General features: G+C 35.3%; 2 pseudogenes; one reads left to right on the top strand and one right to left on the bottom strand.

The window, feature by feature from the left end:
• Positions 1–24,223: 24,223 nt before the first annotated feature.
• On the bottom strand, positions 24,224–112,883 carry LOC132477437 (protein enabled homolog; annotated as a pseudogene).
• A 785-nt stretch (positions 112,884–113,668) lies between these two features.
• On the top strand, positions 113,669–115,825 carry LOC132477436 (E3 ubiquitin-protein ligase TRAF7-like; annotated as a pseudogene).
• The last annotated feature ends 28,354 nt before the right edge of the window (positions 115,826–144,179 follow it).

Genomic DNA, 144,179 nt, shown 5'->3' with positions numbered 1-144,179 from the left:
AAAGTGATTCAGTTATACAAATACATATATCCCCATATCTCTTCCCTCTTGCGTCTCCCTCCCTGCCACCTTCCATATCCCACCCTTCTAGCTGGTCACAATGCACTGAGCTGATCTCCCTGTGCTATGCAACTGCTTCCCACTGCCTATCTATTTTACATTTGGTAGTGTATACATGTCCATATATACACTAGCACTCTCTCACTTTGTCCCAGCTTACCCTTCCCCCTCCCCATGTCCTCAAGACCATTCTCTAGTAGGTCTCCATCTTTATTCCCATCTTGCCCCTAGGATCTGCATGACTTTTTCTTTTTTTTTTTTTTGACATTCCATATATATGTGTTAGTATACGGTACTTGTTTTTCTCTTTCTGACTTACTTCACTCAGTATGACAGACTCTAGGTCCATTCACCTCACTACAAATAACTCAATTTTGTTTCTTTTTATGGCAGAGTAATATTCCATTGTATATAAGTGCCACATCTTCTCTATCCATTTATCTGTCGATAGACACTTAGGTTGCTTCCATGTCCTGGTTATTGTAAACAGAGCTGCAATGAACATTGTGGTACATGACTATTTTTGAATTATGGTTTTCTCAGGGTATATGCCCAGTAGTGGGATTGCTGGGTCGTATGGTAGTTCTATTTTTAGTTTTTTAAGGAACCTCCATACTGTTCTCCATAGTGGCTGTATCAATTCACATTCCCACCAACAGTGTATGAGGGTTCACTCTTCTCCACACCCTCTCCAGCATTTATTGTTTGTAGATTTTTTGATGATGGCCATTCTGACAGGGGTGAGATGATATCGCATTCTAGTTTTGACTTGCATTTCTCTAATGATTAATGATGTTGAGCATTCTTTCATGTGTTTGTTGGCAACCTGTATATCTTCTTTGGAGAAATGTCTATATAGGTCTTCTGCCCATTTTTGGATTGGGTTGTTTGTTTTTTTGATATAGAGCTGCATGAGCTCCTTGTAAATTTTGGAGATTAAGCCTCTGTCAGTTCTTTCATTTGCAAATATTTTCTCCCATTCTGAGGGCTGTCTTTTCATCTTGTTTATGGTTTCCTTTGCTGTGCAAAAGCATTTAAGTTTCATTAAGTCCCATTTGTTTATTTTTGTTTTTATATCCATTTCTCTAGGAGGTGGGTCAAAAAGGATCTTGCTGTGATTTATGTCATAGATTGTTGTGCCTATGTTTTCCTCTAAGAGTTTCAGAGTGTCTGGCCTTACATTTAGGTCTTTAATCCATTTTCACTTTATTTTTGTGTACGGTGTTAGGGAGTGTTCTAATTTCATTCTTTTACATGTATCTGTCCAGTTTTCCCACCACCACTTATTGAAGAGGCTATCTTTTCTCCATTGTATATTCTTGCCTCCTTTATCACAGATAAGATAACCATATGTGCATGGGTTTATCTCTGGGCTTTCTATCCTGTTCTATTAATCTATATTTCTGCTTTTGTGCCAGTACCAATACTGTCTTGATTACTGCAGCTTTGTAGTATAGTCTGAAATCTGGGAGCCTGATTCTTCCAGCTCTGTTTTTCTTTCTCAATATTGCTTTGGCTATTCGGGGTCTTCTGTGTTTCCATAGAAATTGTGAAATTTTTTGTTCTAATTATGTGAAAAATGCCGTTGGTAGTTTGATAGGGATTGCACTGAATCTGTAGATTGCTTTGGGTAGTATAGTCATTTTCATAATGTTGATTCTTCCAATCCAAGAACATGGTATATCTCTCCATCTATTCCTATCATCTTTAATTTCTTTCATCAGTGTCTTATAATTTTCTGCATACAGGTCTTTTGTCTCCCTAGGTAAGTTTATTCTGAGGTATTTTATTCTTTTTGTAGCAGTGGTAAATGGGAGTGTTTTCTTAATTTCACTTTCCGATTTTACATCATTAGGAATGCAAGAGATTTCTGTGCATTAATTTTGTATCCTGCTACTTCACCAAATTCATTGATTAGCTCTAGTAGTTTCTGGTAGTGTCTTTAGGATTCTCTATATATAGTATCATGTCATCTGCAAGCAGTGACAATTTTACTTCTTCTGTTCCAATTTGGATTCCTTTTATTTCTTTTTCTTCTCTGATTCCTGTGGCTAAAACTTCCATAACTATGCTGAATAACAGTGGTGAGAGTGGGCCACCTTGTTGTTCCTGATGTTAGTGGAAATGGTTTCAGTTTTTCACCATTGAGAATGATGTTGGCTGTGGGTTTGTCATATATGGCCTTTATAATGTTGAGGTAAGTTCCCTCTATGCCTACCTTCTGTAGGGTTTTTATCATAAATCGGTGTTGAATTTTGTCAAAAGCTTTTTCTGCATGTATTGAGATGATCATATGGTTTTTGTCCTTCAACTTGTTAATATGGTGTATCACATTGATTGATTTGCATATATTGAAGAACCCTTGCATCCCTGGGATAAACCTCACTTGTTCATGGTGTGTGATCCTTTTAATGTGCTTCTGGATTCTGTTTGCTAATATTTTATTGAGGACTTTTGCATCTATGTTCATCAGTGATATTGGCCTGTAACTATTTTTTTTTCAAAGAGAAAGTCACAAGATTTATAATCATCCTCATCAGTTCACTCAGTCCCATGTAATTAATATTTTTTTCTTCTTGATCTTTTATTTTATTTTTTACTTTTTGCTGTACGTGGGCCTCTCACTGTTCTGGCCTCTCCTGTTGCGGAGCACAGGCTCCAGATGTGCAGGTCCAGTGGCCATGGCTCATGGGCACAGGCGCTCCGCGGCATGCGGGATCCTCCTAGACTGGGGTACGAACCCACGTCCCCTGCATCGGCAGGCAGACACTCAACCACTGCGCCACCAGGGAAGCCCCATCTTGATCTTTTGTTAGCATTTTTATGAATTCATCAGTTTTCCATTAGAGTTCTGAAAATGCTTATTCATTCAGTTCCGCAGTATAGTCACTTACTAGAAACCTGTACTTGTCAGAGTCTTTTCCATGAATTCCTTGAAAATGAAACCCTTTTATAGGAATATTTTTGTGAAAGCATCAGAGTACAACCAGAACTGTCTGTAAATGACAAAGACTTAAAAATGACCATGGTTAAAGATTTGATGAAAGTTCATAATAATGCAATTGACAAGGAAATTTAGTTATTTCTGAGATACACATTTTAAAGTAATAACTAGAATTATGACTTATACCAGAATATATAAGATTTTTAGAAATTTCATGTAATGACTGAAACATTTATATTAACATATTTCCATGCAAATAACCAAAAACAAAGTTGAGTATTAGTTGTTCTTTTTTGTTGTTGTTTGTTTTTTTATACTGCAGGTTCTTATTAGTCATCAATTTTATATACATCAGTGTATACATGTCGATCCCAATCGCCCAACTCAGCACACCACCATCCCCACCCCACCGCAGTTTTCCCCCCTTGGTGTCCATACATTTGTTCTCTACATCTGTGTCTCCACTTCTGTCCTGCAAACCGGTTCATCTGTGCCATTTTTCTAGGTTCCACATACATGCGTTAATATACAATATTTGTTTTTCTCTTTCTGACTTACTTCACTCTTTATGACAGTCTCTAGATCCATCCATGTCTCAACAAATGACTCAATTTCATTTTTTTTATGGCTGAGTAAATTCCATTGTATATATGTACAACTTGTTTATCCATTTGTCTGTCGATGGGAATTTAGGTTGCTTCCTCCATGGCCTGCCTACTGTAAATAGTGCTGCAATGAACATTGGGGTGCATGTGTCTTTTTGAATTATGGTTTTCTCAGGGTATATGCCCAGTAGTGGGATTGCTGGATCATACGGTAATTCTATTTTTAGTTTTTTTGAGGAACCTCCATACTGTTCTCCATAGTGGCTGCATCAATTTACATTCCACCAACAGTGCAAGAGGTTTCCCTTTTCTCCACACCCTCTCCAGCATTTGTTTGTAGATTTTCTGATGATGCCCATTCTAACTGGTGTGAGGTGATACCTCATTGTAGTTTTGATTTGCATTTCTCTAATAATTAGTGATGCTGAGCAGCTTTTCATGTGCTGCTTGGTCATCTGTATGTCTTCTTTGGAGAAATGTCCATTTAGGTCTTCTGCCCATTTTTGGATTGGGTTGTTTCTTTAATATTGAGGTGCATGAGCTGTTTATATATTTTGGAGATTAATCCTTTGTCCGTTGATTCATTTGTGAATATTTTCTCCCAATCTGAGGGTTGTCTTTTTGTCTTGTTTATGGTTTCCTTTGCTGTGCAAAAGTTTTGAAGTTTCATTATGTCCCATTTGTTTATTTTTGTTTTTATTTCCATTACTCTAGGAGGTGGATCAAAAAAGATCTTGCTGTGATTTATGGCAAAGAGTGTTCTTCCTATGTTTTCCTCTAAGAGTTTTATAGTGTCCAGTATTACATTTAGGTTTCAAATCCATTTTGAGTTTATTTTTGTGTATGGCGTTAGGGAGTGTTCTAATTTCATTCTTTTACATGTAGCTGTCCAGTTTTCCCCGCACCACTTACCGAAGACTCTGTCTTTTCTCCAATGTATATCTTTGCCTCCTTTGTCATAGATTAGCTGCCCACAGGTGCGTGGGTTTATCTCTGGGCTCTCTATCTTGTTCCATTGATCTATGTTTCTGTTTCTGTGCCAGTACCATATTGTCTTCATTACTGTAGCTTTGTAGTACAGTCTGAAGTCAGGGAGTCTGATTCCTCCAGCTCCGTTTTTTGTTCCTCAAGACTGCTTTTGCTATTCGGGGTCTTTTGTGTGTCCATACAAATTTTAAGATTTTTGCTCTAGTTCCATAAAAAAATGTCATTGGTAATTTGGTAGGGATTGCATTGAATCTGTAGGTTGCTTTGGGTAGTATAGTCATTTTCACCATATTAATTCTTCCAATCCAAGAACATGGTATAACTCTCCATCTGTTGGTACCATCTTTAATTTCTTTCATCAGTGTCTTATACTTTTCTGCATACAGGTCTGTTGTTTCTCTAGGTAGGTTTATTCCTAGGTATTTTATTCTTTTTCTTGCAATGGTAAATGGGAGTGTTTCCATAATTTCTCCTTCAGATTTTTCATAATTAGTGTATAGGAATGCAAGAGATTTCTGTGCATTAGTTTTGTATCCTGCAACTTTACCAAATTCATTGATTAGCTCTGGTAGCTTTCTGGAGGAATCTTTAGGATTCTCTATGTATAGTATCATGTCATCTACAAACAGTGAGAGTTTTACTTCTTCTTTTCCAATTTGTATTCTTTTTATTTCTTTTTCTTCTCTGACTGTCGTGGCTAGGACTTCCAAAACTATGTTGAATAATATTGGTGAGAGTGGACATCCTTGTCTTGTTCCTGATCTTAGAGGATATGCTTTCATTTTTTCACCATCGAGAATGATGTTTGCTGTGAGTTGGTCATATACGGTCTTTATTATTTGAGGTAGTTTCCTTCTATGCCCACCTTCTGGAGAATTTTTGTTATAAATGGGTGTTGAATTTTGTCAAAAGCTTTTTCTGCATCTATTGAGATGATCATATGGTTTTTATTCTTCAATTTGTTAATATGGTGTATCACATTGATTGATTTGCATATACAGAAGAATCCTTCCATCCCTGGGATAATTCCCAATTGATCATGGGGTATTTTCCTTTTAATGTGTTGTTGGATTCTGTTTGCTAGTATTTTGTTGAGGAACTTTGCATCTATATTCATCAATGATATTGGTCTGTAATTTTCTTTTTTCGTAGTATCTTTGTCTGGTTTTGCTATCAGGGTGATGCTGGCCTCATAGAATGAGTTTGGGAGTGTTCCTTCCTCTGCAATTTTTTGGAAGAGTTTGAGAAGGATTGGTGTTAGCTCTTCTCTAAATGTTTGACAGAATTCACCTGTGAAGCCATCTGGTCCTAGACTTTTGTTTGTTGGAAGATTTTTAATCACAGTTTCAATTCATTACTTCTGATTGGTTTGTTCATATTTTCTGTTTCTTCCTGATTAGGTTTTGGAAGGTTATACCTTTCTAAGAATTTGTCCATTTCTTCCAGGTTGTCCATTTTATTGGCATAGAGTTGCTTGTAGTAGTCTCTTAGGATGCTTTGTATTTCTGTGGTGTCTGTTGTAACTTCTCCTTTTTCATTTCTAATTTTATTGATTTGAGTCCTCTCTCTCTTTTTCTTGATGAGTCTGGCTAATGGCTTTTGAATTTTGTTTATGTTCTCAAAGAACCAGCTTTCAGTTTTTTTTTTTTTTTTTTTTTTTTTTTTTTTTTTTTTTTTTGCGGTATGCGGGCCTCTCACTGTTGTGGCCTCCCCCGTTGCGGAGCACAGGCTCCGGACGCGCAGGCTCCGGACTCGCAGGCTCAGCGGCCATGGCTCACGGGCCCAGCCGCTCCGCGGCATATGGGATCCTCCCAGACCGGGGCACGAACCCGTATCCCCTGCATCGGCAGGCGGACTCTCAACCACTTGCGCCACCAGGGAGGCCCAGCTTTCAGTTTTATTGATCTTTCCTATTGTTTTCTTTGTTTCTATTTTAATTATTTCTGCTCTGATCTTTATGATTTCTTTCCTTCTGCTAACTTTGGGTTTTGTTTGTTCTTCTTTCTCTAGTTCTTTTAGGTTAAGTTTACATTGTCTACTTGAGATTTTTCTTCTTTCTTGAGGTAGGCTTGTATAGCTATAAACTTTGCTCTTAGAACTGCTTTGGCTGCATCCCATAGGTTTTGGATCATCATGTTTTCATTGTCATTTGTCTCTAGGTATTTTTGATTTGCTCTTTGATTTCTTCAGTGATCGCTCGGTTATTTATTATTGTTTAACCTCTATGTGTTTGGGTTTTTTACATTTTTTTCCCTGTAATTCATTTCTAATCTCATAGTGCTGTGGTCAGAAAAGATGCTTGATATGATTTCAATTTTCTTAAATTTACTGAGGCTTGATTTGTGACCCAAGATGTGATCTATCCTGGAGAGTGTTCCGTGCGCACTTGAGAAGAAAGTGTAATCTGATGTTTTCGCATGGAATGTCCTATAAATATCAATTAAATCTTTCTGTTCTATTGTGTCATTTAAAGCTTCTGTTTCCTTATTTATTTTCATTTTGGATGATCTGTCCATTGGTGTAAGTGAGGTGTTAAAGTCCCCCACTATTATTGTGTTAGTGTCGATTTCCTCTTTTATAGCTGTTAGCAGTTGACTTATGTATTGAGGTGCTCCTATGTTGGGTGCATATATATTTATAATTGTTATATCTTCTTCTTGGATTGATCCCTTGATCATTATATAGTGTCCTTCCTTGTCTCTTGTAACATTCTTTGTTTTAAAGTCTATTTTATCTGATATGAATATAGCTACTCTAGCTTTCTTTTGATTTCCATTTGCATGGAATATCTTTTTCCATCCCCTCACTTTCAGCCTGTATGTGTCCCTAGGTCTGAAGTGGGTCTCTTGTAGACAGCACATATGGGTCTTGTTTTTGTATCCATTCAGCAAGCCTGTGTCTTTTGGTTGGAGCATTTAATCCATTCACGTTTAAGGTAATTATTGATATGTATGTACCTATGACCATTCTCTAAATTGTTTTGGGTTTATTTTTTTTAGGTCCTTTCTTCTCTTGTGTTTCCCAGTTAGAGAAGTTCCTTTAGCATTTGTTGTAGAGCTGGTTTGGTGGTGCTGAATTCTCTTAGTTTTTGCTTGTCTGTAAAGCTTTTGATTTCTCCATCAAATCTGAATGAGATCCTTGCTGGGTAGAGTAATCTTGGTTGTAGGTTCTTCCCTTTCATCACTTTATCATGCCACTCCCTTCCAGCTTGTGGAGTTTCTGCTGACAAAGCAGCTGTTAACCTTATGGGATTTCCCTTTTATGTTATTTTTCATTTTTCCCTTGCAGCTTTCAATAATTTTTCTTTGTCTTTAATTTTTGCCAAGTTGATTATTATGTGTCTCGGCATGTTTCTCCTTGGGTTTATCCTGTACAGGACTCTCTACGCTTCGTGGACTTGAGTGGCTATTTCCTTTCCCATGTTAGGGAAGTTTTTGACTATAATCTCTTCAAATATTTTCTCGGGTCCTCTCTCTCTCTCTTCTCCTTCTTGGACCCCAATAATGCAAATGTTGTTGCATTTAATGTTGTCCCAGAGGTCTCTTAGGCTGTCCTCATTTCTCTTCATTCTTTTTTCTTTATTCTGTCCGTAGCAGTGAATTCCACCATTCTGTTCCAGGTCACTTATCCATTCTTCTGCTTCAGTTATTCTGCTACTGATTCCTTCTAGTGTAGTTTTCATTTCAGTTATTGTATTGTTCATCTCTGTTTGTTTGTTCTTTAATTCTTCTAGGTCTTTGCTAAACATTTCTTGCATCTTCTCGATCTCTGCTTCCAATATTTTTCCAAGGTCCTGGATCATCTTCACTATCATTATTCTGAATTCTTTTTCTGGAAGGTTTCCTATCTCCACTTCATTTAGTTGTTTTTCTGGGCTTTTATCTTGTTCCTTCATCTGGTACATAACCCTCTGCCTTTTCATCTTGTCTCTCTGTGAATGTGGTTTTTGTTCCACAGGCTGCAGGATTGTAGTTCTTTTTGCTTCTCTGTAGTTTTCTTTTTCTCTGACATATTTGTCTGGTTTTGGTATCAGGGTGATGGTGGCCTCACAGAATGAGTTTGGGAGTGTTCCTCCCTCTGCTATATTTTGGAAGAGTTTGAGAAGGATAGGTGTTAGCTCTTCTCTAAATGTTGGATAGAATTCGCCTGTGAAGCCATCTGGTCCTGGGCTTTTATTTGTTGGAAGATTTTTAATCATAGTTTCAATTTCAGTGCTTGTGATTTGTCTGTTCATATTTTCTATTTCTTCCTGGTTCAGTAAGTTCACTGTTGATATTGGAAAGTTTTCTGTTCACTATTCTCCTTCAAGGCATCCTTGAGTGGGATTGTAGCTAATGCCAAAATATTTTGCTAACGCAGTTGTGTAGCAGGACTTAGTTTAGGTTTGCTCTTTTCTGCCACTTGACTGTGGAAAATCCAGCATGAGTACACATACATACAAGATAAGAGGCATGAGTTCAACAGAAGTAGGGGTTGGGGATTCTGGGCTACCTGTCCATGCAATAGATGTCCTCTGGATCTGTGTTGGCTGATCTTGAATGTTACATTTCAGTCATGTGCTGGACTGCTGCTCAGCACACATGACCATTCAATTCATTGCTCTGTAACACTCATATCATGATGGTGTAGTTCTAGTCACAAAGTCCTCTGATGCTCTGTAGTCAACAGGCTTTCAGTTCCTTTTAGGGGTAATAGAACGCCAAAAGATGTCTTTCAAATTATGAGTAGTTCTCCGTTGTGGAGGCATGACCTTCTATGCTATGATAATCTTATTGGACATTGTCAGGCACTTTACCCAGCATGCTAGTGTTGTACTGTCATTTCATCAGCTGTATCAGATGGCTTCAGTGGATGGTAGCTTTAACCACAGTCTGGATATTTTGAAGAGCCCTCTTGCTTTAGGATCCACTCAAAATTTGCAGACTTTTGAGTCACTCAACTGTTTTGAGCAATATATTCCATCCAGTGTCCTTAGTGTTTCTTCCATCATTTCAAAAAAGTCTCAGAAAACTGTTTTTTTCTTTGTGGTATGGGCTACATGCTCAAATGTATTAAGAAGATATCTTGTTCTGCCTCATATGATTACTTTAAAAATTCATAAATGTGATAAGTCCCTCATTCTTCATGCCTTTTAACTCTTACCATGAGTTACTCTACATTACATTAAGTTACTCTTACTGTTTTACTTTTTCATCTAGAATACCTGCAACTCCCTGCTCACCAGATCCAATTAGCATCATCGATTATGTGATCTTATGTGTGCTTTTTTAATGAATGGCAAGATGATCAAGTTTACTTGGGCCACGTTATTTCAGAAATCAGGATGGATAATACAACCATAAGATAGTCAATGTGGACAGCTCTCCTTACCACATAAAAGTCAATTGTTTTTGGTCATACTTATTGTTGGAGACTGAAAAAAAAACCCAAACCAAGCCAAACCAAAACAAGGAACACCTAATTTGGCAGATAATGGACTGAAATGCCAAGTGCCAGAGGCTCTGTTGAGGTCTGACAATGAAGATACCTCAAACATCACAGCATCTTGTGTCCTGGCTACCACTTGACTAAATTTAAGATAGTCCACAGACAAATGCCATGATTCATTTCTCCCCCTAAGGATCAAGCAGGTAACTGAGTTAGAGAATAATAGGATCTACTGCCTGCCTTTTAATTTATTTCCCAGAATCCCATTAGTTTTTAAACTTTAAAAAAAATTCTATTGAAACATAGTTGATTTACAATGTTGCATTAGTTTCAGGTGTACAGTGAAGTGATTCAGATATATATGTATATATATATATATATATATATATGTATATATATCTTTCTATATATATCGAGATACACACACATACATACACACACACACAAATACACAGGCCCATGAAAAGATGCTCAACGTCACTAATTATTAGATAAATGTAAATGAAAACTACAATGAGGTATCACCTCCTGCCTTTTTAAAGTTTTGACGATGGCATCAATCTTTGCAACTTCTACTTGTGATTCACTCTCTTGGCTGGGGCCTGGAACTTCAGGGAATTTCATTTGGCTCTTCCTCCTACTATGACTTTTAACCCCCAAACCACATAACTCATGTGGGGGCTTTCTTAGATGTTAAATGTTTGTGTCCTAGTTACATACTGGAAGATTGGGAACATATTAAGTTGGGTCTCTGAATGCACTATAGGTAAACCCATTTTATATATGGGTCCTCATCCTCCACCTACTAAATCAAATATGCTCTCTCTGGCACAACTAAATACTCTTAGTGAGTGTATTCTAAATCTGCATTACTAAAGATAAAGCTTTTCCTAAGCAGCAATATAATCTGCATGGCTTTGCCTGTTACAGATTATAGTGCAAAATGTGTTGTTTCCCCTTATTTTTCTTACTCAGGGCACTAGTTTAGAATAATCTATTTGATAGTGCCCACCACTTGGCTATATAAAGATCTAACAGATGTTTGCTTTTTTAAATTGTATTTTAATTTATTCCCTAGTAATATCTGTATTATATTAATAGCTTAATAACAATAATGTGTGATCAATACAGATCACTTAGAAAACATTAAAAATAAGAATTCATAATTTTATCCCACAGAGATAGCTTAATAGTTTAGCATATTTCCTTCTAATTCTTTTTCAATGACTATGTTTAATGTGTTTCTATTTATGTATGCATACATATGTGTGTGCGTGAGTAGGGCCTCTTCCACCACAAATCTGTATGTATAAATAGAAATAAAATTTTTATTTTAGCATAGTTTAGATTGACAGAAAAGTTGCAAAGATACTATAGAGTTTCCATATTCCCTGCACCTAGTTCCTGCTATTGTTAATACCATATATTACTATGGTAATTTATCAGAACTACTGAACCAATATTGATACACTATTATTAACTGGCCTATTATTATTTCCTCATTTTTTACTTACTGTACTGTTTACTGTCCCAGTATACCATCTAGGAATACTACACTACAGTTACTCATGTCTCTATAGGCTCTTCATCTCAGACCTTCCTCATTTTTTTTTTCTTTTCTTTTTTTTTTTTTTTTTGCGGTACACAGGCCTCTTACTGCTGTGGCCTCTCCCGTAGGGGAGCACAGGCTCCGGACGCATAGGCTCAGCAGCCATGGCTCACGGGCCTAGCCACTCCGCGGCACTTGGGATCCTCCTGGACTGGGGCACGAACCCATGTCCCCTGCATCGGCAGGTGGACTCTCAACCACTGCGCCACCAGGGAAGCCCAAAGGGGAGTATTTTATTATTATTATTATTATTTTTTTTTGCAGTATGTGGGCCTCTCACTGTTGTGGCCTCTCCCGTTGCAGAGCACAGGCTCCGGACACGCAGGCCCAGCGGCCATGGCTCACGGGTCCAGCCACTCCGCGACATGTGGGATTTTCCTGGACCGGGGCACGAACCCGTGTCCCCTGCATCGGCAGGCGGACTCTCAACCACTGTGCCACCAGGGAAGCCCCTTCCTCATTTTTAATAGCTTGATTCTTTTCAAAAGTACTAGTCAGGTGTTTTGTAAACTGTTCCCAAATGTGAGTTTGATGGCAAGCATAAAGGGGTGGTGTTTTTGAAATAATTTTTATTTTATTTTTGTTATTTTAATTATAAATAATTTATACTTTTTTTAAACTCGAATTCTGCCATGATTATTTTCTGTTCATGAACTTCATCTCATTTTCTTTATATTGTTGTTTTTTTCCTGTGAATTTTCTGTATACATTCTTTATCATTTTTAAATTTTCTTTTTTAAAATAAACTTAAAAGAATTTTAGAATAATTTAAGGTTTATTGAAAACTTGCAAAAATAATACAGAGATTTTTGGTATTCTCTAAATCACTTCCCCATGCTGCTGACATCTACGTAACAGGGTACATTAATCAAAAGTAAGGAATGAGCATTTGAATATTCCTATTACCTGACTCTGGACTTTATTCAGATTCCACTGGATTTTCCATTAATGTTCTGTTTTGCTTCAAAGATCCACACTAGAATACCACATTGCATTTAGTCATCATATCTCCTTAGCCTTCTCTGGTCTATTACAGTTTCTTAGTTTTTCTCTTGTTTTTTACTTAATGTTATTTCCCAAGTTCTTTGGATCCAATAAATAATTAGGTAGGTTCCTTATACATGGTGTTTTACCTGAATCTCTCACTATGAGGAAGTATGACATGATGAAACCATTTTTCTTATGTTTAATTAACTTCATAGTACATGTTTTTGCCTCTGCTTTAGCAGTTTCAACTAAATAAATTATGCATAGTTAAGTTTTTATTTATCTTTTTTCACTGTTTCTATACATGTTATGCCAAACCTCCCTGTCCAAACCCCTACTAGTACCTTAACCAGATTTTGTACCTTGCCAGCCACTCTATCTTTTTCAAGGTAAGTCCAGCCTAAATAAAGTTCAATTCCCGTCTTCATTTGAAGCTCATATCCTTCTTTCATTCCGCTATGAAGACTTGACCTGGGATTCTGAATGTTGGAGTTGGGAGCCACAGTGGTATTGTCTGGTTCCAAGTTACCTCCTTTTTACTCCTTCTCTAAAACTTAGATGTCTGAATATAAAGAGCAAAATAATATGTGGGTCTTCACTAATCGGCCATTTAACGGTATTCTTTCTTTTGCGTGTTGTTGATTCTCAGGTGAAGAGTGACTGATCCTTAAAGCACTTGGTGTGACTGATGCTCAAATCTTGATCCTTCATGGGGAAACCATGTGTTTTGTAGACAGCTCACTGGAGTTACTCTCTCTAGTTTCCTATACTTTCTGCTTGCCCTTTTACCCCCTTACTCACCTCCTTGATATGAGGCTCTGACCCAAACACACTTCTTCTTTTGATCCCTTCAAATAGCAGGCAGCTCTTTCGAGTGAATCTGGGTAGGGTAACTCAAGTCCAGAAAATACTGATGGCATCTTCTTAGACATAACAAAACATGGGGATATGGACTGCTTATTTTTGACTCCTGTTTCAGTCTTGTCGTTTCTCCCTATATTTTTGTAGGTGATGGTGGTGGTTGTTTATGACGTTAATGCAGGCACAGATAAATCTTGCCTAAGAAGATGTCCAACTGGGGAATAAGAGGGTATCGCTCCTGTCTTCCTCCTTGTGCCTTTCCTTCTCCTGCCACTCATCCTCTTTTGTTCTTCTTTTTCTGACGTACACTCTGATACCCACAAAAAAACAGCCCTGAGATAAATGTTAGGCTTTTCTAGGTTGGGCTGAACGCCATGGTGAACAACATCAGTGTTCTCTTTGTAAAGAAAGAGATCACGAACATGGAACAAACAAAAAGCAGTGTCTATCACAGACGTGAATCTGGCACACATTCATATCTGACTCTCTAGTCCATGATTAGGGGAAATTCAAGGTCACATAATATGTTAAATACAGCTAGAGGAAACTTGTGATGCTTAGTGAGATAATCTATAGTTAATCATTAGAATGCATTTAGAATTTACATAGTACAAAATGGTAAAACAAAATCATAGAGATCAGAATCAGAAAAACTATGTTCTGGTCTAAGCCTTATGAATAATTAGCTGTTTCTTCTTAAGCCTACTTAAATTTTTCTTCTTCAATTTTCTCAATTCTTAAACCTACTTAACTTTCTTAACTTGTCTCTCAACTTTCTCAATTTTCTCAATTCTTAAGCCTACTTAAATTTTTCTTCTTCAATTTTTCAAACTTGCCTGTTCACTAGAAGCGTATTAAATCCCATTTCTTACCTGAAACTGCAATGAAGTAACAGTAATGGTAATAATCATTGACATCAATATCATTTATTGAACACTTACATTTGAGCAAGCTCCCATTAAAACAAATAAATATTACATGTAAATAAATAACATAGTGTGCATATATGTATACAACATTATGAATATTTAGTCATATACTCACTTGTTTTCTAATAATAGCCTTTCCTCTATTTTCCCACTTGCTATAATGTTTTGAAAAACATTGGTTTCTTTTGAATATTGGTATTGTAGAAAATTTAAATTATATTGGCATTATTACAACTCACATTGTAAGATAAGCACTTTAGACCTTCAGGCAGGAAGAAATAAACCAAGCATAATGGTCCTTGAGGCAGGCTCTAGATATTTATTACCACTCCCTTACAAAATAACAGTCCAAGATGACAAATAGGCCCCATGTAAAGAAAACAAGTATTTAAAATAAACTTTTTAATTGAACTAGTTCATGGTTCCAAATAAACCATTATATGTGCAATACGATCACAATCACCCTAGCACTTAGTTCCTAATATATCACCAAAGAGTCAAGTGAGAGAGTAAGTAGCATGACACTGAAAGTATTTAATTATTTTCATTTAATGATACTTCTATAATGGGACTCTGTGGGATCTAACCCTGTTATCTCTGCCAATTTCTATATCGGTTCAATATGAATACACTGAGAGTGAGAGTATTTGGTTTAATTTGCCAGAGGTAGAACTGAGCCCAACAGCTAAAATTATGGAGATACCCTTTGACATATGTGATCTGAGGACAAGTTGGCTGTGACATCTATTACACAGCTTCAAATGATCTGGCTGGCTGAGTGCCTCTTTTGCAGTCATAACTCTATTTGCTTCTTTCATAAAATGAAGTATTTAATTTGACATGATCACTTCAGCTAGAAGAGGACCTATTTCTTCAGTTAGAATCTCCAAACAAAAGTACCCTTTCTGACCTCAGAGAATCTTTACTCTGACTTTTAGGACATTCCTCAAGTCAAATTTGAAATGGAATTATCAGAGACGGCCATTTAATAATATGTAATTGGCACTCATTTCATTTTACTCTTCTTTGTGTAGTCAGGTGCCAAAGAAGCTTATATATTTCAAGCATAATGATGATGATAATAATAATATTGTTATTTTTAAATGCCTCCATTAGTATTTCTGTCCTCAAATACTATTATGTGCCTTTCCACTTTAGCATAATTACAGATATATCCATTAGCCTTCAAAGCAAATGTGAGGAAATGTGTCTCTGTCTGGATTGAACATTAAATTTGGCAAACTTATTGCTGCCATCAAAGTGCCAGAATTAAGCTGCATGCAGTTCAAAGGGCACTGCCTGTGTACCTAGAGTTCCCTATTTATGCTAGTCCCCTCTCACCCCAAGACATCCTTAACCTTAGCGTTTCTGATGCTATTAACAGAATCATATGAGCAGGAGTTTTCTTCAAAGCTCTTTGGTACAAGCTCTGACACAAGGTAGAGATAATTAGACCCTCAGGAATAATGGGCATAAGGTCTCTGCCTACTTCTAATTATTGGAAATTCCTCATCACTTGCAAGAAAAATGTTTCTTCTTTTATCTCTACGCACAAGTTTAATTCCTCCTTTTAGAGTGTATGTGACCAAGCAGACTTAACATTCATTTTTTCACAAAATTCCTCAAATATTTGAGTGGAGCAAACTGTCAATATGTATTTTTTAAAAATTTGTCTACAATCACAGAAGCATTTATCTCTCATAGTTCCTCCTCTGTTGTTTCAAAGTAGCACAGTGGAAACAAGTTACAATTCAACTTTCAAATACAGGAGTTATTTATCCAGAGACATGGAAATGTTTCCTCACTTCAAAACACATAAAGCCTAATTAAAAAAAATGCAATGAGATAATCTCAAGGTCTAAATTTATAGGATCTTTTATTTATAGGTTTCACAGGTTATTGTAAAAGCACACAGAGAAAAATATTTGTTCTATCATAATTACAATGTATTCAGTTTAAAAATATGAAATATTTGATTCTAGATAGTTCTATTTGTATCAATCACCTATAAAAGAAATAACATTTGGGTATTTATTCGTACATAAAATGTTAATTTGTGTTTAATTTGATGAAATGACTGGAGTAAATAGGTCATACTTATTTTAAAAGATATTAGCACTGATCACAAGTGATGATTGAGTTTTAGTAAGTGTAGACTAACTTATCACCAATGCAATTTTGTTTAAAAAATTTATTAAACAAGATAAAATACAGAATTATTTATGTTCCACATCATATGCAGTTAGATAGATAAAAACTGATTAATAATCACTATGAAGGTTTTCTAGAAGATGTAATAAAGGATAATATCTTCACTATACTGATAGAAAATTATAAACTAAATTTACTCTTCAATTTTAAATGTGAATATTCTGAAATGTTACTGAAAAATGTAATTTTCTTGTAGTTAAGAAGTTACTGGTACTTCTACCAGTACTACCAGAAAGAGAAATTAAGAAAACAATCCCATTTACAATCACATTCAAAAAGAATAAAATACCTAGGAATAGATCTAACTAAAGAGGTAAAAGACCTGTACTCAGAAAATATTAAGACACTGATGAAAGAAATTGGTAACCACACAAATAGATGGAAAGATATACCATGCTTTGGATTGAAAGAATTAATATTTTTAAAAGATCATGCTACCCAAGATAATCTACAGATTCAACACAATCCCTATCAAAATACCAAAGGCATTTTTCACAGAAGTAGAACAAATAATTCTAAATTTTATATGAAAACACAAAATACCATGAATAAGTAAAATAATCTTGAGAAAGAAGAACGAAGCTGAATGTATCAGGCGCCCTGATTTCAAACTATACTACAAAGCTACAGTAACCAAAACAGTATGTTACTGGCACAAAAAAAGACACATCAACAGGTAAATGGATAAGAGAGATGTGAGATATATATACATATATATATATATATATATATGTATAAAATATATGATGGAATATTACTCAGCCATAAAAAAGAATGAAATATTCTCATTTGCAACAACATAGATGGACCTACAGGGTATTATGCTAAGAGATATAAATCAGACAGAGAAAGACAAAAACTGTATGATTTCACTTACATGTGGAATCTAAAAACCAAAACAAATGAACAAACATAACTAAACAGAAACAGAGTCATTTATACAAAGAAGAAACAGGTGGCTGCCAGAGGGGAGGAGTTAGAGGAGGGAGAGAAATAAGTAAGGGAAATTAAGAGGTACAAATTTCTAGTTGCAAAATAAATGAGTCAGGGATATGTACATTGTTGGGAATATAGTCAATAATTATGTAACATCTTTGTATGGTGACAAGTCAATTATACTTCAAAAACAAACAAACCAGCAAACTCATAGAAAAAGAAATCAGATTGGTGATTGCCAGAAGCAGGGAGTCGGGGGAGGGGGAATTCAATGAATGCAGTCAGAAAGTACAAACTTCCAGTTATAAGATAAGTAAGTACTAGCAATGTAATGTACAACATGATAAACATAATTAACACTGCTGTATGCAATATATGAAAGTTGTTGAGAGTAAATCCTAGGAGTTCTCATCAGAAGGAAAAAAGTTTTGTATCTATATGAGATGACAGATATTCATTAAACTTATTGTGCTAATCATTTCATGATGTATGTAAGTAAAAATATTACGTTGTACACATTAAACTTATACAGTGATGTATACCAATTAATTACATCTCAATAAAACCAGAAGAAAAAAGTTACTAGTAGACCATAACACAAAAATGTTCTCTTTATTTACAGTATACTGATATGAGAAGGTATATTACTGAACTCAAAGGAAGAGACTGTCTTCTTTTGAGTATGGAGGCTCCTTTAAAAACTAAAAATAGAGCTATGATATGATCCAGCAATCCCACTCCTGAACATATATTCAGAAAAGATGAAGACTCTAATTTGAAAAGATACATGTACCCCAATGTTCGTAGCAGCACTATTTTTTTTAAATTTACTTTATTCAGGTATAGTTGATTTACAATGTTGTGTTAACTACTGCTGTACAGTAAAGTGATTCAGTTATACATATATATACATTCTTTTTCATATCCTTTTCCATTATGGTTTATTACAGGACACTGAACAGCAAACCTTGTTGTTTACCCATTCTATATAAAATAGTTTTCATCTGCTAATCCCAAACTCCCAATCCATCCCTCCCCCACCCTCTTCCCCCTTGGCAACCACAAGTGTGTTGTCTATGTCATAGTAGCACTATTTATAATAGACAAGACATGGAAACAATCCAAGTGTCCATCAGTAGATGATTGGTCTAAGAAGATGTGGTGTGTGTATATATATATATATATATACACACACACACACACAAATGAAATATACTCAGCCATAAAAAAGAATGAAATATTGCCATTTGCAGCAACATGGATGGATCTAGAAAATGTCATACTAAGTCAGTCAGACAGAGAAAGACAAATACTATATGATATCTCTTATATGTAGAATCTTAATGAATCTATATACAAAACAGAAACAGATCCACAGATATAGAAAACAAACTTATGGTTACCAAAGAGGAAAGGGAGGGGGGAGGGACAAATTAGGAGTATGGGACTAACAGAGACAAACTACTATACATAAAATAGATAAGCATTGAGGATTTACTGTATAACACAGGGAGCTATATTCAATATCTTGTAATAACCTATGACAGAAAACAATCTGAACAAATATATATATAATTGAAATACTTTATCAATTTGCTAAACCTGTGAAAATGTACAGCAACTAGAGTCTGTACATTTTCACAGGTTTAACAAGTTGACAAAATTACAGTCTCTGCCTTTTTAAAATATAGTTGATTTACTGTATCATGTTAGTTTCAGGTATACAACAGACTAGTTTCTGAACAATCAAATTTCTTGTGTTTCTAGTAATATGTGTCAATTTGGAAAGTATGCTGTGTTGTCTCGATAACTTTTTGATTCAGTCAATTTAAAAGAAAGGCAACTGCAAAAGCAAGATGTATATGTGTATATATTTGTGCATGTATGTGTGTGTGCATATAGACAGCAAAATACATATATATGTGTGTGTTTATGTATGTGCGTTTGTGTGTGTCGATATAGGCATAGAGATATAGAAGTCTAGTTGACCTTTGAATAACTCCATGGTCAGGGGTGCTGACCCTCCCAGCAGTCAAAAATGCGGGCTTAACTTCACAGTTGGCCCTCTGTATCTATGGTTCAGCATCTGCAAGTTCAACATGTAGTACTGTAGCGTATTTAGTGAAAAAAATCCACCTATAAGTGGACCTGTGTAGGTCAAACCTGTGCTGTTCAAAGGTCAATTGTAAATACAGATATAAGTATGCTCATCCAAGTTTCCTAAACATTAGCATAATCCTAGTCTAAATACTAAATAACTAAATGAATAATGCTCATCATATGAAATGTACCAATTTCTTTCAAGACAGCTGTACAGGTTTCCTTGGTAGAATAATCACACTTAGATATTTCATTTGTGTAATAAAATTTGCATATCTACCTTTTTAGAAATTTTTCTAACATGTGTAATATTACAATTGTAATTATTCTCCAGTGTAAATGAATATTAATTAATCAAATACATTAAAATGTATCTGAAGACATAATATGCTTCTCCAGAGTGTAATTATTGAATTGGTGATCTTCAAACATTGGTAGTGTCTTAATTTCTGTAATATATTTGGAGAAAATAAATTAAAAGTATCCATAACCTTCATTTTGTTGGGTGACTTTAGTTATATTTTACCCTTTAAATTATTTTTAAAGGCATATGGCTTTATTCTCTTTTTTCTTTTTCATTTTATGGGTATCAAGAGAACAGTTATTTTTGCTGCCATAATGAGAATAAAATTTTTTCCAAAATTTGACCACATGCTTGGCATATAAAAAGAAGATAAGCCTTAGTGGAAGTATACTATAATAATACATATAAATACAGAAAAAATAGTATGTCCAACTATACCCATTTATGAAAATAATATGTATAATGATACAAATATCAATCTAAATTGTTGAATATGAGGAAACTATTCCTGATATGAAACATGAAAGTCACCAAGTTACACATTAAAATAAATGTGAACTTATTGACTAATAGGCTACATAAAACTTTATGTTGCAAGTCAGGTTGTAAGTGCTAACTTTTGAAATTTCACAATATGAAAAATAGTATTTGATCTGTTTTCAGAACAGGAAACTGAGGCTCAGAAATGTTATTTAACTTGTCCAATAACTCACAATTAGCAAATGATGGAGGCAAGATTTGCACCTGGGTTCTTTGCTGATGAAGTGTACACAAAGCATTTTCCAAGATGAAGAGTGTTGTGAAGGTCTTTTGAGAAGCCAATAATTTTTTGAGGTACTACTGAGACTCTTCAGGGCTATCAGAGAATACAAACAAGAGGCAGGGTATGGTGTGAAAGGACTGTTATTTTTATTTTTGAATTTTTTTACAATTCATAATTTTTTTAATATACTGCAATTGTATTTCAGTCGCACAAAGTTAGCATGTAGGAAATTTAAATGAAACAGTATGGTAAAAATAGCAGAGAACCAAAAAAATCTAAAAAGGATAGGAATAAAGATGAAGACACAGATGTAGAGAATGGACTTGAGGACATGGGGAGGGGGAAAGGTAATCTGGGATGAAGTAAGAGCGTGGCATGGACATATATACACTACCAAATGTAAAATAGATAGCTAGTGGGAAGCAGCTGCATAGCACAGGGAGATCAGCTCAGTGCTTTGTGACCTCCTCGAGGGGTGGGATCGGGAGGGTGGGAGGGAGATGCAAGAGGGAGGAGATATGGGGATATATGTATATGTATAGCTGATTCACTTTGTTATACAGCAGCAACTAACACAACAATGTAAAGCAATTATACTCCAATAAAGATGCTAAAAAAATTAAAAGCTAAATATGTAAAAAAATAAATAAAAAATGAAGGAAGTACAATTAAAGCATGAGAATTCAACATTCATTAGTATTTCATCTTCAGTTTTTTCAGACTGACACTTGATACTTGCAAATTTTGAAACAAACTTTGAGATCATGATGACTATTCTGAAGAGATTTCAGCACCAGAACTAAGATTTGTACATTCAGTTGCTTTGCAATTGACTTGTTAGCCATTTGCATAGCGTATAGTACAGATTTGTCACTGGTCAGATCACAGTGTTGAAGGAAAGAAGTACCTTCCTGTAATTAGACAGGATCCCCTAAACTGCACTCACCTTAAGACATCCAATGTACAAGAGCACAAAAACCATCACAATAGTGTGTCTCCAAGGAACATAGTTTTGATAAGGAAAATAACTTAAGCTTCTGTTTCCGATTTTAATTACTGAAATCTCTAACAATGACAAAACTGTCACATAGGACAGTAAATGTATACAGTAATTCAATCAAACTTCTTGGAAAGAACACATTTAGCAATCTGGGATAATGCAGAATGACAGGAAATATAACGTGATTCAACATTGGTTCTTCTAGTCATTTTACACAGACATCATGTTAATATTAGACCAAGGCACAAAACATTTAGTGCATAAACCAGTTTCTTTTTTAAGATCTATCATTTTTATCTTGGTCTTTTATCTTATGTTGGACCACCTGTACCTAGTACTCTATCCTACTGCTCAATTTAATCAACAAAATCAAAAGTGATTTCTGACCAGATTTATGGGGGACATATACGTTTATATCATCAAAGTGTTTCCATGACCAAAAGTACAATAATAAAGATGAAAATGCCTATTTCTTTTAGAAAATAGTACTTTATAAGCTTGCTGCATTTTTAATGTCTTTACTATTGGATGACAATGAATAGTTGATAGAAAAAAAACTATACTTAATTATGATAGCTCATCCATCACAGATTAATCTAAAAATGAAGTTTCTACAGAAACAGGAACTATTTTAACAAGGAAAAGAAATCCCTCATTCAAACCTCTTTGAAGTGGTAATGGCTGCACACCTGCAGCATTTAGAAAAGTATGCTATCAACAAGCTCTGTCTTATGAACTTAGATTAAGAAATCTAGAAAGCAGATGGTGGATTATTCCTTCACAATTTTAGTAAAATAACTGATAATCAAAGATTTCAAAGCAAATATGGCACATAACAACCCAAGCATAAATCAAGACGGAGAGCCTGGAGAAGTTTTGATTTTCTAAATTTTCAAAAAATTCTATCATTGCAACATACAGGATTTCTCCCCTATTTCAATCTTAGAAGTTTCAAAGGAAAGGGAGAGGATTACATACTCACACGTGAGTACCCGCACACACGCACGCTCACACGCACACACTTGGTGGTAAGTAGAGTATCTAGCTCCTTCTTCCCACCACCTAAGTCTCACTTTATTTATTAAAAGAAAATTATGCAGGACCCCTCGTTGTTTTCTTTTTGTCTAATGATTTCTCTGACCTTAATTGCTGCCATCATGGTTACTTTTCTAGTATTTCAACATAAGATTCAAAAGCAGCTTTGTAGTCAGGAACGTGTACCTGAACACCTGTATAACTGCAGGGCACCTAGGTAATAATAACTGCCAAATTCAGGATCGAACTTTTGAGTTCCACAGTAAGATATAATTCATGTGAATTATAAATGGTCTGAATCATGTTTCAGACCACTGAACTTACTAAAGTGAAAATACAAATAGCTGAAGACATGATGTAAAAGATTAAATACTTGGTTCTGTTAACATATTTACCAGTTAAAGTCACAAAATATTCCTCATTATTATTCATGCAGATAATTGAAAACATGATAGTGCAGAAATTAAGTTTAAATTAAACATTATTCCTTCCCTTCCTCCCACTTCCCTATACTCTACAAAATGTTTTCCCTGGGACTAGGCCTTGAAAAGGCCACTACATATTAGTTTGATATGCATTACTGTCTGCAATTAAAAAAGCTAATTTTGTGATGGTTGTAATTATATTATAAAAATGTCCACATTCATCAATCTAAAAAAGGTTGAAAACACTGAATCTACAATATATTGTTTTACATTTGACCACTGGTTTGTGTTATGTAGGAATCATAGATTTGGTAAATCACTAATAATTTAGGAAGGCATCTAAACCTTTAAATTCTGCATGAATTTATGTTCAAATATACAAAATTGCTTGAAGGCTAAACTCGAGAGACTTCCTATTATTCTAAAATTCCTCACCCTGGGCAAATCATTTTTAGGACACTTTCTTATAAATATCACCCTTTGAAAGCACATACAATTCCATCTGTTCCACATTTTATGATCTTAACCTACATAGGGCTGATCTCAATTATTCATGGGATATCAAATGTGACAGGAAGACAAACCTGAGAGAAACATTTACAATACAATAGCATAACTTGCTAAATTCTTCATCAGCGTTCTCTGAAAAAAAACTTCTCAAAGCCTTTCTCCTCTTTATTTTAGCAATGGATTGTGGAAAATGTGTGATTTTCTCTTGACATGAAAATATTTCAAGGCACGGTGTTCTTGCCTGACTGGTTTAGTATTTTCTGCATAACTGATACAGGAACTCCTATACAACACTCTTCCACCCTGTAGTAAAGGTCAGAAAAAAGCATCAAACTGGGAGGGTACTAGCTTATTGCCAGAGTAGTAATGTCTGAAGGCTTTCAAAGTATGTTGTCTTTTCCCTCCTTCTGTTTGTCTCCATTTTCTTTTTTACGGCTCACAGAATGTAAGCGTTTTGTTGTTGTTAACAGTTGTTCTTTGCAGTTTTTTTTTCTTTCTCCAGATTAAAGTCCTATCTCTTCTTAGTTTCTCTATGTGGTATTTCACTTGCTCAGTTCCTGCCTGATTGCATCGATGAGCTCTTCTTGTAGCTTAGTTAATTCTTTTCTCATTTCATCTAAAATGTTTGGCTTCAGTCCAGTCCTCCTGTCTGGACTCCTTTGGCACTGGACTGTGATGAGGGTGCAGATTTTGGTCTGTAAATAACAGGTGACTTGCTGCCATTCATTGTATTTGCTCTTTTCCAAGGTTTTCTTGTTGGTTCAGGCGTACTTGTTGAAGAGGCCTTGGAAGTTACAGGGTCTGAATCTTCATTTTGTCTTCTTTTCGTTCTGTTCCTATTGTTGATCCCTTTTCAGCAATTATCTTCCTCCTGGCCATCAGGGTGCTCATTTCTTCCATTAACCCACCACCCCTAATGGAAGGAGTCCTTTTCCACTACCCGTATTTTCAGATGAGGCCAAATTCACACCAGTGATCTCCCCTCCACTTGGGAAACAGGCATCCTCCATCCGTGACACTTTCCTAAGTTTTGATCCAGAAATTGCAGCTGCAAGTCCAGTTAAAGGGTGACTGTCTTCAGACATGGATGCCCCCAAAATCCAGATGCAGGGAAGGGAGAAGCAGGAGGTGGTGGAGGAGGAGGGGGTACCTGATTAGGAGGAAGGTGGTAGAGGAGGTGGAGGCCCTGAGGATGGAAGTGGATGGGATGGAGGGAGTCCTGGGGAAGGAGGGAGTGTGACTGATGCCTGGGCAGGACCTGGCGGGAGTGAAGGAGTGGGTGGAGGTGCAGGTGGTCCCAAGACAATGCAAGCCTGGCTCAGCAGCGGTGGAGACTCCCAGCACAGAGCTTAGAGGAGTCTCCACAGAGGCAGTAGCTGCTCTTGCTGCTCTCGTTCTTGCCTTTCTCGGTCCCGTCTCTCCAGCCTCTCCCGTTCTTGTCTCTCCCGCTCCAGGCAATCCTGGCGTTCTCTTTCTTGTCTCTCTCTCTCTCCAGCTGTTCCTGTTTCAGTCACTCCCTCTCCAGCCCTTCCCTTTCTAACCTCTCCCCCTCCAATCTCTCCCTTTTCATTCTTTCACCCTCCAGCCTTTCCCGCTCCAGCTCCTTTTCTTTGCTGTGCTTGCAGTTGCCTTTGAATTTCCGATTCTTCTTGTGATGGGCCATTCTGAACTTGGGCAGGTAGTTGTGAATTTTGTCTAGGCAATGTTGGCCCTGTTTCCTGTGAATTCAACACGTCGAAGGCATGCATCACAGTACTTGCGAAGACACTGGCATCTTCTTTGCTGACGAAGTTGAGACCATACACCTGTCTAGCGTTCCACCATTGGTGGAAGGTCTGTGTAGCTTGATTGCACTTCAACCCTTTATTTTTTTAATGAAGTACGATTGACATACAATGTTACATTAGTTTCAGGTGAATAACAACATAGTGATCTGAATTTTATATACATTACATACATTACAAGATGATGATCACCATGATAAATCCAGCTACCACCTGTCACAGTTTAATATTATGACAATATTACTGACTATATTCCCTATTTTATATATTATAGCACCATAACTTATTCATATTTGTAAGTTTGTGCTCTTTAATCTGTTTTGCTGATAAAATACATCCCTCCACCCTCCCACCTCCTGACAATCATCAATTTGTTCTAGGTATCTATAAATCAATTCTTTTTTTGTTGTTGTTCACTTCGTTTTTTAGATTCCACATATAAGTGAAATCGTATTATATTTGTCTTTCTCTGACTTATTTCATTTAGCATAATACCCTCTAGGTCCATCCATGTTGTTGCAACATCTTCACTATCCATTTATTCATTGAAGACATTTAGGTTGCTTCCATCTCTTGGCTATTATAAATAATACTAATATGAAAATAGGGGTGCATATATCTTCTCAAATTAGTGTTTCTTTGTTTTCTTTAGATATATATCCAGTAGTGGAATTGCTGGATCATATGATAGTTCTATTTTTAGTTTTTTAGGAACCTACATACTGTTTTCGACAGCAGCTGCAACAATTTACATTCCCACCAACAGTGCACAAGGGTTCCTTTTTTTCCACATCCTTGCCAACACTTGTTATTTCTTGAGTTTTTGATAATAGCCATTCTGACAGGTGTGAGGTGGTACTGATTTGCATTTCTCTGATGATTAGTGATGTTAAGCATTTTTCATGTGCCTGTTGGCCATTTGTATGTCTTCTTTGGAAAAATGTCTATTCAGGTCCTCTGCCCATTTTTTAATCAGATTGTTTGGATTTTCTTTTTTTATATGTTAAGTTGTACGAGTTCTTTATATACTCTGAATATTAACCCCTTATTAGATGTAAGATTTACAAATATCTTCTCCCATTCAATAGATTGCCTTTTTGTTTTATTTCTGGTTCCCTTCATTGTGCAAAAGCTTTTTAGTTTGATGTAGTTCCATTTGCTTATTTTTGCTTTTTCCCTTGAATGAAGTGACATATCCAAAAAATAATAATAATTACTAAGACTAAAGTCCAAGAGCTGAATACCTGCTTTCTTCTAGAAGTTCTATAGCTTATGGTCTTATATTCAAGCCTTTAATTCATTTTGAGCTTACTTTTTTGTATATAGTTTAAGATAGTGGTCCAGATTCATTATTTTGCAGGTAGCTATCCAGTTTTCCCAGAACCATTTACTGAAGAGACTGGATTTTACCCATTGTATATTCTTGCCTACATTGTTACAGAGTAACAATGTGTGTGGGTTTATTTCTGGGCTATCTATTCTGTTCCATTGATCTATGTGCCTGTTTCTGTTCCAGTACCACACTCTTTTAATTACTATAGTTTTTGTTCTTTCTCAAGATTGTTTTGGCTATTTGGGGGTCTTTTGTTGTTCCATACAAATTTTTGGATTATTTCTTCCAGTCATTTGGAAAATGTCATGGGTATTTTGAAAAGGATTACACTGAATCTGTAGATTTTTGGGGGTAGTATACACATTTTAATAATATTAATTCTTCCAATCCAGGAGCCTGGGATATCTTTCCATTTATTTGTGTCATCTTTAATGACTTTCATCAAAAATCTTATAGTTTTCAGAGTACAGGTCTTTCACCTCCGTGGTTATATTATTCCTAGGTATTTTATTCTTTTTGATGCAACTGTAAATGGGATGGTTTTCTTAATTTCTCTTTCTGATAGTTCATTATTAGTGTATAGAAATACAACAGACTTCTGTATATTAATTTTGTATCCTGCAACTCTACTGAATTCATTTATTAGTTCTAATATTTTTTGGTGGAGTATTTAGCATTTCCTAAACATAGTATCATGTAATCTGCAAATAGTGACCATTTTATTTTTTCCCTTCCAATTTGGATTACTTTTATTTCCTTTTCTTGTCTAGTTGCTGTGGCTAGAATTTCCAATACTATGTTAAATAAGAGAATGGCAAGAGTGCACATTCTTGTCTTTTTCCTCATCCGAAGATCAGGAGAAAAGTTTTTAGCTTTACACCATTGAGTACAATGTAAGCTGTTGGTTTGTCATATGTATTGTTTACTACTTAGAGGTACATTAATTACCTCTATACCCACTTTGTTGAGAGTTTTTGTCATGCATGGGTGTTGAATTTTGTCAAACACTTTCTTCTGCATCTACTGAGATGATCATATGATGTTTACCCTTTGTTTTGTTGATGTGGTCTGTCATGTTAATTGCAGATGTTGAGCCATTCTTGCATCCCTGGAATAAACCCCACTCTATCATGATATATGATCCTTTCAATGTACTGCTGAATTTTGTTTGCTAATATTTTGTTGAGGATTTTTGCATCTATGTTCATCAAAGATGTTGGCCTGTAATTTTCTTTTTCCATAGAGCCTTTGCATGCTTTTGGTGTCAGGGTAATGCTGACCTTGTTAAATGATTTTGGAAGCTTTCCTTCCTCTTGAATTTTTTTTGCTTTTGTTTTGAATAGTTTGAGAAACATCAGTATAACCCTTCTTTCAATGTTTGGTAGAATTCACCTACAAAGCTATCTGGTCCTAGGGTTTTGTTTGTTGGGAGTTCTGTGATTATTGATTCAATTTCATTACTAGTATTTGGTCTAATCAGATTTTCTATTTCTTCCTGATATACTCTTAGAAGACTGTATGTTTTTAGGAATTTATCCATTTATTCTATGTTTTCCAATTTGTTGGCATATAATTGTTCATAGTAGTCTCTTATGAATCTTTTTATTTCTATGGTATCGATTGTAAATTCTCTTTTAATTCTAATTTTATTTGAGACCTTTCTATTTTTTTCTTGATGAGTCTGGCTAAATGTTTTTCAATTTTGTTTATCTTTTCAAAGAACAAGCTCTTAGTTTCATTGATCTTTTCTATTGTTTTTAAATTGTTTTTCTCTTGCTATGTATAAGATTCTCTCTTTATATTTAACTTTTAACATTTTAATAATAATATGTCTTGGTGTGAGTCTCTTTGGGTTCATCTTGTTTAGGATTCTCTGTGCTTATGGACTTGGATGTCTGTTTCCTTCACCAGGTTAGGAAACGTTTCAGCCATTATTTTTTCAAGTTTTCTGTTTCTTGCTCTCTTCTGCTTCTGGGACCCCTATAATGTGAATGTTAGTACACTTGTCCTAGAGATCCAACTATCTTCATTTTCTTTTTGCCTTTTTTTTTTTTTCTGTTCCAATTGGATTATCTCCAATACCTTGTCTTCTAGATCACTGATCCTTTCTTCTGTCTTATCTGATTTGCTTCTGATTCCATATAGTGTATTTTTCATTTCAGTTATTGTAATCTTCAGCTGTTGTGTGTGTGTGTGTGTGTGTGTATATATATATATATATATATATATATATTCTTTTATCAAGTTCTCAATGAGTTCTTCAATTCTTCTTCTGAGTTTGGTAAGCAACTTTATTATTATTACCTGAACTCTTTACCAGGTAGATTACTTATCTCCATTTAGCTTAATTCTTTTTCTGAGGTTTTGTCTTTTTCTTTCTTTTGGAACATATTCCTTTGTCTCCTCATTTTGCTAATTCTCTGTGTTTATCTCTATGTATTAGGTAGATCAGATATATCTCCTGGTCTTGAAGGAGTGGTCCATTGTAGAAGGTTTCCTGTGAGGCCTAGAAGAGCAATCCCCTATGGTCACCAGAGCCAGGCACTTCATAAGTATTCCTTCTGTGGGCTGTCTGAGTCCTCCTGTTGTGGTGGGGTCATGTTTGCTACTGGTGTACTGATTGGTGGGGCTGTTCCCTGGCCCAGCTGTATGCAAGGCCTGGTCATAACTGCTGGATTCATGACTGCTGCCCCAGTGAGGCTGGATTCAGGGCCTGACTGCCACAGTTGTGGGTATGGTGGTTTTATGGGGTTGGTCCCCTGGCACAGGAGCCATTTTGTGGGGGAGGAATGCCAGACCCACCCGAGGCTGCCTGCCAGGTGTGGTGGGGTAGGGCTTGCTTTGGAAAGGCACTGACCAGGGTGGATGGATTGGACAGGGTGGGTCCTCAGGGGACTGCTAGGACAGGGCAGGAAATACTAGCAGGGTAGTTAGCAAATGTCAGAAATAATGCCCACCAGCACCTGGCCAGCTAGGTAAAAGGAGAATTAGAAAAATGGCATCTACCACTGGTTTGGTACCTTGATAAAGTTCCAATAGATCCCTGCTCCTTTGGGACTCACCCTAAAGTTTGTCAATGAATCTCCTTCACATATAGCCCAGGCACTTTTCAAACATAGGTCTCTTTGCTGGAACTCAGAGAGAGTGAGTTTGTGCACAATCCATTTAAGAGCAGAGTCTGTTTGCTATAGCCCTCCAGCTCTCCCAGCCATAAGCCTCGGTGGTTTTCAAAGCCAGACATTATATGGGATCATCTTCCAGGTACAGGTCCCCAGAGTTGGGCTGCCTGATGTAGAGCTCAAACCTTTTGCTCCTTAGGGAGGACCTCTGTGTTTGTGATATCCCCTCCCACTGTGGGTAACTCTGCCAGGGATGTGGGTCCTGACTAGACTGCATCTCTGCCCCTCCTAGCCATCTCAATTTGGATCCTTCTTTATATCCTTAGTTGTAAAAGAGGCATTCTGCTAGTCTTCAGGTTGTTCTTAGAAAAACTTCTATACATAGCATAGTTTTTGTGTGTCTATGGGAGGAGGTGAGCTGAGGATCTTCCTACTCCACCATCTTGATTCTCTCCTCCTGAAAGGACTACTCTTGATGAAGATATACAGTGAATTAAAGGAAAGTATTTTGTTTGTGAAGGAGTAGGAGTATCTGTGGCATATATTAGAAATTTGACAGCATTTATATTCTTCCAAACCTGGTTATATGATATTTTCCCCATTAATCACATGGTAAGGTATATATCAGAGTAGTAATGCAGAGTTGGCAAGTGTCATATTGCAAAACAACACACAAATTATTTTCCAAAAATACTTATTCTGAAAATTAAATGACACCTTAAAAAAAATAAATGTCCAGAATATAACTTAAAATTTGGCTGTTTTATCAACAAAGATTATCCACTTCTCTTTCATACTTAATCACTTTTGTGCTATCTTTATACAGACACTATTTTTTAAGCTGAAAAATTTCAGCATTATCAACATTAACATTTATTGTGTACTTAATCAAAAAAACTTAATCTACTCAGGAAGGATTAAAATTTTGAAAGTGCATAAATATTTTAAATATCTTGATCTTCTACTACTGATGATAATTTCTACTGCTACTAACATTGAATATTCATTTGTTTCTGTGGAAAACAGATCCACCAAAACATAATTTCCAGAACATAATTTCCAAGAAAGATTAATTTGGAAAGCAGTAGATTTAAAAGTTCATTCAATATCCTTTTTAAGCTTCTCTTGAAACCAATGACAAAATTTCTTGGCAAGAGTGAAAACTAGAGTTGCTAGTACTGTACTGACTGTTGTTTTTTAAAAAATGGAATTAACTGGAATGTGGATGTCTTCTTAAAATAATGCAATGAGGAACAAAATTCTGGAAATTATATTCACTTTGTACATTATCAAATGTCAGGAAATATTTTGTGTATTAGGAAATTACATTAATTTTACATTTTAGGAAAATACTCATAAATTATGTAAATGATTTTGTGAAATTATTATGGAAAATATGGAATTATTATGGAAAAATATGGGAATTATTATTCCTTTCTTTAAACATGTACTACATGACAAATACAGCACTTCCCCTGCAGCTTAGGTTTCTTGTTTACTCTCTGCAAAAGTTAAAAAGTTACATATCTTATTTTTTCTTTTCTTTTTTTTTTTTTGCGGTACGCGGGCCTCTCACTGTTGTGGCCTCTCCCGTTGCAGAGCACAGGCTCCGGAAGTGCAGGCTCAGCGGCCATGGCTCACGGGCCCAGCCGCTCTGCAACATGTGGGATCTTCCCGGACCGGGGCATGAACCCATGTCCCCTGCATCAGCAGGCGGACTCTCAACCACTGTGCCACCAGGGAAGCCCACGTATCTTATTAATACAAGATTATTTATTGTAAATTTGCTTTTCTCTTTTGCCTACCTTACCTAAAATTTTCTTCTCAGAGAAGAGTAAGAAATTCTAAAAGGAATATGGAGACTGAGATGTATTATCAAGGGATATACATTGAATAGAGAGGTAATATTCATGTTCTAATATAAAAAGCATTATACATTGTGGGGAGGATAACTGTGTTAATCAAGATGTTATTATGAGAGAGGATTTTCTAATTTTCTACCACCATTCCCATTAGAATGTCAATAATGCACCTAAAGGAAACACATAAGTACATTGTCCTGTGTGGTGGAGGGTAAGCATCATCTACAGGTTTCATCATCTCTGATTATGGTAGAATGAGTGAGTCCTTTTCTGACCTAGTGATATTTGAGGGGTGAGAAGGAAAAAAGTAAAGAGAGAGAATCAGGTTTGAAAGAGTCCTATTTTCCACCTACATAGTCTTTAACATAAAGAGGGGGATTTATGTTATATAGGGCAAGATGCTACAAGGGCAGAGATAGGAGGGATAGTGACTCACCTGGCTCTCTAAGTTAGATTGAGTAAAGTGGATATCTAGAAGGCTTCCATATAATAATCTAGTACACAGATATCACCATAGAACCTTGGCAGTGTGCTTAGGTATGAGTCATGAGCCTATCAGAACCTGTAGGCTTAGAATTAAGAACTAAAATATAGCTGTGATAAAAATGCTGAGCAAAAAAAACTAGTGGGTTTATTGTAGTGAGTCAGGTGGAAAATTTTGTGGGATTTAAGGTTTGTTTTTACCAAGAATAAGAGAAGCTGAGTTATGTATATCAAAGAGTGTCCCAGCCAATGATGACTGTCTGGATGTGATTATTATTATTATTATTTTTTTTATTTTTATTTTTTTTTTGTGGTACGTGGGCCTCTCACTGTTGTGGCCTCTCTGGTTGTGGAGCACAGACTCCGGACACGCAGGCTCTGTGGCCATGGCTCACGGGCCCAGCCGCTCAGCGGCATGTGGGATCTTCCCTGACTGGGGCACGAACCCGTGTCCCCTGCATCGGCAGGCGGACTCTCAACCACTGTGCCACCAGGGAAGCCCTGGATGTGATTATTATTAATAGCAACTCTTTACTGTCAAAGTATTCCATTTTGAACAATAAGTCACATGGTCACTACAGATAGTGTATATTCTCTAAGGGCTTTGCCATTGAAGTTATAGAAGTAGAAAGAGGAAAGGGATGCTGAGTAACTAGAAAATTTAATCTAATAGACACCAAACATTATTTAAAAGGACTACAAAAAATAATGTATCATACAATTTTCAAACTTTATATAACAGAAAGTTACTTTTCTCCCTCATCCATGCATACATGCTATTCAGTCAGACCAAATTAATTACAGATTAACTATTATGCTTTCTAGGCACATCAGCATTGTAGTATGAAATACATTTTCCAATTCCACAGCATTGCACTATTTATAAGATTTAAAGATAATGGAATAAAATTGTATTTTTGTTTTGTTTTGTTTTGTCTTTATTTTTGAATTTTATTTAATTTTTTTTATACAGCAGGTTCTTATTAGTCATCAATTTTATACACATCAGTGTATACATGTCAATCCCAATCGCCCAATTCATCACACCACCACCCCCACCCTCTGCCGCTTTCTCCCCTTGGTGTCCATACGTTTGTTCTATACATCTGTGTCTCAACTTCTGCCCTGCAAACCAGTTCACCTATACCATTTTTCTAGGTTCCACATATATGCGTTAATATACGATATTTGTTTTTCTCTTTCTGACTTACTTCACTCTGTATGACAGTCTCTACAAATGACCAAATTTCATTCCTTTTTAAGGCTGATATTCCATTGTATATATGTACCACAACTTCTTTATCCATTCGTCTGTCGATGGGCATTTAGGTTGCTTCCATGACCTGGCTATTGTAAATAGTGCTGCAATGAATATTGGTGTGCATGTGTCTTTTCGAATTATGGTTTTCTCTGGGTATATGCCCAGTAGTAGGACTGCTGGATCACATGGTAATTCTATTTTTAGTTTTTTAAGGAACCTCCATACTTTTCTCCATAGTGGCTGTATAAATTTGCATGCCCACAAACAGTGCAACAGGGTTCCCTTTTCTCCACACCCTTTCCAGCATTTGTTGTTTGTAGATGTTCTGATGATGCCCATTCTAACTGGTGTGAGGTGATACCTCATTGTAGTTTTGATTTGCATTTCTCTAATAATTAGTGATGTAGAGCAGATTTTCATGTGCTGCTTGGCCATCTGCATGTTTTCTCTGGAGAAATGTCTACTTAGGTCTTCCGCCCAGTTTTGGATTGGGTTGTCTGTTTTTTTAATATTGAGCTGCATGAGCTGTTTATATATTTTGGAGATTAATCCTTTGTCCGTTGATTCGTTTGCAAATATTTTCTCCTATTCTGAGGGCTGTCTCTTCATCTTGTTTATGGCTTCCTTTGCTGTGTAAAAGCTTTGAAGTTTCATTAGCTCCCGTTTATTTATTTTTATTTTTACTTCCATTACTCTAAGAGGTGCATCAAAAAAGATCTTGCTGTGATTTATGTCAAAGAGTGTTCTTCCTATATGTTTCTCTAAGAGTTTTATAGTGTCTGGTCTTACATTTACGTCTCTAATCCATTTTGAGTTTATTTTTGTGTATGGTGTTTGTTAGGGACTGTTCTAATTTCATCCTTTTACATGTAGCTGTCCAGTTTTCCCAGCACCACTTATTGAAGACACTGTCCTTTCTCCATTGTATATCCTTGCCTCCTCTGTCATAGATTAGTTGCCCATAGGTGCGTGGGTTTATCTCTGGGCTTTCTGTCTTGTTCCTTTGATCTATGTTTCTGTTTTTGTGCCAGTACCATATTGTCCTAATTACTGTAGCTTTGCAAAATAGTCTGAAGTCAGGGAGTCTGATTCCTCCAGCTCCGTTTTTTTCCCTCAAGACTGCTTTGGCTATTCGGGGTCTTACACCTGCAGAACACTTGTTTTATTAACACACCCACCCACCCCTAGACACACTTTTAAATGATTTCTTTATAAAGTATGTAGCAGCTGAACTCCACATAGACTCTGTTATGTAGAAGGAGATTAAATACATGTAAGTGTTATATTTAAACTAAAGATTGGATCAGATTAGATACTTTGCTAAAGATTTATCTTGAAAAATTCTAAATGAAATAGTACTACCTTAGTTAACAAAGGACAAAGAGGATTTTTAGGGCTGTGAAAATATGCTGTATGATACTGTAATGATGTATACATGTCATTGTACATCTTTCCAAACTCATAAAATGTACAACACTAAGAGTGAACCCTATGTAAACCATGAACTTTGTGTGATTCTAATGTGGCAATATAGGTTATTCAACTGTAACAGCTGCACCACTCCAAGAAGGTGGGGGGCATGGTTCATAATGGGGGAGGATGTGCATGTGTTTGTCAGGAAGTATATGGGGAATCACTGTACTTTCCTCTCAATTCTTCTGCAAATCAAAAGCTGCTCTAGAAAATAAAGTTTTAAAAAATTAAAATGATTAAGTCACACCTGATTTAAATCCAATGCTTATTTATCATGTTTTGTGGAAATTCAAAGTAAATGTTGCAAGTAACAGTAAGTTGCAAATTGAATTAGTTTTTTTAAATCAACCACAATTTATTTTATTTTCAATAATAGTGGGATATTGTGTAAATCATCAACAGACCCACTTCATCTCAGACACCCAGAGAGTCTTGGTAATAATCAATATCCGGCTTTCTTTTTAGTTATTATCATACTTTCAATCCAAACTCCATTCTAAAAAGGATAAATCCCACTCATTAGTATCTTGAAAATATAATTTTGCAATATGACATTGCTAAAAATTCCACAGATATCTACAATTTTGTAATAATTATATCTGTTTTTCAGATTAATTTATTAATAGACATTTTAAAACCCATTATTAAAAGCAGAAAACCAATAGAAAATTAGAGCACATGAACAAACACTTCACAAAACTAATATCTAAATAACCAGTAAGATTTGAAACACTGGGTAGGATCATTAGCCATTATCAACATGCAAATTAAAACATTTATCCCATACCAAATAATGGATTAAAAATATCACAGACATCAAATTCTGGTGAGTGTGGTATAATCATAATAAAATTATGTTAAAACAAAAAAACTGAATTATGAAAAAACAGTCAAATTAAATTCAAGTTTTTACAAGTGCTTCAATTCAATAACTGAAGTAATTTACCTGTAAGGTATTTAAACAGCCTTCTATTACAGATAGAATTATAGTTACATTATACTGGAAGAATAAGTTTTTTAAGCTAACACATAAGGTCTTTAAATACTGTTTTATTTGTATATAACATATTACAGTGTTTTAATATAAGGCCCTTCTTCCTGATACCCATAACTCTTAGTTCTTTGCAGCATTCAGTATATATGGACTATTTATCCCTTAATAAAATGTGTTGAAGGAGTTTCTGAAAGCCATTTCAGTGGAAGTAGTTCCATCATCTATACTGCCTGTTGATAAATTCTATTATTTTACTTTTCAGGTTAACACTTGAAATACCCGAAGTACTATCAGAGATAACCTGAAGGAGCAAGCAGCATGATTTCATCTGTATAAAATGTTAAGGAAAGATCTGAAAAAAAAATTTTTCACTATAGTAAAGAACATCTCAACAGATGGAAAAGTTAATCTTGCACTTGTGATGGACATCAGAAACTCCTTTCAGAAATATTATTAGCAAAATTTAGCTCACCAGATATCTGGTAAAAGTCATATTGTGCTAAAAGCTATGCAATTAAGGAATTACTTGACTTTGGTTCAACATTCTAAAATTATAAATAAATTAACAGACGAAATTGCCAAAAATCTTTCCAGCCAGTAGGAGTTCAGGTTAAGGTAGTAATATCTTTTGGGCAAAGAGATCTATTTGATTAGAATACAGAGGTAGGGCAAGAAGAGATGTCCAAAATTATGTGTTCTCCTAACTTAGCCCTGGATTTTCTTCAAAGGACAAATCCAGTGAATTTCGGACCATAATGTCCAAATCCTTATTTCTAAGTTAAAAAAAGTATGTTGCATAGAGACCAATTTATGTTTTGCTTCATTCAAATTTTTTTTTTTTTTTTTTTTTTGCGGTACACGGGCCTCTGACTGTCGTGGCCTCTCCCGTTGCGGAGCACAGGCTCCGGACACGCAGGCCCAGCGGCCATGGCTCACAGGCCCAGCCGCTCCGCGGCACGTGGGATCCTCCCGGACCGGGGCACGAACCCACGCCCCCTGCATCAGCAGGCGGACCCTCAACCACTGAGCCACCAGGGAAGCCCTCTCTTCGTTTTTTATACATTTAGTTATATGGAAATTCTGAGACTTCTTTTAATGTTATATTTAACTAAGTTATTTCCTTATATCTGAGGTTAAATTTATCTTGTTATTTCTTTTTACATGATTTCTCAGCGTCCTCCTTATGTACATTCTTTTCTACTGGTGTTTTGGGGGAACTATCTAACCAAATGTTGTTTTTAGGATATATCAGATAAGTTTCTGGGTACTACAGCGTTTAAGAACATAGGCCTGAACCTAGACTCTGGGATTGTAAATCTGTCCTGGCCCTTACTAAATGAGTTACATTGGTACCCAGAGAAAACCATAATTCAAAAAGACACATGCACCCCAATGTTCACTGCAGCACAATTTACAATAGGCAGGTCATGGAAGCAACCTAAATGCCCATTGACAGACGAATGGATAAAGAAGTTGTGGTACATATATACAATGGAATATTACTCAGCCATGTAAAGGAACGAAATTGGGTCATTTATAGAAAAATGGTACAGATGAACTGGTTTGCAAGGCAGAAATAGAGGCACAAATGTAGAGAACAAATGTATGGACAACAAAGGGGGAAGCAGGGGTGGGAAGGGTGGTGGTAGGATGAATTCGGAGATTGGGATTGACATATATACACTAATATGTATAAAATAGATAATTAATAAGAACCTGCTGTATAAAAAAATTGAATTAAATTTAAAAAAAAGATAAATAAATGAGCTACCTTGGGTAAAGTACTGATTGAACCTCTCTGCTTAGAGACTCCATCTGTAAATGGGGCTGTAGGATAATGATTAAATAAACCAACCCATGAAAATACTAAGAGGAGCAGAGAGCATGTATCAATAAATTATCAATAAATAATAGGTATTATTTTTATATTTGTACATTCTTTTGTCTGTCTTTAAGTACAGTTGGTTGCCTGTCTAACCTATATTTTATAGCCTGTCACTGTGCCAGGCCTCCTGCTTATTTCTCATAAAATGAGAATAACCCTCAAAAAATATCCCTGGATTATTGCAGTAATCTCCCAATTATTGCCTGGTGTCTGATCAATCAGTTGTCCAGTGATGTCAGATTACTGTGTAAAAGAATATTTTCCAAAACATATTCCATTAAATCTTGGTCTTTTTTGGTGTATCATGTGAGAAAAGTAATATGTAGTTTATATTCAGAAAGCCCATTGTTTTTCATGGTCTTTTTGGATCTCCATAGGAATTTTAGCAAAATACAGCCCCTGGGGAGTACTGCTGTTAAATTTTGTTTAACTCATAATTTGACAAGTTTATTTCAGCAACTTCATTTCAACTAAGAAATCGTATTACTATTATTAACTACTGGTCTGAGGAGCATGTTATAAAAACACAACAGTTGTTCTATCTTGAATTAATTTTTTCTCAGAGTGTAAGGCAAGGAATTCTAAGATATTCATGTGATTTTGGGGCAATGGAGTTACTGCAAGTAACCACAAATACAGATGAGCATCAAATATTGTCTGTATGATGGAATAGGTAATAGCTGGAATATATGAACTAATTTTCAAATATATATACCCGCTTTTATTACTAATAATATACTCATAATAACATGCTATTTATTATATAACAATTTAGTATTACATAAATGTTAAAATACAATTAAAATCATGTAAGACTACATATTACACTTCATTGTTATAAAAAGGGTAAGGACTATATGAGGGAAAAAAAGACCTATTTTTAAAAATCAGCTAAACATGGGCTGAATGTCTGTTCCCTCATTAAACCACAACAGAATCCACTATTTATATGAAACCTCACTTATAAGGCTGTTAAGAGCAAAGTTTGTCAACACTGGTAAAAATTTCTTCAGAGTCCATAGCATCAAGTACATAATAAAATGTTGCTTCTTTCATTCTTTCCTTTTGCTTCTCAAGTGTAATTTTATCAGGGTATAGACTTGTCTTTTTCATTTCTACATTCATAGCATATATAGCTCACTATATACATTATAATACATATAGTAGCTCTCCAAACAATATTTGCTAAAGTGATTGATTGTAAAATGGGGATGGCAGAGAATTAAAAAAAATTATTAATATAGAAATAAAATATGTAGCCAATAATCACATTACTAAAATGCATGTTTATGGAATTTTAATTTTTATTCATTAAATAAAGATGAATATTTGTTCTGTTTGTTTTATACAAGTATAACTATTTTTCTACTTCGTTTGCATACTCACTTATAAATCTACAGTTGCTTATGGAGTCCCAGCTGGCAAGAAGTGAAATTTTCACAGTGTTTGTCATAGATATTAGGAACAGATGCAAACCTCACCTGAGCACTCACACTATTTAAAACCCCAGATTGACTCAGAGCATTAACATTACTTCTTCCTACTCTTAGCAGGAATCTGTCTTTATGTTTAGCCTAAGTCTAAGACAAATGAATTTGTCTGTCTGAGAAAGTCAACTACATATAGTCAACCCTCTTTGCCTGAGCTGCTAGCAATTTGTTTAATGTAAATTATGTACCCAAAGCAAATCTATGAGTCATGAGAGAACCATACGGTAAACCCCCAAAAGAGCAAATCGTCCCAGGCAAGCTCATTTTCCTATTGCAGCATACGGGCTAAAAATTGAAGATTTTTGTAAAAGTTTGTAGTTTATTATCATTACCATCAAAAACAACTGTTCTAAGAACAAACATACTGTAACATCAGAGTGGTTATTGTTCAGGATTCCTGGCTGCAAACAATGCAATCATGAGTCACTTAAGCAGAAACAGAATTCATTAACGGATATTTGCCAGTTTACAGAATCTCTGGTAAGGCCAAAACAAGCAAGAAAAAAGCAGCAACAACGTTTCACACACTGCAGTGATTTCTCTACCTAAACATCACTGCCACTATCAGTGGCTCCTATGACATTCAAGGACTGGTATCAGAAACTCTACTACTGCCACCCTGGAGGGGCAGGACACCCTGTCTCATAGGTTGCCAAAACACTGATTTCCTTCTAGGTGTTGACCACTTCTATATCTAAATCTTGCTTGGTTGCATTCATTGGAGTAACTGGATTAAACAACTGTTCTCTACTTGAAAGGGATCCTGTGGATGCAGGCTTTCTAATTCTGTCTGAGAAGGTAGGACTCATAGTGTCGAAAATTATCAAGATACAGAGATGGAGTGCAAAACATATTGGATAGCTATAGGTAACAGATGGTCTCAGAGTAGAAAACAATATTGTATAAGGATGGACATGATTTCTAGGAATACCAAAACAATAAATGTTTATTTAGAACACTGAAAGACTTGCTTTGATCATATATGTAGCTATTAAGTGATCAATTATTTATCAATTGTGACACTGTAATGAGTGTTGGTGGCACAAAGCTACAGATACCATTCTGAACTACTGTCAATATAGCATATAAAGTAGATATATGGTTGTAAGTTCACAGAAACAAGGCAAGTCTGTAATGACGGTACACAGATGGAAAATCAGAGGGGACATTTTGTTTGTCTTCATGGGAATGTCATAATTATCTTCAAAAATAAAATTTTGGGGACAGAAGATGTTACAATGAAAAAAGTAAACATTTTAAAGGTGGACAAAGGGACAAAAGGTATGTTTTTCTCAGGAGAAATATACAGTTAAAGTTAGAAACCATCACATCGTGTTGAGAATTTTCTTTGCTCGAAAGTATATTTTATTAGATATTAATACAGCCACTCTTGCTTTCTTATTTTTTATCAATGTTTGCACAGTATATCTGTTTCCATTATTTTATTTCAACCTATCTATGCTATTGAACTTGAATAGAAATTCTTGTAAGCAACATACAGTTGAGTCATGATTTTTGTTCTGTTTTGACAATCTATATCTTTAGATTGGCTCCAAACAACAAATGCAGATATTTACAGGATCATGATAGAAACAGACACTGGCATGCTTTAACCTCAGAATTCCAGTTTCTAATACCACAGCACAGTAAGTATTTCTAATTTTGCTTCATGGCTTGAGAATGGCAGGAAATGACACAGAACAGGAATAAATTATACATCTATCAAATCATTTTCAAGTGCCTACCATGTGCCAGACTGTGATACCTGTTGGAGTTATAGTGATAATCAAAACCTGTACTTGCTGTCAGAAGGCTTACAATCTAGTAGACTATAGTACCAGAGCAAGTTCTATAGTGTGACTCATTAAACTGTTCTAAATACACATGTCTATTGTCAAGACTGGTCCTAATGATGAGAGATGGAATTGGGATGGGGTTATCAATGGTCTCAATTGAAGAGAGAAGAGGAATTCAGAAGTCAGACACTAGGAAGATAAAACATAAACTATTCCAGGATATATTTTCTTTTTCTCTCATATTTTGGTTGTTAGTCAAGAGTCAAGATATTTTTCTACTTCGTAAATACTCTGTAACAATCCAATTGAAAATGTTCCCCTGATTTATGCCATATGAGGTTTTACATTAAATGACTTAAAATTTCAAAATTAAACTCTAATTAAAACAATATCAAATGTGTCAGTTTTATGTTTAATTTAATATATATACACAAGTCAACCTACTTATGAAAAGGTGTGTCCATTTTTAATGTTTGTATATGAGTTCATATTATTAATATACTGAAAATATCATAGGATTAATTCTGATGATATTTACAACAATTAAAATATAATTTAAGGGCCTCCCTGGTGGCGCAGTGGTTGAGAGTCCGCCTGCCGATGCAGGGGACACGGGTTCGTGCCCCGATCCCGGAGGATCCCACATGCCGCGGAGCGGCTGGGCCCGCGAGCCATGGCCGCGGAGCCTGTGTGTCCGGAGCCTGTGCTCCGCAACGGGAGAGGCCACAGCAGTGAGAGGCCCGCGTACAGCAAAAAAAAAAAAAAAAAAAAAAAAAAAAAAAAAAAAAAAATATATAATTTAAAAAAATTTTCCCTACTACTTTAGTGCTTAGGAAGGGTTGAATATTTGTTTAAAGAATTAATTACAGTAAAGCACAGGAAATATAATTTTATGATTTTAATCTTCTGCTTCATTGATGGATAAGAAGCTCAAGTTCTTTTGCTAATAATTTACTCTGACTATCCTCCATCTAACCCGCTCTGTTTTAATTCCTTGTCCTTGGGGCTATGGGTATAAGCCAAAAGTTTGTGCTGAAGATGGAATATATTTTTATTCATTTAGAGTAAAAAAAATAACCCCCCTTTGTTCTATTTCTGGATATATCCTCAGCACTGGAAGACTGCCTTGTACAGAGTAGGCAACTGATTAATATTCTTTGAATTAAATACTTTAGACTTCCAGACCTAAACCTCATGCTACAGGAACAGTTATCAGAAAAGTCTTATATTAGCAGTCACAGGGTATTTTAGCATGGGTAACTAAACTATAGGTTAATTTCCAAAAGATAAACAACCTACTTTACTTGCATTTATAGCAAAAGGAAGTGATATGATTTAGATAACAAAGCTTACCTAACCTCTAACACTGAGTATTAGTTTGGATCCACCTATTGAAGACACTACAGGGAGAATCAATATCCAACTGAGATCCATTAACGCATTTTGTATTTTGCTGATCACCGCAAAATATATTTATTTTTGTAGAACAATCTTTGGAAAATATTGCAACTAGTCATCCTTATTCATCAACTTCTGAATATTTATATATAACACTTTATCTGAAAAAATCATTACCCTTTATATGCTCTTTTTTATCCCTAGGCACACTCTATAATCTTGGAAAACATCAAAGAGCAACATAATAAAGAATTGTAGTATAAACCAACTATTCTTATAATGGTACTTATTTCTCTAATAGACTTGCTATTTGTTACAGATTAGCTTTGAACAACATATAAATTTTGGTAAAAAATATTAAAACAAAATTTATATGGAAGCTATTTTTTGTTAAAACATACTTTGACTATATTAAAGATAAAGCCACTTTCAGAATAAAAAAAAAAACAAACAGTACTAAAGAAGGAGAACATGCTCCCCAGCTGAGCTAACAGCAATAAAGAACATTTTTTGGATTTAGTCATGGCACTGGGAGGTTGAATGACAGTTTGATGGCCTTGGAGATGAGCAGCCTTGACAGAGCCTCTGAGATCTGTCAATCAGGGATGAGTGGACAGGGTTAAGACCTAAGGGCCATGAGAATAAAGGTAATATAATAGAGAGAGCCTTGTCTCAGGAGAAGGACAAAAGTTTCTGCAACACACACATCCCTAAAAGAAGCAGCAATAGATAAGTACAGCAGCTGCCTCATAATGACGGCAGGAATAACCAACTAGGTTATTAAATGCCCCAATTTGTAGGAAGTCCATTTACCTGCACAGGAAAAAGTGTTTAAAATTCAGCAAAATGAATCCTAGGGAAAGAGATGTTTTTAACTCTGTATTTAAAATTTGGGGGGCTTTTGTGTCCATTTTCAAAAGAATTGTTATCTTCCATTTTGCCACTTCATATCACTGAAAACAGTGGCTTCAAATGTAACTAAATTACAAAAGAAAAAAAAATTATCTCCACAGCTCAAATCTAAAAGAGTTAATCTTTGAAACATGGTCAGTGTTGAAATGAGTATTTCCCAAATGCTCCATTACAGCTAAATACTTGAATTCACACTTTATTTGAAAGAATGTTTTCTGTTTAAAGTTTTATTAAAACTTCTGGATACATTAGAAATTTAAGTGCTTATCAAATTATTTCAAGTAAAATTGGCCTCAGACATAATAGAGTTTAAAACTTGACACAAGCTGGAAGCATTGCCTCTTGGTAAAACTCTTTCATGGAAAAATGTCACACAAATGTGTTCTTAGAAAAATAAAATGTATGGAGAAAAAATTAATTTGTTTTTATTTATTACACTTATAAGCTCTGAATACAGATGGAGAACTTGAATCTTTTATTAATTAAACCAGTTATGTTTGGATTTATCACTAATTGTTTTAAAAACTTAAAATTAATAAATATATATTTGAAATATTCTAAACTTATAAAGAGTCTGAAATAAATTTGAAATATCTATATTAATACAAGCTCGTAAAACTTTAATAAGTACAGTGCTTCATAGGTGACTCAGAAAGTAATGAACATATTAGTATTTTAGCAACTTTAGCTATTTAAAAAATTAATCCACTCACATATAAAAAGAGTAAAAATAGTACTGAAATATTATTTTTTTCTATTAATCATTTACGTTAATCTAACTAATATTTTTTAAATGCTGACAAGACCCTCTGTCTTAGAACTGACAATTTTTAGCCTTGCTTCCTAATATTCTTGGAAGCCTTATGATGATTGATTTTGTAGTGAATACAAAAAATAAATGATGCAGGCTCTTTATGCTTTCCAAACCAACCAACCTAGTACTTAAAATTAAACAGCAATTACAACAATAAAATCTATTCAAAGGTTACCCATCAGTTGAAATTACTTTAAAAATTTAATGTTTCTTTTTCCAGTGACCAGAGATTTCTTGCTATTCTTGAGCATGTACTACCCTTATTCATTTTACTGACTGCTGTTTCTCCGTTTCTTATTCCTGCTCTTTTAATCTTGGTTCCCCATCACTATGGATGATTTCAGGTATCTGTTTTCTTCCATCTTCTCTTCATTTTTTTCTCTCTCTATTCCTAGGGGCTTTATGAAACCTCATCTTAATCAACTACCCACATACAAGTGTGGTATTTTAATCCAATTCTGACCCTACCTACACCCAGGCTGATCAACAAGGCTGGGAAAACACACAGAATTATTTAAACTGTTCTCACTTTAAATTAATGATCACAAGCTTCCAGTGGAATGGAGTGATCACGAAACTCCTCCCCAGTCCACACACTTGTGCTGTCCTAAAACATCCTATACTTTCTCCCCGAACTTCACTCTCACCTTACGATATTGATCTCTACCTCACTGGGAAAAATCAGTCAAAAGAGAACTTTCGAAATCTCAAACCACCACCCAGGTCTCCCAAGGTCACCAATATTCATTTTTATTAAATAGTATCATCCTCATTCATGGTACTTTTCATAGCCTTACCCTGCCTTTGTTTTTCTTCACAGCATTTTCATCACTTTCTATCATAATGAATAATTTACTTATTTGTGTTGTTTATAGTTTGTCCCCATTTGCTCTATCTCCCAGTGCCTAGAATAGTGCCTAGCTCATTCTGACCCTCAATAAATATGTGTTCAAGTACTTATCCATATAAATAACTTCTATATCTGCACTTTAAGACCTTGCTTATGTTCTAATTCTGAAGACCAGTTATTAATCATCCACCTGCTGGAAATGTAAACTTAAATACTCATCAACTTATGTTATTTATATATTATTCATTGAAAGTATTATTTATGATTGTCAATAGCTAGTTATGACACGTAATTACTGGTTAATAATTGGTATTGATGGTCTTTATGCATCATTTATTTAAATTATTCATAAATCATTTGATGTAGAGACAAGACTATTTTTAATATGATTTCATTAATTGGAGTCCTATATGAACTTCCTAACTATGTCTAAGATGCGTTATCTATGAGTTTATCTTTCAGGTTCCTTAAAGAAGAGTTAGACCTATTTCAGTTGCATCATTGGCAGTGTTTTCTGCCACCTATGAAATCGTCTTTTTTCAATATTTTCTGAGCCAGCTTCTCCAACTGCCTATTCCATTCTTTTAGTTACACATTTTTTTCAACAGTTTTAAACTAAGGTATTTTTTTAAAACATCTGAAACCAAGACTCTTCTAGGTTATTATGATTTTTGCCTAGTTTTATAGTTGCCCTGCTAATTCCTAACTAAGACAATAGATTTTCCTTCCCTTACACTTATCGAGGCCATCAAAAGCATAAAAACTGCAACTCTCTTTGCATACACATTTTATTGGTTTAGGCAGTGCTTAATGAAATAATATAATTAAAGCTGTAAAATAAACTGACATTAAAAAGTTTAAAAACCAAGAAAACTGACTGAATTATTTTCCTATTGCTGCTGTTTCAAATTACAAGGTCAGCAGGGCAGCATCTTCTCTCATCTCTGACCTTTTTTTTTCTTATCCTTTATCTCTCTCACTTTGGCCCTCTGAATTCCATTTTATAAAGGTCCTGGTGATTAGACTGCACCCATTTGGATAATCCAGGATAAATCCTCTTATCTCGAAATCCTTAAATCTGTGAAGTCCTTTTGCCACGTAATACAATATATTCAAAGGTTCTGGGGAATAGAATATGGATATCTTTGGAGGCATTATTCTGTCTACCATACTGACCATAAATTTCGTCTCTTAGGAACAAAATTACACCCAGGTATTGCTCAGTAGAGAGTAACCTGCAAGTGTCCAGTGGTAACAATGCTTGAAGCATCAGTAGAAAAGTTTTAAAGAGGGAAAGGAGAGTGTTATTGATCTGCAAAATCTGCTAAATAGAGGTCTATTAAAATATTCTCCTCTGAATGTCTATTACACTTTATCTTTCATGTTTGTCCAATTAACATCAAACTATGAATTTTCCATGTTAATAAACAGAGCTGCTATCATATTTTCAATATTAAAAGTGAAACAATTTATTTAATCATTTCTGTATTGATAAGATTTTATATTTTCCAGTTTTTTTTTCTTTTTGCAATCAAGGGTACAATAAATATCCCTATACATCTTTCCTTAGTCAAACATGTATATATATTTTTCTGAGACATAGTCTATAGAATTCTACTTCAAGTGCAACCAACTGATGAAAAATTAAGCTAATGTTATCACTGGATCCAGACAAATAGTTCTCCCAAATGACTATGGCAGTATACATTTCCACCTCTACCTTAACATGCCTTTGCTACACACTTAATAAAATTTTATTTTTTCTCAATTTAATTACTGAAAAATATTTCATTGTGTTTTAATTCACTTTTCTCTATTAACTAGTGAGGAAGGAAATTTACATATTTAAGTGCATTTAAATAAGAATTTCTAAGACTTTGAAAGTCAAAGTAATTCAAAATAGCAGTGTATAGCATTGTTGTAGTGCTGCCAGAACCTGTCCTGTAGCACCTGCATCTGATGTTCACCAGTAGTAGTAGCCAAGAATGAAAAGTGGATCTCAGTCCAATAACCATGATAGGGCAATGCCACGAGCAGTGATCAGCAGGAGAAGAATGCGCTCAGCAGACTCTGTGGCATCATCTTGGCACAGTTTCCCACAATCTGAATTCCTGTGATTCCTTACCATTTTCTCAGAAAGATTCTCCAGGTAACTTTACAGTTAATTCCAAATTATTCAACTGATTCTATGAGATATCCAATAAATAAATAAATAAATACACACACACACACACACACACACACACACACACACACACACACACACACCCCACATTAAAGTGACCTAAAGTCAGTTTCAGTTGCTTAGAGGTAAGAAACCTATGTAAATTATTTATTTTCCTCACATGTAATACAGGGCTCATATACTAGTAACCTTAAGGGTTCTAGTGAGGATTAAAAGAAAATATATGCAAATCCCTTAACACAGTGTTTGCCAGTAAAAATTAACATATTTTAATATCAATTTTCATTGTTTTAATTCTAACTCAAACAATTTACACAGGTCATGAGAGGAGTAACGGGTCTAGCGACATAGCATAGGACCTAGTATCCATTAAGTTTTTAATAAATAGAAGGCCCTTTACTGTTTCATTCCTTCAACACCTATTTATTGAGGGCTTACTGTGTGCCAGAGTCTTTAAGGTACATGGGATGGATTAGGGTGCATGTGAGATAAGAGTTCTGCAGGAGACATATAATTAACAATTAATAACAGAAATAAGTCAATCACACAGTACTGCAGAAGGTTAATGTGCAATTCTACTAGGTTAATGTGTATAGCTTAGCTCAGGTTAAGGAAGACACGGAGTGTCAGAAGGGGAAAACAGGGGCCGGTGGCATTTGCAATTTTAAATAATCTTGATAGGACAGGCCTCAAGGGCAGATGATATTTGAGATTACTGGGAAAAAGTGAGGAATTTTGTCATGGGGATGTCAGAGAGAAAAAAATATTCTAAAAAGGATAAAATTAATGCAAAATTGCTAAAATTTGCCTGGTATGTTAAGGAATTGTTGCAGACTTTTTCAAGTGCAGTCCAATTTGTGGAAAAACATATCTTTAAAAAATTTTATTCATTTATTTATTTTTTGGCTGCATTGGGTCTTCATTGCTGCACGCGGGCTTTCTCTAGTTGCGGTGCTCAGGCTTCTCACTGCGGTGGCTTCTCTTGTTGTGGAGCATGGGCTCTAGGTGCATGGGCTTCAGTAGCTGTGGCTCACAGGCTCTAGAGCACAGGCTCAGTGGTTGTGGTGCATGGGCTTAGCTGCTCCGCGGCATGTGGAATCTTCCCACACCAGGGATTGAACCTGTGTCCCCTGCACTGACAGGTGGATTCTTAACCACTGAACCACCAGGGAAGTCCCTGGAAAAATATTTTTATGGCAGCGCAGGTATGACAACTACATCTAACTTATTTCATATTAAATATAATCAAAATGGTTTTCCTAAAGAATAGCCATTAATCATTTAATTTAGATCAGTAAGTAAAATTGCTTACAAGCGAGTTTTGCTTCTCATTTACCTAATGTTGGTATGCAAGTCTTATAGATATTGGACGTCTTTTGAGACATAAATCAGGATATTTTCTGAAAGCTTTTTTCTTTTGCTTATTAGGTAATTTGGAATCTGTTAACAACTAAAATCCCCAATAATATATAATTAAAAGAAAGATTAGTTTAGGCTGATTTTTATTCTCTTCTTTCCTTTCCTTTGTTTTCCTTCCTATTTCTAGTATTTCTTGGAACCTTGATTAAATGATGTATCTTAAATTAGTCTGTCAATACTGAAATAGTACAGTGTTTTTAATTCAGAGATGTAATTAATTACTTTATTGACCATAATCATAATAATTGGGAATCAAAAACATTTCTTCATATATTATTACATATAGTAGTATTTATATTACATAAAATATGTTGATTCTTTTACTTATAACAGCCAAAACCACTGCTTCTCAAACTTTAATGTACCCAAAAACTAATAAAAAGATATTATCAAAAAATACAGATTCTCATTCAGTAGTTCTGAGATAGGACTTGAGATTCTGAATTTTTAGCTTCTTCATAATGCCAGTGGTCCATAGATCATACCATGATAGTAATGGCCTCTCCTATGCATTAAGAGATATTTTTGTATATTAGAAATTTATGAATAATTTAGTACACATATAATATATTAATAAAGAATATAATGTTCCATGACAGTTCACATTGATTAAAAAGCGAGTATTTTCAACTCTGAATATATAAAAATGAGATATTCCAATAAACATCATTTAGCTTCACTGCAGAGATAGTGATTTTAAAAAGATGTCTGGAATAAACATGGTAACTGCTGTAAAAATCTAACATCAGAATACAGTAAAATGTACGTACATTTTTATTTTTAGTTGATAATCAATTAATAGAAAACTTGTTAACCGACTATTAACATTGCTATTTTCTAAAGTATGTAAGAAACATGGAAAGGTAATGTCAACAGTGTCTATTTTTGCATCCTAGAAATTCCTTTGTTAAGCCCCAATTAATTGATTAATTAATGCAATCTACAAAATAACTTCTGATCTCATTGAGGTTTTAATCTAGGCCAATAAATGATTTTCAGAAGGGAAAAAAATTACACATCATCTATGTAAATGCACATATAGGGTATTCACTCAAGATAAGGACAATAAGACAGCTATATCATATATCTTTATTCTGTTTAAAATTGAGTTGTAAATGTTCATTTTATACCAAATAGTAGCATTTTATTTTAGCATTTACATTAAAAAGATGCAATAATGCAATCAGTGGTTAATTATTTTGAGTAGTGGCTGTGCTTTCCACTCATGGCTTGATATATTAATTGGCAAATTGTTTTATCAGCATATGTCTGGTTTTAATTATATTTCACTAACTTATGGGGATGAATTGTTATTTAGAAACACATAAGATCTAGTTCACAGAGTAGTTCATTAGTCCATAAATAACCACAGTTATTTTATTTTGCCTTGACTTTACAATATGACTGTTTATATCTCTGTTTTTATTTTTTTAATCCTATGACACTAGACTATAAACTACCTAGAAGGTTATGATTTTTTTGCATGGACTTTCCACATGTATTTTAATAATACCAGGAAAAGTATAATTCTAGAAAACTGTAGTACCTCAATAGTCTTCAACTGAATACATCAAATGATGTTAACTTTCATTTTTTCCCCCTTTATTATACAGTGTTCCATGTCTGTATCTGTCTCCTTTTGGAGAATGCTCCATCTTTCCAAGCCATTTTCCAAGTTGCTTAATATCTTAATTTCTCAATTACCATGGCATCCCAGACAGTGTGCTATGCAAACTTTCCCTCAGGGCAATGGCATTTCTTCAGCAGAATAAAATGTGTTGTATATCTATCCTTTAAAATATAAAGCCTGCAAAAAGTAAATTTTCTTATGAAAAATAATTAATAAAATGATGCTAATGATGAATGCTTGGAACCTCTGGTATAGCACACGGAATTGTTATCTATCTTATTTTTGTCTCCTAGTCCCTGCTTACTCAATCAAAAAAATATGCAAGACAATGGAGTGAATTCCTATGACACTAAGAAGTGAGGGATAAAATGCATTATAACAAATTTCTTTCCAAGTTCACAAGATATCCTGACTCTATTCTTTGGTCAAGATAAGCGTCCAGGCACTCATTACAGTAAAATTATAATATTTACTGCCAAGAACGTACTAAGCATCTAATTTTCACCTATATTTTACAAATACATTAACTAAGACAGACTGTGGAAGCAATTTACTGAATAGTGCATTAGCAGTTTTAAAAACAAAGCTAAGTTTATATTAAATTTTCCAGACCTCTACTTTTCCCATTACACTTTAGAAGATGGGGGTACAAAATTAAAAGAACACAGATTTTTTTATCCTAGATTTTATTAGCTCTTTGTATACTTGACTAAATGGTTTTCAAACTGTGTCATTCAAAAAAAAATACAGGCCTCTTGTCTAAAATATTTGGGAATCCATTCTGATGTAATTCTTGATAAGAGCACATTTTCTACACTTTGACCATAATGATTTAACAGTAAATGCTTTTTTCTTTTAATAAGAACACTTCATTGTCCAAAAACTGTAGAGTATTAACAAATTTGAATGAAAATATATGTTGTGTTTGTCCTTTACTGTCAATGGTACACTATTCTTACTTAATCACCACTATAAAAGAGACTGAGGTTTAAATAAAGTCAGAAAATGAGTTAATTTTATAGTTTAGCTCAACCAAGAGAATAGTTAGTCTTTGCCTTGTATTAATATTAGATACAATGTATCAATACAAACATTTATCGAAACCTTGAAATAATTATCCAGTACCATCCTAACTCATTTCAACATTGAAAAAAATATTAATGACTCTGTGTTTGAAAACTCATAAATTACACAAAGGTTTAACCTTTATGAGAGAGAAGGTAGGCATTCTCCTATATGTAATCTTCCAAAAATTCACTTTAGAAAAACAAAATAATTTATTTGCCCTTGACTGAACCTAAATTTTAATTATGGAATATATATAAGGGGAAAATACTGCTTTAACAGAAGGCATGTTTATGCACTTAGAAATAAAACAGGATATAATATGTGTTATTTTCAGATCTTAGAGAAAATGAACAGAAAATCAAATCACAAATGCAGGTGAAAGATAAAATTCCTGGATAAAAATAATTCTCAAAGGATTCAACAGCATACAGAATTCCAACTTGTAGTGTATTTTAAGTTTTTTCTTAGTCATATTTTTTTGTGGTCCATATCTTGCAATTTTCTTTTATTTTAAAGAAATTGCCTAATGAACTGCTTTGTCATTTCCTTCCTGCCTGCCTCTTTAGTTCTTTCTTATCCTTTGCACATTGTTATTCATTTTAGTATATTTTTGTTGTAATTTTTGATTTTTGTTTTTTGTTTTTCTAAAACAGAAAACATCTACGTTTGAGTTTAGATATGTAATATAGTAATACCTAAAATATCTAAAAACATTTGATTGGGACATATTCATTTTACATGCAAATTTGGAATAAACATTTCTTTAAAAAGTTGATGAAGGAGAAGTTGAGGCTGCTTCAACTAATCCAATATTTGAAACTGGGTCATCATTTTATATCAGTCATAGGTCTTAATCCTGTTATTGATTTCAGTAACACTGAAGAAAAGAAACTGATTCATCAATACAAGTAGGCAGAAATAATAACATTTTATACTTGCTTTTTTCTGTATCCTTTACAATATTGACTATTATATCTTAAGAACAAAATAAATTGCCACAGTTTATATTTCCTGTTTGGTAGCAAGCAGTCTCTAGCTAAGTTTTTTATTAAGATTTCATTTCTTTAGAGAAGTTTTAAGTTCACAGCAAAACTAAAAGGAGGGTACAGAAAACTTTCATATACCCCACACACACCCATACCCCTCCCACACCATTATCAACATTCATCAGAGTGATACATTTGTTACAACTATACTGTAATCTACAATGACACATCATCATCAGCCAAAGTCCATAGTGTATATTACGGTTCACCCTTGGTGCTGTACATTTTATGGGTCTGATCAAATGTATAATGACATGTATCCACAATTATAGTATCATAAAGTATTTTCACTACCCTAAAAATCCTATGTGTTCCATTTATCCACTCCTCCCTCCTGCCAAACTCATGGCAATCACTGATTTTTTTTTTTTTTTTTTACTGCTCCATAGTTTTGCCTATTCCAGAATATCACATAGTTAGAATCATCTAGTATGTAGCCTTTTTCAGATTGGTGTCTTTCACTTAATACACATTTAAGTTTCCTCCATGTCTTTTCATGGCTAGATAGCCCATTTTTGCAAAAGATACATCTGATAAAAGACTGTTATCAAGATATAAAAGAACATTTAAAACTTAACAATAAGAAAACAAACACCCCAATTTAAAAATGGGCCAAAGACCTTAGACACCTCACTGAAAAAGATATACAGAGGGCAAATGAACATATGAAAAGATGCTCCACTATACATGTCACCAGGGAAATGGAAATTAAAACAACAATAAGGGGCTTCCCTGGTGGCGCAGTGGTTGAGAGTCCGCCTGCCGATGCAGGGGACACAGGTTCGTGCCCCGGTCCGGGAAGATCCCACATGCCGCGGAGCGGCTGGGCCCGTGAGCCATGGCCACTGAACCTGCGCATCCGGAGCCTGTGCTCCGCAACGGGAGAGGCCACAACAGTGAGAGGCCCCCGTATCACACACACACACAAAAAAAAACAATAAGATATCACTACACATCTATTAAAATGGCCAAAATACAGAACACTGACCACAACAAATGCTGGCGAAGATACTGAGCAATAGGAACTTTCATTCATTGTTAGTGGGAATGCAAAATACTACAGACAATTCTGGAAGATGCTTTGGCAGTTTCTCACAAAACATAACATACTCTTACCATAAGACACAGTTGTGTTCCTTGGTATTTACTCAAATGAGCTGAAATCTGATGTCCACACAAAAACCTGCACACAAATGTTTTTGGCAGCTTTACCCATAATTGCCAAAATGTGTAGGTAATAACCAAGATGTCTTTCAGAAGGTGAATGGATAAACTGTGGTACATCCAGACAACGGAATATTATTCAGCACTAAAAAGAAATGCGCTATTATGCTTGCTTTTTATTTTAGTAAATTCAGTTAAACACTTGAAAACAAAGGAGCAGAAAATTCATTTTCAAAGTTAAATCCACATAAATACATTGGCATATATATATCCATTAGTAAATTTAATCTGAAGGTGTAGAAAAATAGATTTCTTACTTTTTAAATATCTATTGTTTAGCAAAAAATCATTTTTTCACAAAAACTTTTTTCACATATTTTTGTTAAAGTTTAACACAGAAAAATGTGACTATAAAGCACAATCTTAGATACCACTGCACTTTTACCTGTGAAATAAGTTATTTTTTTAAACTGAATTTTGTAGGTGTTGAGTAAACCATTTTCTATGTAATTCAAGTTATTTGCCTTTTCAAGCAGGTTTAAAATGTGAAATATAGAATTGTCAAATGGGGCTCATTTTGTTTACGAAAATATCAGGAAAATGTGAGTTACCACATTATATTTTAGAAAATATTTATATATTGGGACTGTTACAAAGATCTGAAAATAAAAGAAAATATGACTCTTTGACATACCTGGAATACTTTTCTGGACTCAGACTACATGTGTCAACATGAGTCAGTTTGTTCCCTACGCTCTTCGCTCAGGAAGATAAAACTGTAAATCTATACTGAACTTTATTTTTTGCTTCAGGAATCTCTTGCAGAGAAATTTATCTGAAACAGTAGCCTGCTCAGCTAGACGAAGCATTCACTTATCACACAATATCAATACCTGCTTCAAGACCATCACCACATGTCATATCTATGGCTAATTACAAATTGGAAGATCTAAATTGGATTTTTTAAACCTAGATCCCAAAATCCTATTATACAAGCCTCTTCTGACTTCCCCTTTTTGAGACACTGCTAAGTCTCTAACAAGGTAATGTTCTCCCTCAGTCCCTCACTGCAATGAGTTCTAGAGAAAGCAACCTCCATGCTGGGAAATGTTTCTATCACATGTTTTTTCTACTCCAAGGCTAAAGAAGACTGTTCCGGGTGAGTAAAATTCAAAGCACTATTGCGGTTGAGACTGAAGACTCAGCCGTGTAGCATAAATGTACCTAGCTCTGGGCAGTGAGACTTTTTGAATGCTGGAACCCATAAGTTGCTCAGAAAACTGAATGAGCAAATCCTTGCAAAACTGCCCTTGCTAGAGAGAAGGCGTGGCTATGCCTTCTTCTTTGGTTCATTTGTCTCTTACCCCATCTCATCCATGTTGACTCTGTAGACTGCTTTTATTTAAGAAATGGTACTAGACCTGCTCTTTTCCGATTGGGTCAAGTTCTCTGTTACTATTTGATGTGCTAGTTTGTTAGTTTCTCATTAGTCTTTCCATATCAATTGAAGGGCAAGGTGGAAGTCTTGAAAAGAATGTGGAAGACAACAGATGTAAGAAGCTACCTACATTTAAGCCTGGGTCAAGGCTAGCCTTTGTCTTTGAGCAAATTAGAGAAAGGTGACAGGTCTGGGATGGTAAATTAGAAATTGCCCCTCCCCTGGGTGTTATGGCTCAGTTGGAACAAAATATTAACCACGAGCCATTTTTGTTTAGAAAAATGGTCCATTGTCCTTGCAGAGGAGGACACATGACTTGATGAATGGAATCCCTGCTGCATTTTAGTTCACCCCTCAGCAGGGCATCTATGTGCCCTGCACAAACTCACCAACCATATGAGAAAACCTTGAATCCAGTTTGCTATATTTAAACCAAAACCACAATTATAGATACATAACCCCACACTGACATTTATCCAAAGCTGGAGTTTGCATTCCCTACTTGATACATTTAAGGTACAAGTTCAGTTTTAGTGTACACATTTTAACAAGGTCACAAATAACTTTGAACTTTGTTTCATTTAGAACTTGAAACCCAGATTGCATTTTATTTTCCCATTAAATATATTGTTAATTAGTCTCAAAGTCTATAGCATTTTTTTTCTCTCTTATCAGTTCAGAATTATTCCCTTCAGAATGTGGTAAAACACTGATGTAAATTTAGGGTTATGATCCAATTTTTCTTATAAGAAATCAATACGAAAATTTGTATGAAGATCTTGCTTTTAGTAGGTTTTTTTTTAATTGAAGATTGAGGAGGATTAAAGGTACATCTAAAAGAATTTTGTTGCAACTGAGAAAAAAAATATCAGTTAGATATGTCCCTTATAGTTTACCATATGAATGAGGCTCCACAATTAGTCCCTAGAGGACAGTATCTGTGTCATATCCTCAGTCCCCCCAATGAATCTTAAGCCCCACAACTCAACTCCAGTATGCATGCCTTAGGTTCTTCCCAAAGTATTCTAGCTCAGTCTCTTTTCATACTTTACTGCCTTTGCTCTTTTATTTTCCAAAAGGAAACTCCTCAAGGGTAATGAGTAAAACACATGAATTTAAGCTCTGCAGAGTCAAATGATCACTACCCACTTTTTCAATGACTCTATGAAGGATATATAGTTTGTGATAAATATAAACTGAGAAAAGAAGAATTTAAACCATTCACTTTTATTGCTAACAGACTAGAATAAATTAAGTTTGCATCACCTCTATATGGCTAATTGTTTTGTAGGGAATATTTTTTTGGCTCCATCATGGAACAGGAACAGCAATGCAGTGTGGCTAATTCTGTTTGACGGAAGTCATTTAACTATATGATAATAATTTACCCTATCTTAAAATAGTTTTATTCTCGTCATTGTCCTTCCTCTTCTGTATAAAATTCAACCTATGTTAGTAAGTGCATAAATCAACATGGAAACATTAAAAATAATTACTTCATGTTAATTTCACTTACCAAACATTTGCCACATGTTGAGCACTCTGTGAATCATGCTTCTCCTATGTGACACTTCTGAAAAAGCCAAAATTATCCACCACCTATAGAAAAACCAGAGAAAGCATTTTGAGTGTTAAGTTCTTTGCTGAGTTTAGCTAATTTTACACCTTTATTTTCCTTTTACCCTCATTTACTGACCTAAGAAATTTTTTTTTGCCATAACATGTATTTTTGTGTCATTTTAAATCCAGCTAAAATATAATCATGTAAAAATAAATGCTGCTATGATTTTTTTATTACTGACAAGCACATTTGTACAGAAACTCCTAAATCACAGAACCTTGAAATGAATTGAGGCAACAACAACATCTGCAGCAGAAAAATAATTATTACTATAAAACCTTAATAGCTAGAACCTGTAATTAACCAGCATTCATTAAAGATTTGAATTCACAGAATCGATGTATACATAAGTAGCCATGCGCATTTAGTTTAGGAGAAAGTTTCCACAAGACTATTTACTATAAAAAGAAAAATGCACATGGATATAAGCCATTGTAATAGTATTTATATATAATTCAGCACATGGTAAATGTACATAAAGAGCCCAAGTAGTTAAATCATTTGGTTATAATGGAATGACATCTGTGTTATATAAAACACCATATTCATTGTCTGCCAGAATATTTTTTGTTTGTTCTTTTTTCAGTTTTCCTGTTTGTTATTCTGTGACAAAATTATATGACAGCTATAATGGCGTGGCAACCAAAATCTTAAAGGCTTTCTCAGGAAAAGAAGAGATACTAGTTTGTGATAACAAATGCTTATTACTCTATTTCTGATTTATAAAGTGAGACTGATATGAAATTTTTTTCTCAAAGTGACAAATATCTCTGAATTCTCTAAAACTATTCAAAATATGTCAAATACTTATTAAATATTTAGTAACATGTTAAGTAAATTCTGACCATTTTTCAACAGAAATTTAGTGATAGTTTACTCAACATGTCTAGAAACATTGACTTAACTCTAATTGCAAGGGGAACAACTGCAGAGTCTATTAATTTCACAACTGAGTGTTATTTGTATGGATTTTGGAGTCATAAAAACTTAAGAAAATTATCCTTTGTGACACTCTGTTGCTTTATCTATTATCTGATGATATTTAATCCATCCTTATAAGGTTTTCACAAATACAGGCACCCTGTGTTTTTTAATGACACTATAATAAATGCTTGAGACTGTATAAGATGCTATAAAATTACTTTCTGTTTTTATATTTAGGTAACTTGCAGATTCATCCTGAGTGAACTGAACAGATTTCTCTGTAATTCTCTAGTGGTAGTGTATCTGCTCCAAATTACTTGTATAATCATGTGCAGGCCCCAGAGTCATCTATTCATTGATTTGATTTACATTTTCTTGCCTCTATGGGTTGTGGTAGAGAGTTACCCTGTGGAAGTGGAACAAAGAATTTGCCAATAACCATATGCACAAGAAAGGAGAAGGTTATAGAAAAAAGTATCTGTAAGTTTGTGGATATTTCCTTGGGTTTCTTGGATACTGGGATATTTCTAAGCTATTCCTCGTAAAACAAATTAACTTTCTGATTCATTTATTTCCTGATCCTGAATAACTAATTTTTCCATACGGTTATTTTGGGAATTATATTACAAAGTTAGGAAGCTTCTTCCCTCACTTCTTTCCTAGGATTTTGTTGTTCTAATTTTTCTTTTCCCTTTTGATGAAGAAATATGTATAATATTTTTAAAATATAACATGACCATTGAACTAGATATCAACAGATTATGTTCAAATTCTGGCTCTATACAGCTCTAAAGTATATGATACCAGACAGATTACTTAAAAGTGAGGAACAGTTAAATAAATATTTATAGCCTATTTCACACAATTGTAGGAATAAAGTTTGATATATATGAACACTTCTAGAAGATGGACTTGTACACTATAAGTATTCATTAAAATTTAGTAATTACAGATCTTTATTTACAAATAATTTTAAAACTATTACCCCAAATTTCTGATTGTAGAATTCTTGTCCCTATTGTGACTTTAAATTCTTAAGTTTTCATTCTGTAAGTAAATTCAAATTCTTCCATTTGTAAGAAGAAACATATACAGATTACCATAGATTGGGGGGGTTATTTTAAGGGCATATAGGCAAGTTGTTACTGTAGAATATTTATTTAGATGTATCCTATAGATGCCACTCCCCTTCTGATACAGGTTTTCTTTGTCATCACTTCTTGTCTATTCCACCTCTTTTATCAACCTAGACTCTGTCCCTATCCTTGTTTCTCAATTACAGACATCCCAGGAAGCAGGGTTTTTCTTGCTGGATAATCACTATATATAGGTATATATAATCACATATAGGCGAACTCTTCAAGCTAAGTGTTCTTCCTCATAAGTGACACTAAGCAGGCTAAGGATGGATGGCACTGGAAGGATTCCATCTCTAATTCAACATTGGAAGGGTATTATCTCTAATTCAATCAACTTGGACCAAGTTAGCAGAATCAGATGTAAGGAAGCTAAAGATCTACCTGAGCAGGACCACCTTTGACTGCTTGCTGAGAAGGTATCTTTGCATATTGAAGACTGCTATTCCCACTAGCAGAAAAGTAGTTCAGACAATACATATTTTATAATTTTATGTAAAATTTTATTAAAATTTTTAGTAAAATTGCATTGCAACTTTTCATGGATTAATGATGATACAGATCTACTTAAATAAATATTTCTATGGAAATAATTTGACAAGAACAAGAAATGATGCCAGAGGGAATAAAGCAGGGATAATACACACAAACTCACAGTAGAGGTAGAAAAGATATTTTGTAAAATTTATTACATGAATCTAAATTTTATCTGAATAGTATTACCATGATGCATAAGCACATTTGCAAAAGGTTTCCCTCAGGATAACCATATTCTGAACCATAATATGAACCGTGTTCATATGTCAAGAATACTGCAGAAAGATTCATGCATCAGGAAAAAAAATCATACAGAAAAAGTTAAAAGATCACTAGATCATTTTTTTCCTTAAAATTCAGAAAACTACTGTGCTTTACAACTACTTATAGGTTTCACGTTTTGGTAACAACAATGTGGTAGGCAGAACAATGCCCCCCCCCCAATAAAATAAAAAATTAACAGTCATATTCCTCAAAGTGAATATGCTGGGTAAAATAAGAATTACAGTTGCAGATGGAATTTACGCTGCTAATCAGCTGAGCTTAACATGGAGAAATGATCCTGGATATTCCAGGTGAGCCCAATATAAGCACAAAGGTCCTTAAAAATATTGAATACAAGAGGGAGGCAGAAGAAGAGAATCAGAGAAAGAGATGTAAAGATGAAAGGAAGTTGAGTAAGAGTGAAGGGGTATGAGAAGAACTTGACCAACCATTTCTGGCTTTGAACACAGAGGAAAGAGGCCCCAAAGCAAAGAATGCAGGCAGTCTCTAGATGCTGAAGAAGGCAAGAAAAGAGATTCTAGCTAGAGGAGATTAAGGTTACAGATGGAATTACGGTTGCTAATAAACTGACCTTAAAATAGGGCCAGTAGCCTGGATTATCTAGGTGGGCAATTGCTAAATAAATATTTTATGTGAAATGAATGAACACAATGTAGGGAAGGGACATTTAAAATTGACTATTGATAAGTTAATACAAAAATGTGGGTGACGCAATTCTGCACGAAATCGTTTTCATTTTTCATAGACTTCTCAATTTAAAAAAATTACAAAATACCAAGATGTAATTGAATAGATATTAACTGAGTATTAAAATCAAGATTCTAGTGCTTAGAAAGCTCAAAGCCAGGTAAGTATAAAAGCATAAGTTAATATTTAAAGTTTATGTATTTGTATGGAATAATTGAGATTTATGGCATGCAAGTCGGAACAAAAACTCATCAGCCTTATTTTTTTTTTTTTTTCTTTTTGCGGTATGCGGGCCTCTCACTGTTGTGGCCTCTCCCGTTGCGGAGCACAGGCTCCGGATGTGCAGGCCCAGCGGCCATGGCTCATGGGCCCAGCCGCTCCGCGGCATATGGGATCCTCCCAGACCGGGGCACGAACCCGTATCCCCTGCATCGGCAGGCGGACTCTTAACCACTGCGCCACCAGGGAGGCCCCATCAGCCTTATTTTAAAAGGTCAAAAACTGTGCTATTCACCCCTTCAAAGTCAAATTAGGGGAGTACTTTCTTTTTAATTGTTTTATGAAATTGCTGTATATTTCATTTCAGGCCTTAAAACATATGGCAGAATTTAAAACTTATTTTAAAACTTAATTTAAAACTTAAAACATATGAAGAATTTTCTTCATCCTAATTAAATCCCTCCCTTCTTTAATATGCACTGGAAATTTATGTCATAGAGGAGTTACCAATGGTTTATTCCTTGGATTACCTTAAGGCCCACCCAGCAGTACTCTAATACTCAATTTAAACATACATTAAAAATGTTTTCTTTATAATGTAATTGGGAGGAATTTTAGCTCAGTTAATGAATTGAAACTCATTCATGGTACAGACATGATTGTTCCGCCTCCCTTTAGTTTGTAGACTTTATTGCACATATCACCTGCTTAATACTCACTTTAAGATGTCTAGGAGTTTGGATTGTCAACTGGATTTCAGAAATTAATAATTGTTGACTTGGAATATTTTTTCAGCTTTATTAAGGTATAAATGACAAATAAAATTTTAAGATGTTTAAAATGTCCTGGAATTTTGTTTGTTGGGAGCTTACTGATTACTGATTTAATCTCCTTACTAGTAATCAGTCTGTTCAGATTTTGTTTCTTTATGACTCGGTGTTGGTAGGTTATATGTTTCTAGCAATTTATCTATTGCTTCTAGGTTGTCCAGTTTGTTGGTATATAGTTGTTCATCCTCATATCTTATGTTCCTTTGTATCTGTGTGTGTGGTAGCAGTTGTAATGTCTTGTTTTTCATTTATAAATTAATTTATTTGAGTCTTTTCTCTTATTTTCTTGATGAATCTAGCTAAAGGTTTGTCTATTTTGTTTTTTTACAAATTGTGATATTATTAATACATATTTATGATTTCTGAAATAAAGCTTGTAAATTATTAACATTTGGAATGAGCTGAAATAATGGATTTATGTCTTATCTTTTAAATCTTGTCTCAGATCAAGCTCTTCCAAGGGCTAATGAACACAGGAACCATCAAGATTAATATAAACATTCTGACCTCACAAGTAAACACAGATGAAGGTCCCACGGGTCACTCAATAAGGAAGAATACATAGCAAAAATGATGAAACATTCTGTGCTTTGTTTCTGGTTATTTTTCAAGTGAACTATACGATTTTAAGTCTCTGCAATTCAGTTTGTATTTGTGTGCAATAGGAGAATTGAATATTGTGCAAATTATTATTATACCTCCAAAAGTTCTTATACCAATGGCAATAATAGGCATCATCCATGCCATTTAATATTTAGATTAATTTCATGTAATTGATTCTTGGTACTTTTTTAAAAATATAAATTTATTTCTTTATTTATTTTTGGCTGCGTTGGGTCTTCGTTGCTGTGTGCAGGCTTTCTCTAGTTGTGGCTAGCAGGGGCTACTCTTCAGTGCAGTGTGAGGGCTTGTCATTGAGGTGGCTTCTCTTGTTGTTGAGCAGGGGCTCTAGAGCGCAGGCTCAGCAGTTGTGGCGCATGGGCTAGGTTGCTCTGTGGCATGTGGGATCTTCTTGGACCAGGGCTCTTTTTTGTCCTAGTTCTGTAAAAAATGTCACTGGTAATTTGATAGAGATTGAATTGAATCTGTAGATTGCCTTGGGTATATGATCATTCTAACAATACTGATTCTTTCAATCCAAGAACATGGTATATCTTTCCAGCCGTTTGTGTCATCTTTTGGTACTATTACTCGATATATACATTTTCTACTCTCAAATAAATCTTAAACTATGGATTAGTCTCAAGTTAATGTTTTCTTTAAAGTAAATATAACAAGTCTTTGAAAATGTAAAACAAAATTATTTTTAGACAACAACTTTATTTTATATTTTTGGAAAGCAAAAATAAATAAAACAACTGATAATGTACAGTGAGCCCCATCACAATGAAATCTCAGTCATAGACAATGCTATCCATCTATTAATATCTCCTCTCTTTTGCGTGGGTTTGTGTGTATGAAATAAAATTCAAATGTGTAAATAAATAACCATATATATTCAAAATACATTCATATGAAACTAAGTATCTACACATATGTAAAGGGAAAGAATAATTATATCACCTACTGTGTCAGATGTTTTGAGTTTTATATGATACAGTCATTTAGTTACCCATCTTTTCATCACACTTTGTATTTCCAGAATATTTTATAGTGTAATCCATCTAAGAGATGAACACATGTTTGTGAATGACTGAATGGTTATTAAGATTGGTGAAGTTAAGCCATTCTCTTTTCAAGAATTTTGTAGACTATGGTTTATGAAAATCTCTCAGAAAAATACAATGTGATGATAAATAAATATATTCAATAAAAAAATCAGAAGAATTTTAGAAAAATACCCATGATTCAATATTGAAAACATAATTGAAAACAAGAAATGCACATATTTGCCTTATGTTTGCCAATACCTGTAAACCAAAACCTGTTACTTAACAAGCATATGTAGAAAGATGCAAAATTATATCATCCACGAAAGTGAGAATTACAAAAATATATTTACTTTCAATCAGGGAAACAGGAAAGCTTATTTTGGTTTGAAAAAAAACCACACACACAATTTTACATGAGAATTAATATGCCCTGTTCTGACTTTAGGTGGTATTGAGATTTGAATTTTAAAACATGTATGATTCAAGTAACCACAAGCAACAAAATACACATTAATGTCAATCCTTGTTGATAACACTAGATAGTGCCAACCGAATCTGAGAGTAAAATATCTTTCAATGAACACACCCTCATCTCAGGCAACAATGATGTCCATAGGTAAAGCTCCACCAAAAATGAATTGCTAATTCTAAATTATAATGCACAAAAGGAAATAATTTATCATGAGAATAAGCTAAAACAGTTAAGTGGCAAGGGTAGATTTACAGGAAACTTAATTATGAATAATACAGTATAAAATAATACAAGCATGCTTTCTATGATTAAATGAACAATATACTTTCAAAGTAATCTAGACATATTTGAGAAAGATCTAACTAGAAAGTCTTGCAATTAGAAGAATAACAATACAACTAAAATATAAGCTCAGTGATGGATATAAAACAAGTTACTTAGATAATCTGTGTACCCGAGTATATATTTTAAGTTACATGTATGTGCATATATATTTGTATGGATTTATAGATATAGATAAAGATAAGAGAACAGATCAGAGAAAGAAAGATATGGAAAATATGAAGGAGAGAAAGAGACATGGGGAATACATTAAAACAACTGAGCATGAGTTATGGAAGATGCAAACAGAAAAGAATGAGGAAAATAATGAAGTAATAATGACCAAGATTTTTTCAGAACTGATGAAAACATGAATTCAGATTTAGGAATTCCAACAAAACCCAAGAGAAGTATGGAAACATAACCCTAATGACAAATAGAGTATATTAAAGAAGTTGGAGGGGCTTCCCTGGTGATGCAGTGGTTAAGAATCCACCTGCCAATGCAGGGGACATGGGTTCGAGCTCTGGTCCAGGAAGATCCCACATGCTGCGGAACAACTAAGCCCACATGCCAAAACTGCTGAGCCTGCGCTCTAGAGCCCATGAGTCACAACTACTGAGCACACATGCCACAACTACTGAAGCCCATGTGCCTAGAGCCAGTGCTCTGCAACAAGAGAAGGCACTGCAATGAGAAGCCCATGCACCACAATGAAGAGTAGCCCCCGTTCGACGCAACCTGAGAAAGCCCGCGCACAGCAACGAAGACTCAACGCAGCCAAAACTAAAATAAAATAAATAAGTAAATAAATTTATAAAAAAAAGAAGTTGGAAAGAAAAGTAATAAATAGTAGACTGAAAGATGACGCTTCAACTCTAATAATAAATGCAGAGTAATGGCTTCAAAATGCAGGGAGAAAAATTTGCAACAGAAACTGTTTTATTCACCTAATCTATGACTCCACACTGAAAAATGAAATACATTTTTAAGTAAAAATAAATAAATAAATAGATAGATAACTTATAATAAACATGTCCTCAATATAAGAGACTATAAAGTCTGTACTTACAGAAGAAAGAATTTGAACCTAGAAGACTCAGCTGCAAATAGGCATAGTTAAAAAGATAATGGCAATTATGTAAAAATTCTGAATGCTTAAAACAATGAAAGTAGCAATAATGAAACTGTAAATAAAAATACAACTGAAATACTGGATAACAGTAATGGAAAGACACAAAGGTGACCAGAATTAAGGCTTTCACAGAATCTTGGCATACCTGCAAGGAGGCAAGAGACAATGATAACTGTGTATGCTAAAGGGTATGTGATATAATGATAGAAACAGAATGTTTAACTTTCAAATCATACAACTAACTGTCTATATTATGAGGGTAAATAAAAATATTTTAATATAGCTATACTATTTTGATGAACACTTAATGAAGCATTTATAATGCTAAGATGTACCATATGTAGTATCTAAGGAACTAGCACTCTCAGATGTTCAGTGTTAGGGACAACAAGTGCTGAATCTTCTAATGTATGAAAATTGTACCATAATTATAGATGAAATAAATCCCCTGAATCTATGCTAATTATTCTCACATAAGTTAAATGTAGAAATTGAATCTATTTTACTTGCTATGTAGAAGCTATGCAATGCATTTTTGACGACTAGAATATTTTCTATTTCCCCACTTGGTAAGAAATATGGATTGCTTTTCATTTGATTAACCTAATGTTTTTTCTATATTTAATTTTTTTATAGAATATGAAGATTATGCAATCTTATACAGTTTGCTTAACAAAGATAAAAGGAGCTCTTTTTTTTTTTTTTTTTTTGCGGTATGCGGGCCTCTCACTGTTGTGGCCTCCCCCGTTGCGGAGCACAGGCTCCGGACGCGCAGGCTCCGGACGCGCAGGCTCAGCGGCCATGGCTCACGGGCCCAGCCGCTCCGCGGCATATGGGATCCTCCCAGACCGGGGCACGAACCCGTATCCCCTGCATCGGCAGGCGGACTCTCAACCACTTGTGCCACCAGGGAGGCCCAAAGGAGCTCTTTTAAGTGTCAGAAAACGGCAAAGTCAACAGTTTTCACAGTACTGAATTGCTAATTAGTGAGTTTTTCTCCTGCATATGTAACAATATCACTTTTAACAAAAGACCTAGGTAAGAAATATTGCCTATAGTAGGAAAGTTCCAAAAGTTTGGTGTCAAATAGACCTAAGTTTTCCAGTCCCTACAAATGTTTAGCTTATAAACAATTGTAATTAGATCTGATACTTGGTTTCCTCAAAAGAGGTATAAAACATGTACAATATTTATCTCATTTTGGAAAAATATATAAAAATTGTATGTTAAGTCTGTAGCACTGTATCTGACACAAAGTAAGTCCTCATTAAATGATGGCTACTAGATAAGTTTTCCAACAATTATTTTATAATTTCATAGCTGATTTTTATCACAAGACTCACTTTGACATCATTTTTCCTTTTTTCTGGAAAGTTCTAATTTTTGAGAAAAATGTCAATATACCTAAATATTATTAAGGTTGGGAAAAATCATGCTTTGTATACAAACAATTTAAACTTACATTCCTCTGTGTGTGTGTGCGTGTGTCTGTGTGTGATTAAATTGTCTGTATATTCTCCTAGCTTTTCTCAGATTCTCCATGCTAATTTTCTCTTTACTCACTTGTTTCTAAATCAGATTCCAGTTTCATCTGGTTGTTTGTATGAGTTTAGAAACATTTTTTTGTGTGTCAAATTTGTTTAGGAATTTTTTTTTTTTTTGCAATAAAAGCCCTAAGCTTGCTATAAAGGATTATATAAGATTTATTTTCTAGTAAATAATTTAATAAGTTGACTATGTTTGAATCATTATAACAGAAAAAGGAGCAGGGAAATTTTTTGATATGACTCATAAAGGTAAGAATAAATACTTTTGAATACCTAAAAAGAAATGGTTATTTGTCAAATCATAACACTTGAAAAAAAATCAGAAGAGTGCAAGTGAATCCAGTTAGAATTTTTGCCAAGACATTCTTAACATACATTTAGAAAAAATGAAAAAAACTGACTTAATAATTTGGACAAAGTACATTCATACAGAAAGTAAAGGAAAAAAACCCAAAAAAACAATTATTATCACCAAAAATTCCCAAATATTTAGGAACATACCAGAATTATTAAGAAAATATTTGTCTAAAGTAACAAATATTTTGATAGTTTTTAAAGGTCATCAGAATTATTACCTTGGACTTTTAATAATCACTGCATATAATTACATGTATATGTTATAATTTAGAAAATATTTAAATATTTTTGAAAGCAAAATGTTTGGGAGTGTGACCATAAGTAGCATAATAATATTATGGCATCCATAGTTTGTAATCTCATATTCATTAGTCAGTATCATGCCCATGACACACAGGAAAATGAAGTTTATCATATAAAAGTTGAGAATAAATTCAGTGATCAATAGCAAGTGATCTTCATGATATACAATTCAAAGTTTAAAGCCAGAAGAGCCACAGCTGTACTCTAAATCACACTGTGTGCACAGTAACTACAGTATTGCTAAAGATAATGGAGATTGGCTAGTACTTTTCACATACTGGAAAAAATGGAGAATACTGAGAATTTGGCCCTAACCCAATGTCTTCTCTTTCTTCTATCCAGAGATAGAAGAAGCCACATGAAGGTTCCTATCTTCCCAGACCACAAATTCACTAAGGATTCATTAAAAAAAAAAACTGCAACACTAGACCTAAGCTTGAAAGCTTGCAAGAGCTCCAAGATGGCCCTGCTGACAACGTTATGCTTGGTCATGTGGCTTCAAGACTCCTTCTGCCAATGGGCGGACAATACATTCTATCTGATGTTTGATGATCAACGAAGTTTCTGTGAAAGGCCAGACAGTTAATATTTCAGGCTTTGTGGGCCATACGATCTCTTTCACAACAATTCAAACCTACAGTTGTAGCATAAAGGCAGGCATAAAATATATACAGATGAATGTGATTCCATTCTAATAAAATTTTATTGAGGGACTTTAAACATTTAATTTAATTTAATTTTTGCATTTTATCCCATTGATTAAGAAATGTTTAGGAATATAGGGCCTCCCTGGTGGCGCAGTGGTTGAGAGTCCGCCTGCCGATGCAGGGGATACGGGTTCGTGCCCCAGTCTGGGAGGATCCCATGTGCCGCGGAGCGGCTGGGCCCGTGAGCCGTGGCCGCTGGGCCTGCGCATCCGGAGCCTGCGCATCCGGAGCCTGTGCTCCGCAACGGGGGAGGCCACAGCAGTGAGAGGCCCGCATACCACAAAAAGAAAAAAAAAAAAAAAAAAAAAAAAGAAGTGTTTAGGAATATAAAAACTATTTTTTTGTGAACCAAAAAAATAAGAGGCAGGCTAGATTTGGCCAGCTGGCAATAGTTTGCCAACCCATGACTTAGGTCACCATGACAATCAGATATAGATAGAAAAGGCCTGACAAAAATAAGTAACAATGCATCTAAGCTGTGCTATGAGCTCAGGAGGAAGGTAATCAGAAGCAAAAGGTCCAACATGATTTATCAGCTACAGAAGAAAGTTTACTAAAATTCTAAAAAAAAACAATTACTTATACATGATTAAGAATAGCACAGGTGTTTTCAATGCAAAATCAAAAAAGTATCTAGAAGTAAAATGTATTTTTTAAAATGAAATGACTCAGTGGAACACCAAAGTTTCTTGAACTAAAAGGTTTGCTTTCTAATTAAAAAATCGATGTCAATTAAAGGAAAGAACAGCTGCCCCTGAGTCCTAAATTATGGGCAAAGTAAAGGAAATATCCTAAAACATAATAATATCCTAAAACAGAATAAAAGGAGATTAAAAATATGAAAATTATGAGGAAAGAGACAAAAAATCTGGAGTTCAGATATTGAGAATTAATAACTAAATATTAAAAGCCCAGGTAAAAAAGAATTGATAGTAAAAATTAAAAAAATAATGACAACAAATAATAGACACTATTCCTGGGCCAAAGAGAAACCCACGTCTACTTTCTTGAATGCATTGATTTCTAGCAGACTAATCATGAAAGACATACACATAGACATTTCCTGACAAAAGCCATACATTCCCACCCATTTTTAGGAACTAGAGTAATAATTAAAAATAAAAATGTGAAATATAATGAAATAAAACATACTTTTTAAAATATAAAATTAATGAAAGAAAACAAAAATTAGCAACTTCTCCAAAAATAATTGTCTGTAGAAAATGATGAGATTGAAATTTTGAGAAGATACAGGTTTGAAGAAAGATTGGTCATTTTCAAAATGCTGAGTTTCAGGTATAGAGAAATAGAAAACAATGTCATGGAATTAGTGATTAAGAAACTATGGGGTAGAAAAAAAAATTTGGAACTCAACACTACATAATTCTTGGATAAAACTCTGGGAGTCAATGAAATGGCCCTGAAAAACATAGTGCGGTAAAAGAAGAGACAATACATGAAGATAAAATTTTGGTAACACCACCATTTATGAGTGAGTAAGGAAAAGAAACCAGAAATGAAACTCAAGAAGAACAGGTAGCACAACATGCTAGAGTAGAAATACAGAGATACCACTCTTCTTGAAACAAAAGAATACAAAATTCTGAGGAAAAAACTTTGGGAACAATAATGGTAAATTTTGCCAAAAAGTTCAATTAAGAGAAGTGTTGGGAAAAAAATCAGCTTTCAAAATGTGGAGGGTTTCAATGTAATTAACAAAAGTAATTTCAATGGAGTGCTTTGACAGAAGCTATGTCACTGTCATTTGGAGTGAATAGGTGAAAAGAAAGCAGAGAATATGTAATGTGTATATTTAAGTATCGTGTGCTTTAAGATATTAGTATTCTTGGTTTTATGACTAAAGAAACAGTATCAGAAATATCAAGCAACTTTTCACTCATAGCCAAATAACAGATAGGATTCCTGTATTTGGGAATGATTCCATATATTTTAACCTTATATTTATTTATTTTCATTTATATTTATTTTATTTTATTTTTATATATTTATTTTAACCATATGTCTAACATTGTAGTGTGTGTGTGCATATACCTTTAATCCTAGAAAGGTGCTCCATTATTAAAAATATTAGAAGGTCAATTCAGAAAAATCACTGGAATTCATATTTTTATACTCCAATAACTTCAGCTTGTATATTGTATAAAGACATAAATACTATTTTATTTTTCAACATGTTGGGACTGAAGATATTTATTATTTATTCAACAGTACATTTTAGTTCCTTTTCTCCCCACTAAAAGTGGTAGAAATTATATCAATATTATTTATTCATTTTTTATTAAGCATAAGTATTTGGAGAACATACAAGTATGTTCAGATCATTTTAAAGGCATTCCTTCATTAGCAAATATTTGGAAAGCCAAACAACATGCTTAATAAAATTATGAAAACTTATTTTTACTTTTTCCTCAAATAAAATTTCATACTTTAAAAAATTTAATGCCTTAAAAAGGAGGCAAGAATATAAAATGTAGAAAAGACAGTCTCTTCAATAAGTGGTGCTGGGAAAACTGGACAGCTACATATAAAAGAATGAAATTAGAACACACCTTAACACTATACACAAAAATAAACTCAAAATGGATTAAAGACCTAAATATAAGACCAGATAGTATAAAACTCTTAGAGGAAAACATGGGCAGAACACTCTCTGACATAAATAATATAGCAAGATTATTTTTGATCCACTTCCTAGAGAAATGAAAATAAAAACAAAAATAAACAAATGGGACCTAATTAAACTTAAAAGCTTTTGCACAGCAAAGGAAGCCATAAACAAAATGAAAAGACAACCCTCAGAATGGGAGAAAATATTTGCAAATGAAGCAATCAATGAGGGATTAATCTCCAAAATATACAAACAGCTCATGCAACTCAATATCAAAAAAAGCCAAACAACCCAATCAAAAAATGGGCAGAAGATCTAAATAAACATTGCTCCAAAAAAGATATATAGATGCTTTAAAAGCACATGAAAAGATGCTCAACATCATTAATTATTAAAAACTAAAAATAGAGCTACTATAGGATCTAGCAATCTCACTCCTGGGCATATATCCATATATACACACACACAATGGAATATTACCCATAAATTTGCAGCAACATGATGGACCTAGAGAATATCATACCCAGTGAAGTAAGTTAGACAGAGAAAGACAAATATTATGTGATATCACTTCATCATGCAAATGAATCTACATACAAAACAGAAACGGACTCATAGACATAGAAAAAGAATTTATGTTTACTAAAAGGGAGAGGGAAGTGGGGAAGTGACAGATTAGGAGTATGGTATTAACAGATACAAATTACTATACATAAAATAGAAAAGCAACAAGGATTTACTTTATAGCACAGGGAATTAACACCCAATATTTTGTAATAACATATAATGGAATATAATCTGCAAAAAATCCCTCAAATCACTATGCTGTACACATGTGAAACTAACAAAACATTGTATATCAACTGTACTTCAATTTTAAAAAACAAATAAGCAAACAAAAACAACCAGAAAAAGATAACCAGAGCATTTACCCTTTTGTTTTTCTAACTTTTAATTGTATCTGCACTTTATTGTTCAAATAAAAACATCTCATACAAATATGAGACTTTACTTGATCTTCCTGATCTTCTTCACGCAAGTAGAAACAATACCTCCTTCCTTTGAATTCCTGTAGTATTTTATTTAAGAATGTCTCACAACAGTTATTACTATTTTATTTTGCAACACAATACCTGTTTGAGATTCAAATGTTATTTGTCTCAGAGATTTGAATAATATGAAAAAACACAATAAATATTTATGGAATTAAAGAGCTAATGAATAAATAAACACTATCCATGTGATTTTCCTCACTTTGTTACCTGATTTTCAACAAAGAATTTAGTACTCAACATTAGTTTTCTCAGTGTAGTTTCCTCCACTACATGAGTATGTCAACCTACTTATAATAACACATTTATATGTTTAGCATTTAGAAGTTACAGAATATTATATATGAAAAATAATACAGTTTTAAATCCCTTACCCATACGCATACTGAAAAATAAAATACCAAGAAAATAACCTATACTTCTGAGGGCAAGCATATATCGAACAGAGGAAAAATTATGCTCAGAGCCTTTTGGGCTTTAGGGGTAGAATAATTAAAACATGCAATTTCCAAGGAATGCTGCAGAAGTGTAAAATAGATAATCGAGGTTTATTAAGTCAGTAGGACTAAGTCCCATGTGGACACGTGCTTAAGAGTTATAAAGAGAGAAAAAAATCTGAATACACAGCTTTTAGTTTGTGTGTGTGTGTAATAATGCAATTAGAGTTTAGTCTCAGAGTATATCATTATAATGTGAAGTACATATCAGAAATTCCAGCATGAATCCTGTCCTTCATAAAGTATTTTCATTACATTAATGTATGCATCTAATTAATCTACACTAATTGAAGCTAAATGTGAAACTCTTTAGGTTATAGTAAATTTTTATATGTTTTGAAAACTAATTCAAGATATATATGATTACATTACAATATGCCCTTCAGATGCTAAACTTATATGGCAATATTCATATATCTAGTACATTTCATTTTTTTTCTTTAGGTTCTATACTGAGGTGCTGTAATCTGCTAATATATAGTTTATAGAAATACCCCCCAAAGTGCTGCCTTTATATGGTCTGCAAATATTTTATCAACAAATGTTGCACTGGGTTTTAGTCTGCAGGAACATTAACTATTTGGGTTTAAGCAAATTATATGAATAAAAACAAAGAGAATAATAATTAGAGGAAAGAGAAGAAATTGAGAGAAAAAAAGGAAGGAGAAAGAAAAGATTATGGCCTTGGAATCAGAAGAAAAATGAGAAAATTTAAGACAGAGTAGGAAAAAGAATTGGAATGGGCAGTTGGAAGGGTACCAAGATAAAAGCAAAGACTAGGCATAGAAAGGGAATGAGGTTGGAATGAGAAGGTGCTTTTGGTGCCAGAAGGAGAGAAGATATTGAGTTCTGAGCCAGATCGGGCTGTGAGGGTGCTGGTGTCCCTTACAGGACTGAGTTATGGCTGGAAGGGAGAACAGGATGTGCCTGGCCTGGAGCAGAGATACTGGAACAAAACTGCAGCATATGAAGTGAGAGGAATATGTTCAGAGCTGTTGGAGGTTGTGGTTATTTAATCATAACTTTGTTCCTTCTGGTGCCAGAAGTCTGATGGAACTCCCTCCCACAGAGGTCAAACAAATGATTTTCTCAACTCAGTCAATTACCCACCCTGTGAATAAAAGGTCAGAATGCTGACTAACCACAGTTTAAGACAAATGAGATGCATTAGATGTGCACTTGCTCCCAAGGTTCCTGTGACCTAATCATTTTAGAGATTTAGATACTGCTTTGCTAAGGTCAGACTAACTGAATGATCAGTATGTTAAAATACTTTTTTTGATATTCTTATAATATATCCTTACTAAGGATATTATATAAACCATTAAGAATTATATAAAGTACTAAACAATAACACTTTAAAGAGATAGAATAGTTCATTACTAACATACCTTACTAGAAATAGTTACTACTTTTGATTCAGAAAAATGTGAAATTGAATCCCAAGTCTGTTATTTAACTATTTGAATTGGTAATTTAATGTCTTAGAGCCTAAGTGTTCTACCATTATTATTTAAATAGTAATGTGGAACCCACATGGTTTGTGTAATGATAAACTGGGACTAAATCTCGTTTAGCACAATACCTGGTACACATAATAAATGTTACTTACAGAAGATACTTGATAAGACCTCCCTATATGAACCCTTCCTAAAAGCTCTCAAACTTTCCCACTTTTACCAAACACATTTCCTTAAGCCACTCCTAGAACTATTACACTGTCTTAAAAACAATCCCCTTCTCCTGAATATAGGATATCTTTATTCTGCTGTTCAGTCAGTCAAGTGCTGTTTATTGGTGAGTAAATAACGATTTCCTTCACAGGAGTTTTCAACTTTGGTTATGGCATTTTTTTACACTGGTCCTCTCTTCTGAACTCATTTGTTCCTATATTCTATAATCTTCTATTTTGAAAGAGCTTTCAAGTGTAAAAACAAATCATTATTTCTTACCATAGTTGATACGTCTTATTATATTTTAATAGTCCTTTATATTTAATACACTGATATGAATTAATTACACAGTGTATCATATCTCATTTTGCCTTGTCTCCCCCAAATATCATACAAAAATCTTAATAGAATGTGCCAAGCCATATACGTCTTTTAATTCTCCATTGAGAAGAACAGTGCCTTGTCACTGTACAGGGGGCAAAACTTTCACCTCTATATTCTTAGGGTTTTCCTCTGGCCCTGAGAATTAAACTGACATAAAACAGATTAACAGGAGAAAAGCATACAGACATATAAGTTTTATGTGACATGGAAACCTTCATAAGGAATGAACACCCAAATAAGTGATTAAGTCTATTAGGTTGAACGAAGAGAGGCAATAGTGGAAAAATAACTGAACTATGTGTTAAAGCTAAAAGAAAATAAGAATTATTTTAACAAGATCTGTTTGTAAAGAATTCTTTTGGTCTCAGCTTCTTGTCCTTGATGATAAGAATGTTACTTTCCTTCTGATACAGGTGTTACCAAACCAAACTTGGGTCTGCTCGCCTGTGCACAGTAAAGCTAATCTACTGACACCAGGCTGTGGTGAAGGAAAGTGTAGCCTTTATTGCAGGGCACCAAGCAAGGAGTCCAGGAAGCTAGTGCTCAAAAGACCCAAACTCCCCAGTGGCTTTCAGGGAAAGGTTTTTAAAGACAGGGTGAGGGAGAAGGGTTGTGGGGTGTATGATCAGCTCATGGACACTCTTCTGACTGGCTGGTGGTGAGGTAATTGGGAGTCAACATCATCAACCTTCTGGTTCCAACAAGTCTGGCGTCTACATGCTTGTGGGCAGCATACAGTTAACTTCTTCCACCTGGCAGGGGTTTTAGTATCTGAAAAACAGCTCAAGGATATGGCTCAGAATATTATCTGTAGCCCTTGAGAAGGAACTAAAGGTTCTTGACTTTGTTTAATGGCTAAACTATTATTATTCTGTCTTGCTTGGCTGTTTTCCTTTCTTTCTGCATTTTCTCACTTCTCTGATTAAATTTATTCTTTGGAACTCGGGGAAAACCTAGGAGGCTAAAGATTTTCTACAGATAAGAAGCAGGTGGAGGACATGGTGGGGAGTGGGGGTCTGTTCCCAGATGGCCCCATCGGGTCCTCACATAGGAAGGACATCTTTCGCATGGGCAATTCATCGTCTGGTCTTAAGAAAAAGAAGGAAGGTCACAGTGTTTTTCTTGCATTTTCTGTTCTGCAAGTGCCTTTAACTCAAAATAGTCAACGTGCCAGAGCAGCGAATTTGGGAGTGGTATATTCTGCCAGCCTTCACTGGTAAAATAAGTCCAATAAAAATTGAATGGTCACTTAATTTGAGAAGTATATATCAGAGGATTGCAGCACCACAAATTCCTTTTCATTCTAAAGTCCTCTGCTGAGTGAAGACAACACAAAATTAATATTAGTCATTTTTATTAGTCGAAGTTTTATCTGTGATATCAGTGCAAGGTTCCTGGGCCAAAGCTAGATTTTAGCAACTCTGCATTCTGAATCTAGATATTGTCCAAAATATATCTACAGAGGTTGAGAGGAAGGAAAAAATTCTACGAAAACATATCAACGGGCCTCCCTGGTGGCGCAAGTGGTTGAGAGTCCGCCTGCCGATGCAGGGGATACGGGTTCGTGCCCCGGTCTGGGAGGATCCCATATGCCGCGGAGCGGCTGGGCCCGTGAGCCATGGCCGCTGAGCCTGCGCGTCCGGAGCCTGCGCGTCCGGAGCCTGTGCTCCGCAACGGGGGAGGCCACAACAGTGAGAGGCCCGCATACCGCAAAAAAAAAAAAAAAAAAAAAAAAAAAAAAAATATCAACTCTACTTACACTATTACTGACAGATGTCTCAGACGAGGAAACCCAAATCTTTTTGTTTCTTATCTTTTTTTCCTTGAATCTCAGAGAATATTTACATAGATTATTGCAAGAACAAGTAGCTGGAATAAGGAGAAAACGACAGACAAATAGAATCAGATGAACAGCAAGAAGCAACATGATAGCTTCCGAGTTCACCACTGAGGTGGCTGAGGGTACATAGCTTCTATGTGTCCCAGGCCTGTCACTAGACAGGGTGCCACTTGCACAAGAGAGAGATGGGGGTCGGGTGGAGGAGATGGCTGACTATAATGTAAATATCTACCAGAAAGTGGAAAAATAAATAACAAGGAATGTCAACTTGATTTTAAAGATAGTGTTATTACTAATTTAAAAAAATTAATAAACAGAAACCTCAGTCAAGTAGATTTGGGATACCAGAAGTTAGAGCTGTCACACCCTATAAAGATAGCAGAGCCCAACAGGAAGAAGAGATTCCTCTTCTTTCCTGTCAAGGACTCAGCCAACAAAAAGCCATGGCCTGTTTGTTTCCGATTCCCTCCAGCTTCCTTTTCCCTTTTATGAAAGTGTTCTTCTTGGGACTTCCCTGGTGGTCCGGTGGTAAAGAATCTGCCTTCCAATGCAGGGGAGGCAGGTTCGATCCCTGGTTGGGGAACTAAGATTCCACATACCTTGGGGCAACTAAGCTCGAGCACCACAAATACAGAGCCCACGTGCTCTGGAGCCTGTGCGCCACAACTAGAGAAAACCCGCAAGCCACGACTAGAGAGAAGCCCGAGTGCCGTAAGTGGAGACAAGCTCATGCGCCATAACGAAAGATCCTGCATGCTGCAACCAAGATCCAACTCAGCCAAAAAAATAAAGAAAATAAATAAATAAAACAAATATTTAAAAATAAATAGGGGCTTCCCTGGTGGCGCAGTGGTTGAGAGTCCGCCTGCCAATGCAGGGGATACGGGTTTGTGCCCCGGTCCGGGAGGATCCCACATGCCGCGGAGCGCAGCCTGTGCTCCGCAACGGGAGAGGCCACAACAGTGAAAGGCCCGTGTACCGAAAAAAATAAAATTAAAAAAAATAAAAATAAAAATAAATAAATAAAGTGTTCTTCTTCCCTTGCCATGTGGTGGCTTGCACATGGCTTGCTATGGCTGCAGACCCCAAACTGCAATTTTCTGCTTATCCCGAATAAACCCATTTTGCTGGAGAACGTGGTGGCTCCAGGGTTGGTGAGAAAACAGGTGAGGTACCCATGATTGAGCCCATTGTGCTCACTGCTTATCTCATAAAACCCTGGAGTTTGAAGGTATTTCTTTTTCTTGGATCTGAGCTTACATGCTCTTTGTGTTTGAAGCTCTCCCGTCTTTACTTAGGATCCTTTTAAAGGTTTCATCTTTCTGGTTAAGGCCTTGTTTTGTATATGAATACTCCTTTGGCACTTTGGTCTGACTGGAGATCAGACTGTTTCACTGAAGCTGTCTAGTCTTCAAACCATTCCTTCCGGAACACGGGTTGTTTCTCTGAAACAATGCCAATTTTTTCAGCCTTTGGCCAATTCCTTTGGAAGGGCTATCTTCTGGAGAGTGCCTAAAAAAAAAGCGTTTGGCCTGGCTCCTCTGGGACCAAGCTGTCTTAAGACTGGCTAAGATGGCTTGTAAACTGTTCAAATTAAGCCATTTGTGCTGTAAACTTATTTAAGTTATTTGAAAATTGTTCTTTACTCCAGAAGAAAAACTAGGAAATGGCATCCCAGTATCTAAGTGTCTTAAGGGAGCTTCACTCCCTCTCCCCAGGGAATCTGTCCAATTTTCCATTTAAAAACATGGTCCTTCCTCAGGTGCATTTCCCAAGATTTCTCAAACTGAAGCAAATGACATCTGATGAGACAGCTTTCCCAAGACTAGCTGGATGTTTGTCACCAAATCTTTGATGATGACATAATTCAGATGATTTCAAATGTCTTTGATCTTGAGAACATAAGAACTTCAGATAAAAAGTGCCTGAGAGTTCTCTCTCCTGCCCTTCATTGTTACCTGAATGTGACCTTAATAGGTTTCCAATCTGTGAACTTTCTCTCTGATGTGAGACACTACACCCAGGGAAGATACTTCCCTTCTAAGGGACAGAAAGCAGCTGAAACTAGAAAACCTGACACCTAATCAGCGAGGTTTCCAAGAAAGAACTTGATCAAAAGAAGAAAATGTAAAAAATTAAGAGACCTCAATTAATTAGAGTTGGGAGACCAGAAGGGGGAGCTCTCATGCCCTAGGAAGACAGCAGAGCCCAAAAGGGAAAAGAAAGACTTCTCTTTCCTGGCAGAGACTCAACCAATGAAAAGCCATGAACTCTTTGTTTACTAGAGCTCTCCCAACTTTCTCTTCCTCCCAATAAAAGTGTTCTCTTGGGCTTCCCTGGTGGCACAGTGGTTGAGAGTCTGCCTGCCGATGCGGGGGACACGGGTTCGTGCCCCGGTCCGGGAGGATCCCACATGCCAGGGAGCGGCTGGGCCCGTGAGCCATGGCCGCTGAGCCTGTGCGTCCGGAGCCTGTGTTCCGCAACGGGAGAGGCCACTACAGTGAGAGGCCCGCGTACGGCAAAAAAAAAAAAAAAAAAAAAAAAAGTATACTACTGTCTTTTGAAAATAGACTTATCAGTAATTTGAATTGACTCTAGTCCTAAAAATTACACATCAAACAGACACATTTGCTTCCTCATGAAGGTCCACACATGAAAGTTAGAAAGGATCATCTCTCTCCTGGGAGCATTCCAGTGGCTACATGGTGATAACTGACACAAGAACATTTCTGAACATAAGTGCTGAACACATGTAGGAAATCCACTTTAGGAGCAGTAAATAGAGAACAAATCACAGATTCTGGTGACCTCTGTATCTTCCATCATTTTATAGTCCTAAACCTTATTCCATCCTACTTCCTAATTCCATGCTCCCTTTTAAACTATAAATTAATAGATCCTCAAAGTAGTTGGTCTGATCATAGTGTAAAAGTGATTTAGGTAAATTTTTCTTAGCTCTTCATTTTTAAATGTAATTTTAGTCACTCAAAGGAAACTTAGATATAAATGTAGATTATGTTTATATGATATAATCAAATGTGAGTTTATTTATTGGCTATAACTTGTTATTCAGGTCATTCTAGATAGATAGGTAGATAGGACCCCTGGCTCAAGGAACTTAACACTGTGAGCAGAGAGCACAAAACACTGAGTAAATCAGGAGGAAAGAGTGAGTAATCAGGTCTGGAAGACAGCAAGACCAGACAAGTGTGTACTCTGTTCTTTTTACCCTCTAGTTATTTCATTAGTATTTCAATACTAGAGAGTTACTTCTCTCTACTACTTCATTAAAAAAAATACTCAAATGGTGATCTATTTATGTTTAATATCAAATATATTTGATATATTAGCATCTAGCACATAGTCACTGGTTTAGCTTCCACCTGCCTGCCAGTGAAGTAACTGTGATGATTATCATACATTCATTTACCATAATAATTATTAAATAAGTCCCTATTACATTCCAAACATTGTTGTAAATTGTGTGATTCAGCAGGGAGCGATGCAGAGTATAACACACATTAAACCAGTAAACATATCATACATAATATTTCATATCCTGCTGTGCTATGAAGAAAATAATCAGGGTCAAAAAAATAGGAGTAAATGGAATGGGATGGGACTGTTTTGGAAGGGGATTTAGAGAAACTTCTCAAGAAAGAGACCTCTGAACAGAGACTAGCTGAATGAGGAGTGCCCCCTATGAAGATATAGGGAGGGAATTCCAGGAAGAAAACAACCAGCAAGCTTAGAGATACTGAGGCAGGAAGGGATCAGAATAGTTGGAGGAAAGAAAGAAGAATGTGGCTGAACTGTAGTTGACAAGGAGGAGAATGGTACTGAATGATACTGTAGAAGTAGATAGCAGGTAGACCGCCAGAAATAAATACGTTGATAAATAAACAAACAAACATAGGACTTTGGCTTTTTCTGTAGATGTGATTTAAAGCTACTGAGAGATTTTTAAAGTGGAAGATACTGCTTTGAATTGCCCTGGGGGAAGGGTAAGGAACAAACACACTGCTTGACTGGCAATAGTGTTTGCAGGCTGACCAGTTAGGATGCTACATTAGTAACACAGATGAAGGATTATGATTCCTTGAAATCAGTGTTTGTTGTGGCAATAACAAGAAGTGTCTGGCTTTTGGATATGACGTGATCATAGATAACTGGTATACAGATAAGGGAGATAATGAGGAAAAGAGAACCTTGGATTACTCTGAAATTGTATCCTTAGTTAGTAGGTAATTGGTGATTGTATGGGTAGTAACTCATCTGGATGCCAAATGGATATTTGGGCAAGCCCATTTGCTTTTGTCCTTGGTCACGAGCCATTCTCAATGCTTCTTTTCTCTGCACTGAGCCAAGGGGGGCTGACCCAGGAGGGAAGCTGACATTTGAGGACAGCCTCCTTTGGGCTCACTTGCCAGTAGAATTCTCATTGGGTTCAGTCAATTGGAGGAGGATTTAAATGATCTCCTAAACGGTACTGATTTATAAATATATTTTTCTAGGGAAAAAAGTTATTCTCCTTTTTGTGTCTATATATGAAATGTGCCTATCCAATAAATATCTAAACTCAACATGTTCCATCCTGAACATTCTCTGGAAACATGCTTGCCTTCTTGTTTCTCTCTTGAATCACACTACAATTCTGTAAATTCCTGAATCTCAAACCTATGAATACATCCAATTTTCTAACTACCAGCATATACCAGTTATTAAAATCATATTAATAAAATCCAAAAATATTTTTACTAAGATTTTCTTTAATTTTTCTCCTTTACTGTCTTTCATAGACACACCATCTCTTCCTTTGGACTGCTCCTCTAGCCTTCTGTGCCTAAATTTGTTCTCCAACTTACTAACTGAATGGCCCTACTAAAATTTAACTGTTTTGATGTATGTCATCTACAAAATCTTCAATTGCTTCTCAATAGTCTGGGATAAAGTCTAACTGTCTTTTATTTACACATATAACTCATTATTTTTTGGTTTTGCTAACACTTCATGCTCAACCGTCATCATACACACATCCCCATCCTTAGTGTACACACACATACACAGGCCACACTGGGATCCAGTGGAAATAGTTATATTCAATTTTAGGCATACACAGCATAGTCTGCATCTAACCCTTGCTTTGTTCACCCTCTCTCTCTTGCATAGAATACCCTTTGAACCCACTTCTTCTTTTCTTTTCTTTTTTTTTCTTTTTTCGCTGCGCAGTGTGGCATGCAGGATCTTAGTTCCCGGACCAGGGATGGAACCCGTGCCCCCCTGCATTAGGAGCATAGAGTCTTAACCACTGGACTGCAAGGGAAGTCCCAAACCCACTTCTTCTAAACAACTATAAATATAATTGGCTCGACTTGCTTCTTATGAAACGTTCTTTGTCCCAGTTAGAATTATCTCACTTATTCTTGATGCCTCAGAAGAATCCACACTTCTATATTTATACCTCTAGCATTTCCTTACAAATACTAGTTTTATTTCTATCTCTTCCAATTAAGCAGAAAATAATAGTATCTTTCCCAATACCCTGGTTGTTAAATCTTAGGCTCATTACCTCAGCCCATCAGATGTTCCATTCTGAAACTGTGAAGTTTGATGAAGTAAAAAAAAAAAAAAAGGAGAGTTAAAATAAATTATTCAGGGCTTCTGTTGTTACAAGTCCCCCAGAGGCGGTAGTACTGACACTGCAGCAGCACGGGCTGATAGAGCACTAGCCTCAGCAGCTGGTCACAGCGATAACCTCAGGTGCAATACATTTCCTCCACACTCCCCAAACCTAAAGGTTTTTCAGTGACCTCCTAGAATATCTGCTATATCACGCACCTTCAAATACTTACACATCTACTTTATATACATTCATGTACATTTTTAGTTAGTTTAGCTAAATTTTACTAGGAAAAAAAAAAAAGGACCTTGACTGAACTGCCCTTATAGTCTCAATACCAAATAATATGCTTACATCATTGAAGCTTAATTTATATTTGCAGACTGTATAAATAAATGAATATGTTTCATCCTTAAAGATGAACAACATAACAAATGTTAACATTCATCAAGTGCTTATTTTGGGTGTAGCTCTTTGCAACATGCTTTGCAGAAATGAATTTATTTACTTCTAACCCCGTCCCTTGAGGTAGATGTTATTCTTTTGCTTTACTGTGTAGGATACTGAGGCATAAGAGTTAGTTATATGGCTCAAAGTCATATCTCGTAAATAGTGAAGCTGGGATTTGTACTTGAACATCTGTCTCTGAAACCCACACCCATTCCATTGCCTTTTATTGCCTCTTAAAGCAGGATAAGATGTTTTCTTTTTTGTTTGTATTTCTTTGTGTATTGAGATCATTACTAGTTTAAGCAAAAATAAATGAGTACTCTTTGATTTTTAACATTAGATTACATTTTTTTTACTGTCCTTTGCCCAAAATAAAAGAAATGTGAAAAATAATACAGGTTTATCCCAATTCAGGAGAGAAGTGAAAACGATTTTAATGATCATCTTCTCAGCTGTTTGGTTTGCTTATTAATCAGCATGGCCCATATGAATCAGTTGACACTAATAAGAACATCTAAGAGAAGAATATATGCCTTCAATTTAAAAGTCTAGAATCGGGCCTCCCTGGTGGCGCAGTGGTTGAGAGTCCGCCTGCCGATGCAGGGGATACGGGTTCGTGCCCCGGTCTGGGAGGATCCCATATGCCGCGGAGCGGCTGGGCCCGTGAGCCATGGCCGCTGGGCCTGCGCATCCGGAGCCTGTGCTCCGCAACGGGAGAGGCCACAACAGTGAGAGGCCCACATACCGCAAAAAGAAAAAAAAAAAAAAAAGTCTAGAATCTATCAATCCCAGTTAAATGAGCATCATGTTTTGTAAATTTGAATGTGTTATACTAGAAATGTATAAATATTTAAACATATCTTTATTATATATAAATATATACATATGATATGTACATATTTATGTGTGTGTGTATATATATATATATATATCATTGTAAATGGATATATGTTTTACTTCCACATAAATTCGGTTTTTAGATCCTGTGTCTTTATATAGACAAAGTCTAAGCCAAAATAAGAATTAGCTTGGCTTAGTAGATGCAGAATACTGATGAAGAGCTATCTTTTGAATTTCTTCCTAAATGCTCTTATATTAAGCCTTAGAACTGCAAGGAACAGAGAGTTCCACAGCCTTGGAAACATGACAAAGACATCCTCCCCTGAATTTTACATCATTTATTTCAGTTAACTACAAAATGTCAGAAATGAAAAGGACACCACCAGAAATTTTCTCAGTAACTTTTCACCTCAATTATGGCCATATGAATATAATACAAAAAAATTTAAACAGCACAAAACTAGAAGTAAAAAGAAGCTGGCCAATTTCTGACAGACTTGCTTTCAATTGTACCTATTAGAGAAAGCATTATCTTCTAAAAATCAATATTCTACAATCATAATTTTTTCTTGACCTATAAAAAGTTGAGGCTACTGAGTTTGTAATCTGAGAAATAAAGCCCCAATACTTATCCTAGATATTGTTGAGTATGCCCCAAGTATGAGCATGCAATGTTTATTCACATATTCACATCCGTTGATTCATTACAAAAAAATTTTTGAGGCAATATTATACCTTGAAGTCTGTGGCCTGCAAAAACTTCAATAATTATGCATAGGAATATGTACATATATTACATAAAAAATACATAGTATAGAGTGTCAATGATCTACATTGAAGTTTCTGGTGATCACAGACATAAATCATTTCCTAAATGAACCATTAAGGTATTTATTAATTCATGTGTATTAGACACTAATAATTTTGAAATAATTTTTACTCACATGTGAAAGAGAAGGAATTTTGTTGGCTCAAAGGGAAAGGCAGGACTCAACTTGGTAGGTTTCATGTTCTTGTTTTTTTTTAAACCTACCGGGAGGAACTGAAAGCTGGGAAGGGAAGCGTTACTGCATGGGGAAAAATGTAGAGTAAGAACAGTAACAAAATTAATGTCTGAAATAATCTAACCTAAGTTCTTTATCATACTAGTAGTTATATAGAATGCAGTTGCTTCTTGAACACACTATTCTCCTAATTCTCTGGATTCCTGTTCTGATTCGTTCTTTTGCTTTCCAGGCCTACTTCTTAGCTTTTACTCTCAGACTTCATTTCCTTGTTACCCTGGATTTGGCATGTTTTCTGGAAGCCAGATTTTCCACTACTTTAATTAAAAAACAAACAAACAAACAAAAAAAACCCCTGAAGCCTTAAAGAATTCTCCAAGAGGCATCAGAGTATCATACTCATGTAAATCTCTTCAAATCTACAGATATTTATGTCATCCTCATACTTGATAGATATTCTGGCAGAAATATTTGAAGAAATGAAAACTCAGAGTCGCCCAAATTTAATTTTAAAAATATACAAAACATCAGCTTGAAAGGGCACCTATAGTGTCAAACAGAATAAACAAGAAAAAAGTCCAAACAGAAACTTGGTAGAGTCAGTTTCTAAACCATCAAGAAACAGTTCTGAAGACTTATAGAAATGAAAAGCAATTATATTAAAAATTAAGAAATGGCCTTCTTCAGAGTAACACTGGATACATGAAATCAATGATTAATATTTATCATGTTTTAAAGGTAAAAACTTATTATTTCTGATATGGAATATTCACAATAAAATGAACACAAGCTGGGCCATAAAAATCCTCAAATTATTAAACAATGAACATCACTTATCTACATTACCTGTCTAGAATAAACTGCAAGTCACAAATAAGTGGAGATATCAAAAAATATCTTATTTCTAAAAACAGTTATAAATATTCCACAGACAAAAGAAAAAAAAGCTTAAAAGAGATTATGGATAACTGAGACTAAATTACTGTAATAAAACATAGGAAATAGCTAGAGAGAAATATTTAACTTGGAAGTCATTTTTTCAGAAATAAGTAAGTTTGAAAACTACGATCTCAGTCTCTAACTCCAAAAGCTAAATTCCCCAAAGATTTAATTACAAAATATTAATAGAATTCACCTTTCAAAATATGAAATAATAAAAAGATAATGAAAGAAATTTTAAAATGGGGTAAATTTTAAATTTTAAATGGTTTATCAAATATATATATATATATATATTACTTCTGAAATAGATTTTTATTGTTTAATCAAAATTATCATATTGTTTCATTAAAAAATTTCTTTTGGAAAAATTCCTGAGCTAAAAAAATTCCTGAGCTAAAATTTCTCATATAGCATGACTGAATACACTGTAAATTTTACTCAGCAGCAAAATATCTTGGAATTTGTTTAGCTAACAAAATTTACAGTAATCTGAAAAACACTGACCCTTGTCTTATTTCAATAATTTAGCTATTACAATAAAATCTCTCTCTCTCTCCCTCTCTCTCTCTTCTACCCAGTTCAGGAAAACTCTGTTAAATCCTTAAAATGCAAACATAAAGCAAACACCAGACAAATGAGACTTGGTAAGCACTCTGTTTGAAACTAGGTTTTCCACTAGGTTCAAATCTAAATAATAATTTTCCTTGTAATTTTTCCATTTTATAAATCAAATACTTCAGTGTCCAGTTTACTGTATAGAGTTCTTTTATATCTCAAATCACTTTGTATGGATATTCTCCTCACTAAGTTCTCCCCTTAAGAGAAACAAACACTAATGTGTTAGCAGAGTCTTCACCACATAAGTTAGTATATACTAGAACAATTTTTTTGTCTCAAACTATTCCATCCACTAATCAGAATGTTGTCCAGATTATTTTGTTCTTAAATCCAAGACAAGCTATTTGCTATATTGCTAAGGAATAATAAAGAGGAGAAAATTCAACTTAACTTCAAAATAAATTTCCAGGAAAATAAGAGAAAATAAATATTAATTTAAAATAAGTAATACATATGTGAGAAATGAATTTGTTATACTGTAATATGAGCATATTTAGACATTTTTATGATGTCCATATTGCTTTTATTTTCATACATATAGACATTTAAACCATTAGTTTTCATATCTGACTGTAAAATTTCTAGGAAAGATATAGTTATGTTTGAATATACATTATATATAGAATATATAAAGTATATATAGATTCAAATATATTTAAGCACAGACATATATCATAAGTGATATGCATGTAATATATATGTGAATATATACCTGTGCATATATATAATGCTCCCAGGATGAACCCAACAAAACTTAAAATATGGAATAAAGAAGGGCTTCCCTGGTGGCGCAGTGGTTGAGGGTCCACCTGCCGATGCAGGGGACACAGGTTCGTGTCCCAGTCCGGGAGGATCCCACATGCCACGGATCAGCTAGGCCCGTGGGCCATGGCTGCTGAGCCTGCACATCCGGAGCCTGTGCTCCGCAACGGGAGAGGCCTCAACAGTGAGAGGCCCACGTACCGCAAAAAAAAAAAAATTATGGACTAAAGATATTGCACTAGTACTTATTATTTACTGCATCACCAGCACTTCATCAATCATTTTGAGCAAAATCTGATTCACTTGTAATTCTTACTTGGCAATCAAAAATCTATCTCAGAAACAATGTTTATCCATCACAGCTCCATTTCCACCAACATTAAAATGTGTATTTTTTCCAACATACTCACAAAAATGTCCCCAAGTTTCGACCTATAATGAAGATAAGGTTTTGAGTTTAAGGATGACTTTGTCTTAGTTTAACTTAACCAATTTTTGGAAATAACCAGCCAACTAATGGTTTTGAAGTTCTTCATTTGCTTTAACTTGGTGTCAAGCCTCAGTTATTCAGGTCCCCTGAACTTCACCATCATGGCTCATATGGGGGTAGTGCAAGGTTGCTCAAAATTTGATAGATTAGAACTATTTCTATCTACCTCAAATATGTTTCTATGGTATATTTTCTTTGTGAGGCCTCTAGTTGGCCTAGGGAACTAAATTCTATTTTTTGTTTTGATAGACATTATTTTCAAGTCTTCGATCAAGAAATATCTACACTTAAAACCTATACTTCAGTTTACTGAGCCTATGCTTTCCTTCCTCCGCTAGTTGAGAATAATCTTAACTCCAGCAAGAAGGCTTTAGGATGCCAAATTTTTTTCTTTTGATCTACAATTTTCTAAAATGGCAATACCAATAGTTTTGTCATCAGTTACCACATGCTGCCACGAGTCATTACAATCTAGGGATCAGTATAGAATTCAGAGGATAAAAATCTGGGTCTTAAACTTGGTTACACAACAAGGTCGGCAAGTTGTATAATGTCTATGTCTCCTTTTCTCCTTTTTGTTAGAAAAACTAATAAAATACTATTTGAGATTGTTTTGAGCATTTTGTAGTACCTAATACTATTTAAAATAGTATTTATTAAATTATTATATATAAGTTCACTCACTGATATTAGTACTTGCAAAGATCTACTCTACCTACAAAAGTTTAACACCAAGTCAATGGTGTATTGTGACTCTAAAATATGCATAACAAACCCAGTAAAACACAATTTTTATATGCATTCCTATTAAAACATTAAGTTCTACAGGCCTTGGGAATATTCTGCTATAGAAAGATGAATTTAGTTATAAGAATATTCTGCTATAGAAAGATCAATTTAGAAAAGTGATTTGTTTAGCACAATATAATTTAAAAAATAATCACCACAGCTTTTAAAAAGATAATAAAGCTATTTTTCAATGGCATACTGTTATTGAAACTATTTGAGGGTACACTGAGAAAAACAAATTCCAAAAATCACCAAGTTTCATACAGTGAATTAAGATGTACTTTCTCATTCCACTCAACACAGCTATGACATGAAATTTTTAAAGCTTTGGATATGAGTCACTGTCTACTAACATTCACTTGGAATTCTTTTATTGATTTTTTTTTTTTTTTTTTTTTTTTGCTATGGCATGGTGCCCTGTGTCTGCTGGTGCTAACGTTTATCTAAGATCAGCATTTTTTCTATAGCATTCTGCTGTTTATTTGTTTGTTTTTTATTTCCTTACTGCTGTAACACAATTGTCTATAATTTAATTTATTCATATTGTCTTCTTTAAACCACTATAGATTTAACTCTTCATTGTGCAAATAATATCATAGATTTCTTTTTAAAGTTTTTAGATTTTGTTATTACTTTTAATAGAAAATCATTTACGTTATCATCAACTTATTTGAAGACACATGAAGTTGAAGAATCCTGGATCTTGTTTTTCAACATAGTTTACTTTTTACTGGATTTTTATGATGTACTTCTGTATATATCTATAATAATAGTGTCAAATAAAAATTACAAAAATGCAATTTATTAAACCATTTTAATACTATAAAGAAATTATGGATAATAATCTGATAATAATAATCTGATATATTTAGTAAGATTATTTTTTATAGCATACTAATACCAACATTGGACATACTTAAATATTAATATTTAAGATAACATATAGTATGCCTGTAAATGCTAAAAAAAACAGTTGGCTACTTCTGATTTTGCTATCTCTTTTTGCACTTTCCACTGTCATATATAAATATTTTTAAAATACAGAAAGAGGTCCAATAAAGGTTTCAAAAGAATTGTCACAAGATTAAGATTAATCATTAGAAACACTCATAACATATGTGATGGAACTATGCTTCCATACAGTATTGCAAAGATTAAAAGTGTCTTTCAGTTCTTATACTGCCTCTCCCCAAACATAATCCTCAACAGAAATGTAAATCCATGGGGGGGGGGCATTCTTTGTTACCAAAAGAAACAGATATTAAAATTTCATTAAATCAGTGCATGCAGTTTATAAGTAATTCTAAGTCAATAGAATTTTGTAACAGTTTATATCATATCTTCCCTCTAGATTAAATAATATAGTTGTGAGGTCTATTTTTCATACTCTACCCTGCCAAGACTGACAGAAACCTGACAAAGGGATTAGCGTAATACTACCTATTTTTTTATTTTAGAAGTTATTACTGAATTAATACTATGATAAACAAGTGTTTAAAAAATGCCTTTAAAGATCTGTACTGATGAAAGTGAATACACTGTGATTACTGACAAAATTTGTTGAATTAATCTCAATTTCTCTTTGCATTCATCATCCCTTTACTCAGCTAGCAGATATTTATTACATACATTTAAGTGCACAGTGATACTACAGGCACTTAACAATTATTTGCTTATATGCAAATATTTTAAGAATAATATCCTGATTTTTCTTTAAGGTTGCATCCACATTTTCAATATTCTGAAAGAAAAATGGTCAGTTTAATTTAAAATTTTTCATCTTAAACATCTATATACCTACCAGCACTGCAGATCTCACCTGCATGTGAAAATAATCTATTACCAATGTAAGACAAAATTTCCTTACAAATTTTTGAATATATGAATTTAAATCTCTTGGAATAATACTGATAGTAAAGCCTTGATAAAAGAAAAAAATACAACCACATATGTCTGCATAAGATGATATTCTATTCTGGTCCTCTCTCTTACAAATTTCAATATTCATTTTAGCCAATCCCAAAGCTATCATCAAGAATTAGTACAGAAACCTCCAGCTTAGTTTTTCTCTTCAGAATGGCGAGTCTTAAATTTGAACCTCAATGCATTTCAAATAATTAAATATATGTAATTCAATCTTCCTTAATCTTTTGCTTCCCAGTAATTTCCCCAAAACTGAATTCTACAGTTCATCAGTAAGATAAACACCATATATTCTTACATGAACTTTCTAGCAGCATTAGACAGCAGAAGGTGAAAAGCCTCACATTTATCATCAGATTCCAGGCTTCATCAAGCCAAACAGTTTATTAGATTTGAAATACAATTTAATGATCACATCTGCCATGACTTATTCTTCAGGATGGCCCTTGACTCTGTTCATCATCATCTTTGCTGAATTTTACAGACAGTAAAACAATATCATCAATTTTCTATACATCATATCTTGCCTGAAATAATTCTTAAAAACTTGTATATTTTTTCTCATCATTTAGGAATTTCTTCCAATGGAGGTGATCTATGATTTATATTGTCATAATAATCAATAATATTGAGTTAGGCACCAAATTAATGCTTAATATATGGCTGAATGAATTTTTTTTTAAGTAAATCAATTGTTTTGACAAAGAGAACCCTTTAAGAATCATGTTGGTATTATAATGAAAAGTAAAATAACCTATTAATTGGAGTGTATCACAGCCTAAAGTGAAGACTGTAAAATATAAAGTTTACTGTCATGGACTGAACTGTGCCCCCCTCAAATTCAAATGCTAAAGTTCTAATCCTTAGTACCTCAAATGTGAATGTACTTGGAGATGAGGCCTTTAAAGAGGAAATTAGGTTAAATGAAATCTTAAGAATGGGGCCCTAACCAATAATACTGGTTTTCTTATAAGTGAAAGAGACAATAGGGGCACATATGCACAGAGAAAAGGCTGTATATGAACACAGCAAGAAAACCGCCATCTGCTAGCCGAGAAAAGAGGCCTCAGGAGAAACCAAACCTGCCAACACTTTAATCTTAGACTTTCAGATTCCACAACTGTAAGAAAATAAATTTCTGTTGTTTAAGTCATCCAGTCTGCGGTATTTCATTATGGGAACGCTAGCAAACAAATGCAACTGTCAAAACGCAATATCTTCTATGCAATTTGGCTTCTGTTAACATGAATAATTATTATTTCTTTAATGAAAAAATATAACAAAGTCTGTGTTATCTAATTACTATCACTTCATGTCATTTTAAAATATGACAAACATTTTCTAAATCCATATTAGAACTACTACAGTGCTTTCCTAATTAATGAAATATGTCTTATTACTCAATATTATGTTGTGTTATGGAGAAATTAATATAACACTTCTTTTATGAAATTGCTAAATGGAGAAATAAACTCATTTGAATGTAGGTTTTAAGAAATTACAAAATAAGGGAACTTTTAAATAAAAACTGAAGCATGTATCATTTTAAATTTGAGAAGATCAGATCTCAAAATATTAGCAAGAAAAAAACACATTAGCAGTTGTAACTACAATTTTTAAACTCAAATCTCAAAGGGCTCTCACAGTTCTAACTAAAGCATATCTTAATAAAATTCATATCACCTTAAGTGATCATATACCTTTTTTCTTCCTTACTAAATAGTTAAGTTGACAGTTACTTGCAGGCCATATAATGTCGATTTTAATTTCGTATTGTAAGTTTCAGTTCTATTTTCTGAGTATCTGAAAATATTGATGGCCTCTTAAAATATGTATTTGTTATTTGCAGGATTTTTTTTTCTATTTCAAATTTTCATGTTTAAAGAAACTGTGCTAATAAACATTGTCATGTGCAATCTTGTGAATAGGATATTGGACTAAGAGTCATTAGAGGTGATATGGAGGCCCACCACTTACACTTACCAGCTTTGTAGCTTGGTACAAGTCATTTAACATCTTTGAGATCATTTATTCATCTGTAAATTACCAGTATTCATCTGTAAACAATCCCCCAAAGGATACTTGATTGCATTAGATATACTAGACAGGGGTTGGTAAACTCTATTATCCAAACAGAAATCATTTTAGAGTGATTAAAATATTTTGAATTATTTAAAATAAAAGTAGCTACAATAAGCATATTATGATTCTATTGATTTGATATTGATTTTTCCATCACTTATTTATTATATTGCTGTTATATGTTCCAGGAAAAGAAATTCTTTCTTTGCCTAATTACCCCAAATTATAACAATTTAGCTGTTCAGAACAGTCACCATTTAAAAATGATAACAGCATGTCATCATGTGCACTATGGCTAGTCCTATACCAGTAGGTCCTTTATTATAACTAGAGTGGTAGTAGCACAAACTCTTCATGAGGCTCTTTCTCCAAAAAGTCAGCTTCTTATTCTATTTCATGTGAGATATTAAAAGTTGCAAAGGAAAAAAAAAAAAAAAAACAACACCACACCTTTAGTTCCAAACTGACAAGCTAGATGACCAACTGATTGACTTACAAAGAGAAATGTGGAAAACCGGTTCCGTGACCCTTACTGAAGGTATAGAAGTGTGAAAACTGAGTAAATTGAACAAGATCATTTTTTTCTTTCCATAGCATTTTGTTAAAAATCCTGTGAGGCTCCCCCGACCGAGTTTTATTGAGATATAATAGACTTATTAGTTTGAGGTATACAACGCAATGATTTGATATATGTATATATTGTGAAATGATCACAATAAGTCCAGTTAACACCCATCACATTTTTTTTTAGATTCCACATATAAATGAGATCATACAGTATTTGTCTTTCTCTGTCTGACTGATTTCACTGAGTATAATGCCCTCAGTGTTCATTCATGTTGTCACAAATGGTAGGATTTCCTTCTTTTTTATAGATGAATAACATTCCAGTGTGTGTGTGTGTGTGTGTGTGTGTGTGTGTGTGTGCCACATATTCTTTATCCATTCATCCATTGATGGGCATTTAGGTTGTTTCTGTGTCTTTTATTGCAAATAATGCTGCAATGAACATGGAAGTACAGAAATCTCTTTGATACAGTGATTTCATTTCCTTTGGATATCTATGCTGAAGTGGAATTGCTGGATCATATGGAAGTTCTGTATTTAACTTTTTGGGGAACCTCCATACTGTTTTCCATTGTGGCTGCACCAATTTACATTCCTACCAACAGTGTACACCACGTCCTCACCAACACTTATTATCTCTTGTCTTTTTGAAGACAGTCATTCTAACAGGTGTGAGAAGATACCTCATTGTGGTTTTCATTTGCATATTCTTGATGATTAGTAATATGGATCACCTTTTCGTGTACCTGCTGGCCATCTGTATGTATTCTTTGTAAAAGTTTCTACTCACTTCCTCTGCCAAATTTTTAATCAAATTTTTTTGCTGTTATTGAATTGTATGAGTTCTTTATACATTTTGGATATTAATATCTTAGATACATGAATTGCAAATATTTTCTCCCATTCCAGAGGTTGCCTTTTCATTCTGTTTATAGTTTTCTTTCCTGTGCAAAAACTTTTTCGTTTGATGTAGTCCCACTTGTTTATTTTTGCTTTTGTTGCCTTTACTTTTGGTTCCAAATCTAAAAAGAAAAAAAACAAAACACTGCCAAGACCAATGTCAAGGAGCTTACCCACTATGTTTTCTTCTAGGGGGTCTATGTTTTTAAAGCTTACTTTCAAGTCTTTAATCCTTTTTTTAACATCTTTATTGGAGTATAATTGCTTTACATTGGTATGGTAGTTTCTGCTTTATAACAAAATGAATCAGCTATACATATACATATATCCCCATATCTCCTCCCTCTTGCATCTCCCTCCCACCCTCCCTATCCCACCCCTCTAGGTGGTCACAAAGCACCGAGCTGATCTCCCTGTGTGATGCAGCTGCTTCCCACTAGCTATCTACTTTACATTTGGTAGTATATATAAGTCCATGCCACTCTCTCACTTTGTCCCAGATTACCCTTCCCCCTCCCCATGTCTTCAAGTCCATTCTGTACATCTGCATCTTTATTCCTGTCCTGCCCCTAGGTTCTTCAGAACCTTTTTTTTTTTTTTTTTAGATTACATATATATGTGTTAGCATATGGTATTTGTTTTTCTCTTTCTAACTTACTTCACTCTGTATGACAGACTCTAGGTCCATCCACCTCACAACAATAACTCAATTTCATTTCTTTTTATGGCTGAGTAATATTCCATTGTATATATGTGCCACATCTTCTTTATCCATTCATCTGTCAATGGACACTTAGGTTGCTTCCATGTCCTGGCTAGTGAAAATAGAGCTGCAATGAACATTGTGGTGCATGACTCTTTTTGAATTATGGTTTTCTCAGGGTATATGCCCAGTAGTGGGATTGCTGGGTCATATGCTAGTTCTATTTTTAGTTTTTTAAGGAACCTCCATACCGTTTCTCCATAGTGGCTTTATCAATTTACATTCCCACCAACAGTGCAAGAGGGTTGGCAATCTGTATACTTAATTTGTTGGCAATCTGTATACTTCTTTGGAGAAATGTCTATTTAGGTCTTCTGCCTTGGATTGGGTTGTTTGTTTTTTGATATTGAGCTGCATGAGCTGCTTGTAAATTTTGGAGATTAATCCTTTGTCAGTTGCTTCTTTTGCAAATACTTTCTCCCATTCTGAGGGTTGTCTTATCTTGTTTATGGTTTCCTTTGCTGTGCAACAGCTTTTAACTTTCATTAGGTCCTATTTGTTTTTGTTTTTATTTCCATTTTTCTAGGAGGTGGGTCAAAAAGGATCTTGCTCTGACTTATGTCATAGAGTGTTCTGCCTATGTTTCCCTCTAAGAGTTTTATAGTGTCTGGCCTTACATTTAGGTCTTTAATCCACTTTCAGTTTATTTTAGTACAGTGTTAGGAAGTGTTCTCATTTCATTATTTTACATGTAGCTTTTCAGTTGTCCCAGCACCACTTATTGAAGAGGCTGTCTCTCCTCCATTGTATATTCTTGCCTCCTTTATCAAAAATAAGGTGACCAAAAATAAGGTGTGTGGATTTATCTCTGGGCTTTCTATCCTGTTCCATTGATCTATATTTCTGTTTTTGTGGCAGTACCATACTGTCTTGATTACTGTAGCTTTGTAGTATAGTCCGAAGTACGGGGGTCTGATTCCTCCAGCTCCGTTTTTCTTTCTCAAGATTGCTTTGGCTATTTAGGGTCTTTTGTGTTTCCCTACTAGTCATGAAATTTTTTGTTCTAGTTTTGTGAAAAATGCCATTGGTAGTTTGATAGGGATTGCACTGAATCTGCAGATTGCTTTGGGCAGTATAGTCACTTTCACAATGTTGATTCTTCCAACTCAAGAACATGGTATATCTCTCCATCTGTTTGCATCATCTTTAATTTCTTTCATAGTGTCGTACAGTTTTCTGCATATAGGTCTTTTGTCTCCTTAGGTAGGTTTATTCCTAGGTATTTTATTCTTTTTTTTTGCAATGGTAAATGGGAGTGATTCCTTAATTTCTCTTTCAGATTTTTCATCATTAGTGTATAGGAATGCAAGAGATTTCTGTGCATTAACTTTGTATCCTGCTACTTTACCAAATTCACTGATTAGCTGTAGTAGTTTTCTGGTAATGTCTTTAGGATTCTCTATGTGTAATATCATGTCATCTGCAGTGACAGTTTTACTTCTTTTCGGATTTGGATTACTTTTATTTTTTTCTTCTCTGACTGCTGTGGCTAAAACTTCCAAAACTATGCTGAATAACAGTGGTGAGAGTGGGCAACCTTGTCTTGCTCCTGATCTTAGTGGAAATGGTTTCAGTTTTTTACCATTGAGAATGATGTTAGCTGTGGGTTTGTTTTAATCCACTTTGATTGTTGTGTATGGCATAAGATAGGGATGCAGTTTCGTTCATTTGCATGTGGTTGTCCAGTTTTATCAGTGTCATTTACTGAAAAGACTATCCTTCCCCATGGTATACTCTTAGCTCCTGTGTCATAAATTAATTGCCTATGTATGTGTGCATTTATTTTGGGGTCCATTCTTTTTAAGTAGCATTGTCACTGTCCTCTAGATCTCTTCTTACCCCACTTAGATGGGGAAGGTGTAGGGATGTTCTGATTGTTAATTTTATGTATCAACTTGACTGAAGTAAGGGATATTCAGACAGCAGATAAAAAATTATTGCTGGAGTGTCTGTGAGGGTGTTTCTGGATGGGATTAGCATTTGGACAGATAGAATGAAGAAGACTGCCCTCAGCAGTGCAGGTGTGCCTCAGCCAATTCTCTGAGGGCCTTAACAGAACAAAAAGGCAGAAGAAGGGAAAATTTGCTCTCTGCTTGAGCTGGGACATCCATTTTCTGCTGCCCTCAGACTTCAGTGCTCCTGGGCCTTTGAACACAGGACAGGACTTATACCATTGGCTTTGCTGGTTCTCAGTCCTTTGAGATTTGACTGGATTTATACTACCAGTTTTCCTGGCCATCCAGCTTCCAGATAGCATAACATGGGACTTCTCAGACTCCATAATTGTGAAACCTCATAATAAATCTCCTTCTATAGATCCATATTTATTTTACTGGTTCTGCTTCTCTGGACAACCCTAATACAGGTGATTTCTTTTTACTGTCAACCAAATGAGAGGACTTTCAGGGGATCATTAGAAAACTTATGTGAGCCCTGCAATTTTAGTGGGTATCGCCATGAAATTCTACAGACAAGAGGCTGACTTAAGTGACCCATGAAAGCTTATAAGGTAAGACTGGAAATGTACCCTCACCTCTGTCTGGGCAAAATGAGGTATGCATAAAAGAATATAACTGAAGTTTCCTTAGACCTTATTAAAACATCAGACAAGAGAGGGTTTGTAACCTAGCAGAAGGTGAACCACTGGATATCCAGAGTTGAATGGGAAATCATTAGCTCCCAGCTGGATGAGAGGTACTGACCCTATCAAATTGGAGTTGGGAGATCTTAAAGAGAAACATTTGAGAAAACCACACAAGTGTTCTAAGGGATTAAGAATAACTGAAATGCAATTCAGAAGGAATCATCACATATGTCCTTCCACAAAGACATCTGCTACACTTACATCTCTGTTCTCCTTCTGGTTCTATATCTGTAGAGAACAGAAGCAGCCTCATGAAGGGAGGGGAGAAATACATAAAGTTAGAGAAAACAGAGTGAAACCCTCTATCCAAGTCCAGTTTCTTTCCTCCTACGTCACTCTCCAGTGCAGTCTTTGCAGTTTGAACCTCAAGGAAGAAAGCTTTTGATTGGTTATGATTATGACAATGGAGTAGTTATTGTAATTGCTTAAATGAGCATGTGATTGGAGCTCAAATGTGTGGAAGTGGAGATTATGGAACTCCATCTAGTGGCAAGAAAAAACTGGTTTAGAGAGTAACTTTAGAGCAAAATTATATTCGTATGTATCAACTTGAGAGTCCCTTTAACAAATGTGTTATACTAGGCCATGGTGCTGTAAATTTTTTTCTCTTACATGTTTTTATTTTGCTTTATTTTCTTTTTAGTTTGTTTGTCTTCTGGCTCCTGCAGAAAATAAGGAAGCTGAACTAAAGAGACATAAGAATATCACTTATATGTGGAATCTAAAAAAAGAAAATGATACAAATGAACTTATTTACAAAACAGAAACAGACTCACAGACTCCAAAAACAAACTTATGGTTACTAAAGGTGAAAGGTTGGGGGGGCAGGATAAATTAAGAATTTGAGATTAACATACACACACTAAATATATATAAAATAGATAATCAACAAGGATCTACTGTATAGCACAGGGAACTCCATATTCTGTAATAAACTATATGGGAAAAGAATCTGAAAAAGAATGGATATATGTATATATATATAACTGAATCACTTTGTTGTACACCTGAAACAAACACAACATTATAAATCAACTATACTCCAATATAAAATAAAAATTAGGGCTTCCCCGGTGGCGCAGTGGTTGAGAGTCCACCTGCCGGTGCAGGGGACACAGGTTCGTGCCCCCGTCCGGGAGGATCCCACATGCCGTGGAGCGGCTAGGCCCGTGAGCCACGGCCGCTGAGCCTGCGCGTCCGGAGCCTGTGCTCCGCAATGGGAGAGGCCACAACAGTGAGAGGCCCACGTACAGCAAAAAATAAAAATTAAAAAATTAAAAAATAAATAAAAATTATATTAAATTAAAAAGAGATAGGAAGAAAAGTAAGTCAGCATGCAGTACATTTTGCCTCTCTGGGTGCAACTTTAAAATGGAAACTTTCAAATCTGGTAAAGTCTATCCTTTACATACTTTAAGAACACCCTAGAGATTATTTGGAGAAACCACTGCTGGTGGAGCTCGGAAAAAAAGTAGACTAATACTTCTTGAGTTTTCCTTCTTATTTTTATAACTGCCTTTTATTGAAATAAATATTACTATGAATTGCAACACAATTAAATACATCCATTTTAAGAATACACATCAATGAATTTTAACACACATATATACACTCAAGTAACTATCACCACAATCAAGATACAGAATACAGCCATCTATTACTATTGGTGGTTCTCTCTCCATCCATGGCACAATGAGCTTCGTATCCCTATAAATGAGATGTGACTCTTTAAGTGTTCCATATAAATGGAAAATACAGTAAATACCCTTTTGTATTTGTGTTTTGTCACTTAGAACAATGATTTTGAGAATCTTTCTTGTAATTTCATGCACCAATAGATCATTCTTTGTATTGGTATTATTACATTATATGGATAGATCAAAAGTTGATCATTAACCTGTTGATATTTTCGTTGCTTATAATTTTCAGCTATTATGAGAAAAACGACAATAAAATGTTTGTACAGATATTTGTAATAATATATACGTTCATTTATCTTAGGTAAATATTCAAGACTCCAATTACTAGGCTTATGGTAAGTATATGTTTAATTGTATAAGGAATTGCCAAAATACTTTTCAAAGTGGTCACACGGCTTTAGATTTCCATCAATAATGTATGAGTTTAATTTATATGCTTACCAACACTTGGTTTTCTGCCTTTTTAAATTTCTCTATTCTAGTAGTGTGTGGTGGTATCTATTGATAAGGGTATGGCTTGGCCCAGAGAGAAAAATCAATACTGACTACTTTAATGATATCTGTTCCTCCATCACCAGCACATTCCTCCAGTACAATGCCTTGGTACTTGGTGTACCATCTGTAAAGGCATTTTTGTTATTTCATCTATCCTTTGCATGAGACATATTTTTTTCCATATTTCCAGGAACAATGACAGTAGTAAATTTGCTTTATCTTCTTGAATTTTAACCAGGATACTAAATCTTGTATCTAATCAAATACCTGCAAAATGATAAATTCTATCTTATCCACACTTACATTCTGTCCCACTTAATGAAGCACTCTCAGACTTCAAACCTACCCAGCGCTGCCAATACATTTTGACTCAGTTTCCTATGGTTCTTTATAAGGTCCAACATACCTCACATGGTTAATTATAATTATGTTGAAACTTAATCTTATTTCTAGACTTAGTTGCCAAGAAAAGACAAAGGGCCATTTCCAAAATGCACGTTATCATTCAAAGGAGAGGCTTCTGCATTTTTTTATGAAGGCAGGGATATAAGTTCTTAGTAGAAAGGTTTGGGCCATTTCTATATGCCCAGAGTTTTCAGAAAAATCTGTGAATTCAAGTTAATGCATTTCCAATCATAGTGCTGATCTTGTCACAGCTGACCTAGTTTTATTGGGAATATACCTTTCTTTGGAGCACACTCTATTAAGTATTGGTCCTGGTCCTCAGCTTCTTCTATATTTCAGCTGTAGGAGTTAAAGGCCACTTTGAATGTTTCCCAGGAAGCTGTCTGGTGTTCACACTTAGCTTTCTCTTGGAAATTAATACCCTGCAGCTATTTGTTATCTTTATCCAGAGTGTCAGTGCCTCTTAGCAAAAGCCACTCAAATTCATTGTCATTATTATTACAATGTCCCCATTCTTCTCTAATGACTGATATATCACACCCTTTAAATCATTCCTGTTGGCTACTAAAGAACTGCAAATCACCAGGGTGATTGTTTTAGCAAATGGATGAGCACCTTTTGCCAGAATCTACCTGTGCTCCACTTAGCACCAGTAATCATGTTTTCATTACCAGCCAGGTAGAGACTGATCCAGATGCAATGCCCCATTTTATCATCAGCTGTCTTGATTAGTCTGTGTACTAACGTTGCAGATAGGTTCTCCATGAAGATGCTTTTGAGCATCTTCATCCAAAGAAACATATATGAATATTCACAGCATCATTATTCATAATAGCCCAAATTAATCCAAATATCTATCAACTGGTAAACAGATGTACACAATGTGGTATATTAATAAAATGGCATACTATTTAGCATTGAAAAGGAACAAGCTACTGACACGGGCTACATCTTGAATGAATGTCAATCTATATTGTTAATTTAAAGAAGCCAGACGCAAGAGACAATGTATTGCATGATTCCATTTATATTACACAGTCAGGAAAGGCAAATTTATAGAGACAGAATGCAGATTAGTGGGTGCCTAGGGCTGGGATAAGATTGGATATTTACAGTAAATGGGCATATGAGATCTTATTGTAGGGATAAGATTGTTTTAAAATTGATTTATGTTAATAGTTGCCCCACTCAGGATGATTACTAAAAATCATATGAAATGACTCAATGTAAATTGGCAGATTTTATGATGTGTGAATGACTTCTCAATACCATGATTTAATGAAAAAATGAAATAAAAACATAATGAAATAAAATACACTAATCAGAATTAATTGGATAATCAATAAACCTACTGTATCACTGCAACTTGCAAACATTTTGAAAAGGCAGATTTTGCAGTATTTTCAAATCAGTTCACGTGGATTTACACATGCCTAATTTCCAATGGACGAAAAGGATAATGCTTAAATATGGTATATGACCTTCTGGATGAGTAGGTGAGCTTATCTACACTGCATCATACTCCTCTGAAGGAATATTTAAAAATTGCTACACCTATTGGGAAATTCAAATAGCCTCATTTAGTTTTCATCTTTTTTCTCTTTTCATGCCAAATCTCTAATGGAAGTGCTAAAGAGCAATGAAATGGCCATAGACAGGAAGCCAGAGAAAAAGAGAGAAAGAGCCAAATAAGCAGCCTTTAAATATGTGAGCTGATTGATTGATTCAACCCATTTAGACAATTATCTTAATAGCTCTGTTTGTTAAAATTTCCTGGTGGTCTTGCCAGATACTCCAAAATAGCTGTGATTCAGAAACAATATGAATTGTGTTTAATCACAAAAGACGAGGAGTCAGACAATTTTGATTTAAATAGAGGCTCTGTAAGTTCTGATCTCCCAGGTTCAGGTCCAATTCATACTGATTTATGGACTTAATGAGGTCACACAGATAAAACACTTACCATAGTATCTGGTACATTGTATTTACTCAAAATACAATCATAGAATTAATTAATTAATATACAACAGCTGTCATTAATATTTTAGAAAGTCATTTTGGAGGAAATCATCAGAGTAGACCACCTACATTGAAGGTAATAGAATGGTAGAAAGCAGTTAAGTTGATCTATTCAAGAAACTTCAGTTTGGCAGGGAAAAGGCTTACTGATTGACTGCTTGGTCCATACAACTGAGCAATACAGCCCAAATAATTAAGTTATTTTACAAACCTAAGTTTTTCATGATTTTTTTCTGTTTAAAATAATAAGATATATTAAATAGTATAGAGTTACAGGATTAATGAACCCAGTTAAGAATTGAGCAATGATTGGGGAAAACATTTTTATCTGTTAGTTTTCAAGAAAAACATACAGTTTTGACGTCTCCTATTCACCTACCTCTCCTCTCTTTTTGCAAATAGAAAGTAGACACATCTTAATGACATTCTATGTCACCTTTATAATTATATCTGGTCCTAATTCTTATCTTTTACTATCCTCCAGCAATAGGGAATTAGAAGTTCTTTATATGTTCCCAAAAGACTATCTGGCTTCATGATTATCCTTAAATTTCAAATGATGTTTCTGCATCATCTTCAGAAAAGAAATAGTAGATGTACTTTAAGTGGGATGAACTACACCATTACATAGAAGAAGAAGTAAAAGTGTAAATCATTAGGACGATAAGAATATTATTTTGCTCTCAGCAACAAAAGCGTATGCAAAGATGAACTCCAGGATACAATGAACTAACCAGACAACCTACAAAGAATATATAGATATATATATAGAATATACAGATAGATATATATCTATTCTATATATATATATATATATATTCCATATATATCTATATATCTATACAAACTTTTGATACACAATTGAGAATTTGCCTTTATATATCTATATATTCTAGATATATATAGATTAAATATATACAGATATATAGTACATTTGGATAGATCCGAAGGTACTACATCATGCTTTTCAACAAGAGAATGCATGTAAAAAAATAAGTCACATTGATCTGTAGAGAAAGTGTAATCCTAGTATTATGTGATTTTAAAGTGAAAATATACTCATATACATTTTACTGAATATTTGCTAATTATTTTTCAATGATTGGAATAAACTTGTGGACAAAGCTTGGATATAACTGATATTTTAATTAATGTTACTAAGCTAAAATTAAAATATTGCCAGCTTGGTAATGTAAAATTATAGTTAAATTTGACGTAATTTGAGAGAGGTAACAAAGAAGGAAAAAAGGTGGTGATGGGGATGGGTGCTTAATACATTTATTCTATGTAGTGGGAATCCATGAAGCATAGTTTAAAGTGGATGAAATAAATTGATGTTTATATAATTTTTATTTAAAACAACTAACAAAATTAGAGAAATGACAATATTGAAAGGACAGATGAGGATTGTATCAATTAAAAAAAATCCTCACTTTTGATAGCAAGCAATTCATTGATTATATAAAATAGTAAATAGCAAATTAAAAGTTCACTGTATAAATATATCATTTAGTTAAATAAAGGAAATGGACATATCTTAAAACACAATGTTAAGAATTACTACTTCTTGAAAATGAAACTGAAGATGGCAATACTGTTTTTCTGTAATAAAATATTTGTACTATTTTAATTTTTATAATGTTTAGGTGTTATTAAATACAAGGGAAAGGATTTTAACACCAGCAAAATTATAAAGATTTCTACAAACTTTGATGCACAATTGAGAATTTGCCTTAAGGAAAGTATTCAGCATAATAGAAAAGTTATATGCAGGAAAATTTTTATTGCAGAGTATGCACAATGTTCAACATTGTGTGTGGAAACACTGAAGTATGGAAACAACCAATAATAAATGGATAATATATGCAAGTATTAAGCTATTAAAAAGACTGAAGGAACTTGAATCTGTGGCTAAACTGAAGAAAAATATAATTGCATATAATCTACTGCAATTATAATGTATTTAGAAATAATTAGTCTAAAAAAACCAGCTGCTAAGATGAGAGAGTGGTTACTGTGGGGTTTTTTTTTTGTTGTTGTTGTTGTTCTTCTTCTATTTTGTATTGTTTTTTGGCTTTCTAAACTTTCAAGGAATAAGGGCCCCAAAGGGAAGAGACTATAGTGACAGAATCAGGTTATGAAATATGAGGATGGGAATCCAAAACCAAGAAGGGGAGGCATGCTTGGGATAGAGAATCAGAATTACACAGAGTGAATACGTGGAAAGACTAGCTCAAGTGTTGTAGAATTTGGTCATAATGAAGGACAATCAAGCCACTGTGCTTCCTCAAGGTTGTGTCAATTGCCAAGAAAAGAAACAGTGAACACCCTCAGCTCTGAGATAAGAAACAACCCTGTGTCAAAGCAGTGGGCCCACTAAGAGGCGATCCATGCTAGGCAGGGCCATAAATTCCTGAAAGTGACAGTAACTTCTATAATACTTCTACCTGCAAATTAGCGGCACTGCCTTAAGGTCTTTGAGAGCCAGGTGAAGTATCTGTTGAGCTAACCTGTATCAATTGCAAAGGAAGTTCACTGATCAACTGATCCTCTAGTTTAGTACTTCCTTTTGACCATGACTTGTGCTACACCTATTATTTTCTTACTTTTGCATTGATTATGTAGATGAATAACTTTGGAAAGCACAATAAAAATAATAAAGACAAAATACACAGTTGCATACACGCATCTAGCAGAAATAACAGATTTCAAATCATCACATAAGAGGGACAATGGCTGGTGGTAGAATATGGTGAACAGAACTACCCACTTCCCTCCTCTAACTGAAAAAAAGGCAGGAACTCGATCTCTTTCTCACAGATTAGAAGAATAAGACAGTTGCTTGCATATTCCCCGGTAAAGCCAACATTTTCCCCCCACTTCTGTCACTTTACAGAAAAAAATCTCTCATCCACCCCCCCCCAAAAAAAAAAAAAAAGAAAAGAGAAGCACTCAAACACTTTTCTTTTACTTACTTTTCTCATAATTTTGCCTATCTATGATGAGATGAGGACTGACCCAGCACACTTAGCTTTAGAGGTATTTCTGAGATTTAATTTCATTTTGTTAAACTTAGTTCTTTGTAACACCCTACCTGATCAAACTGAAACAGTTTGCTTGGTTTTGAAGAAAGGGAGAGAAATTATAGGATTTAGCTGAAAACAAGGTTGCATTTTTATTAAGCCAAAAGATGAAAATTACAACTTTAGTGGGCAACACATTAGCACAGAAATACAGATAACCTTGAGGATGAGTAGAAAGGCATAATATTTCCATCTCTTGTAAAGTCTGTGTTTCTGAGATAGCACTAGGAAGGCTTTAAAATTCTCAAATGATTTGCTCCACCTCTGGGGACTGCCTCCTGGTTGGTAATAAAGGTGGCTGTATTCAAGCAGGGTTGCAGTACTAAAGTTTTTTACCAAATGAATTAACTTACAGTCAAAACCTAAAAGAGTAATTTTACTTGCTCTTTTAAAAAAAACTAAAATCCATAATCTATAGAGCAAATTTTCAAAGAAAGAAACTTATGGCTTATAATGAATATCACTATCAATTTAAAGCTTTGATTTCTCTTTCTCTAAATATTACTTTTATTAATTATCACCTGCAAACTACTCCAGGCATTTTTCACAGATCCTGGCTCTCCATCTATCTGTTGGAGAGTTGATAGATACAAAACACCCTACCACTACACTTTTACTAATTACTGAATTAGTAAAATTTCAATTCTATCAAACAATGAGGAATCATTCCCTATATAAATGTATCTTCCAAATACATATTCTGGTCCTCTTTCCCCTTTCCCATGCCAAAATGAAATTTAAATGAGAGATCGCTCATGATTTTGTGTTTTTACAATGCTTGCTGTTACAACTCTTAACCTAAAACCAAACAATAACAAAGTCATATTATGCACAATATGAACAAAATAAAATGTGGACTTCAAGAGTTAAAAAAATTTACAAATAGCCTACAACCCTGAAAATGATTATTTCAAGTCTCTAGAGTTAGGGACTCATAGTCATAATTTATAACACCAAAAAGTAAAAGTACAGCCTAACAAAAGATCACCTGAAGAGCATGAATCTAGAAGATTACGAGCATCTTTCTATTTAGAAACACACAGTAAACTGTTCACCTAAAATTGCATGAAACATGCTCCTGGGCCCATTCAGGCAGAATTTAAAAGAAGAAATCCTGTCAAATAGTGTCTTTTCCCTAGAACAGGATGAAAGATATGAGTGATCAAGAAGTGCAGTACACATAATCTATCTCAACTTTAGAAAGGCTCCTGATTCTGTCCTGCAAACCATAACATTAAACACTCTGGGAAAATATGACCTTGACTACAAAATTATTGACGAAGCTGAACTGGTTGTTGGTTTTTAGTGGATTCTGTCGACTGAGTTGGGGGGATAAAAGATGCCTTTAGTGATTGCTTCTTGACTCAGTGATATTTATTACCATCATCCATAACCTAGATTGATACTTTCTTTCAGAAAAATAATGTCCTTGTTACTCGGGAATCTGGGGACAGGTATTATCCAATCTGCCATTCACCATTTCATCTTCGTTGTCCATACCTCATTCAAACTGCACATATATCATTCTCTTTCTTTTTACAGCCATTCTTAACTCCATTATTTATCCTCCTTTAAATCATAAGTGAAGAACATAAGGTCCAGGAAGATCCCACATGCCACAGAGCGGCTGGGCCCATGAGCCATGGCCGCTGAGCCTGCACGTCTGGAGCCTGTGCTCCGCAACGGGAGAGGCCACAACAGTGAGAGGCCCACGTACCGGAAAAAAAAAAAAAAAACTAGTCCAAGGACCCTTACAGACACCTCACCAAAGAAGATATACAGATGGTAAGTAAGCATTAGAAAAGGTGTTCCACATCATAAATCATCAGAGACATGCAAATGAAGATGAGATACTACTACACACCTAGTAGAATGGGCAAAATCTAGAATGCTGACAACACCAAATTCTGAAGAAAATGTGGAGCAACGGGAACTCTCAGTCATTTCTGGAGTGAGTGCAAAATGGTACAGCCACTTCGGAAGACAGTTTGGCAATTTCTTATAAAACCAGACATATTCTTGCTATATGATCCAACACTCATGCTCCTTGGTATCTACCTGTTGACTTGAAACAAAGAGACTACCAGATATTTCTCCAGCAAAGATAGTTTTATTTGGACTTGAAACAAAGAGACTACCAGATATTTCTCCAGCAAAGATAGTTTTATTTGGGGTCAGCAGGGAATTGCAATTCAGGGTCTGCAACCATGGCAAGCCATATGCAAATACCACATAGCAAAGGAAGGAGAATGCTTTTACAGAGATGAAAAGGAGGTTGGGCAGGCTCTAGTAAACAAAAATTCCATGGCTTTTCATTGGCTGAGTCCTTGCCAGGAAAGAAATGGAGTCTTTCTTCTTCCTGTTGGGCTCTGTTATCATCACAGGGTGTGAGAGCTCCCCACTTTGGTCTTCCTACTCTATTTAACTGAGATTTCTATTATTATTATTTTTTTATATAACCAAAGGATTCAAACATTTATATCCACAGAAATCCTGAAAACAGATGTTCATGGCAGTTTTATTCATAACTGCCTCAGCATGGAAGCAACCAAGATATCTTTCAGTAGGTAAATGGATAAACTGTGGTACATCCAGACAGCAGAATATTATTCAGCACCAAAAACAAATGAACTATCAAGTTATGAAAAGATACAGAGGGACCTTAAATGCATCTTACTAAATAAAAGAAGCCACTCTGAAAAGGCTCCATATTGTATGATTCCAGCGGGGGATACTGATAATGGGGGAGGCTGTTTGGGTATAGGAAGTATATGGGAAATCTCTGTATCTTCCTCTCAATTCTGCTGTGAACCTAAAACTGTTCTAAAAATAAGTCAATAATAATAATAGAAATATTCCAGAACAAAAGTGGATTCAAGATGTGCAGAAACATGAGAGACCTATGGGAAATGTTCTCCCAAGTTTTCGAGAATCTTAAGGTTCATTAGGACCTCTTCAAACCATTAGGTAATAACTAAATAGAACTGTGCAAATAATGACTTCTCAAAAGATCCAATTTTGGCTGTAATCTCATTGTACACAGTGGTAACTGGATTCTTGTTTTCAGGTTCAGGTTCCCTAGGAGCAGAGACTAAAAGAAGGATTATTGGGCCTCCCTGGTGGCGCAGTGGTTGAGAGTCCGCCTGCCGATGCAGGGGATACGGGTTCGTGCCCCGGTCTGGGAGGATCCCATATGCCACGGAGCGGCTGGGCCCGTGAGCCATGGCCGCTGAGCCTGCGCATCCGGAGCCTGTGCTCCGCAACGGGAGAGGCCACAACAGTGAGAGGCCCGCGTATGGAAAAAAAAAAAAAAAAAAAAAAGAAGGATTATTGTGCAAATGATATAGTAATGAAATTCTGTCATTAAAACCTATAAAAGTGTGAGGAAGCAAGATTAAGCATGAAAAAAAAAAGCATCTAGATAAAGATTTGATTTCAGCTGATCTCTAGCTTCAGCCTGAACCAACAGAGAGCATAAATGGCAGTACAAAGTTGTCAACCTTGAGGGAAGGTTGCTAGTTTTCTGTACTCCCGTATCGGTTAGTCTTTGGCTTTGGCTTTACCCATGCCTAGGGTGAGTGCAAAACTGTGAGCTACTTCTGGCTGTTTCAGAAAACTCAATTTTGCTGAGACCATTTTTCAGGATAAGGGAACAGAGTTCAACTATTGTCAGCCAACAGCCATAGTAGCTGAAACATGGGCACTCCAGCCCAATAAAGGTGATATGGGCAGGGTACCAACCACGTTTACTACATAGTATAATGGCTTTATATAACATAATTAGGCTTCCAATAAAGTAATCTTACGTTGCCTTAGAAATTTATTATATAAATAGCCTTAACAAACATACATATGTCAAATTCACCCATAAGCACACACATGTACTCATGTACACACAAACATGTATATATAGTTCCACTGTAACAGATATGGAATATGAAACATACATATTTAGTTGACATAAATTTTTTATATTTTATAATTTGTAAAGCATTTCTAATTAGAAAGGTGACTGATTCATCTTTATTATTTGCCTAGAGATTCTAGATAATGCCTGATTAATTTTTTTCCTTACACATTTCCTGCAGTAAGTTCTGGCAATGAAAAAATTTCAGATTCATTAGCATTGCACCCAAGGTTGTGATAATTATTATTCAAAAGAATATTGTAGGGCTTCCCTGGTGGCGCAGTGGTTGAGAGTCTGCCTGCCGATGTAGGGGATGCAGGTTCGTGCCCGGGTCCGGGAAGATCCCACATGGCACGGAGCAGCTGGGCCCGTGAGTCATGGCCGCTGAGCCAGCGCGTCCGGAGCCTGTGCTCCGCAATGGGAGAGGCCACAATGGGGAGAGGCCCGCGTACCGCAAAAAAAAAAAAAAAAAAAAATCTTGTAGTATATAAATATTTAAATTTCATACTAAGTATTTCAGTTTTGTGGCTTTTAGCACTCTCTTTAAATTGGTGCTTAATATAGCCTTCTTTGACTTTTCTTCCACTTTAAAAACAAAATAACCAACAATAGTAACCATAAAAGAATTTTGCTTTTTAAGCTTTCTTTAAAAGTTCGGCACCCTAGCAGATGTTGGTGAGTCTTTATCAAGAAACAGAAATAGAAATAAAGGAATAATAACTGACTCCCTCTTTAAGGTACAATAATTCTGTTTCATTAAAAGTTATTTCCTTTTTTAAGAACTTAGGCAATCTTTTGTCCAAATTAAATATTCTTTTATATTTTCTTATACTAGGACACCTGTTAGCACATAAATTCAAAATGCCAATACACTGCTTTAATTATGTTTGTCATAGGGAACAGTCCTTTAGTGTTTTTCAGGGTGCTGAAGATTACAAGATGCAAAACATTCTATGGTCCAAAAGTTAATGGATGTCCAGGAGACAAATTCCTTAAACAGTGGTGAAGGTCACTGAAGGTTCTTCACTTATGCTGAAGTTTTCAGACTTCCTTTTCATTCAAAGATTTTGTCTTAGTGTGTGGAGATTTTAATTTGGGATGCGAGTTTGAATTACTAAATGAGAAAACTCTATTTGTTGTGACCTAAATGAGATATGTGTGAGAAATTCATTGCTGTTTAACATTCGGGGTAACAGAATCTTACAGATTTCCTCATGCTATTCTGGTTTGTCTTCATTACACCCAGTGACAAAGAGAGATGTCAAATATTGTTACTTTTTCAAGACAAGTAATACTTTACAAGTGTGATTTTGTGCAATGCTCATAATAATCCCTGGAGAAAGGTTATTTTTATCTGTTATTTAAAACAAGGGCATCCTTTAAGAGAAACATACATTACAAAATAGAAAAATTACTATTCTTGTCCTATGATTTGTGTGAGAGCATGGGCACTATGGGCTGATATGAAGATGAATCTTTCAAGCTAGGTAAGTAAGGATCCTTAAGTCATCTCTTTCACCTCTTTGAAAGCAACTGCAAAATTGCAAGAGATCTAAAAACCATGCAGAAGTAGGATAAAGGTATAAAAAGAAACATAGATTCTGTTTCAAATACTGTATACAGTAAAGTATGAAAAAACTACAGAAATGAGAAGGAAAAAATGTTACAATTGTCTTTTTTTTTTTTTTTTTTTTTTTTTTTTCGGTATGCGGGCCTCTCACTGCCGTGGCCTCCCCCGTTGCGGAGCACAGGCTCCGGACGCGCAGGCCCAGCGGCCATGGCTCACGGGCCCAGCCGCTCCGCGGCACATGGGATCCTCCCAGACCGGGGCACGAACCCGTATCCCCTGCATCGGCAGGCGGACTCTCAACCACTGCGCCACCAGGGAGGCCCACAATTGTCTTGATGAAATAAATTATTAATCTACTGGCATTTCAAAGTAGAAAGCCAATAGCTGTTTATCTACAGAACTACAAAAATACACACATTAATATTTAAGTAATGATCTAGGGATACTGAAAAACGTTTAGTTTTTCATCAATCTAATATAATACAGTGGTTAAATATGTTTAATATTGGGCATTTATGACATTTCATTTTGATGAAAACTGATGATTCATGAAGTTGCAACATGTATAACAGAAGAGTATTTGACAGAAAGTCAAAACATCTGGCTTCTATTTGTAAATTTCTCATGACCTTTCTGAATATCAGTTTCTTCACCTGTTAAATAAGGAGTCTGGATCAAATTATCTGTAAATTCTTTTTTGGATGAATATATTATGATTCTATGTATGAAAACACTCTGGAACCAAAATATATCTTTAAACAAATGTATTGAAATACTTATAAGGCCTGTATATTGAAATGTAAATTTTCATTAGTATTTTAAATTCTATTTTATATTTAGAAAATCTAAGTAATTTTATTTTATTAAAATATATACACAGGGGCTTCCCTGGTGGTGCAGTGGTTAAGAATCTGCCTGACAATGCAGGGGACATGGGTTCGAGTCCTGGTCCGGGAAGATCCCACATGCAGCAGAGCAACTAAGCCCACAAGCCACAACTACTGAACCTGCATGCCACAACTATTGAAGCCCATGTGCCTAGACCCCGTGCTCCACAACAAGAGAAGCCACCACCATGAGAAGCTTGTGCACCTCAATGAAGAGCAGCCCCCGCTCGCTCCAACTAGAGAAAGCCCCCGCACAGCAATGAAGACTCAACACAGCCAAAAATAAATAAATAAAATAAATAAATTAGAAAAAAAATATATATATATACAGGTAGTATAATTTTCTTATAAAATACATTTCTCTAATATATAATTAAATATTGATCCCAGAATACATCTAATTTAGACAACTGTTTTATAAAACATTACTCTATATCTAAAGGACTATTGAGATTTCTCACATTCAAAATGAAAATAATTATTAAATAACAAATTCTTATTTTTTTATAATTTAGCCCATGATTATTGGATTATAAGGATTTTTAATAAGCACTGAAAATTAAGATCACATTATTTTTAACTATAATTACTGAGAAATTTAATGTCTTTTTAAAGGGATATGTGGCTATTTAAATAAAAAGTAAAACTTTTGTTCACAGTTTTATATTATCAAAATATTTTACCTCCTATTCACAGTGTATTGTAGCTGTTTGAAAGAGTGACTGAGTTGTATGCTTTCTTCTTCACAATATGAGTTTGTACCAAGAAACTGTAAAAAATTTGAAATTGTTATAAATATGAGGTAAGTAATTTTGAAGCCTGATCCTCAAACCAGAGTTTCACATTTCTCATTCTCTGGTATACCTATCTGGCTATCAATAGATAGATAGATAGATGATAGATAGATAGATAGATAGATAGATAGATAGATACATGCCTGGAATGTAATGGTAGTAACTTTGAAATTTGATCATCTTCCAGGGAGGAATACTTTATTTAAATATATGTATATAATGGGACATTATTTTAAAAGGAGTTATTTTCATTGAAAAGTACAGTAGTTTAGAAATATGATCAACAGCAGGGCTTCCCTGGTGGCGCAGTGGTTGGGAGTCCGCCTGCCGATGCAGGGGACGTGGGTTTGTGCCCCGGTCCGGGGGGGATCCCGTGTGCCGCGGGGTGGCTGGGCTCGTGAGTCATGGCCGCTGAGCCTGCGCGTCCGGAGCCTGTGCTCCGCAACGGGAGAGGCCACAACGGTGAGAGGCCCGTGTACCACAAAAAAAAAAAAAAGAAAAAAAATAGAAATATGATCAACAGATTCACTCTTCTTGGAATCACTCTGATTGGAAGGATACACAGAAAACAACTGACTACTTCTCTTTTTTATTCCTGAGACCACCAATCTCTTGTCACTGAGCTCAGATCCTACTCTAACATTAGTTACTGCCACCAACTATCCACATAATCAGTGTTCAAGCTTCATAACAGAGCTGTCAAATTTCATACTGTTAATCTCTTTGATCATAAAAATCCTTAAATTTATCAGTCAAATATATTCCAATGTGCTGACAATGAAAATAATACACAGGCACACCTTGGAGATATTGAAGGTTCAGTACTAAACCATTGCCATAAGGCAAATATTGCAATAAAGCAAGTTGCACGAATTTTGGGGTTCCCAGTGCATATAGAAATTATGTTTACACTATACTGTAGTCTATTAAGTGTGCAATAGCATTATGTTTAAAAAACAATGTACATACTTCAATTAAAAAATACTTTATCGCTAAAAAATGGTAATCATCATCTGAACCTTCAGCAAGGCAGAATCTCTTTGCTGGTGGAGGGTCTTGCCTTACTGTTGATGGCAGCTGACTGATCAGGGTCGTGGCTGCTGAAGGCTGGGGTGGCTGTGGCAGTTTCTTAAAATCAGACAACAATTAAGTCTGCTACACTGACTGACTCTTCTGTTCAAGAACAATTTCTCTGTAGCATGCTGTACGGCTTGGTCACATTTTACCTACAGTAGAACTTCTTTAAAAATTGAAGTCAGTCCTCTCAGAACTTGCTGCAGCAATTCAGTAACAACTTCAGGTTTCACTTCTAATTCAAGTTCTCCTGCTATTTCCACTACATCTGCACATCTGCAGTTACTTCCTATACTGAAGTCTTGAACTCCTCCAAGTCATCCCTGAGGGTTAGAAACAGCTTCTCCCAAACTTCTGTTAATATTGATATTTTGACCTCTGCCCATGAGTTACAAATGTTCTTAATGGCATCTAAGATGGTGAATACTTTCCAGGAGGTTTTTGATTGACTTTGCCCAGATCCATCAGAGGAATCACTATTCCTGGCAGTTATACCCTTAGGAAATGTATTACTTCAATAATATGACTTGAAAGTCAAAGTTATCACTTGATCCATGGGCTGAAGAAAGGATGTCGTGTTTGCAGGCACAAAAACCAACATTATCCTCATTGTTCATCTCCATTACAGCCCTTGGGTGACCGGTTGCCATTGTCAATGCGCAGTAATATTTTGAAAGGCATCTTTTTTCTGAGCAGTAGGTCAGAGGGTTAAAAGATTCAAGAAACCATGTTGTAAACAGATGTGCTGTCATCCATGCACCCTAATGATGGCTTTAAAAACCCTTCCCTAAAAGCCATCAAGGAGTTCAGGTCTTTTGAGCATTAGCTGCATAGTTTCCTTGCTTGGTGCCCTGCAAACGCCATAATTTCCTTCACCATAACCAGGTATCAGCAAACTGGCTTTGCTGCATGTTGAGCAAGCAAACCTGAGTTCAACTGGTATCTTACACAGTAAAGACAAAAACCTCAAAGTTACCTAGGGGTCCTTTCATCTGAGCATGTGACCCAAAAAGCATATGATGAGATACATGATAGAGTGCTTTTACATTTTGTAGATTAAAATCTATTTTGAATGTTTCAATACTTTCTTTTTCATAGAATATTGTTTGGAATTCAGAAAATTACTAGCTTTTCTTCAGACCAGTGTACACTGGGACAGTCATCTTTAAAAGTTGAGTCACTTAGAAAAATAATTGGAATTGAAGATGTACACTTTTATATAGTCCATCACATTTCAAATTACAAGCTCTTATGCATCAGAAAACAATGATTGTTCATTAAACCATTATTACCCCCAAGATTTCCTTCTCTGTACTCTCCTACCAACATCCCCACCCTCATATGCTATCTCAGCCAAGAAAGAAGGGGTTACCTGGATAAAATGAATTTACAGCTTTTCATTATAGATATCTGATTGTATTATTGGAGGTGCTCTATGAATCTGAGAACACAACGTGACTTTAGTTGTATGTCTATTGGAACAGAGAAGAAAGTTCATGCTCATAAATTGAGCAATTCTAGCAATAAGAATCAAATAGCAAGAGACAGTTTTTTGGAATATATCTATGACAGGTAATTATCAAAGGAAACTGGGAATCTAACAGCATATAAGAACATGGAGGAAGATACCAGTTAGAAGACTCTAAATTTTTAGAAGTACAATTAAGCCCTTTCCAGCAGTGGGGGAAGGTGGGGGCGATGAAGTGGGAGGGTGGGGCCACCCAAGGACCCTAGATGCCTTTCTAGAGCATGAGCTTGGGCATGAGCGCCAGCTGCAACTGCTTCTCTTTGGGGCGGGGGGTACCAGCAAGTACAAACAGTACCCTCGTCTAACTGTTCCAGGGATGAAGAGGACACAGCATGTCCCCACCCCCATCAGCACCCTCCCTGCCACTCAGATGCTGCTTGACTCCTCCATCTCCATCTGCTTCCTCCACTCTGAGTCCAGCATGTCCCTGTTCCCCACATCCTCCCTGTCCGATGGGGAGAAGGAGCCAAAGCCACCGGTGTTTGCCTAGCAGCCCTCAGAAAGCTCCGCTTCCAGCTTTACTGCCGGTTGTTCAAGGACCTTGAGATTACCATGTGTATACACACATTCTGTCAAAGATGCTCCTTGAAGTCAGAGAAGGGTCCTGTGGACAATGCCAAGCTGACGGTAGTAGAGAACACCAGTGCGGCTGAGCAGATCTGGGAGCTCTTCATTCACTGAAAGCATGGCTGCACCATGCCAGGGATCGGGAAGCCATCTTCTTGGATGTGGACCTCCATGGTGCCTTTCACCATTAAGCTTATTAGTGCTTAGAAGGACCACAAGGGGAGCTGTGACTACAGCCCCAATGTGCCCCCAACAACCCCAGCTGCCTGCTCCTCTCAAGATGAACCTGGAGGCTCATCTCAAAGAGTGTGAACACATCAAGTTTCCTCATTCCAAGTACTGGCACATGTTCAATGGGAACCAGGACATGTATGAGACACACCTGGGGACATGCCACTTCAAGAGCTTACATGGGTTCCTGCAGGCAAGGGACAAATGCTTCCATGAGATACACAGAGTGCTGGCCTGGAAAGCCCAGGAAAACCACTCTCTTTCTTCCATGCTGGGCAAAGTCTCGGAGAATACTGACAAGTTGATGAAGAGCCTTGAGCTCAAGTTTGATGTCATGAACAAAAAATAGAGCAAGCTCAGCTACGACCTCATGGAGTTCCAGAGGGAGGTATCTAATGTTGAATGACAAGCTGTCCCACACCAGTGCATGGCTGAACACGGGCATCCTAGGATCCTAAGACCCTCAGCAGATTTTCAAGTGCAAAGGAAACTTTCTGGTCCATCAGGGCCCCATCTGCTGTCTCTGTTCTATTCCATGGATGACCTGCCCTTAGGGGCTCCTCTGACCAGATCACCAATACATGGGACACATGTACCACCTTGCATTCAGGGGTAAAATCTCTACAGTGCACAGAAGACTGCACCATCACCAGGTAGGGTGTCCAGAACCTGCAGCAGGTGAACATAATCCAGGCCCACAACAACCCAATGTACATGCTGGTCTGTTTGCATAACATGCTCTTGAGTGGTTTCCTGAAGGCCATAAAGACCTGGGACACTATGGGTACCAAACTGCAGTTGAAGAAGGATCTCACTGGCCTCAACAAGTGGGTGTGGGCAGTGGTGGCTGTTCAAGCAGCTTCTACCAGACAAGCAAGATCTCGGACATTTGGAAGTTCAACTGCATCCATGCCCTGCAGACATCTGGTGGCAGTATCTACTCTATTAATGTGATGAATCACTTCATCGTGTGTGGCACCTATGAGAATCTCATGCATGTGTGGAATGGTGAGTCCAAGAAGCATGTATGGACCTTGACTGGCAGGCCACATGGGCACCGCGTATGCCCTGGTGGTCATCTTTATGTCAGACCAGACCAAAGTCGTCAGCACATGCTACTACCAGTCCCTCAGGGTTTGGAATAGGGACAACATCATTTACACGCAGATCCTGCTGTATCGACAGGGCAGGGTGACTGTACTGGTTGTGTCCCGGGACCAACTTTTAGGGGCTCTGGGTAGTACTGTGAAGGTTTGGGTTTGCTAACAGAGAATCCAGGCTGGGTCTTGGCTTTCTCTTGGCTTTCTCTCCTGGCTGGCCACTCAGGTGGTCTCAGGGTCTCTGCCTACCCTGTGAGCATAGGCAGACAACTCAATCAGCCAGGAAATGCTTGGCCCCATCCTGGTTGCTGCCAGAACAATGCCAGTTCTCTCTCTCTGGGTGCCCAGTCCACTCTCTATCTCTACCCCAAATGGACTGCAGGCCATTTTACTCATGTTTTCTACTGTTTTTAGACTGTATGTAGATTTGATTAGTTCCCGATTAAAATAAAAGCTGCACAGAATGTGAAAAAAAAAGTAAACTAATCTGGACAAAGATATGGAGTTGGCTTTAGTTAGACAAAGAGTCTATCAAGGCTGATCAAATTACAAGTTACTGTTTATAAAAATTCTCTCAAGCTGTTTGCCTGGGCATGGAGCAAAATAAAATGAAATAGATGAGTGGCTGATTTATAGAAGTGATAATTTTACTCCAGAAATCTAAGGTAATTTCTTAGTCTTTAATATAACAAAGATAACTGTTAATTCAATCAATACATATCTATCTATACATATACAACATACATAAGCAAAATACACATATAAACATGAGAGCAACAAATATACCTATAAAATTATGGTCACTTTTATAACCTTTGGTCCTGGAATGTGTTATATATATGGTGCATTCATATGTTCTTCAATCATATTCTCTATATAGTATCTTCCAGTAAAAGCATATTACAAATCTAATGTATAGGGGAAAATATACATTTGCTAGGTAGAGATTGATCTGCTAATTATACAGATGAAGACTGCATTTAAAATATCTGTTTATCCCGAAGATGGCATTTGAGCAATTGATAAGTTTCCTGCTCTAGTTGGTGATGTCCATAACCTGACCTAATTAGCACTTTAAAGTTATATCCAGCTAAATCCATCAGCATAGGCATTTGTGCTAGCTTAAGCAGTATTTGTGGAATTATTTCTGGGTTATATTTTCTTATGCATGGTTTAAATCTAAGAGCTATCATACAAGTAGTCTCTAAACAAAAGTAATTCTGATCAACTCTCTGCACTTATAAATCCCACACAGTTGAGAAAGAAAATGGATGTTGTACGAAAGATTCAAATGACAACAGCTGCAGACAAACTGTGCACCTGGCACATTCCGACTCTTGTTATCACCACACAGTGCAAGTGACGATTGGTTTCCTTAATCCTGTGATTGTGTTCTGTACAATTTGAATCATTTTCCCATAACTTTTAGACGTCCTACAGGCATCTATGTCCCAAATTTCATCTTTCATCGCATTACACCATAGTATTGTAGCAGTATAGCATGGCACTGTAAATTGATATTTTACATGCTGCCTCCATATGCATTTAATACTGATAAAAAGAAAGTCACTCATAAAAAGAAAATCACTCATAATGGATGAGACAGGCAAATAAGAATTATTTGGAGGTACAGCAGCCACACTCAGTGTTATAAGTGGCAATATTTTTTCTGGTTAGTTTCAATTTGACAAATATTTATCACAGCCTGCATTGTGGGCAAAAGCAAAAATGTAATCCCTGTATTCAAGGAGACAAAAATTCCACGTGAAACATTTAAATATAATTCAGACAGTAATTCTGTGCTAAGATGTTTGATTCAAACTTTAAGTTTTATATATGTTCTAAAATGATGTAACTAAGGGTATTTATAAGGTAAATTCCCCTGCCCGTATGGTGGCATTCTCTTAGCCAATCACAATAGCTACAATTATTAAGCACTTACCATCTACCATCACTAACATTAACTAATTTAATTGTCCTAACTACTGTGTGAGTCATTTTGTATCTTAGACCATCAGGTCACAGATGAAAATATAGATTTGGGGGAGGTTAAATATGTCTCATTATTCCCTTCACGAAGTGCAGACAGGATTCAACTGCAGGATTCTATGATTCTGGACTTCATTTTCTTAGGCCTTTCACCCTCCTGCCTAATTAGGTCCTAGTATGCACAGTATTTTTCTCCAGCTTTATTGAGACATAATTGATATTCAACATTGTGTAACTTTAAGGTGTACAACATGATGATTTGATACACTTATATATTGCAGTGTGATTACTTAGTGTTAGCTAACACCTCCATCAAGTCACATAATTATCCTTTGTTTTCTGTACTGAGAACATTTAAGACCTACTCCCTCAGCAACTTTCAATTATACAGTACAGTATTGCTATCTAAGCTCACAATGCTGTGCATCAGGTCCCCAGAACTTACAACTGGAAGTTTGTACCCTTTCACCAACATCTTCCCATTTCCCCCACGTCAGTCCCTGGTAATCACCACTTTAGTCTCTGTTTCTATGAGTTCGTCTGTTTCACTGTATTTTAAAAAATATTTCTCAGCATTAGTAGACAAATTTTGCAAGTGAAGGGACATCTGTGATGACTGGAAGCGATGCCGTTACTGGCTTCTGGTGGGTAGAGGCCAGAGACGCTGCCGATCATCGTACACTGTCCAGGATGGCTCCCTACAACCAAGAATTATCCTGCCCAAAATATCAAGAGTGCCAAGGAGATTTTAGCTAGATAATTCTTTGTTGCAGAAGGCTGTCTTGTATGTAATTTGGTTAGCCACACCCAGGCCTTTATACAGTAGAATGCATTGACATTCCCTCCTCCAGTTATGACAATAAAAATGTCTGCAGACATGAACAAATATCCCCTGATGGATGAGCAGCTAATACCCCTGCTTGAGAGCCATGCCCTGGAGTAATTAGCTCATAGTCAAGTGAGGAAGACAGAGGAATAGCCTTGCCAGACAGTCATGATAGCTCATATAGCTAAAACAGATGGAGAGAGGGCAGCAGGAAATTAATGTTGCCTAGGTCAATTCACGGAGTCTTCACTATGATGTGACCATGAAGGGGGTTTTAAGGATAAAAAAAAAAAATACCAGTCATAGAGAAAAAGAGAAGTCATTCGATTCAATGGGAGAAGACTGTACAAAGTCATAGCAGAGGATGGGAAAATGTGGCAAATGCAGGAAGTGAGGACATGTTCACGTGGCTCCTCAATGGGGTGAGAGCAGGTGTGATGGTTAATTTTGTGTGTCCAGTTGACTGGACCACAGGGTACTCAGACATGTGGCCAAATATTATTCTTGGTGTGTCGCTGAGGATGTTTCTGGATAAGATTAACATTCGAGTCGGCAGACTGAGTCAAGTCCCACTTCCTAATGGGGGTGGGCCTCAGCCAATCAACCGAAGACCTGAATAGAACAAGAAGGCTGTGTCAGAGGAAACTTCTACCTGATTGCTTGAGCTAGGATATTGCTCTTTTCTGGCCTTCAAACTCCTACTGAAACATTGGCTTTTCTTGTATCTTAAGCTTGCTGGCTTTTGGGTTGGAACTTATGTCATCAGCTCTCTTGGTCCTCAGACATTCAGATTCAGACTTGTACTAAGTACACAGGCTCGCCTGGGTCTCCAGTCATTATCATACAATCATGTGAGCCAATTCCCTGTAATAAACTTTTAAAATCTCTCTCCCTCTCTGGAGAATCATGGCTAATAAAGCAACTGATAGGTGATGTAGGATAAAAAAGAGGCTGGAGAGTGAAGCTGGTGCCAGACTACTCAAGGCCTTGTAATAATGAACTGAGACATTTCAACTTAACCCAGAAGGAAAAATGAGCTAACAAAATTATTACATGGTTGTCATTTTTCATGTGTTGTTTGTCAAGATGGGGGATGCCAGTATCAGATTATATATGTTTGTTCATGAGTTTATTGGTTTGAAGAAAAGGGTTCTTTTTTTTGACAGTACGGAGTATAACCAGGCAGAGAGAGGCTGGAGACTGAATGAAAAATCCTATTGCTGTAAACTAGGCAAGAGATAATAACAATGGGTACAGGTTGCTAATTGTAGAATTAAGAAAGGACAGTTTAGGCAGAAGGAACAACACACAAGGGGATATGATAAAGAGAAATACTGGGGGCACAGCAACTCTTCCTTATTCAACAATATATCATGTAATTTATTCCTTGTATTCCAACATGGCTTCTGGATTCAAAGAGGCCATATTTATATGCTGTTTCACTTCCCCAAAAGCAGGGATAAATTCAGAAAGTTCACAATATATGTAATTGTCTTCACTTATATCCTTCCAGACAGTTTCTAAACCATGCAAGTAACATATTGTTGACCTAAAACAAATAAACTGCCAGTTACTTCTCTAGCAAAAGATGGGTTTATTTGAGATGAACAAAGAATTGCAATTTGCGGATTTTCAACCATGGCAAACCATATGCAGATCCCTACACAGCGAAAGGAGAACTCTTTTAAAGAGAAGAAAGACACTGGGAGGGCTATGGTAAACAGAATCCAGTGGAGGAACTGAGAGTTTGAAGAACAGTAGCTTTTTCATTGTCCAAGTTGTGACAGGCTCTCATTGGCTGAGCTTTTGCCAGGCAAGAAGAGAAAGTCTTCTTCCTGTTTGGCTCGACTATTAGTGGTAAAGTGTGAAATCTTCCCCTTCTGGCTTCCCCACCCTATTTTAATTGAAGTTTCTGTTTATTAATTTTTACAATATAATGTAAATACATAAAGTAAAACATTCCTTCCCTGTTTTTTCTAAGTAGTGCAAAATATGAGTTTGAATGAGCTCTCCTACACCCCAAATGAATACACAGGTTACTTGTTTCTTACACAAAGCAACCAGCTACAGTTAAGTATTTAAAAGAGCCCTTATCTAGAGGGCCAGATTCCTCTCCCCTAAAAAAAAATAATAAATTATGGAATTTTGATAATTAGACAAATTATAAGGCTATATTTTTAACTTTTTTATTGGAGTATACTTGCTTTACAATGGTGTGTTAGTTTCTGCTTTATAACAAAGTGAATCAGTTATACATACACATACATCCCCATATCTCTTCCCTCTTGCTTCTCCCTCCCTCCCACCCTCCCTATCCCACCCTTCTAGCTGGTCACAAAGCACCGAGCTGATCTCTGTGTGCTATGCGACTTAATATATATTTCTCTCTATTAACTGCATAACACATATCTAGGCAGAAAACAAACACAAGAGCTGAAAGTCAGAATGCCATCAAGATTTTCTTTTTCTCTGTATTTTATCTGAGTTAACTGAGTGAGTCCAATAAAACCTTGGAGGCAATAATTCCTGAATTATTATATGCTCCCGACTGCACCCTGGAGACACATACACTGACAGAATACAGGTGGCTGTGGAGTACTTCACTTAATTGGACCAATGTTATGAGCCAACATTAAGCTTTAGTATGACAGAGATTATTTTGGCAATTCAGAAAATCTAAGATTTTCACTAATGGGTAAGTAAATAACTGTCTGATTCACATTCCTTGTGGTCTTTAGGATGGCTCCAGGCAGAAATGCACATAAAAGTCTGTCTTAGCAGTTCTCACCTAGCCACCTATCAAATTCCTCTTGGTAGAAAAGCTTTGGAATGTTCTGTTTACAAATGTGCACGATTGGAAATCACTGTGTTAGTTCTCTAAGTATAATGGTTTTTAACCTTATTTGTAGTTATAAAATAAAAGGTTCTGTTTAGTTTAAAAGACTTAGGCTTCTGAAGCAGGTAGGTTAAACGCTGACCTAGGCCGCAGAGGCAGGTAGGTTAAACGCTGACCTGGGCCGCAGAGGCAGGTAGGTTAAACGCTGACCTGGGCCGTAGAGGCAGGTAGGTTAAACGCTGACCTGGGCCGCAGAGGCAGGTAGGTTAAACGCTGACCTGGGCCGTAGAGGCAGGTAGGTTAAACGCTGACCTGGGCCGTAGAGGCAGGTAGGTTAAACGCTGACCTGGGCTGCAGAGGCAGGTAGGTTAAATGCTGAGCTGGCATCAGCACCTGTCTTTCAGCCTCCCGTCACCCTTGCTTCTGCCCCTGCCCTCAGGCCTAGCACAGGATAGCAGTTTATCACGTGTGGCAAAGGCGGGAAGTGACAGAATGCTGAAGAGGTGTTAGAGAAAAGAGACAAGGAAGAAAGAAAGGAGGTTAACTAGACATTACAGAGCTGTTCCTGTTCCCGGGAAGCTAGGTAAAAACCACAGCTCTGGCCCTCCCGCATTCATTTCGCATGGGGAATGTTGCTGATGTTGAGATTTGTGCTGTGTTCCTGGATTGATGTATAAACCCTACTTCATTTCAGAGCAGGCACAGTATGTTACTGAAATATGTATTTTTTATCTTACACTTTCTTCTGAATTACAAATTCTCATAAATCACATTTAGAAAGGCAGGTTGCTTATGAAAAAAACAATAATATATATTTCTTTCTTCCAGAAATCATGTGAGAGTATAAATGTTTAATGGGTTTTGTAACAATATTAATAATTCATTCTAATATACAGTAGAACCTGCCAAAAAAAAAGTTATTTGAGTCTGGATTTGAGAACCAAATATAAAAGCATTTAAGGCTGATCCATGGTCTATCTCTGATCAAGGAAGAAAAGATATCCTCCTACAATGCACCGAAGTTTTATATTTTTCATCCTTTTTAAAAACTGAAATAGCAAATAAAGTTCAATCAGCAAATGCAAAAAGAATGAATTCTTTTTACTTTTATAGGGAATCTGCAATTGCTTCAATACTCCCTCCATCCCCTAGGCTAAACTATTTTAAATGTTTAGCTTAACAAATGTTAATACTACTATCCAATAACAGGAATCAGGCTCCTTTGAGAAAGAGGTGAATCTAGAACCAGGCAAGAAATATTAAAGACAAGCCATGAACCTTATCTGGTGCTGGAAGCAAGGAAGTGTTAAACAAGTGATGGGATTATGTCAAAGGGACACAGAAGTTAACTGAAAGAGATTCCAATGTCCAAAGTCAGAAAAAAAAAATTAGCAACAAATAAGTAAAGTATTATTGGATTATAACCCAGAATAAATAATGTAAATAAATAAATAAGTAAAATAAATGTCCATAGGTCCATACTGATGTAAATAAATGATTGAATAAATATATTAATGGAGAGTAATAGACAAATTGACTATGCAGAAAAATTCCAAATAATTTATGTAGATACTTCACCTTCACAGACGTCGAGTATAAATCCACACTCTTTAAACGAAGGTTGCACATTGTGATGTCCTTCCAAAGAGGACGGTACTGACACAGGGAGGAAAAGAGTAACTTTACAGTGGAGAACTTTGACAAGCACTGTCTAAGCCAGGTGATCAAGTTTAACATGAAGAGTGATAAAGTTATGCTGATGTATGTACCCCTGGTACGATGTGATGGGAATGGTGCTTTACCTCAGTGGTTTTTTCCCCATACTTCCAGCCCCGGTCGAATCATGAGTAAAACATCAGACAAATCCTAATTAGAGGTTGTCCTACAAAATACCTGACTAGTACTCTGTAAACTGTCCAGGTTACCAAAAACAAGAAAAGTCTGAAAAACTGTCACAGCCAACTGAAACCTAAGGGGACGATGATACAATGTGGTACCCTGTGTGGAATCCTGGACCTGGAAAAGGACATTAGGTAAAGACTAAGGAAATCTGGATAAATTGCAAACTTTATTTAATGCATCAATATTAGTTCACTAATTATAACAAATGTACCTTACTGATATAAGATGCTAATACTAAGGAAAATGGGTAAGAGGTACATGGAAACTCTGGACCATCTTTGCATTTTATTCTGAAAATCTAAAACTATTCTGAAATTAAAAGTTTATTAAAAATTAAAATGCAATTAATATTTCAGTTCCTTAGTCATAATACCTGTAATTCACATGCTCAATATCCACATGTATTCTATTGGATGGCACAGATAGAGAACATAGCCTTCATTGAACAATTGTACAAAGTCTTTTTGGGCAGTCTTCTTCTGAGCCATTTTTCAGCTTATTTCTTCCCTCTTTTCACTAACCCAACCTCCATAGTAAGGTTTGAAGTTCTAGATCTAGGGGTGAAAATACCAGAAGACATGCCTGGTCTTCTGTTGCTCTCTCCACATTTCAGATATTCACATTTAATAGTCTTATTTAAAGGTTTGAAGCATCTGGTCTTGTAATTATTGTCCCAAGATTTTTAAAAAAGTTATTTGATGTACAGCAAATATTATGAAGGAATGATCCCCAAATCCATTTAATTATCTTTCCATTGGTCTCTTAGGAATTTGGTAAATATTGTACTTTTCCAAAGGTTATGAACCCTCTGGGATTTTGCTTATTGGCACAGAACTGCAAATCTTCATCCAGCAGATTCTGTAAAAAATTTTTATCTTGACTACAATAGTGTTCACCATGTTTATTATAGAAACACATTTCGTATATCATCTTGAAGTAAAATCTTGAACCATACATAACATAAACACAAATGGCCAGAGGCATCTTTAATACATACAGTCTGGATGTCATATTTCTAGTGTAATTGCAACCCAGAGCTCCCATTTCTTCTGAATATCTATTCTTTGGAGGAAAATATATTTTTACCATTAAGACAGGAATAAAAACAAAGAAGTGGGGAAAAAAATCACTGCAGAAGTTTATAGATTTATTTACTATACATCTAAATCTGTGTAAATCAGAAGAATCTTTAAATTTAAAATGAATTTAATGAAAAAAGTAATTTTGCTACTCTAGGAAATATAGCATTCCCCATTAAAATATCATTGGTAGTAATAACCTGCTCCTTTAAACTATGACCCATCTGCAATAAAATTTTCTATAAGAATAATTCCTAAAATTTCTTATTTTGTTTTACAGATTTTCACACTGTCACACAACAGCTTCTTAATAATTCCAAGAATACACACTGTCGTAGTATCCATTAAGTTAGAGCAATTGGGTCTAAAATTAATGTTACCATTATTTCCATATATTTAAGTAAATGGAGTAAAATACTGTAATTCAGTAGTTTGTAAAATTTACATCACCAGAACTTCACATGCAGCTATTTTATATTACTTCTGAACCTCCCATTTGCTGAGGGATAGAGGATATTTATGTGTCTTGGGAACTAATGATTAAGCTTAACTGAGTCAGTACTGTGGCACATTCCCACCTGTGCCTGTCTGGTAAAACTGCAGGGCTTACCTCATAACATGTGTATGGGGTTTACTGACAAGCTTCATAGGAAAGAAATTATGCTAGAGGAAAGCTTGAACACATACAATTTGATCCAGTAACAATGCCTCAGACCTCACAGAGGACACAAGAGTCTTCTTATGAAGTGTTATCTGTCCCACAGAAATACAACCAGCCTAGCTCCAAAACTAGGGAACAGATCCTAGAGAAAGGACCATTAATTAAATCAGGAACAGCCATTTCCCTAAAGCTCTCATATACACTGGTTAGATGAGAACTTGTTTCAGTATTTCTATAATTAAAGAATATTAGGCAAAAAGAGTCAGGACACAGTCATTCTTTGTGGACTTCAAGATTCCAGTTCACTGATGGGGGTAGCCATGGGTGATGGTGGAAAACAGTGACACTGGCATGTGTGCGAGTGAAGGACTTGGGAAGAGGGTGAAAACACAGCAGTAGTAGCCAGTGGACACGATACAGTAGCTGGTAATATATATTTGGGGGCTTGTATGAAACACACCCGGAGGACACCTCAAAATATTTGGACGAAACTTGGAAATGGGAGGAAGCCCCTATTTCAAATGAATAGAACTCTCAATGTATTATGTGTGCCTTTGAGTTAATGAGGAAAACAAAAAACTGGTATATACACATAGGGTAATACAGGATGAATATGTTTTGAAGCAAAAAATACTGAAGACATCAAACACCTTATGATGTATCAGAGACAATTTTATAGGCTTTTAACATAAAAGTGTTAATTTGTGATTAAACATACATCTTCATTTCCACCATTTATGATTTCTAATATGAGAGATGGGTACAGGGTTTCAGCACAGTTTATACGTTCCACAGTGAGTTTGTTTTGCTACTTTTTTGTGTGCACACTGAGTTAAAGATCAGTTGACTACTCTGTTGTCAGTTCAGTGAAATAAAAGATGAAATCAGCAGCAGGGTCCAATATTCTAAGTTGTCCCATTGTGCCTTTACTTCAAAATGGTCTAATGGGATAAAATATATTTCACCTTCTCTCTCTTGTTTAGTAAAGATATATGACTTCCCTGTCAGAGCCTTACAAAGATAATGAAATCACTGATATAACCTAGTGAGTCTCAACTGGATACAACAATATTTTAAATTATGTTTTTGGTTTTCTCTCTTATTTTGTATGACTTGGAAATTTTCATTTTTAATTTGTCACCTACGTGGGAGGGAGGAAAAATAAAGATTGCTGAAACACTGGGCTTATTTTCATGATCACACTAGACATATTCAGCTGGATCTCTGGTGTCCCTCCTTCCTTTATATCCTTTACGGTCAGGGATCCTTGCCAAGCCCCAGCTTAACATTTTCAGAGAAGGCAATTAAAAAGCAACTAGCAAGCTTTTCTCTTTCCATGGAAAGAGGAATCTATGAGTAGTAGATCAACAGTTGAATGATACAGACCTATTTTAGTGATGATTTATATGTAACAATTGTTGGGGGTGTATAAGAAACAGATCCCAAAATGAATGTGACTTTAGTAGCTGTTCCGTTAAGCTTTTCTCTTTCCATGGAAAGAGGAATCTATGAGTAGTAGATCAACAGTTGAATGATACAGACCTATTTTAGTGATGATTTATATGTAACAATTGTTGGGGGTGTATAAGAAACAGATCCCAAAATGAATGTGACTTTAGTAGCTGTTCCGTTAACCCAAGATTCAAAAACGTCTAGGAGGGAGCCAGTCCTGTTTTTCAAGATATTTTCACATTTGAGTTATTTGTTAGAATGTGCAAAGAAGCTCTGTCATATAAAGTTTATTTTTTGAGGTTACAGGATTATACATAAGCCTCCAAATTTTTATTTGTTTTCTTCTTTGGAGGTAGGTAATGTAAAAATAAGAAAATCTATTCATTTAATTTTTAATATGAAGACTTAAGGACCTACTCCTGTCATTTACTAGCAGTATGGTTATAAGAAAGTCATTTTACCTGCCGGAACTTACTTTAATTTCATCTAGTGAAAATTAATGCACATATCAGTTTTTATCACTAAAATGAGCATCAAGTTAACTTTGTAAACAACAGTGCTTATAATATATAGATTAATAGCAGAGCTCATACACTGGCTTCAAAGAGAACACCTCCAAATATGTTTTCTTTTGCCTATGCAAGGTTATACAAATTATAAAATTGCTTCCATTTTCAGTTCCAGTATGTAAAGAGCTTGGAAGTCATTATTCCCACACAGGTCACAGAGCAAACTACCCACTCTGAAATTTGGAGAGACAGATGAATAAAGAGAGGCACAGATGAGATATGCTCAGGTAGAACAGAAGCCACTGGAGCCATAAACTGGTAGAAACAGTTAAATGGTAATGTTGATGAACTGCTGGACGCTGAGTGTGGACTAGGATGAAAATGAGAAATGTATGAGGACTCGGTCTTGGTGGGGGAGGAGCTCACACTTCCTTGGGCTTTGCCTCTTGCAATTCATAGTGAAGAACTGAGAACGAGCCACTCATGGTTCTGTCTGACAGGGGAGTAAAAGAGTGATCCTTGTCATGCATGTCCACGTCCTTCTAAATAACAAAAGCTTACTCTTCAGGAGGGGAAATCTTTACCAGAGACTTTTCCAACAGACATAGAAGGGTATTTCTCCCACTGCAACCCCAGTTAGTCTAGTCTTCATATATCACCAAGAGGTGGGAAAGGGGGAAAGCTATACAATAAGAAAAACGTGTGAAGCCCAGAGACACATGCCCACCAAAGACTGATTTAATTGGAAGATACTAAAATAATCCTCTTCTTCCAAACACTTACCAATATATCAACAGGACTCCAGGATAATCATAGTGAATTATAGCTGAAAGAGCTGCAGGAGGCAGACTCAAAGTCAGAAGGAGTACTTAGGATAGGCCAAAGTCAGGAGTGGAGACAAGACGGGCGCAAGCTGCGGCTGAAAGTGCGGAGCCCAGAGACGGGCGTGGGACGCTGGGGCTGCTGCAGCCGCCGCCAAGAGGCCTGTGTGCGAGCGCAGTTCACTGTCCACACCGCCCTTCCGGGAGCCTGTACAGCCCGTCACTGCCGGGGTCCCGGGATCCAGAGACGGCTTCCCTGGGAGAACGCACAGCGCGCCTCGGGCTGGTGCAACGTCACGCCGACCTCTGCCGCTGCAGGCTCGCCACGCACTCGGTGCCCCTCCCTCCCCCGCGGCCTGAGTGAGCCAGAGTCCCCGAAGAGGCTGCTCCTTTAACCCTGACCTGTCTGAGTGAAGAATAGACGCCCTCCGGCGACCTACACTCAGAGGCGGGGCCAAATCCAAAGCTGAGACCCGGGAGCTGTGGGAACAAAGAAGAGACAGGGAAATCTCTCCCAGCAGCCTCAGAAGCAGCAGATTAAAGCTCCACAATCAACTTGATGTACCCTGCATCTGTGGAATACATGAATAGACAACAAATCATCCCAAATTGAGGAGCCAGGAGTCAGTGCTGTGCCTCTGAGGTGGGAGAGACAACTTCAGGACACTGGTCCACAAGAGACCTCCCAGCTCCACATAATATCAAACGGCGAAAATCTTCCAGAGATCTCCATCTCAACACCAGCACCCAGCTTCACTCAACGACCAGCAAGCTACAGTGCTGGACACCCTATGCCAAACAACTAGCAAGACAAGAACACAACACCACCCATTAGCAGAGAGGCTGCCTAAAATCATAAAAAGTCCACAGACACCCAAAAACACACCACCAGACGTGGACCTGCCCACCAGGAAGACAAGATCCAGCCTCATCCACCAGAACACAGGCACTAGTACCCTCCACCAGGAAGCCTACACAACCCACTAAACCAACCTTAGCCACTAGGGACGGACACCAAAAACAATGGGAACTACGAACCTGCAGCCTGCAAAAAGGAGACCCCAAACACAGTAACATAAGCAAAATGAGAAGACAGAAAAACACACAGCAGGAGAAGGAGGAAGATAAAAACCCACCAGACCTAACAAATGAAGAGGTAATAGGCAGTCTACCTGAAAAAGAATTCAGAATAATGATGGTAAAGATGATCCAAGATTCTATTTCCAAGATCCAAAATCTTGGAAATAGAATAGACAAAATGCAAGAAACAGTTAACAAGGACCTAGAAGAACTAAAGATGAATCAAGCATCAATTAAAAACAAAATACATGAAATAAAAAATACTCTAGATGGGATCAATAACAGAATAACTGAGGCAGAAAAACGGATAAGTGAGGTGGAAGATAAAATAGTGGAAATAACTGCTGCAGAGCAAAATAAAGAAAAAAGAATGAAAAGAACAGAGGACAGTCTCAGAGACCTCTGGGACAACATTAAACACACCAACATTCGAATTATAGGGGTTCCAGAAGAAGAAGAGAAAAAGAAAGGGACTGAGAAAATATTTGAAGAGATTATAGTTGAAAACTTCCCTAATATGGGAAAGGATATAGTTAATCAAGTCCAGGAGGCACAGAGAGTCCCATGCAGAATAAATCCAAGGAGAAATACGCCAAGACAGATATTAATCAAACTGTCAAATATTAAACACAAAGAAATCATATTAAAAGCAGCAAGGCAAAAACAACAAATAACACACAAGGGAATCCCCATCAGGATAACAGCTGATCTCTCAGCAGAAAACTCTACAAGCCAGAAGGGAGTGGCAGGACAAAATTAAAGTGATGAAGGAGAAAAACCTGCAACCAAGATTACTCTACCCAGCAAGGATCTCATTCAGATTTGATGGAGAAATTAAAACGTTTACAGACAAGCAAAAGCAGAGAGAGTTCAGCACCACCAAACCAGCTTTACAACAAATGCTAAAGGAACTTCTCTAGGCAAGAAACACAACAGAAGGAAAAGACCTACAATAACGAACCCAAAACAATTAAGAAAATGGGAAGAGGAACATACATATCGATAATTACCTTAAATGTAAATGGACTAAATGCTCCCACCAAAAGACACAGATTGGCTGAATGGATACAAAAACAAGACCCATATATATGCTGTCTACAAGAGACCCACTTCAGACCTAGAGACACATACAGTCTGAAAGTAAGGGGATGGAAAAAGATATTCCATGCAAATGGAAACCAAAAGAAAGCTGGAGTAGCAATTCTTATATCAGACAAAATAGACTTTAAAATAAAGACTATTAGAAGAGACAAAGAAGGACACTACGTAATGATAAAGGGATCGATCCAAGAAGAAGATATAACAATTGTAAATATTTATGCACCCAACATAGAAGCACCTCAATACATAAGGCAACTACTAACAGCCATAAAAGGAGAAATCGACAGTAACACAATCATAGTAGGGGACTTTAACACCCCACTTTCACCAATGGACAGATCATCCAAAATGAAAATAAATAAGGAAACACAAGCTTTAAATGATACATTAAACAAGATGGACTTAATTGATATTTATAGGACATTCCATCCAAAAACAACAGAATACACATTTTTCTCAAGTGCTCATGGAACATTCTCCAGGATACATCATATCTTGGGTCACAAATCAAGCCTTGGTAAATTTAAGAAAATTGAAATTGTATCAAGTATCTTTGCCGACCACAATGCTATAAGACTAGATATCAGTTACAGGAAAAGAGCTGTAAAAAATACAAACACATGGAGGCTAAACAATACACTACTTAATAACGAAGTGATCACTGAAGAAATCAAAGAGGAAATTAAAAAATACGTAGAAACAAATGACAATGGAGACACGACGACCCAAAACCTATGGGATGCAGCAAAAGCAGTTCTAAGAAGGAAGTTTATAGCAATACAATCCCACCTTAAGAAACAGGAAACATCTCGAATAAACAACCTAACCTTGCACCTAAAGCAATTAGAGAAAGAAGAACAAAAAACCCCAAAAGTTAGCAGAAGGAAAGAAATCATAAAAATCAGATCGGAAATAAATGAAAAAGAAATGAAGGAAACAATAGCAAAGATCAATACAACTAAAAGCAGGTTCTTTGAGAAGATAAACAAAATTGATAAACCATTAGCCAGACTCATCAAGAAAAAAGGGGAGAAGACTCAAATCAATAGAATTAGAAATGAAAAAGGAGAAGTAACAACTGACACTGCAGAAATACAAAAGATCATGAGAGATTATTACAAGCAACTCTATGCCAATAAAATGGACAACCTGGAAGAAATGGACAAATTCTTAGAAATGCACAACCTGCCAAGACTGAATCAGTAAGAAATAGTAAATATGAACAGACCAATCACAAGGACTGAAATTAAAACTGTGATAAAAAATCTTCCAACAAACAAAAGCCCAGGACCAGATGGCTTCACAGGCGAATTCTATCAAGCATTTAGAGAAGAGCTAACACCTATCCTTCTGAAACTCTTCCAAAATATAGCAGAGGGAGGAACACTCCCAAACTCATTCTACGAGGCCACCATCACCTTGATACCAAAACCAGACAAGGATGTCACAAAGAAAGAAAACTACAGGCCAATATCACTGATGAACATAGATGCAAAAATCCTCAACAAAATACTAGCAAACAGAATCCAACAGCACATTAAAAGGATCATACACCATGATCAAGTGGGGTTTATTCCAGGAATGCAAGGATTTTTCAATATACGCAAATCAATCAACGTGATACACCATATTAACAAAGAAGGAGAAAAACCATATGATCATCTCAATAGATGCAGAGAAAGCTTTCAACAAAATTCAACACCCATTTATGATAAAAACCCTGCAGAAAGTAGGCATAGAGGGAACTTTCCTCAACATAATAAAGGCCATATATGACAAACCCACAGCCAGCATTGTCCTCAATGGTGAAAAACTGAAACCATTTCCACTAAGATCAGGAACAAGACAAGGCTGCCCACTCTCACCACTCTTATTCAACCTAGTTTTGGAAGTTTTAGCCACAGCAATCAGAGAAGAAAAGGAAATAAAAGGATTCCAAATTGGAAAAGAAGAAGTAAAGCTGTCACTGTTTGCAGATGACGTGATACTATACATAGAGAATCCTAAAGATGCTACCAGAAAACTACTAGAGCTAATCAATGAATTTGGTAAAGTAGCAGGATACAAAATTAATGCACAGAAATCTCTGGCATTCCTATATACTAATGATGAAAAATCTGAAAGTGAAATCAAGAAAACACTCCCATTTACCATTGCAACAAAAAGAATAAAATATCTAGGAATACACCTACCTAAGGAGACAAAAGACCTGTATGCAGAAAATTATAAGACACTGATGAAAGAAATTAAAGATGATACAAATAGATGGAGAGATGTATCATGTTCTTGGATTGGAAGAATCAACATTGTGAAAATGACTCTACTACCCAAAGCAATCTACAGATTCAATGCAATCCCTATCAAACTACCACTGGCATTTTTAACAGAAGTAGAACAAAAAATTTCACAATTTGTATGGAAACACAAAAGACCCCGAATAGCCAAAGCAATCTTGAGAACGAAAAATGGAGCTGGAGGAATCAGGCTCCCTGACTTCAGACTATACTACAAAGCTACAGTAATCAAGACTGTGTTCTACTGGCACAAAAACAGAAAGATAGATCAATGGAACAGGATAGAAAGCCCAGAGATAAACCCACGGACATATGGTCACCTTATCCTTGATAAAGGAGGCAGGAATGTACAGTGGAGAAAGGACAGTCTCTTCAATAAGTGGTGCTGGGAAAACTGGACAGGGACATGTAAAAGTATGAGATTAGATCACTCCCTAACACCATACACAAAAATAAGCTCAAAATGGATTAAAGACCTAAATGTAAGGCCAGACACTATCAAACTCTTAGAGGAAAACATAGGCAGAACACTCTATGACATAAATCACAGCAAGATCCTTTTTGACCCACCTCCTAGAGAAATGGAAATAAAGACAAAAATAAACACATGGGACCTAATGAAACTTAAAAGCTTTTGCACAGCAAAGGAAACCATAAACAAGACCAAAAGACAACCCTCAGAATGGGAGAAAATATTTGCAAATGAAGCAACTGACAAAGGATTAATCTCCAAAATTTATAAGCAGCTCAGGCAGCTCAATAACAAAAAAACAAACAACCCAATCCAAAAATGGGCAGAAGACCTAAATAGGCATTTCTCCACAGAAGATATACAGACTGCCAACAAACACATGAAAGGATGCTCAACATCTTTACTCATTAGAGAAATGCAAATCAAAACTACAATGAGTTATCATCTCACACCAGTCAGAATGGCCATCATCAAAAAATCTAGAAACAATAAATGCTGGAGAGGGTGTGGAAAAAAGGGAACACTCTTGCACTGCTGGTGGGAATGTGAATTGGTACAGCCACTATGGAGAACGGTATGGAGATTCCTTAAAAAACTAAAAATAGAACTACCATATGACCCAGCAATCCCACTACTGGGCATATACCCTGAGAAAACCATAATTCAAAAAGAGTCATGTACCAAAATGTTCATAGCAGCCCTATTTACAATAGCCCGGAGATGGAAACAACCTAAGTGTCCATCGACAGATGAATGGATAAAGAAGATGTGGCACATATATACAATGGAATATTACTCAGCCATAAAAAGAAACAAAATTCAGTTATTTGTAGTGAGGTGGATGGACCTAGAGTCTGTCATACAGAGTGAAGTAAGTCAGAAAGAGAAAGACAAATACTGTATGCTGACACATATATATTGAATTTAAGAAAAAAAATGTCATGAAGAACATAGGGGTAAGACAGGAATAAAGACACAGACTTACTAGAGAATGGACTTGAGGATATGGGGAGGGGGAAGGGTAAGCTGTGACAAAGTGAAAGAGCGGCATGGACATATATACACTACCAAACGTAAGGTAGATAGCTAGTGGGAAGCAACCGCATAGCACAGGGAGATCAGCTCGGTGCTTTGTGACCGCCTGGAGGGGTGGGATAGGGAGGGCGGGAGGGAGACGCAAAAGGGAGGGGATATGGGAACATATGTATATGTATAACTGATTAAATTTGTTAAATAAAAAAAAAAAGTTACTAAATCCAAAAGTATGTGGCAAAAAAAAAAAAAAAGAGCGGAGACAAAAATGAGGACACTAGAGAAATCTGAAGTCTCTGACACTTATCACTACAAGTACAAAAGAACAAAACTCAACTCCTAGCCAGATTAACATAAATCCCCACACTAGAGTTCTATTTACCACAGTTCCTATTCCCTGACACAGCATGTCTGGCTTTTAAGAAAAAAAGTTACAATGCATACTAAAAGGCAATATGAAACACAGACACAGTCTTTAGATGCAAAGCAAGCATCAGAACCAGCCTCAGATGTGACACAGATGTTGTAATTATCAGACAGGGAATTTAAAATAATTACAATAAATATGCTAATGTTTCTATAAACCTTATAGAAACCTCTATAAAGTAGATAATATGCAAATAAGTGCTGTAAGCTGAGAAATTGACAGTCTAATAAAGATTCAAAAGAATGAGTTCAAATTCAAAAATACTGTAATTGAAATGAAAAATGTCTTTGAAGGGCTCATTAGCGGACTTAACAAGGCTGAGGAAAGTATCAGTACACTTGAAGTCAAGGTCAGTAGAAACTTCCCAAACTGAAGTACAAAGAGAAAAAGCATAGGTTTTCAAAAAGAACAGAACAGCAAATAACTTGGAGACAGCTTCAAAACGTGTAACCAATGCATAACTGGAATACCAGAAAGGAAAAAAAGAGAAAGGTACAACAGCAACATTGCCATAATATCGACCGGTGCTTTCCAATGTTAATGACAGGTATCAAGACACAGATCCAGGATGCTCAGTAAACATAAGGAATAAATACCAAAAAACTACAATAACTGTAAGACTACACCTAGACATATATTTAAGCTACAGAAAACCAAATACAAAGGAAATGTTTAAAAAAAAAATTAGAGGGAAAAAAATCTTAACTATAGATGAACATGGTAAGACCGATAGCCTACTTCTCATTAGAAACCATGAAAGCAACAAGAAAATGGAATGAAATGTTTAAAGTGTTGAAAGACAAAAAGAAAAACACTAATTTAGCATGCCACAACTTTATTCCTCTTTCTTCAGAATGAAAGAGAAATAAAGACTTTATCAAACAAAAATTGAGTTAATTCATTGCTAGGAGGTCTGCCTTGCCAGAAACAGTAAAATATTATATTCAGGTAGAAGGGTTATAATATAGGTTAGGAATTTGTATCTATATAAGAAAGCAAAGACATCAGAGAATAAATAAATTAAGGAAAATAAATTCATTTTTTCTTATTCACAAATAATATAAAATATAACTGTTTAAAGTAATACTAATAGCAATACTGCTTTGGATTCTTACAGCAAATGGTGAAATAAATGACAGAAAATTTCATTGGAGATGAGGGGAAGTAATTGTGAATACTCTGCTATAAGGTATCTGCACTACATTTGAGGCAGAAAACAATTATTAGAAAATGGACTTAGAGTTGTGAGAAATATATATGATATACTCTATGTTAACTACTAAAATGTACTAAAGGAACTAAGGTTGATATGCTAAGAGAGGAGATGAAATTAATATAAAATTCTCAATTAAAGCCAGATAAAACAGAAAAAACACTGCATATGTAGAAAACAGCTACAAATATGGTTGACATTAATCCAAATATATCAATAATCACTTTCACTGTAATGGTCTAAATACACCAATTAAAAGACAGACATTGTCAGACTGAGTAAATATCAAGATCCAACTATATGTTGTTTACAGGAAATCAAATGTAAATAAAATAGGTTGAAAATAAAGGATGGATAAAGGTATACCATGTAAACACTAACCCTATAGTAAGTGGCTATTAAATATAATAGCCACTTACTATAGGCGCTGTTATTAACTGAATAAAACTCATTCTTGACAAATGAGATTAAAACAATGGAAGATAAAATATGAAAATAAGATCTTACTGGGTATGAGTAATTGAATCATATAAGTAAGATTTATTTTAGATCTCACATTCAATTTTATTCCTGTGTTGCCTAAATATTTTTTATTGTTTCAGATTTTAAAAGTTCATGTGGAATTTCAAAAGGTTAGATTGGTAAGTCTATATTAATGTTACCATACTGCAATTCACCTGCATAAAGTTTGAAAACCAAAGTTTTACTCAAAGTAAAATTAGAAAATATCAAAATATGTATTCAGCTTATATATGTAAATATTAATATATATATCTATATATATATATATCTTTGAGCTATAAGAAATACCTTAAAATTTGAAGTAGATTATCCTTTGGCCTAGATTAATTTATTATTCTTAATCATTAATATACTGAGTTCCAAAGCTCCATATTTTAGGATTTTCTTTCAATAAAATTATAGTATGCAAAATTTTATTTGAAATAAGAACAATCCATTATTTTGTTGGTAGGGAAGAAAATGTGTTTTGTCCCCTGATGTACTATAGCATTATATATTCAATAAATATGATACAGCTTTTAAAAGCTTTGGGAAACACTATAGTATTCTTTAATTGTTTCATTTTTTTTTACATTGCACATTGTAATAGTACCTAAAACAATAGATTTGTTCTATTACTGAGAAAAATATGTATTTTCATAAACTGTTCAAATTCACATAATTATGTAAGTATCACATGATTTTTTTTAAGTGACTACGTTTGAAATTGTTTGACAGTTCACAACTCCATCAACTACAATTAAAATAACTTTTGTTTTTATTTGAGCAAGTGTTGACTGACCTCTCCAGTATGTCTCCCTGTTATTTCCACCCACAAAGGAATTTCAAAGTTCCATCTTCTCTTCTCTTTTCTCAACTGGTATCTACCTCCAAAGTTCTGGTTTAGAGCATTCTATTCAAAATTCTTCATTAAATCCTTAAATCCAAACGTTCTTTCCTATTTCAAAATTCTGAGGTTCTAATTTCAGACAGGTAGGAGAATACTTTCACGAATGACGACCACAAAATCCAAGAGTAAAACAATTTCAGGAATTCCTTGGACCTGCCTATCTTAATAACATCAACAACAGAACAAATGGGAAGGATGATAACAGAGGGTAGAGATGGCTGAGCAAATTCTAGCTGTCAGCTCAGTGTTGGGAGCTAGTCTCCACTGATTTTTAGTGTGTCTGCACTTTGCTTACCCTGAAGCTGATTAAGAGAAAGCAGTGGCCTTTTTTAGTTTTTGTATTAAGACACCAGAATTTGATTCATTAAGATATATCCCAAGATATATGAAACAGAAGGGGAAAAAAAGGTCCAGACATGAGAAAATGTTGATATTTCTGGGCATTCAGGCCAACTATTATGTGATATGTAATGTACGTATACATAAAGACTAGTAGAATTTCATGAAACATATAAAACTGTGAGAATTATAGAGATATTTTACAATTTAAATTAGGCATTAATTTAATTTTGAAGACTATACAAGTCAGGATAGACTCTCTTATTTCCCCAAACACTGTATGTAAAAAGATATTTTAAATGATCTATTTTATAGCTTCTTTTTGTACACTGACATTTAAAATATTTTAACATTATCAAATAAAAATACTTTAAAGGATATCAATTATTTGTTTTCATTTTGATACAATATTCATGCATTTAGGATTTTCAGGGTTTAATTTTTTTCTCTCAATATGATGCAAGATGTTATGAGATAAATGAAATTTTACAATTCATATTTCTTTTGTTCTACTTGTTTTCTCATTTGTTAAGTGTTACAGATGTGTTTTTCTGTGGCACTAAATTAAGTTGCATAAAGTTGCTATATCAAATTGCATCTACATGCTACAATAAAAATTTTGCATCTACATGCTACTATAAAAATTGCAGTTAATTTGTTCTTTGTTGATACACTTAAAGAAAACACTAGTTATGAACAAAGCAAAAATGTGTTTACCTCATTAACACACAAAGAAAAAAAGGTTTGACCATTTGAAGTTATCTTGTCATTGTAAAAAATGTGTTTAGTGAAGATATGTCCATTTCTTTCTCTTTTAAAAAAATTTTCCATGCCTGTTTTCCTCAAATTGCTTCATTTAAGATTACAGTTTGCTCTATCCTAAAAATATAAACTCTGGGTACCATCTTAGGCCTATTGAATATAATTTCCACAGGAATAGTCTGAAAATATGACCATACAAACTTACATTAAGCAAATTTGATACAAACTCTAACGTATAACATTTTAAGTGCTGCCCCCCCGCAACATGCACACACTCACATAGAAACATACATATGACGTATGAAAATACAATCCGAAGGAGAAAATTAAACTAATTGCACAACAAAAGAAATCAGGACTATTTAACCTTTATGTATCATTGTACCTGAAAATATTTATTTACTACTATTTTAGTCTTATCTTTGTGAAGACCATTAAAGCCAAGAAGAGAAGAAATAAAAAAGGAAAGAAAGAATGAGAGAGAGAGAGAAATAAAGGGAAAGGAAGGAAGGAGTAGAGAGGGAGAGAGAGAAAGAGAGAGAGAAGAAAAGTAGGTAAAGTTGAGGAAGCCAATACTGAGAGACAATTCTTTATGGGTACCTGAGGTTTCCTGACATTTTGCCCAGACTTTGACTGCCTTTGTTCCAGACTATGTTTTCAAAGGTATTTGTTTAGCAATCAGCCTAAGAAGACAGAAACAATGTCTCCCTTTGTAGCAGGCATGCTTACCTCCCTTATAAAAGATTTCAGTTTCCTAAAGTCAGGATGCCTTTCATAAAATGCAAACTACTGCATTCTCAGGCACCTATTTGGACCTATTTGGGTTGTTCCCATGAGCCTTAGTTGCAAAGTGGACTGAGGAAATACTCTGATGTTCATGCTGCTTATATTGACATTAGCCATAAAGTTTTATGTCTATGACTCATGTCTCCTGTATTCTGCCAGCATTTCTAAAATTGTGGCAAATTATGTGCCAGCTTTTAAGTAGAGCAAAGTCACAGATCTCTCATAGTTCTTGACAATTTTAGAATGAGGATAGCATGCTAACATAGATCTATTTCTGGAAAAGGAAGAATATAGGCTTTATGTATAATGATTAATAGGATGTGAAGAAATTTCATGGAAACGGATAGTGAACATGTTGTCCAAAATGTTATGATCTACTGGGTAATAAATGATCTTCTGCTCTATTTCTGGTTAATGGGGAAGAATTTGGGATAACACTGCATGCTGTACACCTGATAATAGGTTCAAAGACAGGTGACCAAATGGTGTCGTAACTGTTGTTAACACTTCTCTGAGATTAGTTCTTGCTAATCTGGCCTCAGGTCTGCCCTATTGTAACAAGTTGTATTCATTTCCATTCTGAGTAGCAAGAAGGTTCTAACCCATTTCAGACGGCAATTATACATTCATCCATGTCATGGAATTGCTGAGTGATAACTATGGGGATGGTTGTGGGAGGATATCTAGAAGCTTTCACAGGTGTTTTCCATGAGAGGTGCAGGGGCTAGGGAGGGCCATCTCCTATCGTTTTTAATAGAGCTATCATTAAGGTTATATAAAAGGACAATCAAATCATGGTCTAAACTGACTCATGGTAGATGACAAACCATATATTTAAATGTAAGGTTCTTGCAGAACTTTTGGAGAACTGTGACACATAATTTTGTTTTGAGAGAAATGATATAGGAGTGTCTCTCTAAGATAGAGTGTCATGAGTGCCTTCCCTCTCTAGTACCTAATGGGCTCTTGTATAATTGTAACTTTATACCCATTGCAAAGGCAGTCTGTGGACTGAAAGAAGATATCTGCAAACCATATATCTGATAAGGACTTGATTTCCAAAATATAATGAACTCCTACAACTCAATAGCAAAACAAACCAAATAACCCAATTAAGAAATGGGTCAAGGTCTTGAACAGACATTTCTCCAAAGACATATAAATGGCCAACAGGCAAAGGGAAAAGGTGCTTAAATTCATCAATCATCAGGGAAATGCAAATGAAAACCACAATGAGATATCACCTCACACCTGTAAGGATGAATATTATCCAAGAAACAAACAAAAAATAATAATTGTTGGTAAAGAGGTGAAGAAATTGGAATCCATGTATGCTGTTGGTGGAAGGCTGTCATTGCCATTTGTTAAATTAAATTATAGTAATAGAATTCCTACCATCCTGATAGAAACTAGTTCATTCAATGTTTATCCCTCTCCCACTATTTATAGGAGTTCCCAAAGGGATGCCTTACCTGTCCATATAAAACAGTCCGTTAACAGAAGCTGCTGTGCAAGGTCACTGCTTTCTCCATACGTGCCCAGTGCCTGCCAAACTGCTGATGAACACTGTAGTCACTTCCCACAACATGAAGATGCTGACATTCACCTAAAAACAAACAAACACCTTACATCTGGATATTCTCATCATGTGGAGTAGTAATTGCCAGGTTGATTTTGGAAGCGAGAAGGATTTTCATTTTAAAATATAAACTATGAATTAGTAATGCTTGCATCAGACTTTTCTATCTCAAAAACCTCCTTTCATCTATTTGAGAAAATTCTAAACTCTCTCATCTACTAATTTGGAAAGTGAACTAAGTTGTAAGACCTAACAATGATAGATGTCATATTATGTGCAACCTTCTCTTTTATTCTCCCCCATATACTCTCTTTCATAACTTAAATTTCCTCTATTATTAGTACAAAATTACATATGTCATGGATATCAATTGATATCAACTGAGACTAAGGTGAAGTTGTAACAAGGGCAAAGGAAGTATATATACACTAATCATCTACTTCATATAATACACTCAACCTCTCATATTTTAGTGGAGAGCTTAAAGAGGAACTTAAGGTAGAATTCTATCATGTTACTACTTTAATTATATTAACAAATGTTAGATTAAGAGGAAAAGTGAAGGAGAAAGAGAGAGAATGATCACTTTCATACGTAACTCTGTCCATTGTAGTCAAGGACAGATTTTCTTGAAAATAAGTTATGTGAGAGATGTGAACTTAAAGTTTTTTTGCTTGTTTGTTTTGTCAAAAGCCACTCTCTTTTAACTTTCGTACAGACCAATTATTACTTCAATGTATAAAGACATATATTTACAATGTAGTCCATCAAAAAGGCAGCAGTGATCAGGCCAAAAAGGTGATCTATTTCATAAATGAATTAAAAATTGCTTGCTTTAAAATACTTTAGAGATGTTCTGAATGCAGTGTATTTTTTCCTAAGAATTCTAGAGGAAAATTTAAATGATTTTCACTGTTAGTGCTGATTTTGCATTTCAACACATAATAGGCAACTCAATTGTATATACAACAGATGACGAATAAACTTAACTAAGAAAGCAAAAGACTTGTATACCAAAAGCTATAAAATACTGATAAAAGAAATTAAAGACACATAAAAATGGAAAAATATTTATATTCATGGACTGGAAGACTTAGTATTGTTAAAATATCAATACTGCCCAAAGACGTCTACAGATTTAATGCTGGAGGCATCATGCTACCTGATTTCAAAGTATAGTCTACAGTAATCAAAACAGTATTACTACTGGCATGAAAACAGATAAATAAAACAATGGGACTGGACCATTATCTTACACCACACTCTCTCACACACACACACATACACACACACAAAAAGAAAAAACAATACAAAATGGATTAAAGACTTAAATGTAGACCCGAAACTGTATAACTACAAGAAGAAAACAAATCCAACAGTGTATAAAAATAATTATACGCCGAGACATTGTGGGATTTATCCCAGGTATGTAAGACTGGCTCAATATTCAAAAAACAACTAATGTAATGTTTCACATCAACACACTGAAAAGAAAAATCACATGATCATATCAATAGATGCAGAAACAGCATTTGACAAAATCCACCACTAAATGTGATAAAAACTTCTGGTAAAATAGCAATAGAGAGAAATTTCCTCAACTTAATGAAAAATATCAACAAAAACACTTATTACCTAGCATCATACTTAATTATGAGAAACTTGAAGCTTTCCTATTAAGAGCAGGTACAAGAAAAGAAAGTCTCCTTTCACCACTCCCTTTCAACATCATACAGGAAGTTCAAGCTAATCCAATAAGACAAGAAAAAGAAATAAAATGTATACCGATTGGGAAGGAAGACATAAAAGTGTCTTTGTTTACAGATGACATGACTGTCTATGCAAAAAATCCAAAAGAATTGACAAAAAAAATCCTAGAACTAATAAGAAATTATAGTAAGTTGCAGTATACATGGTTAATATACAAAGTTTGTCACTTTCCTGTATACCAATAATGAACAAGTGAAATTTAAAATTAAAAATGCAATACCATTTATAGTAGCACCTGCAAAAATGAAATACTTAGGTAAAAATCTAGCAAAATATATACAAGATGTATATGAGGAAAACTATAAAACTGGGATGAAAGGAGTCAAAGAAGAACTAAATAAGTGGAGAGAAATTCCATGCTCATGGATAGTTAAGATTCATGTCAATATTGTCAAAATATCAGTGCTTCCTAACTTGATCTATAGATTTAATATAATTAAAATCAAAATCCCAATAAGTTATTTGTGGATAGAAACAAATTGTTTCTTACATTGAAATGGAGAGGCAAAAAGCCCCAGAATAGCTAACATAATATTGAAGGAGAAGAACAAAGTTGGAGGACTGACATGAGTTGACTTCTTCATGACTTACTATAAAGCTACAGTAATCAGAACAGTGTGGTATTGGCAAGAGAATATATCAGTGGAACGTAACAGAGAACTCAGTAATAGACTCATGTAAATATAGTCAACTGACCTTTGACAGAGAGGCAATGACAAATACAATGGAGCAAAGATAGTCTTTTCACCAAAAGTGCTGGAACAACCAGTACATGCACCACTTTTGTGACTGCAAGATGGTAGAGCTTCTACAGAAAACATTTAAAAATTTTTCTCAAAAAATTAAAAACAGAACTACTATATGATCCAATAATCACACCTCTGGGTAATTTAAATGAGGTTCTCAAGGAGATATTAGTACTCCCATGTTCACTGCAGCATTATTCACAACTGCCAAGGTAAGAAAGGAACGTGAATGTCCATTAGTAGATGAATGGATAAAGAAAATATAATGTGTATGCATGTGTGTATACATATATATATATATATAAACACACATGCATACACAAACACAATGGAATATTATTCAGCTTTAAAAACAAGGAAACTTCTGTGATACATGACAACATGGATGAAATTTGAAGACATTATGCTAAGTGAAATAAATTAGACACAGAAAGACAAAAAGCTGCATGATTCCACATATATAAGGTATCTTAAATAGTCCAATTCATAGAATCAAAGAATGTTAGAGTGGTTGCCAGGGGTTGGAGGAAGGAGGAAATGAGGAGTTACTAGTCAACGGGTAGAAAGTTTCAGTTAAATAAGATGAATAAATTCTAGAGATCTGCTGTACAACATTATTCCTGTCATCAACAATACTGTATTGTACACTTAAACATTTGTTAAGACAGTAGATTTCATGTTAAGTGTTTTCACTAAAATTTTTTAAAAAACAAACAGATGAGAGTGTAACTGTCCTTCTCTAGGACACTTCTTTCTCTCACAGTAGTCAGAGAAGCACTAATTCACACTTACAGGATTTGGTGGAACACAATTTACAAAACACTGTTCTAAGGCCAGTTGTGATTATCGATGATGATTTTTGTAATCATTAGTTCAGATGAGTGTTTCTCACCATTTAATATGCATTCAAATCACTTGGGCATCCTGATAAAATGTATATTTAGATTAAGTAAGTCTGGGTGGGTACTGAGATTCTACATATAGTGAGCTCTCAGGGTACTAATGTGGACCACACTGAGAGAAACAAGGGTCTTTATCATTTAAATCAAAATTCCTTTGTTTTACATAAACATTATAACATTTTTTGGGCCAACCCCCATATATATCACTAAATTACAATAGATTGTATTTTTACTTAAGTTACTTTTATACTTATCATTCCTTAAGCACATTAAGAACTGAATATTGGGGTAAGGCAGTCTGGTGTGTATGTGCTGGCAATCATTAGAGAACACTGTGTATAATACAAAGAAAGCTCTAGATAATATCTATAAAGAAGATTAATAACGGCCTACAAAGAATATGCTGTAATTATCACACATTAGTTGATTTATATAAGAATACACTTAAATACTGATTTGTATTACTAATTTTCAGAAAAAGGGAAAAAATGATACATTAAGTCAATATTAAATATTTCTCATCACTTGAAT

The sequence above is a fragment of the Mesoplodon densirostris genome, chromosome 17, assembly GCF_025265405.1.
Source record: "Mesoplodon densirostris isolate mMesDen1 chromosome 17, mMesDen1 primary haplotype, whole genome shotgun sequence".
Lineage (NCBI taxonomy): Eukaryota > Metazoa > Chordata > Mammalia > Artiodactyla > Ziphiidae > Mesoplodon > Mesoplodon densirostris.
The sequence above is the reverse complement of the archived record's forward strand: the minus strand, read 5'-3'. Positions and strand labels throughout refer to the sequence as shown.